Source organism: Eretmochelys imbricata, chromosome 12 (assembly GCF_965152235.1).
Source record: "Eretmochelys imbricata isolate rEreImb1 chromosome 12, rEreImb1.hap1, whole genome shotgun sequence".
Lineage (NCBI taxonomy): Eukaryota > Metazoa > Chordata > Testudines > Cheloniidae > Eretmochelys > Eretmochelys imbricata.
Window position 1 is genome coordinate 42,807,451 of NC_135583.1, and position 144,179 is coordinate 42,951,629.

Here is a 144,179-nt window from a genome sequence, read left to right on the forward strand (position 1 = left end):
CCAGCAAGTTAAAGAAGTATGGGCTGGATGAATGGACTATAAAGTGGATAGAAAGCTGGCTAGATTGTCGGGCTCAAGGGGTAGTGCAGGGCCCCTGTGCAGGGGAGGGGCAGGGTTGGGGGGGCGCCGTGCGGGTCGGGGGCTGTGGGGCGGGGGGGCTCTGCCCGGGGGTGGAAGGGGCGGGGACTGTGGGGGGGCTCTGTGAGGGTCGGGGGCTGTGGGGCGGGGGGGGCTCTGCCCGGGGGGGGAAGGGGCGGGGGCTGTGGGGGGGCTCTGTGAAGGTCGGGGGCTGTGGGGAGGGGGGGCTCTGCCTGGGGGTGGAAGGGGCAGGGGCTGTGGGGGGGCTCTGTGAGGGTCGGGGGCTGTGGGGAGGGGGGGCTCTGCCTGGGGGTGGAAGGGGCAGGGGCTGTGGGGGGGCTCTGTGAGGGTCGGGGGCTGTGGGGAGGGGGGGCTCTGCCCGGGGGTGGAAGGGGCGGGGGCTGTGGGGGGGCTCTGTGAGGGTCGGGGGCTGTGGGGCGGGGGGGCTCTGCCCGGGCGGGGGCTGTGGGGGGGGCTCTGTGAGGGTCGGGGGCTGTGGGGCGGGGGGGCTCTGCCCGGGGGGGGAAGGGGCGGGGGCTGTGGGGGGCTCTGTGAGGGTCGGGGGCTGTGGGGAGGGGGGCTCTGCCCGGGGGTGGAAGGGGCGGAGGCTGTGGGGGGGCTCTGTGAGGGTCGGGGGCTGTGGGGAGGGGGGGCTCTGCCCGGGGGGGAAGAGGCGGGGGCTGTGGGGGGGCTCTGCCCGGGGGGGGGAAGGGGCTGTGCGGGCGCTCTGCCCGGGGGGGGGTGTTGTTCCGGAAGCCGGACTGTTCCCCCTCCCCGCAGCCGCCGAACACGGACGAACCCGGGAACTTGACCCCCCCCCGTCCCCATAGCGACCGCGGCTGGCCGCTCCCCTGTGCTCCGGGAGCTGCCCCCGCCCGTCCCCATGGCGACCGCGCGCTGGGCGTTCTCGCCGCTCAGCTTCCTCCAGTTCTCCGAAGAGTCCCGCCTCCCGCTCCTCCGCCCAATGGCGCTCGCCCGTGGCAAGAGGCTGCACTTCTATTGGGGGACCAATCTGTCCTTCCACGCTCCGCGCCGCCCGGGGGCCGGTCTGGGGCCGCGTCCCCCGCACGTCCGGCCGGACTCCGCGCCCCGCCCCCTGGACCGTTGATTGGACAGGAGTCGCGGGGAGGGCGGGACGCGGTCAGGACGCATTGCGAATGGCAGAGCGCCTTGTCGGTCAAGGGCTGGGCGGGACGCGGGTCTGGCGGCCTCGTTCGAACCGCAGAGCCGGGGCCGGCGGGCAGCATGGCGCGGCTGCGTCGGCGCGCGGGGGTCGCCGCAGGTGAGGGGCCCGTGACACGGGGGGGGAGGGGGTAGCAGGGTAACGTCCGAGGGGGCGGGGCCCGTGAGAGACGGGGGGGGTAGCAGGGTAAGGCCCGGGGGGGGGCGGGGCCCGTGAGACACGGGAGGGGGGGTAGCAGGGTAAGGCCCGGGGGGGGGCGGGGCCCGTGAGACACGGGAGGGGGGGTAGCAGGGTAAGGCCCGGGGGGGGGGCGGGGCCCGTGAGACACGGGAGGGGGGGGTAGCAGGGTAAGGCCCGGGGGGGGGCGGGGCCCGTGAGACACGGGAGGGGGGGTAGCAGGGTAAGGCCCGGGGGGGGGGCGGGGCCCGTGAGACACGGGAGGGGGGGGTAGCAGGGTAAGGCCCGGGGGGGGGCGGGGCCCGTGAGACACGGGAGGGGGGGGTAGCAGGGTAAGGCCCGGGGGGGGGCGGGGCCCGTGAGACACGGGAGGGGGGGGTAGCAGGGTAAGGCCCGGGGGGGGCGGGGCCCGTGAGACACGGGAGGGGGGGGTAGCAGGGTAAGGCCCGGGGGGGGGCGGGGCCCGTGAGACACGGGAGGGGGGGTAGCAGGGTAAGGCCCGGGGGGGGGGGTAGCAGGGTAAGGCCCGGGGAGGGGGTAGCAGGGTAAGGCCCGGGGGGGGGGTAGCAGGGTAAGGCCCGGGGGGGGCAGGGCCCGTGAGACACGGGAGGGGGTAGCAGGGTAAGGCCTGGGGGGGGGGTCGGGGCCCGTGAGACACGGGGTAGGGCCCTGGGGGTCGGGGCCCGTGAGACACGGGGGGGCAGGGTAAGTCCTTGGGGGTTGGGGCCTGTGCCACAGGGGGTGGTGGTCAGAGTAATGCCCTGGGGGGAGGGACTTTTAATGGTGTGTGGGTATCACTCTGTGGAGGGGCCTGTGACACCAGGGAGGGGGCATTAGTGTAATGCCCTGGGTGGCTTTTCCACACTCTTAAGCAAAGTAGTGTAGACCAGGGCTAAGAGCCAGAACTACTTTAATGTGAATTTGCTACCTTTTAGTTCGTGGTATCAGGGCCTACCCAGGGCATTTACAGTGCAAAACGTTAGTGCAGTGATATTCAAACCTCAGTAGGGTTGCCAATTTTATATTTGCAGAAAACCAAACACCCCTGCCTTGCCCCTTCTCTGAGGCCACACCCCTGCTCACTCCATCCCCCCTCCCTCCACCCTTGTTCACTTAGCTGCAGGGGTATGAGAGGGGGTGAGGGCTTTGGGGTGGGGCCAGAGATGAGAGGTTTGGGGTGCAGGAGGGGATTCCAGTTTGGGGCAGGTGGTTGGGGTGTGAGGGCTCTGGCTGGGGGTGTGGCTCTGGGCTGGGGCCAGGGATGAGAGGTTTGGGGTGTAGGAGGGGACTCTGGGCTGGGGGGGCAGAAATGAGGGGTTCAGGGTGCAGGAGGGGGATCCAGGCTGGGGCAGGAGGTTGGGGTGCGGGAGGGTACGGGCTGTGCCTGGGGTGTGGGCTCTGGGGTGTGGCTGGAGGTGAGGTTTTTGGGGTGCAGGAGAGGGCTCCGGTCTGGGGCGGGGGGTTAGGGTGTGGTAGGAGGTGAGTGCTCCGGCTGGGGGTGCAGGCTGTGGGGTGGGGCCAGGGATGATGGGTTTGGGGTGCAGGAGGGGACTCTGGGTTGAGGTAGGTGGTTAGGGTGTGAACTCTGGTTGGGGGTACGGGTTCTGGGGTGGGGCTGGAGACGAGGGGTTTGGGGTGCAGGAGAGGGCTCCGGGCTGGGACAGGGAGTTGGAGTGCAGGGGGTGTGAGGGCTCCAGCTGTGGGTGTGGGCTCTGGGGTGGGTCCATGGTTTGGGGTGCAGGAGGGGGCTCAGGGTTGGGGCAGGAGGTTGGGATGTGGGTGGGGTGCAGTCTCCAGGCAGCACTTACCTCAGGCACCTCCCAGGAAGTAGTGACATCTCTCTCCACCTCCCAGGTGGAGGTGTGACCACCGGGCTCTGCATGCTGCTCGAGCCTGCAGGCCAGGAACCATGGCCAATGGGAGCTGCTGAGTTGGAGCTGGGGGCTGAGGCAGCACTGTGCAGAGTCCTTGTGTTCTTCCCTCCATCTAGGAGCTAGAGGGAGATGCCAGCAGCTTCCCAGGAGTCTAGTGGGGCCAGGTAGGGAGCCTGGCTGTGCTGCCAATCAGACTTTCAATGGCTCAGTCAGCGGTGCTGACCAGCGCCCCCGGGGTCCCTTTTCGACCAGGTGTTCTGGTTGAAAACCAGACACCTGGCAATCCTAGACCTCAGTAATTCAGGAGCCAAATTAGGGATCAGCATTACCCAAAAGAGCCATGGTGGTGTGAATTAATTGGTTCATTTTATTTATATATATAATATATGAAATTCTCACAGCAAAAATGGCTGACGAGGTATTCTACAATTGGTTAATAACATAGCAACAGCATCCTGATTGGTTAACAATTAAATCAGTGGTTTAATATCAGGTACTGCAAAGAGCTACAGGAGACACATTAAAGAGCCACTTGTGGCGTGTGAGCCTCAGTCTGAGCATCACTGCGTTAGTGCATGCTGCTACTCACACCCCCAGAGTCCAAACCGTGAGGCTGGGCATACTAGCCACAAGTGATGTGGTGGATTCTGCATCACTTGTAGTACTTAATTGAGATATGCTGTAATGACCCAATCAAAAGCTATGCGCTGTGTTATACAGGCTGTGGGATTAGATGATCACATTGGTCCTCACTGACCTTAAATATATTAACCTAATCTTATAGCTGTTTTACTTGCCCTTTCCTGCAGAAGTTGGTGATGAAAGGGAAGTAGATGGCCATGATCCCTGTTGCTCTTTTGAGATGAAGCAGCTCTTTGGAGAGTTCCTTATGTTGCATCGGGAGCGCCTGCGCCAGCTGGAAATCATGGATGATGCACGGGAGGAGGCTCTCAGAGTGAGTCTTTCCCAATGGAGCACCTGCTTGTCCTGTCGAGCAACCTTCAGGGCACATGGGGCTCATCCTAACTTTGTCTCTCCCAATTATACAAGGAGATAAGCGAATTGAGGAATCGCTTTGTCATTTTTGGGGGGTGGGGAGGTGTAGAAGCACCACATGCTTTGCTGGTGGAGCTCAGCAGCAAGACACCTTACTGCATTGGCTTGTGTCATGTGTTGCAATTGCCAGAGATTTGTAATGGGATGGGTATAAGAGAACAACAGTTCAAATTGTCATAATTTCTCTAGGACTTGAAACCAAATCCTAATGACTCTTGGATGTAAGCAGAGTACCTTAGTGTTGTCCTCTTGCAGCTACTTGCATTAATGTACTCCGCTTACAGGGAGAATGAGGAGTTGGGGTGAAAGATACAATAAGGTGGTTCTTCTTCAGTCTCTGTTTTCTCCCCAACTACATCTCCTGTTGTTGTCACACTCTCTGCTAACCCCATACATTGTGCTGACACTCTGCCTTCTGCTGTCCTTCGTGGCTGGTGAAAATCAGTGGGGATGTACTGGGTCCATTGTTGATTGTGGTTTCCCTATTTGGGGGGATGAAGGAGTTGTGGTCCTTGTGTTTTTTTTAAGCTATTGTGAGGCCCATTCTCCAGAAAGCCAGATTGTCAATCTCAAGAGTTGGTTAACTCTCACGTGCTGTTCCATTTTACATTATTGGAGAAAATTGTGGGTGAGCACTTCTCACAATTTCTTGGTTCCTCAGGCTGCCTTGACCTTAGTCAATCTGGTTACAGAGATAGATATGGTTGTGTTATTGGCTGATCTCTTTCTACCAAAGGAAGAAAATAAAGTGTCATTGTTCAAGGGATTTTCCTGACATATTTGTGGAGCTGCTCTTGAGTGACTCAAGCCTATCTTTCTGAGAGAATCCAAATGGCAGTTGTAGCAATTGTTGCTCTGCTTCAGGATCCCTTTCCTATATGCTAGGGATTGAACTTGGATCCTAGTCCAAAGCTCCTTTTATTTTAAAAAGGGATATTAGCAGTTGCCATTTATTTTATGCAATAATTAAATGGGATAACTGCTAATCAGGCAAGGCCAGGCTGATCCCTTACAGAGGCATATTTGACAGTTACCATTTATTCTGTGCAATAGTTCAATGGGGTAACTGCCAGTGTACTTGTAAAATAATAGATTGAGTTTTACCATAACCTGATCCTGCAAACCTTTCTCTACACATGGTGCTTGCTGGTGGGCATAGTCCTACTGAAGTGGTTGGGACTGCACTCAATAAGTACTCTGCAGAGTAGAGCGTTTGCATGATTTTATGCTAAGTGAATAAACACCAGTGTACTTTGTTAATTTATTTTGTTGGTTGTAGCTGAGATTTATAACACTGTGTAGTGTGCTTACAAATGTTCTATAGTTCAGTTTGTAAAAGTAATGAATTCTCAGTAATACAAGACTTCTTTGTAGTGCTCTGCTATTAAATCTTTACTGAGATGTAGAAAGCCTTTGCCAGTTCTTGTATAGATTAGCAGGGTTATTTTGTTCTAATTCTAAAGGGCAGCAATATAAGGAAAAAGACAAGCTACTGAACTTTAGTATTAAAGTTTATTCTTTACTTGAACTGCTTTATTTTGCAAAAACTTAAGATTCTTAGACATAACAAAATCTAGTACAATAAGCTCCATTACAGAATGTTAAGGCTTTATGGTTAAGTGCTCCAAGATCAGAAAAGCCAAAATTAAGTTTTCATATTTGCTCTTAAGTCTGCTTGCTGGTACATAAGAATAGTTACAATGCAATTGTATATTTAAAAATTGTATAATATTTCTAGAAATATTTTTAAAGGCTACAATTAGCTAGAATTTCCAATTCTAGATAATGGATGCTCAATTATGCCCCCAGCCTCTGTTCTCCATCCCATATGGGGATCTCTCTCACAAGAAAGTGCTGAGAAACAAGGTGGTTTTTCTCTCTCAGCTGGGAACAACTGAGATGGTTTCTCACTGGCACAGAGGAGGGTTTCTGTTTCTGTTAATTCCTTATTCCCATATTGAATCTTCCAAAGAATATTCAAATTCTGTGAGTGAATTTTGTCCATGTAGTCATATAGATGGGTTGTGTGTACCAGCACTGTTGAACTTCAAGAAACTTCTAGAAAGCACTGCCTCTTGTGGCCACATGAGCATCCTCTCATGGCACTAATTGTGAGTAGCTGAGGCCATGAAAGGGCCATGAAGTCCCAAATATCTCAGTTCATTGCTTTCTGTCACTAGCTGTATGTATGAGGACATTCTCTCACTGCTTTGAGAATTTATTTGGGGATTTTTACCCAAATTTTCTAAATTAGTTTGTTAGAAACTAAACTTCCCACATGTTTGGACACCTCTGGTTTGCAGTATACTTCTCTCCGGAGGCACACAGTAGTTGTAAAGCAGTTTACACAGTTTACTCAGAAACACTTTGCCCAGAGTCTAACCTTGCTCTTTTACTTAAGCATGAACGAGTACAGATCATATACAACAATAAGCCTTGCATGCATTTCCCTGCCTCAGTTTCCTTGCCTCTCCTGGGCATTATATGGGCTGGGTCAGAGTCCTTTGGGTTGTCCAGAGTGCTTCTGCTTCAGTGCATGGTTTGTAGGCTGGAACATGGAGCCTTCGTCCCCCTAGATCAGCTTACTTGCTTTGCACTTGACCAGTCTCTCCCCTTCCTTCTTCCTTGCCCCCCTTTGGTCCTGTGGTGCCTAGCTATTTAACCCACTCTGGATTTCCTTTGTTTTGTCTTTTGGGTGATTTTTCCACTGCTCTCCTCCCCTAGTGTGGTGAAATAGCTGAAATTTAAGAGGGAGAACAGGTGTCTTTCAGTAGAAATTGCTTTTGATTTGGCCTAGTTATGAGCATGTGAAAGTTGTATTCATGTATATACAATAGTCTTGTTTGTTTAATGATAGTGTTTTTGTATTCATGTGTGTACAATAGTCTTAGTTGTTTAAAAGTATATCATTAAACAAACATCTCCCAAAAGGAAATTAAGCTGTGTATGCATCTGAAGCTAAATTAGTGACCTGGAGAAAAAAATAGTGAAACTGCATGTAGAGCCTTGCTTCCTTCATTGTTGGATTGTAGGAATAGTAACTCAGAAGATAGTAAGCATAAGGTGCTCAGAGAAGAGCATGTTGAGGACTCTTAATTAAGACATTTTAATTTAAACAAAGACAAACCATTTTTTTCTGAGATCATTCAGTGTTCATTTTCACTAATGTGTTCATGTAAGACTTGCGGATCAAAATTACTGTCCATTTTTACCTCACATTTTATCTTAATCTAAAATTTAAGTTATTAGAGTTCAACATTACAATCTAAGACTGAATCCTGCCATTCCTGCACCTGAAGCTAGGTGGATTCAACAACACATTTCGGGAAACAGCACTGCAAACAACCTATTTCAGGAAAACACTTATTTTTGTGAGTGATTTAAATAGGGGTGTTGTCTGAAGTCACTCCTGAGTTTGGGATGTTCTAATAAGTCTCAGAGGAAGGGACAGAATTCGTGTCCTGCACAGATTTCTTTGCTTCTCTGCAGAAAAATGACTTTCTGCCAGGGAAGCAAAGGGAAGCAATAAGCGTGGTCACATGCCCCTCCCTAGCAGCGTGAGTATGTTGTTTCAGGCGCCCGGAGCACTTGGCGGAGAAGTAAATCACTGGGGAAGGCAGGACTGGGGATGCCCGGGGCACCCCCAGAAAGTCCCTGGCTCTGCATCCCTCCCCCACTTCCTGCCACCATTGCGCCTCAGCTGCGGGGCAAGGGATCACTGTACGGGGAGCTGCTCTGCCCAACCCCTGTGTATCTGGACCCCCTGCTGAACCCCTGCATCCAGATCCCCACCCCTGTACCCAGACCACCCCCCGCTATCCCCCCTGCACTCGAACCCCCACCCTGATGAGCCCCACCTTTATGCACCTGGGCCACCCCACTGAGCCCCAATCAGATGCACATGGACTCCCTGCTGAGTCACCCCGACCCCCCTTGGCTAAGTCCCATCCTGTCACACCCAGACCACCCCCTGCTGAGCCACAACCACCTTCACCTGGATCCCCCTGAAGAGTCCCATTGCCCCTGCACCAGGAACCCCCCAACAAGCCCCTGTGCATCTGGATCCCCCCACTGAACTACCCGTACCCAGAACCCTCTAAACCCACACCTGCCTCCCCCCACTCTAAGCCCCTCCACACTTGGATCCTGCTGGGCTGAGCCTGCCTGCCTACACTTGATGTGCCTGGCATGGGACTGCTAACCCTGGTGAGTTGCTTCCCGCTACTCCTGAGAGAATTCTGCACCAAAAAATTAAAAATTCTGTGCCAAAGAAATAAAAATTCTATGCACAATATTTTAACATCTGCAGAATTTTGCAGAATTTTATTTGTCAATAAATAAATGTGGAGGCTCCAGCAGCGCAGTGGGGATCACAGGTGACTGGCTGCATGGAGGTGGGATATCCATCCTGCAGCCCTCCCCCTGGGACGTGGACCTCTGGGGCAGGCTGGGCCCTTGTGCTGTGTCAGGGTTGGGTGCAGCCTCCCTGCTGAGTCCTTGTCTCGAGGTGCAGGGGAGCCCTGCAGGGTGATCTTCCACCGCCATGCAGCCAGTCATTTGTGCTCCCCACTGCCATGCTGGAGCCTCCGCATTTATTTATTGACAAAATTTGCAGAATTTTATAATATTGTGCATAGAATTTTAATTTTTTTGACACAAAAATCCTTCAGGGGTAATAATAAAGGTACTGGTTGTGACCAGTGCAATCTGGGGTTTATTAAAAGCCTTATTTTGATCTCCCCACCTCCTCTAATTTTGTGGGTAATATTACTAGGCATGAGTTTGGGGTAGCCACATCTTTATTCCATATCACACTGACATTGTGTGTGTGAGTTTATGTGTACTGAAATTAAAATACATAACAAGGAATAGGTCTTCAGCACTGGAGTGGGTCACTGTGTAGTTATGCTGTTTATTCCTTGAGTTCAAAGCGGAGGCCATCATTCAATTACAAATCCTCATATGCAGGGGGTAAAAAGTTAGCTCCCGACTAAATCTTTGTCAGTTTTGAAGAGTCTGCAAGGCATTTAAATTTTTGAAGTTTGAGCACTCCAGCTTTGTGATTTGATACTTTCTACTTGGATAACTTGAACAGTAGTTATTACATTTTGCTGCATTGTTTACTGCACATGATATAGATCAGTTTTTAAAATGAGCTGCAATTTACTGCACAGCAGCTGGGTTGACACAAAAAGCTGTAATCTAGTAAATCATATGTTTCTGAAATTAGAACATGTATTTGAATATGTATTTATTCTTTTGACTGCAACAACTGTGACAGAGCAACTGTGAACTCTCTGGTAAATAATAACCAGAAAAACAATCCCTATTAAACAGGTAGTTCATATTGCTTACTTGAGAGAGGAGTTATTTTCACCTTACAGTACCTTCTGCAAAATATTTTTTCCTCATTTTACTGTTAGAAATAATCCTGCTTAAAAAATAACAGATGCACCAAACAGCAATTATATTGTTATGGACAGCATCAGCTACTTGAATATGTTTCTTAGCTATAGCTGGTTTGGGTCACTGCTCTTCTAATCTTGACTTGGTTTTGGTCTTCATTATTAGTTGACCTGGGCAGGTCATGCTATTTGGGGATGACTTCATAACTCTGTACTAACTTGCAGGATGGACCCTGCTACAGCCCCATAAAAGTTCCAGAGTGCATTTGTATGTCAAAGTACGATCTGGAACTTCTAGTGTGTGGCAGCAGGTTTCATGTGGTGAGTTAGTGCATGGCGTGCTTAGATTCACATTCTGGCTTTCACTGAACTAATTTGCTGTGTAAACAAGCCCATAGTCATGATTGAATGTGCTCTAGCTTATGATTTTATAACCTTTGATATCGCCCTTCTTTTTGTTTCTAGTCAGAATCTTATTTTACATTTGCATTTTGTTAGCTTTTCCTTCTTTAATATTATTACTTTTTAACAAGGAATTGTTTTTCCTCTTTGTTTTAATAACTCTGACTTAGGCATGGTCTAGCCAATTTGTCCACATAAGAAGTAGCTGAGGGGACAATCCAATATTATCTATGAATATTTCAGAGAAAGAAACGTGTAAAGTTCTTGTACTGCACTCATTCCTCAGCCATCATCTTTTACTAAACCCCATAAATAACCCACTACCTCACCATGAAATCTATCAAAGATGGGATGACAGAATCCTTTGCCTTTCCTATTGGTATTTTTAACTGAAGCAAGGATTTGAAGTGGTGCTGAACACTTTTCAGGAGTTGACGCTTGCCTTTCATTCAAGCAGAGTAAATGCAATCACCAATATTGCTTAGAATCTCTGAAGAGTTGGTGCACTTGAAGAGATTCACATTATCTGTAGAATGGTTGAGACTTGGGATAGAATCAGATTGTTAGAAAGTAGGAGGCAGGTGGTGGTGATCGGGGACTCTCTCCTCAGGGGGACTGAGTTATCTATCTGCTGCCCCGACCGGGGAAACCCGGAAAGTCTGCTGCTTGCCAGAAGCTAGGATTCATGATGTGACGGAGAGACTGCCGAGACTCATCAAGCCCTCGGATCGCTACCCCTTCCTGCTTCTCCATGTGGGCACCAATGATACTGCCAAGAATGACCTTGAGCGGATCACTGCAGACTACGTGGCTCTGGGAAGAAGGATAAAGGAGTTTGAGGTGCAAGTGGTGGTCTCGTCCATCCTCCCTGTGGAAGGAAAAGGCCTGGGTAGAGACCATTGAATCGTGGAAGTCAACGAATGGCTACACAGGTGGTGTCGGAGAAAAGGCTTTGGATTCTTTGACCATGGGATGGTGTTCCAAGAAGGAGGAGTGCTAGGCAGAGACGGGCTCCACCTAACTGAAGAGAGGGAAGAGCATCTTCGCAAGCAGGCTGGCTAACCTAGTGAGGAGGGCTTTAAACTAGGTTCACCGGGGGAAGGAGACCAAAGCCCTGAGGGAAGTGGGATACCGGGAGGAAGCACAAGCAGGAGCACGCAAGGGGAGGGCTCCTGCCTCATACTGAGAAAGAGGGACGATCAGCGAGTTATCTTAAGTGCCTATACACAAATGCAAGAAGCCTGGGAAACAAGCAGGGAGAACTGGAAGTCCTGGCACAGTCAAAGAATTAGGATGTGATTGGAATAACAGACTTGGTGGATAACTCACATGACTGGAGTACTGTCATGGATGGATATAAACTGTTCAGGAAGGACAGGCAGGGCAGAAAAGGTGGGGGAGTTGCCCTGTATGTAAGGGAGCAGTACGACTGCTCAGAGCTCAAGTATGAAACTGCAGAAAAACCTGAGTGTCTCTGGATTAAGTTTAGAAGTGTGAGCAACAAGGGTGATGTCGTGGTGGGAGTCTGCTATAGACCACCGGACCAGGGGGATGAGATGGACGAGGCTTTCTTCCGGCAACTCACGGAAGTTATTAGATCACAGGCCCTGGTTCTCATGGGCGACTTTAATCACCCTGATATCTGCTGGGAGAGCAATACAGCGGTGCACAGACAATCTAGGAAGTTTTTGGGAAGTGTAGGGGACAATTTCCTGGTGCAAGTGCTGGAGGAACCAACTAGGGGCAGAGCTCTTCTTGACCTGCTGCTCAGAAACCGGGAAGAATTAGTAGGGGAAGCAAAAGTGGATGGGAACCTGGGAGGTAGTGACCTTGAGATGGTCGAGTTCAGGATCCTGACACAAGGAAGAAAGGAGAGCAGCAGAATACGGACCCTGGACTTCAGAAAAGCCGACTTTGACTCCCTCAGGGAACTGGATGGGCAGGATCCCTGGGATAATAACTTGAGGGGGAAAGGAGTCCAGGAGACCTGGATGTATTTTAAAGAATCCTTATTGAGGTGACAGGGACAAACCATCCTGATGTGTAGAAAGAATAGTAAATATGGCAGGCGACCAGCTTGGCTTAACGGTGAAATCCTTGCTGATCTTAAATACAGAAAAAAAGCTTCCAAGAAGTGGAAGATTGGACAAATGACCAGGGAAGAGTATAAAAATATTGCTCAGGCCTGCAGGAGTGAAATCAGGAAGGCCATATCACACCTGGAGTTTCAGCTAGCAAGAGATGTCAAGAGTAACAAGAAGGGTTTCTTCAGGTATGTTAGCAACAAGAAGAAAGTCAAGGAAAGTGTGGACCCCTTACTGAATGAGGGAGGCAACCTAGTGACAGAGGATGTGGAAAAAGCTAATGTACTCAATGCTTTTTTTGCTTCTGTCTTCACGAACAAGGTCAGCAACCAGATAGCTGCACTGGGCAGCACAGCATGGGGAGGAGGTGACCAGCCCTCTGTGGAGAAAGAAATGGTTCGGGACTATTTAGAAAAGCTGGATGAGCACAAGTCCATGGGGCTGGATGCGCTGCATCTGAGAGTGCTAAAGGAGTTGGCAGATGTGATTGCAGAGCCATTGGCCATTATCTTTGAAAACTCATGGCGATCGGGGGAGGTCCCGGATGACTGGAAAAAGGCTAATGTAGTGCCCATCTTTAAAAAAGGGAAGAAGGAGGATCCTGGGAACTACAGGCAAGTCAGCCTCACCTCAGTCCCTGGAAAAATCATGGAGCAGGTCCTCAAGGAATCAATTCTGAAGCACTTAGAGGAGAGGAAAGTGATCAGGAACAGTCAGCATGGATTCACCAAGGGCAAGTCATGCCTGACTAATCTAATTGCCTTCTATGACGAGATAACTGACTCTGTGGATGAAGGGAAAGCAATGGACGTGTTGTTCCTTGACTTTAGCAAAGTTTTTGAGACAGTCTCCGGCAGTATTCTTGCCACTAAGTTAAAGAAATATGGGCTGGATGAATGGACTATAAGGTGGATAGAAAGCTGACTAGATTGTCGGGCTCAGCGGGTAGTGATCAATGGCTCCACGTCTAGTTGGCAGCCGGTATCAAGTGGAGTGCCCCAAGGGTCGGTCCTAGGGCCAGTTTTGTTCAATATCTTCATAAATGATCTGGAGGATGGTGTGGATTGCACCCTCAGCAAGTTTGCAATTGACAGTAAACTGGGAGGAGAGGTAGATAGGATGGAGGGTAGGGATAGGATAGAGAGGGCCCTAGACAAATTAGAGGATTGGGCCAAAAGAAATCTGATGAGGTTCAACAAGGACAAGGGCAGAGTCCTGCACTTAGGAAGGAAGAATCCCATGCACCGCTACAGACTAGGGACCGAATGGCTCAGCAGCAGTTCTGCAGAAAAGGACCTAGGGGTTACAGTGGACGAGAAGCTGGATATGAGTCAACAGTGTACCCTTGTTGCCAAGAAGGCCAATGGCATTTTGGGCTGTATAAGTAGGGGCATTACCAGCAGATCGAGGGATGTGATCGTTCCCCTCTATTCGACATTGGTGAGGCCTCATCTGGAGTACTGTGTCCAGTTTTGGGCCCCATACTACAAGAAGGATGTGGAAAAATTGGAGAGAGTCCAGCGAAGGGCAACAAAAATGATTAGGGGACTGGAACACATGACTTATGAGGAGAGGCTGAGGGAACTGGGATTGTTTAGTCTGCGGAAGAGAAGAATGAGGGGGGATTTGATAGTTGCTTTCAACTCCCTGAAAGGGGGTTCCAAAGAGGATGGATCTAGACTGTTCTCAGTGGTAGCTGATGACAGAACAAGGAGTAATGGCCTCAAGTTGTAGTGGGGGTGGTTTAGGTTGGATATTAGGAAAAACTTTTTTCCTAGGAGGGTGGTGAAACACTGGAATGCGTTACCTAGGGAGGTGGTGGAATCTCCTTCCTTAGATGTTTTTAAGGTCAGGCTTGACAAAGCCCTGGCTGGGATGATTTAGTTGGGGATTGGCCCTGCTTTGAGCAGGGGGTTGGACTAGATGACCTCCTGAGGTCCCTTCCAACCCTGATATTCTATGATTCTGTGATTGCTGGAAACTAAAAATAGAGAACAAAACTGTACAATTCATCCAACTTCTATTCCTCAGCCAATGCTGATTAAGAGAGAAGTCTGATTATTTCTGGGGAAAGCAGAGCACAGGTGGTTACATCTTTGATGGCAGAGTCCCATTTGGAAAGCCAGAATATTTTACTGTATTTAGAAAGAAGCATTTCTTGAGAATATTGTGTTTAGGTGTGGGTCCCTGTGAAAATAATTGTGGCTGGTGAAATGATAAGAAGTTTGGTTTAATCCTTGGATAATTTCACTTGTGGGTTTTAGGATGAAATAGAGCTGGGGGGAAAAAATAGAAAGAAAAACTGAACCTTATTAGAAGTACAACAGCTGGTGACTGTATCTTGGCCAGTGTTCCCTTTTTTCCAGTAAGCTGTCTAGAGGTGTATAACCCTAATGGCTTGTTGTATGCCATTAAAAGGTATTGTACACTCATAAAAGAATGACATTTTGATCAATGCTGTTAAAAGAATTAGTGTCTTGACACAGAAAAGCTTTGCTGCTGCAAGTTTAAAAATATGCCTTTAAAAGCTTTTTATTGAATACCTTTGCATCCTTCAGAAATGTGCCATTTTGGTGTGAGGTTGCTCTGAAGTATTCCATGTTGTAACTTAAATGCAAAATCTCCTGTTTACCATCAGAAAGGAACCAGGCTAGGCATGTGTAGTTACTTAACTACCATCCAGGGGACTAAAGAAAAAACACCTTAAACTATTGTATGTGGTCTAAAAATAAGAACTTTTTGTTTTAAAGAATACAGAATCATTTGAAAGCCATTTGTTTTTTGTTTGGCATTGATTTTTCCAGCACTGTTTGAGTGCCCCTTTGTGCTTGGAAGTCATGGATTTTACATCTACAAGTGGGGTACAATGTCTCCAGTGTACTGGAGATTGGCCCACAGACGTGCTGTCCATACTCAGTGGAATTTGGTTGGGAGACTTTAGGTTGCTTCCTGTGCTGGTGAGTTTTTTTTTTTTCTTTTTTTTTTCCTAATTGTATTTCCCTTTTGTATGATTTCAAGATCTTTTAACAAAGCACTGTTTACCCATGATTGCTGAAATGGAGCTGAATATGGCTTGATTCTTGCCTACACCTACCGCTCCACTTGCAACTATTGTTGACAACAGTTGTCGGGGTGGTTCAGTTTTGTAATGTAGGTTAGGCCTGAGGAATCCCATAAACGGATTTGGCAATATTATTAATATAATGACCAGAGATGACACGTTCTGAGGCCAGGTTGTTAAGCTGTGTTAACCTAACTGGTTTTAAGCAAATATGTTTCAGCACATTCACACCAGCATGCTGGTGTGGTTTAAGAATTCTTGTATTTTGCTCCATGTCTACCATAGAGCTATTCTAAACTGTTTTTGGTTGTGTGGCCCTCCTGGTGTCTATTCTACAGTTTTCAGCACAGCTCATAGAAGGAAGAAGAGATGGTCTTGTGGTTAAGACACTAGAGTGGAAATCAAGAGACCTGGGGTTTGATTCCTTAGCAGGGTCAAAGACTTTCTGTGTGACCTTGAGCATTTAATAATGTTTTTTTAATCTTTCTCTGTATCTCAGTTTCTCCCACTATAAAATGGGGAAAACAATGGGTGAAAATAAGTTCATAAACATGTTTGAAGTACTAGCCTTTGTGCAATGGGAAGCTTGCACAAAACAAGGGGAGAGTCTGGTCTTTAGTAAGCTTTTAGTTATTATTTTTTTCTGTACCTGTAACATTCAGCCTCACTTAGTAGCAAATCTGCTCCTCTGCCTGCTCTTTTGTCTTCCTTCTCCATCCCTCATTCAGTTTCTCCCCTTCTTCCCTGTCTGTGTGTGCGCAAATGAGTGGTGTTGGGTCATGTCTGTGCCACAGCTTCTCCCCCATTGGCCCACTGTCTCCCCCCGTGGATAGGTGGAGTAGGTTGTATGGGTTTACGGGGTTTAGCTATCTGGACAAGCCTCACTCGAGTCCTTACCCTTCTGGGGATAACCAAACCATGCAAGGGAGCAAATAAACAAAATAGCCTTCCAGGATTCCTTAGGCTCCTTAGCCCTTTATCCTCTGGTGGTACAGAGCATAGCTGTGCCAGCCTAGCTGCAACCAATGCCAGAAAAGAATCAATAGATGGGGTGGGCAAACTTTTTGGTCTGACGGCCGCACAGTTGTTGCAAAACTACATGGAGGGCTGGGTAGGGAAGGCTGTGCCTCCCCAAACAGCCTGGCCCTCACCCCCTCCCACTTCCTGCCCCCCTCAGAACCCCCGAGCCATCCAACCCCCCCTGCTTCTTGTACCCTAACTGCCCCCTCCTGGGACCCCCGGCCCCTAACTGCCCCCCCGGGACCCCGCCCCCTATCCAACCCCCCCTGCTCCCTGTACCCTGACTACCCTGACCCCTATCCACGCCCAGGCCCCCCCCAAATCCTTGTTTCCTGACAGCCCCCCCCCCCAGGACCCCACCCCCTATCCAACCCCCCCCTCCCTGTCTCCTGACCTTCCCCCCCCACCCCCAGACCTCCGCCCCATCCAATTGCCCCTGTCTGCCACCCTGGACCTCCTGCCCCTTTTCCAACCCCCCATCCCCTTACCAGGCCACTCAGAGTGGCAGGACAGGCTTATTGGAAAGCCTGGGAGGTGGGTGGGTGCAAGCTGCACGGCGGCATAGCTGCAGGGGAGGGGGAACAGCGGGGGAGGGACTGGGGGCTAGCCTACCCTGCTGGGAGCTCAGGGGCCGGGCAGGATGGTCCTGCGGGCCATAGTTTGCCCGCCTCTGCAATAGCTTGTGAACTGGACTTCATCCACTCTGCTCATTCTGTGTGTGCTTTTAAAATGAGATAAACTGAAAAAAGCAATATTTCAGGAATGCAATTTGAAAGAAGAATGAATGAACTTGACAAAACTAAACCCAGACATGCTCAGGACACTGCTTTTTTCACAAAATCGCTACCATCCTAATGAAAGAAAATGAATCCTTGGAATACAGGCTAGGAAACATGGCAGACTAGTTAATAGCCTGCTGTGTGCAGCTAGTATGACTGTTAGTGCTGCTAAGAAGGTTCTATGGGGCAGGTTTCCCAAAGTGCTGGCTAAACAGGGTCTCTGTATTTTTTGGGCTACTGCTCCTCTTTATGCCCTCTTGGATCCATCAGTCTATTCTGGCCTTCTGTAGGCTCAGCAGTTCATCAACCCTGCTGACGCTGGGCCAGAGAAGTGGGTTTTTCTTCAAGTCTTGCTGGAAGTTGCAGCCTGGGCATTTAAGTAATTGCTGCAGGCCTCTCCACCACTCTGCACTACACTGCCTCAGCCTCTTCCTTCTCTCATCCCTCCTCTAGGCCTTTCTATATCCTCTCTTTAGGCCCCTCTCAGGCCTCTTTCAGGCCCCACTCCACCAACCCTCCTGATGGTTTCCCGGCGTTCATAGATTAATTCATGGATTCATAGACCTGAGAAGGCCAGAAGGGACCATTGTGTCTAGACCATCTAGTCTAATCTCCTGTATAACACAGGCCATAGGACTTTCCTGAATTAATCCCTACTTCTAGTCCAATAGATGTCATTGAACTAGAGCAGTGTTTCTCAAAAACCTATCTGTGGACTAGTGCTGATCCCTGAGATTTCACTGACACAGTTTAGGAAGGCAGCAAGCCAGTCCCTGGTATCAAAAAGGTTGAGAAACCGTGAACTAGAGCACATCATTTAGAAACCTGTCCAATTTTAATTTTTTTGTTCATAGATTCTAAGGCCAGCAGGAGCCATTGTGATAATCTTTCTGACCTCCTGTATAACACAGGCCATGGAACTTCCCAAAAATAATTCCTACAGCAAATCTTTTAGAAAAACTTCCAGTCTTTATTTAAAATTTGTCAGTGATGGAGAATCCACCATGTCCCTTTGCAAATTATTCTAATAGTTAATTACTCTCACTGTTAACAATTTATACCTTATTTCCAGTCTGAATTTGTCTAGCTTCAACTTCAAGGCATTGGATCATGTTATATTTTTCTCTGCTAGATTGAAGAGCCCGTTATTAAATATTTGTTCCCCATGTAGGTAATTATATACTGAAATCATGTCACTCCTTGACCTTCTCTTTGTTAAGTTAAATAGATTGAGCTTCTTGAATCCATCACTATAAGGCATGTTTTCTAATCTTTTAATTGTTTTTGTGGCTCTTCTCTGAACCCTCTCCAATTTATCAACCTCCTTCTTGAAGTGCGGACACCAGAACTGAACACAATATTTCAGTAGTGGTTGCACCAGTGCCAAATATGGAGGTAAAATAACCTCTCTACTCCTTCTCGAGATTCTTTTGTTTATGCATCCCAGGATTGCATTAGCTCTTTTGACCACGCATTACACTGGGAGCTAATGTTCAGCTGATTATCCACCATGACCCCCAAATATTTTTCAGAGTCACTGCTTCCCAGAGTAGATTCCCTCATTCTATAACTATAGCCGATATTGTTGCTAGATATATACTTTTATAGTTAGCCATATTAAAGTGCATATTGTTTGCTTGTGTCCAGTTTACCAAATGATTCGGATGGCTCTGAATTCATGACCTGTCCCCTTTATTATTTACCAATCACCCAATTTTTCTGTCATCTGCAAACTTTATCAGTAATGATTTTATGCTTTCTTCCAGCTCATTGATAAAGATGATAAATAATGTATAGCCAACAACCGATTCCTGCAGAACCCCAGTGGAAACACACCTGCTCGATGACCATTCTCCATTTACAGTTCTATTTTGACACCTATCAGCCAGTTTTTAACCCATTTACTGAGTGTCATGTTAATTTCATATTCTAGTTTTTTTAATCTAAATGTGTGGTACTAAGTCAAAGTATATTGTATCAACAATATTATCTTTATCAACCAAACTTGTCATCTCATTAAAAAGAAATCAAGTTGTTTGGCAGGTTCTGTCTTTTCCATAAACCCATATTGATTTGCATTAATTATATTACCCTCCTTTAGTTCTTTATTATTCAAGTCTCAGATTAGTTGCTCCATTATTTTGCCTGAGATTGATGTCAGCCTGACACACCTATAATTACCCAGATCATCCTGCTTACCCTTTTTATAAATTGGGATAAAATTAGCTTTCTTCCAGTCTTCTGGAACTTCCCCAGTTATTGAAGTTATTGAAAATCAACATTAATGGTCCTCCAAGCTCCTCAGCCATCTCTATTAAAACTCTTGGAGGCAAGTTGTCTGGATCTACTGATTCAAAGTGTCTAACTTCAATACCTTTTGTTTAACGTCCTCCAGAGATACTAGTGATCACATACATCCAGTGATCACGTTAGCCCTTTTGGCCACAGTGTTGCACCCAGAGCTCATGTTCAGTTGATTATCCACCATAATCCCCTGAGAAAAGTCACTGCTTCACATGGTAGTCTCTCATCCTGTAAGTGTGACCTCCCTTCTTTGTTCTTAGATGTAGGCCCTTACACTTGGCAGTATTTAAAACACACATTGTTTGCTTGGGTCCAGTTTACCAATTGATCCAGATTACTCTGTGTTAGTGACTTATACTTGTTATTAACTACTCCCCTAATCTTTGTGTCATCTGTAAACTTTATGCATTATTTTGTGTATTTCTAGGTCATTCATAAAAAGTTAAATAGTATAAGGCCAAGAACCAATCCCTGTGGGACTCACTAGAAACAAACCCGCTCAAGGATTATTCCTCATTTAGAGTTACATTTTGAGATGTCATTTAGTCCATTTTTAATCCACTTAATGTGTGCCATGTTGACTTTGTATTATTCTAGTTTCTTAATCAAAGTGTCATGCAGTACCAAGTCAAATGTGTTAAAGAAATCTAAGTATATTACTTCAGTACTATAAACGTTATCAGCCAAACTTGTAGTCTCATCAAATGATATGAAGTTAGTTTGACAGGTTCTGTTTTCCATAAATTCATGTATGATGGGATATGCAACCCTGCACCAGTAAGGAAGGGGTTAAGTAGCTGCTCTTGACCTGGGTAGCCCCACCCTGTCGACCTACAAATCATGCAGGGTTTGGAGGAGGAGCTCAAAAAGGAGAACAGGTCCATTCAGTAGCAGGGCAGACAGTGGAGGTAAACTGACCTACCCTCTGAGCTCCTGGGAAGGAGCAGTGCAGGAGGGAGCACGGCTGCCTGATGCCTTGCTATAGCCACTGTGCCAAACCCACAGAGAAGACACTTGTGACACTCAGAAGGTCTGAGACTATCTTCAATTTCAGTTATTTAATGTTTTACTATAACTGTTGGGGAAAGAGGGGACTGTAGGAAGTGATTCAGGGAGGCAACAGTATAGCACTCATGCGGTATGTCTACACTGCAATAAAAAAAACCATGGCACTGAGTCTCAGAGCCTGGGTCAATTGGCTCTAGCTCGAGCTGCAGGGCTAAAAATCGAAGTGTAGATGTTTGGGCTTCAGCTGGAGCCTGGGCTCTGACCAGGGTGGATTTGATTTAAATCACTAGTCAGGAAGTCTCGATTTAATCATGGATTTCTACATAAAAGTGCGTTCTTGTTGGTTATTATAACCTTAATACATATTCTTCACAACTCCGAGATAGATGTAGGTTTCATTTTTATGCGGTACACACTATACATTTTTTAAGTGATTTATTTTGAAAACTTTTCAGATTAGTTTTACAGCTGTATCAGAAAATGAATGATTGTTTGGTTATTTCGTTTACCAAAGGTAATTGAAGCAGATATTTATGAAGTCATTGGGAGGTGAACTATCTCCAGTTCAACAGGTTAATCATTAATATCTGGAGGATTTTCTTGCCATGCTGTATTAGGAGGAGAACATCACCAGACAGACATTTAAAGTGTTTTATGTAACTAAAACATCCATGTTATGTATTCTGGATTTTTTTCTTCAACAGCAAACACAATATTTTAACAAAACAAACCTATGAATATTTGAATTTAGTTAAACATTCAAGTTTTTTTAAAATCAGGTTTGTTTTTGTTAAAATTGTTTTTAACTAAAATAGCTAAATGAAATATTTTAAAAAAAACCACAAAAATTAAATAGACTGTGTCAGCCAGGTCAACATGAGAAACTTAAAATATTGGCTTCTGCAACTAACTGAGTTGTCTTCACCTCCATTTTCCTGTTTGTTCATAATCTAGAAAAGAAAAACAAGCTTTCCTGCTTTTTTCAGTTCCCAAACGATTTCTCAATTTGGAATGAATTAATCTAAAGGAAGAAAATATTCTTTCTACACTGGCAGAAGAAGAGATTATCACTTCAACAGTCTCTGAATCCAAGTGCTTAAGTGACTTCCACCAGTTCGCTGGTTTATTTAAAACCTCATCAGCAAACATCTATTTCTTGAATGGTTCACCCTTAGCTCTGAAGTTTATTATAGTTGGCATTATGGAGGGATGATTGCTGGATGTCCATGTCATAGCCAACTCTTCTTCTTCAGCAGTTAAGGTTTGACCCTGGTACTGAGTATTGAGAGTATTTGCAAGAAAATAACCTGGAGATAGTGCTTGTCCCATTCGTTTTTTTAATGCTTGTATTTTAACTCTGTCATTACATATTTCTCTTTTTAAGCTCTCACTCGGTTCCTTCCAAATTTTCCACAGCGTCAGCAATAAAACAGCTATTTCCCGGCAGTTTGTTCAAGGCTACAGAAATAGGCTTCAGGGTGCTTAGCATGAGTTCAACCTTTCTCTTCAGCCCAATGTTGAGAACTTTGGCTGTGAGGGTGCCATCTATTTTTTTCACGATTTTGTTCACAAACTCTCATCAGATTAGGCCAGTTCTTGATTTAGTGCTCAAAACAGTCCACCACTGAGTTCCATCGCACATCCTGTGGGAGAGTTAGCTTGGTTCCTCTCACTCTTTTCAGAGCAGCTGCTGCAAAGTGGTTGTTACGGAAGTATTTTGCAATTTCAACAACATTAGCCTTTATTTCTGGAACACTGAAGTCTTTGGCTAGGAGGTACATGAAATGAGCACTGAAACTGTATGTTAGCTTGGGACTCTTTTCACTCTCTTCTAAATTTATTCTCATCTTGGATACACTTGCAGCATTGTCTGTGACCAAGCTGTATACTAGACATTTGAATTTTTTTTCACAGTTTGTTATAGCTTTTACTGCTACTGCTTGTAAGTATTCTGCTGTGTGTATCAATTGTTTGTTTCTGTAAGGAAGACATTCCCTTCTTCTGTTGTCAGACAAGCACATACAACAGGATCATTGTGGACATTGCTCCACCGATCAAGACTCAGGTTAACAATTTTACCCTCTAGACCTTTTGCACACTGCTCAATTTCTCTTTCAGACACTTTACTCTGAAACTGTAGAAAATGATGGTGATCTTGAAGGTGGAGAGTCTTCAGAATCCTGTAAGTTGAGGATGGATTCTCCTAAACAAAATAAGTCAATGCAGTTATTTAATTATTATTACCATATTGGTCATTTCGTATTACTCATTGCATTCACTGACACTCAGTACTACTTTAAAGGTGAAATTGTAAAAGGAAGATCTGCCTATTTCAGCCATTTATTTTTTCTCACAACTGCATCTAAAATGATAGTACCATAGAGTAACAACTATATATTTTTTTTGTTTCAAGCAGTCCTTAAGAAAAGTATGAAATAAAGTTTACCAACCTGAAGATCCTGCATGTTAAGACATGTCCCTTTCATCATCTTCAACATAGCTTCCTCCTGAGAAAGAACGCTTCTCATTATGTTGTTTCATGCGGGCAACCAGGCCTTGCATTTCTTTGTTGCACTGTTTGCATTTTGCACACATGCCTGTCTTACCCACAGTAGAGGAACTTCATTTAAAATGTTCCCAAACTGGGTCTCTCTTACAGCCTGCTGCCATTATGGGTTTTCCCCTCTAGTGAGAGAATGGTATGGTAGATCTCAAATCAATGAAGGCTACGACTTAGGCCTGACCTACACTATGGGAGGGGATCGATCTAAGTTACGCAACTTCAGCTATGTGAATAATGTAGTTGAAGTCGACGTACTTAGACCTGCTCACCGCGGTGTCTTCACTACGGTGAGTCGACTGCTGCCTCTCCCCCATCGACTCCGCCCACGCCTCTTGCAAAGCTGGAGTACATCAGTCGACGGGAGAGCACTCGGGGGTCAATTTATTGGGTCTAGTCTAGTACTCCATTTCCAAGAGCTCATCTGTATTAATAGGCCAAACCCACAATAATCACTGGACTTGTTGCATCCACTCTTAAAGGGATCAGTACGCTCTGTTATAAAGTATCTCCTCCATTCTTCTCTGCATTTCCTTCCTTGCTGCAATTCCAAATGCTCAACACCCATGGACTTCACTTCCACCCCTTCCCTGTTCCGTCTGCTGAAATGATCATCCGTGAAACAGTTCATGCTGTTACGCAAAAAGATTCTTTTCCCCAAGAATTAGGGAAGCACAGACAATACTGAAGGGGGTTTATTCATGGTACCAGGAAGACTGACAAGCAGCTTTAAAGATATGGTGCCTTAGTGGCCAGTGATATACTTTGTATATACACAAATAAATTAATTTAAAAAAAAGACAGACATTGTTACAAGTCAAGAGGGAACTCTAAACAAAGATTAAAAATAAGAACAGTACGTACATATAGAGGTTATTCTATTGCATTAAGCATTTATGGCTACCTTGTGGGGGGAAAGAGGTGAGGTGGAGGGGGTAGGGATGAGTGCTTACAGATATTCGGTGGGTTGTGAAGCGAGGGTTAGCGTTGCTCTAAGAAGTGAGTTACTGGACGGGCATTGACCATATAAGCTTAATTATTTATAATTGTCAGTGCCTTTTGAGTTACTGAAACATTCCTGCTTGGTCTGCAGTTTTTGTTTTAGCTGTTAGCTATATGTTATCTTTTTTTTTTGATAATTCCTTTTTTTTTTTTTTTGACAAATCGAACTTTTAAGTGAGATAAAGTCAATACTTTAAATACTTTAATATGCATGATTTGTTTTAGGGTTGCCCAAGGGAGGGAGAGGGAAATTGGAGGAAGTGGGTAAACGTAAGAAACATAGCTCTGGTCTACACTATGAGTTTAGGTCAAATTTAGCAGCATTAGATCGATTTAACCCTGCACCTGTCTGCACAACGAAGCCATTTTTGTCGACTTAAAGGGCTCTTAAAATCAGTTTCTGTACTCCTCCCTGACAAGGGGATTAGCGCTGAAATCGACATTGCTGAGTCGAATTTGGGGTAGTGTGGACGCAATTTGATGATATTGGCCTCCGAGAGCTATCCCAGAGTGCTCCATTGTGACCGCTCTGGACAGCACTCTCAACTCAGATGCACTAGCCAGGTACACAGGAAAAGCACCGGGAACTTTTGAATTTCATTTCCTGTTTGGCCAGTGTGGTGAGGTCATCAGCACAGGTGACCATGCAGTCCCAGAATTGCAAAAGAGCTCCAGCATGGACCGAACGGGAGGTACTGGATCTGATCGCTGTATCGGGAGATGAATCCGTGCTATCAGAACTCCCTTCCAAAAGACGAAATGCCAAAATATTTGAAAAAATCTCCAAGTGCATGAAGGACAGAGGCTATAACATGGACCAACAGCACTGCCATGTGAAACTTAAGGAGCTCAGGCAAGCCTACCAAAATCCAAAGAGGCAAACGGCCGCTCCGGGTCAGACCCCCAGACATGCCGCTTCTGTGATGAGCTGCATGCAATTCTAGGTGGTGCCCCTACCATCCCCCACCCCTGTACGTGGACTCCAGCAAGGGGGGAGTCTCATGCAACAGGGATGAGGATTTTGGGGACGAGGAAGAGGAGGAGGATGAAACCATTCTCCCCGACAGCCGGGAACTGTTTATCACCCTGGAGCCAATACCCTCCCAAGGTGGGCTTCCAGACCTTGAAGGCGGAGAAAGAGTCTACCACTGTTCTCTAAAATGTGTCTTTTTAAATACTACTCTTCCTTTTTTTTTTCCTCCCGCAGCCGCAAATGTTTCAGCGCTCCCCCTATCATCTCCGTCCCAGAGGCTAGCACGGATAAGAAGGCGAAAAAAACGCACTCGCGGTGAAATATTCTCTGAGCTCATGCAGTCCTCCCTCACTGAAAGAGCCCAGCAGAATGCATGGACGCAGGCAATGTCAGATTCCAGGAAAGCATAAAATGAATGCGAGTACAGGAGGTGGGATCAAGATGATAGGTGGCGGCAGCGTGATGAGAGGAGGCAGGATGCAATGCTGAGGCTACTGGAGGATCAAACTAATATGCTCTGGCATATGGTTGAGCTGCAGGAAAGGCAGCAGGAGCACAGACCGCTTCTGCAGCTCCTGTATAACCAACCGCCCTCCTCCCCAAGTTCCTTAGCCGCCTCACCCAGATGCCCAAGAACATGGCGGGGAGGGGGCCCTCCAGGCACCCAACCACTCCATCCCAGAGGACTGCCCAAGCAACAGAAGGCTGGCATTCAATAAGTTTTGAAGTGCAGTGTGGCCTTGTCCTTCCCTCCTCCCCACCCCACCTGGTGCTTCCCTCCTCCCTCACCCCTCCCGGGCTACCTTGGCAGTTATCCCCCTATTTGTGTGACGAATTAATGAAGAATGCATGAATTTGAAACAACAATGACTTTATTGCCTCTGCAAGCAGTGATTGAAGGCGGGAGGGTGGTTGGCTTACAGGGAAGTAGAGTGAACCAAGGGGGTGGGTTTTCATCAAGGAGAACCAAACAGAACTGTCACACCGTAGCCTGGCCAGTCATGAAACTGGTTTTCAAAGCTTCTCTGATGTGCACCGCGCCCTCCTGTGCTCTTCTAACCACCCTGGTGTCTGGCTGTGCATAACCAGCGGCCAGGCGATTTGCCTCAACCTCCCAACCCACCATAAAAGTCTCCCCTTTACCCTCACAGATATTGTGGAGCGCACAGCAAGCAGTAATAACAGTGCAAATATTGGTTTCGCTGAGGTCTAAGTGAGTCAGTAAACTGCACCAGTGTGCTTTTAAATGTCCAGATGCACATTCTACCACCATTCTGCACTTGCTCAGCCTATAGTTGAACAGCTCCTGACTACTGTCCAGGCTGCCTGTGTACGGCTTCACGAGCCAGAGCATTAAGGGGTAGGCTGGGTCCCCAAGGATAACTATACGCATTTCAACATCCCCAACAGTTATGTTCAGGGTCTGAGAAGTAAATCCCTTCCTGCAGCTGTTTGGACAGACCAGAGTTCCTGAAGAAGTGAGCGTCATGTACCTTTCCCAGCCATCCCACGTTGATGTTGGTGAAACATCCCTTGCAATCCACCAGTGCTTGCAGCACCATTGAAAAGTACCCCTTTCGGTTTATGTACTGGCTGCCAAGGTGGTCCAGTCCCAAGATAAGGATATGGGTTCCGTGTATGGCCCCACCACAGTTAGGGAATCCCATTGCAGCAAAGCCATCTAGTATGACCTGCTCATCTCCCAGAATCACTACCCTTGATAGCAGCAGCTCAGTGATTGCATTGGCTACTTGGATCACAGCAGCCCCCACAGTAGATTTGCCCACTCCAAATTGATTCCCGACAGACCGGTAGCTGTCTGACATTGCAAGCTTCCAGAGGGCTATCGCCACTCGCTTGTGAACTGTGAGGGCTGCTCTCATCTTGGCGCTTCAGGGCAGGGGAAAGCAAGTCACAAAGTTCCATGAAAGTGCCCTTATGCATGCAAAAGTTTCGCAGCCACTGGGAATCATCCCAGACCCGCAACACTATGCGGTCCCACCAGTCTGTGCTTGTTTTCCGGGCCCAGAGTCATTGTTCCATGGCATGAGCCTGCCCCATTGCCACCAGGATGGCCAAATTGCCGGGGCCCGTGCTTTGAGAGAAGTCTGTGTCCATGTCCCCATCACTCTCGTCCGCACGCTGCCATCGCCGCCTCCTTGCAGGTTCTGGTTCCGAACATACTGCAGGATAATGCGCGAGGTGTTTACAATGCTCATAACTGCCGCGGTGATCTGAGTGGGCGCCGTGCTTGCCATGGTATGGTGTCTGCAGGAGAGCAGAGTTGCAGCGGAAGCGGAGGCTGATGACGGATGCCATGAGAATAGATATTTATAGAGAACGAGAAGAGGACCTGCGAGGTGAATTCAGGAGAGCAAAGTTGCAGTGGAAGTGGGAGCCCATGACAGCCAACATGGAGAAATTCGCTATCGAGACAAGAGCAGGAGAGCAGAGTTGCAGCAGAAGCAATGGTTCAATGATGACGGTTAGCAGTCCTACTGCACTTCTGCTGAAAGCAGTATGGTGTCCACATGGAAAAAAGTTTCGAAATGATTGTATGCCGTTGCTTTCACGGAGGGAGGGGTGACTGACGACATGTACCCAAAACTACCTGCGACAATGTTTTTGCCCCACCAGGCATTGGGAGCTTAACCCAGAATTCCAATGGGTGGCGGAGACTGCGGGAACTGTGGGATAGCTACCCACAGTGCAAAGCTCCAAAAGTCAAAGCTAGCCACAGTACTGTGGACACACTCCGCCAACTTAATGTGCTTAGTGGGGACACATACAATTGACTGTATAAAATCGCTTCCTAAAAATTTGACTTCTATAAATTTGACCTAATTTTGGAGTGTAGACATACCCATAGTAAGATTTTTAAGCATGCGTTTAAAATACCCACACATGACGAGAGGTTAGTAACATAAATATAGAAGCAGTGGCAGCTGTTTGGACAATTGTTCACCAGGAAATGGGACTGTAGGATGCATTATGAACAGGATTTTGTAGTCAGGTGATAGTTTGATTGGAGAGCTGGACTTGAATGCGACTTTTGGTGGCGTGGTTATGAATGGTGGTAAACGCAGACGCAGCAGCCAGGACCACCTTAAGAAGTAGCTTTTTGGCCAGTTGAACTGGTGTATTGTCCAGGTATAGATTGTTATACTACTGAGGAGCTGTTATTTCAGTGAACGCACATCCCTTACGGTAAATGAGTTAGTAATTTGCAGGCACATGGAAGCATTTGCCTGGTACTGTAATGGTCCGTACATGTAATAAGATGCAGCAGTGATGAAACACTACTGAGTAGCGGATACTTGTACAGCAACTTTACTATTTGCAAGAGGATGGACATTTACAACAACATAAGAGGACTAGGTGAAAGGTAGAACAGGAGCATATGAAGTAATTGTTTGTTTTTGTGCAACAGTTTGAGGTTGTTATTAGTGTAGCATTGTTAGGGGAAGGTGTTAGGTATTCAGACAGCCTGCCATAACTATAAAGGGAAGGGTAACCACCTTTCTGTATACAGTGCTATAAAATCCCTCCTGGCCAGAGGCAAATTCCTTTTACCTGTAAAGGGTTAAGAAGCTTAAGTAGCCTGGCTGGCACCTGACCCCAACTGACCAATGAGGGGACAAGATACTTTCAAATCTGGAGGGGCGGGGGGGGGGGGGAAAGGCTTTTGTCTGTCTGTGTGATACCTTTGCCAGGAACAGATCAAGGATGCAAGCCCTCCAACTCCTGTAAAGTTAGTAAGTAATCTAGCTAGAAAATGTGTTAGGTTTTCTTTGTTTTGGCTTGTGAAGTTCGCTGTGCTGGAGGAAATGTATATTCCTGTTTTTGTGTCTTTTTGTAACTTAAGGTTTTGCATAGAGGGATTCTCTCTGTTTTGAATCTGACTGCCTGTAAGATTATCTTCCATTCAGATCTTACAGAGTTGTTCTCTTATCCTTTTTTTTGTTCTTATAATAAAGTCTGTTTTTTTAAGAATCTGATTGGGTTTTTTGAGTCTTAAAAATCTAAGGCTGGTTTGTGCTCATCTTGTTTATTCTCAGCCTCCCCAGGAAAGGGGGTGTAAGGGCTTGGGGGGAATATTTGGGGGAATAGGACTCCAAGTGGTACTTTCCCTGTTCTTTGTCTAAATCACTTGGTCGTGGCAGCATACTGTTCAAAGACAAGGCAAAATTTGTGGCTTGGGAAAGTTTTTAACCTAAGCTGGTAAAAATAAGCTTGGGGTTTTTTTTCATGTGGGTCCCCACATCTGTACCCTAGAGTTCAGAGTGGGCAGGGAACCCTGACACAGCCCTACTTTGTATACTATATTTTTAGTTATATATTTAATAGACTTGAAATGGAAAGGAGAAGGAAACACATGAGAAGGAATAACAGAGGGATACACAAGAAGGAAATTGATGGTGCTAGGTTTTTACCACTGCCTGCTCTAATGGTGTATTCTGTTGATACGGCCTTTGCATGAATAGGTGCTCACACAGGTGCTTTACTGTATTGTCTAAGGAAAAAAGAGCCAGTTAGTTCATTACAGTTTCTTTGTATTTTTAGGAACCCATCCTTTGAACAGTGTTGTGAGGTTTTGTTGTTGTTGTTTTTGTTTGGTTTTTTTGTAGCTCTAGTGTTTGGGCCACAGGGAATTCAGATCTTGCAGAAAAAAGAACAGCCTCGAATTCAGTACAGAGACTGATATTTGTCTGTTTTATTAGTGGAAAGCTCAGTCTCCTGTGTTTTCCTCGTTCTGGATAACCTTTTCATGTCATCTAAGAAATTAATTTCTTCGTTGGAATTGTTGCAAGTAAACTTGATAGCAGGAGTGCTGTTATTGAGGCAGCTTACACAGTGATTTGCTAAGTACAGCCACTTCATATAAGGTGAAGCAAAAGTCGATTTATCGATTACTGCTGGGATTTCAGGAACCTGTTGAACTCCCTGTTTGTTTTTCTCTCCTAAAACTCACTACTTGAATGCCTTTTTTTTTTTTTTTTTTTGCCTTCTTTTGGAAAGGATTCTCCTTCATGCACATTCATACGAGTGCGAACAATCAATCTGTTTGCTAGCTGTGCTTCTCTACTGTAGAGTTGGACTTTCTAGTAAAGTATTGATAGGGTCAGTGAGTGCAACTATCTTGCTGTCAGGAAAGGCCATTGCTAAAATACTTTCCCATGTAGAGAGAAAAATTGGGGCATTTGCTACCCAGGCTGCAAATATTCTGGGCTCTCTGTTCACTCTGTCAGGCCTCTTCATCTGAATGTGCTTAAACAGAACAAAATAGTTTGGAAAAGTGAGTTTATTGCAGGTGCAAAGTTGTTTGTGCGATAACGCACCTTTAATACAGACCATCTCTTCTCTACGCTTCCTGGACTCTACATTGTAAGGAGAGAGTCTACACTGTGCAAACTAATCTGTTCACAATTTTTATTAAGAACTTTTTACAACTTTCTAATTCAAGTGTTGTGTTTTTCCTCCTGTTCCAAACTAGGCTGTGACTTGGGGGAATTAAGATGGGCTGGGCTCTAATAGGCTGGTAATCTATAAAAACATGTTTTTAAAAACAAAACCAAATGAATGATAGAGGCTGGGAGTAAAGAGGAAAAATCACCCTACTAGTACAGGTCTCAAGACAGGGCGTGATCTAACCCGTTCTGGAACTGCTCATGCTCCTATACCATTGCTACACTCCTTTTGACCGCAGTTCAACCAGGGTGGTGTCCCACACTTTTCACATTATTTAGGCACAGCAAAATAAACTAGACAGTTGCTCCCTTTGTGGCTTCTGTAGGCCAAGAGCATTGCACACACCAGGGGCTCATTGTGTCCTTCCGTTCCTCCTCCCAAGCTCCTGTGTGCCACCCTCCCATCCCCCTCTATTTCAGGGACTCACTGCTGTCATCAGAGTTTTGGCTGCGTGCGTGTGTTCTTTCTGCATGCTGCACTGGCTCTGGCCAGATAGCCTGTACAGCAGGCTCCGAATGAACTGCCCAATAAGACCACAAGACTTGGTTTAGTGGCGAAGACACCTGGCCACGTTTCTTGTTGACGAAGCACGGTAATAGCACCTGGCAGACTCTATGAGGATACTAAGACATGTATTCTCGTGACAATGGATGCAGCTCAGTCCGTGGCAGGACTTTCCATTGTTCCCTAGGTTGGCCAAAAACCCTCCCTCTGAAATACATCTTTATACACAGATTCAAAGAAGTTACATATTGCCCCTGAGATATCAGGGTGCCACCCATTGCCTTGTACATGTTGGTTTAATTAAAACATTTCTATTCATTATGCTGTTATTCTATTCTAATCTTATCTTTAAGATGGGTCAGTGTGTTCCTGTTATCTCTGGGAAACGTGCTGCTACTGAGGTGTTCTGGTACCACCCTTCTGGAATATGTGTTTTTGCAATATCAGCCCTGTACTTGCCAAATTCTGTGAGCTGGGCCTGCCTTTGCTCGCAACCTGACTTTGCTTCATATTGGCAAAGTTTTGACCACTACCTTAGTTCAGGTCTCATACCAGGCCTCTGATACAAGGCCTTATGTTTCAGGCCCTCTTCTTATTACAACTGCATTCCTTCCCATGGCCTCCCTGATGCTAGGGGCTCTGTCTTACTCTCCCCTCCATTCTAATTTCTTTTCTTTCTATCTGGGAGAGAAGTCTTTCACGGAGTTGTAATAAAAATTACTCCTGCAGGAATTCTGTACCAAAAAATCCAAAATTCTGCAAAATTTTGCATATTTTATTTGTCAAAATAATGCAATATAATCACACCAGTTTCACCTCTTTTGGTAGTTTATTTAAACTACTATACAGAAAAAAATCACAGTAACTGTAAAGCATTTCCTAAACGCATGAAAGTTAAGTTACAAATATTTGGTAACCAAGACCCTGCATTCCAGTTATAATCCTGGATTTCTATTTAAATTACATTACTTTTATTTTGGTATTTGGGGTTCTGTAGAGTGTTGCTTTAAATTGTTCAGACTTGTGGAAGAAAAAACTGCTAAGGCCCTTTGACCTAAATCTCCCTATTGCAGAAAAACTGTATGTGCTAAGGAAGGATGAGAAAAGGTCATATAAGTATACAAGTGGCTGGCCAAGGGACGCTATGACAGCAGGGGGGTTTCTAAAAGCCCCTGACTATCCAGCCAGTTCTGCTTAAAAAGCCCCTGACCGCAAAATTGCAATATACAACCCATGGTCTACAGTCCACCACACTTGGCCTATTATTTAACCTCAAAGCTTGCTTAAACTAGAAAAGTTGCTTATTGATGCAATATGTATGATATTGTCCTTTATAAGGCATAATTGGTAGGGTCTGTTGGAAAAGTACCCATGCAGAAGTGTATTGTTTGAAATGCCATTGAAAACCCTATATAAGTTAGCTGAAGTGTATGGAAAACAGAGCAGCTCCTGGCTAGCTGTCTCTCCCTGCATGCTTGTATTACAATAAAGGAGTCTCAGGCTGTTCTGATCCAAACACAACACGTGGTTAATTTTCCACCTCAGACTTTCACACAAGAAAGTCTTACAGGTTTGCTAATCATTATCCTGCACTTTTTTTTTAATGGATAAGTAAAATAGATCGTGAGCTGTAATCTAGCCCCATTGTGCCTCTCTGGCACAGGGAAAAAGCAAGAAAGCCCATGGACCTTCCTAGCTGAGGATTCCATTACTAGGCTCCTTTACACCATTCCTTTACACCATTCTGGCAAGGTAAAGGAGCCTTAATTGACTAAGAATAGGAACAATTAATGAACATTAGCAGCCTGCCTGTTTAGTTGTTACACTTCTGCTCTGCCTCAGGGACAGAGCCTGCTTCATACAGCCCTACGCCTCCAAGCCCTTGATGCTACAACAGCGAGAGAAAGGGACAGAATGAGTCTCTTGCTTGTTTGCATGCAGGCAGGCGCCCAGCCACGACCTCTTGACATCTCTCCACGGACACATTCACGCACAGCCAGCCTCCCTCCTCCTCCCCACAGTGAACTGCTGTGGAAGGGGCATGTGTTCCCCACAGATTTCTTTGCTCCCCCATTTTTCTGCGGGGGAGCCAAGAAATCTGTGGAAAGTATGAGGGGTGCAGAATTCCCCCAGGAGTAAAAAATGACAATATTGTGTAATATCCTAGACAAACCTTATTGAATTAATTTAAATCTTACTGAATTAAGTTCAAGTGTTTTAGGAGTTCACTGTATTAAATATGTATATACTGCTGTGGGATTATCTGTATTTCCATTAGGGAGGGGGACCATAGCCCTGCAGCAGCTAAGAACAGTGGTGGGTGTGTAGGCGAATTCACTCATGTTGTAACAGCTGTAGAGATGCACCACCGCCTGAAGAGAAGTTCACATATACCAACAGATAAAGGATTTTGGGTTAAATAGCTTGAGTTAAAATTGACTCAGGACCTTCTTGCGCATCCAGCAAATGGACAGGACCCTGGGCAGAGTTTGGAGTTGGTGGGTGATCTCTGGTAAGCTTATTAGTGTGCAGCTAAGTTCTTATGTTGTTTTTAATATATTTTTCTCTGTAATGCTTTTATTTTAAGACTATACGTGCTTGCTTAGGAAGAGCGGTGTGGTAGCTTAACTGTGGTAATTCCACTGTTTCTGTCTCTCTGAGGAGAAAAGTAAAACCAACCTGCTGAGGCAGACTGACTTTGCTGGGGAGTTCATAGGATAGGCAGGGAGCTGCACAGTTTGGAAATACCCTGGTCAGGAGGAAGAGAGAGGTGAGTCTCTGCACAAGAGAGGTGATGGCTGAGAATTGAGCCTAGAGTTGGTGCCCTTGCTAGACCACAGACAGGGAATACAGGTACTATTATCCTATCCTGTGACAGGAGTCAACAGTTTAAACTGTATTGGGAGTATCAGCTGAGCAAATATGGAGGATATTGTTATGCTGGAATGTGTCAATGGCTGCCATCAACTGGGGTTCTTTGTCTATATACAATTACAGATCTGGTTAAAGCTGCTGGCTCTGCTAACCAGGTGCCAGGGACTCCACATGTCCCCCATTTCTCCCTTTCGGTTTTTTCTATTTTTACTGAAATCAGAAGGGTTCTGGCCACTGGTGCCTAGAACAATAGTTTTCAAACTTTTTGTCTGGTGGCCCAGTTGAAGAAAATGATGCCCATGACCCAACGGAGCTAGGGATGAGGGGCATGGGAGCGGCTCAGGGCTGGGGCAGAGGATTGGTGTGAGGGCTGCGGGGTGGGGCTGGGAATGAGAGGTTCAGGGTGTGGGAGGGGGCTCTGGGCTGGGGCAGGGGGTTGGGGTGCGGGAGAGAGTTAGGGCTATGGGCTGGGGATACAGACTCTGGGCTGGGGCCAGGGATGAGGGGCTTGGGGTGCAGAAAGGGGCTATGGGTTTGGGGCGGGCTCAGGGCTGGGGCAGTGGATTGGGGCACGGGGTTGGGGCGCAGACTTATCTCGGGTGGCTCCTGGTCAGTGGTGCAGCAGGGGTGCTAAGGCAGGCTTCCTGCCTGTCTTGGCATTTCGGACCGCGCTGCACCCTGGAAGTGGCCAGCAGCAGGTCTGGCTGCTAGGCAGAGGTGTGCAAGTAGCTCCGTGCGGCTCTTGCTCGCCCCGCCCCCCCAGCTCCCGATGTCCAGGAACCAGCTAATGGGAGTATGGAGCCAGTGCTTAGGGTGGGGGCAGCATGCAGAGCCCCGTGGCCCCCCTGCCTAAGAGCCAGACCTGCTACTGGCTGCTTCTGGGTACACCACGGTGTTGGAACAGGAGACTAGCCTGCCTTAGCTGGGCAGCACCGTTGACGGGACTTTTAACAGCCCAGTTGACGGTGCTGACTAGAGCTGCCATGACCCAGTGCCTTCCATTTCGCAACCCAATCCGCAACCCAAAGTTTGAAAACCACTGGCCTAGAAGATTTCCTGAAATTTTTGGAATTGATCAGTTGCAGCTTTAAAAAATTATCATGTTGCAGACAGACAAACGGAGAAATGCTGTTGAGTGTAAAAACCTCACTTCCCTCAGCCAGTTAAGGAGGGTTTATCAGACTGAACTTCTGTCGAAGTATCTAGAAGTGTTCTGTGTCTGAAAGGATCAGGTGTAGTCCTATGGTCAGATGGAAGTAGCCTTTTTTGCTCTTGTGACTAATTGGATGTTAAAGCAACCCCAAAGCAGAAGAGTAGTCTGATGATCTGAGGGCAGATGCCTATAGTGGTGAAGTGTGTAATGGAGAAGGTGAGTTATATGAGTAAGGAATAAGTGGTAAATTTTCATCATGGTGAAAGGTTAACAGTGGGGTGCCTTAAGGGTTCATGCTAGGACTGGTGCTGCTTAATACATTTATTAATGATCTGGAAAAGAGAGTGAGCAGTGAAGTGGCAAAATTTGCTGATGACACAAAATTATTTAAGTTATTGAAGTCCAGAGGAGAGTGAGGAGCTTTGGGGTACCTATTCAAGCTAGGCGAATGAGCAGCATAATGGCAGATGACATTCAGACTTAATAAATGTAAAGCAATGCACATTGGAGAGAAAAATTTGAAATACTTCTACACCAAATTAACTATCAGCTTGGAAAGGGACATGGATATCATTGTGTCTGCTCAGTGAAGGCCCCTGTTCAGTTTGCAGCTATGGTTTTAAAAAAAACTCCACCCAATACAAAACAAAACAGCTAACTAAATTTTTAGGCTGCATAAGGACTGGAATGAAGAATAGCAAGGAAAATAAAATAATACTACTCTATAAATCAGTGGTTTAGCCTAATCTGGAAAACTGTGTGCGCTAATGTTGTGATGCTTTGGAGAACCTATGTATGACTTATGAATTTTGGTTGATGATATGAAGTTATGATGAAAACTCTATCTTGAATGCCCCTTTGTCTGTGTGTATCCACTGTGGGCTGGCAGGGTTGTGTCACATCTCTGCCAGACCAGGGACAATGGTAGGTCCTTAGAAATTAAAAACAATCTGTTCATGGTTAAGCACCTTGGGACAGCAGGTTTGCTAAGTTGATTGGCTGGAGTTGGGAGAAGGTACTTTGTCTTTGTGTGTGAAGGGAGAGGGGAAGGGTAGAGGGTGGAAATTCTGCAAGCAGCTCAAAGAGACATTGTTGACGAAGCAGGAGGATATTAAAGAACTCTGTGGGACGATGCAGACACACATGTGATGGTATCCCCAGGGTGCAACCTGGGACTGTGGGACCTCTGTGCCCCCTGAACTCTCTTCAGCCTAGGCTGCCTCTCACAATTTCTTGCTAGTGTCCAACAGCAAACCCCTCCAGGCACTATCATCACTCAGGACAACAGCATGTGGAGCCCCACACCCAGCTATCTTGCATGAATGCTCCCAGAGCCACTCATGAATCACACAGAGAAAGGTACCAAAGCCAAATCCCCCCAGCTCCCAGCACTGTACCTCAGGAATATACCATCTTGCACTGCTCAAGAAGAGCAATGCAGATTTATTAATTGGTTCACCACTTCATCAGTGGAAAGTGGACAATACACCAGTCTTTGTCAAACCCGAGCATATTTGCCACACACTTCATACAAACTCTCTGGTAAAGATAAACAGTAAAACAAATTTATTGACTATAAAAGGTAGATTTTAAGTGATATTGAGTGACAGGCAAAAAGTCAGTTACTAAAAGAAATAAAATATAAGCATGCAGTCTAAACTCTCAGCCCTATTAGACTGGGCAACATCTAGATTAAGCAGTTTTTCTCACCCCACTGGATATTGCAGTCCTTCGTGTACAGGTTTGTTCCTTAAACCTGGGCCAATCTTCTCTTTTGGAGTCTTGTCTTGTCTTAGATGCTTGCAGCGTGGGGGCAGGAGAAGGGCCCAGCGTATGGCCTCTGTGTCTGTTTTATACCCTCTGTCCATGTGCCTGGAAAACACAAGTCCAAGCATGTCTGGGTGCATTGCTGAGTCTCCAGGCAAGGTTGAGCAATTTTCCTGGTGTGGACTCATGCAGGTGAGTCATTGCACTGTAGCTCTCTTGTTGATCAATGTTTGTTGATGGGTTGATTGATATCCTGCCTGGGTGTTGGTTACTTTCCTTGCTGTTGTCTCTGGGGAGCTAATATCTGGCTGATTCCCCAATTTACAGCATGTTTTAGTGACAACCATACCACACAAATCTCATAACTTCATATGCGTTAATGATATACATATATGGATAGAGAAAGGACTTTCAGCAGATCATAACCTTTCCCCGATACCTTAACAAGGCATGCTTTATATGTAAGATCACAATTATATAAAAATGAGGAATATGGGGGTTCCAGGACGCTCTCCTAAGGTATAGAATGTCACAATACACACACAGGAAGTTTGGTTAGGAGATAGGAAACAGAAGGACCAATCTGCCAAGATGTTCAGAGAAGGAGGAAAAAAGTGATTTAAAAGCATGAAAAAATTCTGTGAGGAAAGAGTAAAAAAAAAAAAAAAAATTAGGATTGTTACCTAAGGATTTCTGTACACAGGCAGAGTTTCTTCGCCAGCTGTTACATCACTGCTCAGAGAGCGCTGAAGGGAAACCGCTTTTGTGTGTTCATACTGTTAGCTGCCTGCGCAATAGTGTGTTCACACTTGCAGCATTTGCATTGGCATTCGGAGTGGTGCATTCTGGGCAGCTATCACACAGAACATCTCTTCCTCTTCTGCTGCGAAGTGTTGTGGGAAGGTGGAGGGGGTCCTGGGGCATCCTAGGTCCTGTCCCAATGCCCTGTGATGCATTGCTTCGCATCCCAGCAATCCCTGTGCTTCTGTCTGCATTTGGCGCCATCTTTCAATGGTTTGTGTAGTGTGCAGTCTGCCTCTTCGGTCTGCAGGAATGTATCCCACACTTTTGACCAATATGCTGCTTACTCGTAACACGTCACGAGTAGCAGTGGAGTTATTCCTTAAACTAAAAAGGCAAGAGGTGTCCGACATTGATCTCCCCACACGTAGTAGCTACATCAGGAGATTGCTTGTGGCATTCACAGAGGTGCTGACCATAGTGGAACGCCCCTTTTGGGCTCGGGAAACAAGCACCGAGTGGTGGGATCACATCATCATGCACATCTGGGATGATGAGCAGTGGCTATAGAACTTTCAGATGGGGAAAGCCACTTTCATGGGACTGGGTAATGAGCTCGCTTCAGCCTTGCGGCACAAGGACACAAGAATGAGAGCTGCCCTGTTGTTGGAGAAGCACGGGGCGATTGCATTGTGAAAGCTGGCTACTCCAGACAACTACAGATTGGTCGCTAACCAATTCAGAGCAAGAAAGTCTACTCGTATTGACGGAAGTGTGCAGGGCCATTAATTGCATCCTGCTGCGAAAGACCATGACTCCGCACAACATGCGTGACATTGTGGATGGCTTTGCACAAATGAGCTTCCCTAACTGTGGAAGGGCAATAGATGGCATGCATATTCCAATTCTGGCAGCAGACCACCTAGCCACCGAGTACATTAATTGGAAGGGGTATTTCTTGATGGTTCGCCAGGCAGTTGTGGATCACCGTGGGTGTTTCACTGACATTAACACATGCTGGTCCGGAAAGGTGCATGATGCACGCATCTTTTGAAACCCTGGCCTGTTCAGGAAGCTGCAAGCAGGGACTTTCTTCCCGGACCAGAAGATCACTGTAGGGGAAGTCAAAATGCTCTCTGTGATCCTGTGAGACCCTGCCTACCCCTTAATGCTGTGACTTATGAAACCATACACAGAGAACCTTGACAGTGGCAAGGAGCGGTTCAACAATAAGCTGAGCAAGTGAAGAATGACTGTTGAGTGTGCTTTTGGCCTTTTAAAGGCCCGCTGGCGCTGCCTATGTGGGAGACTGGACCTGGCCGATGACAATATTCCTATGGTTATAGCCGCGTGCTGTACGCTCCATAATATTTGTGAAGGAAAGGGTGAAAGCTTCACTCGGGCTGGACTGCTGAGTCTTAACGCCTGGAGACTGAATTTGAACAGCCAGAGACCAGGGCTATTGGAGGGACACAGCGTGGGGCCATAAGGATCAGGGATGCCTTGAGGCAGCAATTTGAAGCTGAAAGCCACTAATATTTGTTGCTATGCTCGAGAATGCAGTGCTTGTAATGCTAGAAGGTGATTGGTGTGGATGATGCAGTGCGAAGGTTTAAGAAAATTGCCTGTTGCTTTGCAGGGCTATCTTTGCTTTCAGTTAATGGAATAAAGATTGCTTTCAAACCAAAACAATTATTTTATTAAAAAACAACAGGAGAGGAGAGACAAACAAAAAAACAGATAAGCACTGTGAGGGATGGTGGAAGGGAGGGCTCCAGGAGGAGGTGGGGTCCCGGGATGGTTAAAGGTTTATGTATATCCAGGTATCATATGCAACCTTGTCCTTTGGAGTACAGTGCAGCGGGTACTGTACTTTAGCAGGGCTAAACTGCAGAGGGATGGGTGTTGAATGCAGTGGGTATTGGGAGTCTGCAGGGCTGAACTGTGACTGGGCGGGTGTGGAATGCAGCGGGTACTGACCTGGAGCAAGTATGTTGACAAGAGTGTGTTGGTGGTGTTTAGGGGGTGCACGGGCAAGAGTTTTGCAACAGCAGCTGCAGGGGAGGGCAGGCGTGGAGCTGCTCAGTTTGCACTGCTAGGAGCACCTGGAGCATGTCGTCTTGGCTCTCCATTACATTTAAGAGCCACTTGGTGGCTTCGTTCTGGCATGTTGCATTCTCCTTTTGTTCCCTCTTCTTGCTGTCCTTTAATTCTTGTTTTTCTGCCATGGAGTGCAGCATGACATCAGGCAGAAGGTCCAAGCTCTGACTGCTGTGACTGGGTAGCCTCCTCCAGGGAAGAGCTCCTGGTTGCACGCATCTCTGGACACCGAGTCATCCTCTGCCTCTGGGTCCCTCTCCTCCTCCACATCCTCGTCCAAGATTTCCTCCGCCTGGCTCGGTCCAATCTCGACTGGCACATAAGCCCCTGAAGTATCCATGGGCCTCTTCGCAGTGGAGGTGGGGGTCACCATCGAGTATCACGTCCAGTTTTTTGTAGAACTGGCAACTTGTGGGTGCAGCACCGGAGTGGCAGTTTGCCTCCCGCGCCTTGTGGTAGGCGTTCTGCAGCTCCTTCACTTTGACCCTGCACTGCAGTGTGTCCCGGAAGTGGCCCTTTCCCATTATGCATTGTGATACCTGTCCGTAGGTATCATAATTTCTACAGCTGGAGCGCAGCTGGGACTAGACAGCCTCCTCTCCCCAAATGCTGATGAGGTCCAGCAGCTCGGCATTGCTCCAAGCGGGGGATCACCTGGTGCGTGGAGCAGGCATGGCCACCTGGAAAGATGCACACAGACCATTGCACGCGTCACCAAGCAAACAGGAAGGGGACTTTCAAAATTCCCAAGAAATTTAAGGGGTGGTGCTGATGGTTGGTCACCTGAGGGCAGGGCAGTAGACTTCAAACCAATGACTAGAGGGGCAAGAACAGGCATTGTGGGACACCTCCTGGAGGCCAATCACAGCACTGTAATCAACCAGGGTGTCTACACTGGCCCCGCGGCGCTGTAGCCCCAGCACAGGAAGCTCGACGCCGCTCGTCAGGGTGGGTTTTTACAGCGCTGCAACTGTGCAATTTCTGTGCACAAAGAGGCTTGCCAGTGTGTGCACCTCGGGAGTTTCACCACAGAAAACAGCTTTGCTGTGCATAAACTTGCCAGTGTAGACAAGCCCTTAGAAAGGAGCCAAACAAGAATGAACATGATAAAGGTATGTTAAAATGACTGGTCCAGAGAAGGTAGTTATAGTAGCCAATATTTAAAAAAAATACAAGTGCTGAAGCCCTCATGCTTTAGCGCTTAAGCCAATCTCTAGCTATTAGGGGTTAGAATGAGACCTTTTTGGGGGGAAAATTATCCAACATCTGCCTTCTGTGGCGTTTCTTGCATCTTCCTCAGAAGCAGCTGATGCTTCTATCAGAGACATGATACTGGACTAGATGGACCCAGGGGTTTGATGCAGTCTGGCATTACCTATATTTCTAAGGTATAACATAGCAGGCATCAATATTTGGAGGCACTCACCTTGGTATGAGATGCAGAATTCAAGTTGTGGTCAGGCATCTAATAATACACCTGGAACTATGGGAACTACACTCCTGTGAATGGAGTGCTGCTACATACATGTTAGAATGAGGGGGAAACCTGGTATTGAAAAGAAAAACTGTTAGAATTAGATTGTGAGGTAGGACGGGATGGCCAAGGAAATAAAGTGGTATGACACAGTTGTAATCTATTTCCAGTCAGTGTCCAATAATAAAAATGCCTGAATGGTCAGGAGCCCATCCAGTTATCCCATATCAGATAAATAACATCTTTATATGATCATTTAATAAGAGAGATTTTAATTCAGACCGGAAATAAGGCATACATTTTTAAGAGTGAGTAACTAACGATTGAAACAATTTACTAATGTTTGTGGTGGATTCTCCATACATTTTAAAATAAAGATTGGATTTTTTTTATAATGCTGTAGGAGTTATTTTGAGGAATTTCTCTGGCCTGTGCTGTGCAAGAGCTCAACTAGATGATCACAGTGGTCCCTTCTGGCCTTGGAGTTTGTGAATCTATGAATTAATGAAAGTGAGAAAAATGAGTGTTTCCCAGATTCTCCGATTGTTGTTGGCTCAGACCAGGAACCTGAGATTATTTCTGAGGGAGATCTTGATATTTATGATTAGCTGCATTGCTTGGACAGTGACTGACATTCTGAGTTGATTTGATTGGCCCCAGAGTTTTTTCTGTTGTGAACTGCTGGGATTAATGAGGCTCAATCAGATGCAGAGAATTTGCTGTTTAGACTGACAGTTCTCACCAGGTCAGACTGTGTGATTATCATACACAATACAAGTGTACTGTTAATGCCAAAACACTTCCCCACCCTTGTAATCTAGATGGAAACTCTGGTCTCTGAATGCAAAAAGCTGGAATATCTCTCTGCCATCCCAGCGTCACTTTAGTTTTCAATATTCATCTTCTGTTTTTGTGTGTGCTGAACAGTTCCAGTCACAGACTCAGGGTTTTCCACTAATGCATTGCTGGAAAGAGAGCTGTCCTCTTGGAGAGACTGAAATGAGTAATAGTCTTTCGACACTATTGGCAAGTGGCTTTCACGGTCCATGGCAGATCTAATGAACTACAGCTGCTGGGTTGGAAAATTCTGCTTTCAATTGTCTAAAAGGACCTCTTGAGTCCAGACTTGGTTTCAATGAGTTTAAATTGGGATTTTTTTCCTTCGGAGTGGAGGGAAGAATTCTCTTGATAAGGTCCTTCCTGACCCAGGATTCACAGATCTGAAATTTAGAACAGTATTTATAAACTGGAAAAATTATAAAATTGGCACACACCATGTTTTCAAAAGAGTCTTCAAGACACTGCATAACCTCTATACAGAGAGGAAAGTACATGTGCATACAGTACCGCACACTCATGGCTAAGATGCAGAGTGTAAGAATACTCAACACTCCATATGCAGACACTTAGCCCTGGTCTACACTTGGGGGAGGGGGCGGGAATTGATCTAAGTTCTGCAACTTCAGCTACGTGAATAATGTAGCTGAAGTCGATGTACTTAGATCGACTTACTGTGGTGTCTTCACCACGGTGAGTTGACTGCTGTCGCTCCCCTGTCGACTCCGCCTGTGCCTCTCGTGGCACTGGAGTACAGGAGTCGATGGGAGAGCGCTCGGGGATCGATTTATCTCGTCTAGACTAGATGCGATAATCGATCCCCACTGGATCAATCGCTGCCCACCGATCCGGCGGGTAGTGAAGACATACCCTTAGTATCTCACATGTGGGCACAGTACAGTAGCCTACGCAAAAGGTACAGCAGATGCACACAGAGAGATCAGTATGTGCACATATACAAGGTAATTAATACACATGAATTACTGGCAGAGGCAGGAATGCAATACACATAGGGCTATATTCAAGGGCTCAGCACACATAATTGGACCAGATTTTCAAAGGGACTCTGCAGTCAACATGCTGAATTCTTCTAAAAGCTTGGCTACTTTTTTGGGTGCCTAAATAGGAGCTGAGCTTTTTTGAAAATCTGGCTCATAATTTGAATGAATATTTCATTTATTTGGAAAATAGAAAATGGCATTTTATATTATCTAGCATGGGAAAGAGGCAGAAAACAGCTGATTTTAAATATGTATTGTGACAAAGTTCCTCCTCTACCTTGGTGGGTCTTGCGCTTATTGGCAGATTTGCTCACCTCGGAGATTCACGGCAGCCCTCAGTTTGGCCGTTTTCGTGAATCCACAGTCCAGGTCAACTCCCCCTGTGTCTGATCAGGAGGTGGGAGTTTTGGGGGGAACCCGGGCCCACCCTCTACTCCGGGTTCCAGCCCAGGGCCCTGTGGAATGCAGCTGTCTAGAGTGCCTCCTGGAACAACTGTGCGACGGCTACGTCCCCATGGCCTCCTCCCAACACCTTCTTTATCCTCACCATAGGACCTTCCTCCTGGTGTCTGATAATGCTTGTACTCCTCAGTTCTCCAGCAGTACGCCTTCTCACTCTCAGCTCCTAGTGCCTCTTGCTCCCAGCTCCACACACGCGCACCACAAACTGAAGTGAGCTCCTTTTTAAACCCAGGTGCCCTGATTAGCCTGCCTTAATTGATTCTAGCAGCTTCTTGATTGGCTGCAGGTGTTCTAATCAGCCTGTCTGTCTTAATTGTTTCCAGAAGGGTTTCCTGATTGTTCTGGAACCATCCCTGTTACCTTACCCAGGGAAAAGGGACCTACTTAACCTGGGGCTAATGTATCTGCCTTCTATCACTCTCCTGTAGTGCCGCTTCCGAGGGCTCCGATATGACCGGCAGCTCCTTTATCTCCATTCTAGAGGTCTTCCATGAGACCTCTCCAGGCTGCCGGTCTTCTACCAGGACCTCCTCCGGAAACTGCTTTCAACGACCAGGTCCGTGGCGGCCACCAAAGGGGCAGATCTCCTCGCGGAGCTCCTGCTACACAACCCCCAGCTTCGCGTGCAGGTGGTGGAGTCCCCCTCGGTGCGCCAGAGGTTGGTTCTGGCAGAAGTCACAAGAGTCGGAGACCTCCTGGACTACGACCGGGGAGACTGGCTGGATCCCCTGACTCTCACTCAGCGCATGGGGCTCTCCAGACCTCGTACTCCCCGGCGCGTACTTCAGGAGGGCCACTTTGCCGCCCGCTGCTCGGGTTTACCTCGACCGGGTCCTGCACGAGGGCGCTCCCCGGCTGCCAGACCTTTTAATTGGGCCCCTGCCATGTGGACCCAACCGACCCCACTCCCACCCCTTCACCAGGAACCGGCTGCATGAGCTGCAGCTGGTCTGTTTCTAGACCGCACCAAGGAAACATCTATACGCACTCATGCTCCACACCCTTCATACCCTCACCCTCGTGTGCTGCCCTGATACAAAATGGCGGGACCTCCTGCCACCTTTGGAGGGTGAGGAGCCCCGGTGGGCCAGCCTATATTCCACCTTGGTCCTGAGGCCCGCCAGGGATATCAGTTGGCAGCTCCTTCACGGAGCTGTGAGCACAGGCGTGTACTTGGCGCGGTTCACCCCTATCCCAGACACCCGCCCCTTTTGCGGCGTGAGGGAAACCCTGACACACACACACATTTGGAGTGTGCCAGGCTGCAGCCCCTATTCCGGCTCCTCACCAATATTTTGTTACATTTTTGGTTGCACTTTTCCCCTCACCTTCTTATTTATGCACTCCCTATCTGCGGCCCCACAAAGTCATGGGATCTCCTGGTCAACCTCCTCCTGGCCCTAGCTAAAATGGCCATCTATAAAACCAGAGTGAGGAGGTTGGCCGATGGAGTCTCCTGTGACTGTGGGGCCTATTTCCGGTCCTCCGTCCATTCACGTATCTGGGCAGAGTTCCTCTGGGCGGCGTCCACTGACTCCCGTGACGCCTTTGAGGAGCAGTGGGTGCTGTCCGGGGTTCTCTGCTCGGTGTCCCTGTCTGGTTCCCTTCGTTTGACCCTTTGACCACACTCCTGTCCCTGTTATTTCATTAGTTGTCCCCTGTATTTATTTTGTGTCCAGGTCCTGTGGATCCCCCTCTTAGGCTGAGGGGGGGGATCCTTTAGCAGCCCGCCCACTTCCCGGATCTCAGTAGGATCACTCTCCTGTAGCCATCTGGCCCGACCCTGTCACAGTATCCAGAGTTTTTAGGTAAATTTACTGCTGTGTTTCTTTGCATTTCTATCTGTGTCTCTGGATATTCAGTTTGCCAGTTGAGAAGCTTATCTTGCAGAGAGACAAGCTTTAGTAGAGGGTAGATTAGAGTTGTCAGTGGCTCATGATACAATATATGAGTGATGCATATTCCTCTTTACCTACTTCATGGATATTTACACTAAAAGTAAACTAATTTTCATTTTATAGGAGAAACCCATGATTCAGCCTTGGCGACTGGAACATTCCAGATACTAAGTGTTCAGAAGCTAGCAGATGTACTTCACTGATGCTGTTTTATTTGTTATATTTGAAGCACTGTATATGTGATGCAGCAGGTAGAAGTGTTTTAACTCAGGTCTGGATTAATTTTTATACTGGAAAAGTTAAGTTCATTACTTGAAAATGTGAGTCACTAGGGCCGACTGAGAGTAAGGTCTGTGATAAGTGATTTTAAATCCCTGTGCTTGTGAAGAATTCTGATCCTATAATAAGTGTTTGTTTATTGAGAATCATCAGCGCATCAGTGCTAGACATATATGAACATGTGAGTCTGTTAAGAGTGTAGTTACCAGTTTTATGCAGCATTGTGTGCCATTTCTCACTGGTGGGAGGGCGGGGGAATGATTTCTCTTTCAGCATTTAGTTCTTTCCTCTCCCCCACTCCTCCTTCAGTGGAAGCAGGTATGGGAAAAGGCGGAAGCAGTGGAGCTGGGGAAGCTCGGGTGACTGGAAGTCCGAGGCCAACATGATGTTGGAATGAGCCATGGGTAGATCTGTGGGAAGAAGCTGTTAGAAGCAGAGTAAGATTAGGGGTTGTGGATTGGAGTGATAGAGGGGAGAGAGCTCAGAGCCTGGGTTTGGTGGGTGGGTGGAGGGATGGGACCCCTGTCTCCCTTCTATTCTCTTCAGCCTCTCACCGCCACCTGTCAATGAGCCCCTGGGATACCTGGTGGCTACTGGCTCTGCAGGGAAGCAAGGAGAGCAGAGCAAGGAGCACTCACTGTGCTTAGTCCTATCACTACAGTGACCCCCATTGCCAAAGAGGGTGAATTGCAAGAGAATCTCTGCTGGACACATGAAATCCCAGTTAGGCTGAGCAGTGCTTGAGTGTTACATGAGTAAGAATAGTGCTATCTTGAAAAACTGCACCCCATCAAAGTATGTATGTTGCTTGTGATGCTCTTTGTCACCAAGAAGTGTGTGGCACAATAACTAAAATATGTAACCTTTCACCTGGAGACTTCAGCGTAAATTTGTTATGATCACTGGTGAAATGAGTTTACCATCACAATGCCATTTGTTCACGTCTATATACAGTGCCTCTAATGCATTCATCGGTTGGTCTCAGTCATGGCTTTTTCCTCAGAAGAGCCCCAACAGCAGTGATGATGTGGGTGTGGCTGGCCAGCACTGTACTATTCTGCTAGTGCCTCACTTTCATGAGCCCTGTAAATTTACTGGAAAAGAAATGTGTGAAACTGAAATATTTGGTCTCCTTTTGTCTCACCTTTCCAAATTCTGATTTGAAAATGGACAACATGTTCTCTCTCCTCCCTCCCTGCTCAAACAGTCATCTAGGGAGGAAATTTAGCCTGACGATGGTAAGAGTGAGCAAGAGACTGTGCAATGAGTCCTTGTGGCTCAGATACCACAATGCAACTTTTCCACTCTGTCTTTAATTAAACTTGGGTTTTTCTGTTGTTGTAGCTGGAAGCAGTGTGCTGACACAACTCGCTCTTGTACAGAGCAGATTAAAATGTCAGAGTTTTAGTGTTCTCATCTGTGGGAAAAGAAAATAGTTGGGGTATTTTATTTATAACTTAAACAAGAGACCCTAGTATGGAAAAGGATTATTTGAGTGAGATGGAACATCATTCCAACAATTAAACAAACAGACTCCCATTTAATATTAGAGCCTGCCACGGGTGGAAAGGATAAAGTCTTAAAGAAATGTCTCTTTAGAAAATAGGCTGGAATTTGGGGCTTTAATTTGCAATTTAAAACAAAATATAATTAACTTCACTGTATTTTTTAAACTAAGGTGTGCTCTGCTTTCGACCAAGTGCTCAGTGCGTGCGCATGTGCCTACCGCACGCTAGTTGACCGTCGATAGATAGATGTGTGTTAGGGGTGAAGGGGCCTGGAAATAGTGACCAAAAATCATTACCTCCTTATGCTGTTTGGCCCATTGTTGGAGCAAGGATCTCAGTCCATTTCCTAGAGAAGAAACGTTCATGACACAACCCCCCCCCCCCCAGCATATTTAGTACTAATTGGTCCCCTTCTTGCAGTCTCCATCGAAAGGCCAAAGATTAAATGGACGTGGAGATCTAGACAACTGTTCACTGCAGGTCAGGTCTGAAGAATTGACGCACTATGAGGATATTTGCACTGTCATTGCCCATGCTAAATCTGTTCTGTGGATTAATGAGGACTTCAGTCGTCAGAGCTGTTAGTCTAGCATGTTTCGCTAACATGGAAATCAAGCGGGGGGAGGGAGAACTGGAAGCACACACAGAAAGGAAAATCCTTCCATGTGCTGGTCCCATGTAACCAACAAGTAAGGTTAAGTGGTCTGTGTTTGTCATTTTTACTTCCGTATAAATGATGAAATAATCAGGTGAGTGTAGAACATTGCTTATCGGACTGGAGTGTAGTTGGCAGCTGAAAGGCCTACTCCCAATTTTGGAAAAAATACTGCCTTTCATCAGTGTGCCTTTCAGACCTTATTTAGAGATCTGCTTAATTTGGGCTGTCCTCTGGGTTAACAGCTGTGGAATCTGTATTTCTCTGGCAGTGGTATCTCCCTCATATGTAAATTGCAGATGTTCACCAATGTCCTTTGGAGCTGCTTCTTGCTAAAAAAGAGGAAGAAAAACATCTATATATTTTTAAACTAAGGAAATAAAAAGAGCTCCATCTGAACATTTTATTTAAGAAGAGGCGCACAATACTTTCACAGAGTCTTTCTCCTTAGTTTTAAACAGTGAAGGAAACAATCTCCTGCAGTGGGCAAGGGCTTCAAAAACATTAGCAGAATCTTGTTGTACTCAAATATTGAGGCCAACAATAACAGCTCCGATGTGGGAACTGATGCTGGGTATTCAAGTCAAACTGCTCTTGGTGGTCTGGATTTTACTACAGTGAAAAAAATGAGTGGGGTTTCTTTTCCCATGGTTCTCATTGTTTACCAAAGCCTGGTGTCTAGAGGGATGAGGTAAATACACTTCGGAGGCATTCTTTGGTTTTCTTTCCTTCCCACCCTTGCTGATTATTTTTTTGTGCTGCTGCTTGGGCTCCCTACCCCCCTTATAAATTCCTGGCATAGGAACTTCTTCCTACAGCAAAACCTGGCTATGGGGTTATTTCCTAGGAGAAGTAAGCTTGAAAAGCAAATATAAAATGTCTCTAGAACTTGGGGCATATGGAGCTTGCTGACTGTGGAATCATGCCCATGCCAATAATACCAAGTAGAAGCTGGAATCCAATTTCCCCACCTCTGCACAACAGACAGTGCTTTTCCAGGGGACTGTTGGTGGTCGAAGTTAGCTGGCCTTCAGTCTTATGCTTTGTAACACCAGTGAAATTGTGTAGTAATCACTAGAAATTCTTTACTGTTTGTGCTTTTTAAGTGAAAGCCCAGAATGCAGCGATACAGTGGATCTGCATGGTTTGAAACTTCCTTTAATTTTTCGTGTTCCCATCAGGACTGCATCCTGAAAAATGACCTCCTTCCAGGGTCTTTGGGATGTGTTGCAGCCCTTAGTCAGGCACTTTGGCATGGAGTGAAAAGTATAAACCTAAAACTAATAAATTCGGCATCCCTAGACACCATTCCTGTAGTCAAAAGGTCCAATGTAGCTGTTTGGACTGGATTATAGAACTCAGGTCTCTTCTCCTGAATAGCAGCCTCTCCACCCCCAACATTGTTGAAGTTGCAGTTCTGTCTCTAAAACTGCCAGGAATACATTTACTTTGCATGGATAATTAACTGGATTGGATAACAGAGAAAAACATATCTTATTTCCACTCTGTGGTATTAATAAATCTGTTACTACTTTTGGGCTCAATGATATTACCATAGTTGGATATGTCTCAATGACGGAATGGCTTCCTCTTACTAAGTTCAAACACCAGCAAGGAGTCTGCCTCTCCAACATGGGTGGGTGGGTATGAGAGAGGCAGAGGGTTCTTTTTTTAACTAAGCAGTTTTTCTAGCACATAAATGATTATCTGTATCTTTTTTTTTTTTTTTTTTCCAGGCTATAAATTTCCAATCCCTTAGTGACAAGGCAAAGTTTTGGATTTATGGTCAGGTTGGGATTGAAATGTTTCTTGGTGGTGGAAATCCTCAAAATGAAATTTCTCAATCATTCTATAGAGATTGAAACAAAACAAAATAAAACTGAAAAGAAACGTTATTTGGCTGTTCGAGAATTCCCAGACTGACTCCTTTGTGGGGATAAATGAGATATGTGAAATAAGTGAATGATGAATGGACCAGCCAGAGGTTACCACAGGAATTATGTCCAATGAGAGAGGGAAAGACCCGAGAATCAGTTTGGAAGATACTGCACTCATAACTTTCTTCTCCTGTCACATTTTATCAGATATTCTTTTGGCCTCTTTCAGGATCTGCCCCCTCCTTTTTTCCATTTATTTTCATCCTCCACCTCTGACCTCACCTTATATTTGCCCCTTTCTCCTTTTGGCTGAAGGAGTGTGTGGTGGGTTGCCCCCCATCCAGGGTGCCACCTGATGTACTGGGGTACCAATGAGTCTGCCTGTTCCACCAGCCTAGGCTCCCTTACTGTCCTGCTGAGCCAGGCCCTCAAGCCTCCTCCAGAACACACACAGGTAGGGACACGTCCAAGTGCATAAAGACCCAGACACTGAAATCAGTTCTGCATGGGAAGGCTTCAGCTAAGGAATTGTCCAACACTCAAGTGCACACCCCCTCTGGAGTGTAAACCTCAAATTGTAATGTCTTGTGCTGCACATAAGCTCATAAAATTTGCTCCCTCCCTCAAGTGGAGGAAGATATGCACAGCTTTTTGCCCCCCAGTTATGAATTCCACAAACTGGTTTTAGAGAAAACAAAAACAAGTTTATTAACTACAGAAGATAGATTTTAAGTGATTATAAGGGATAGCAAACAGATCAAAGCAGATTACTGAGCAAATAAAACAAACGCACAAACTGAGCTTAATACACTAAAGAAACTGGTTACAAGTAGTAATTTCTCACCCCAAATGTTGTTTTAGGCAGATTGTCATAGTTCTTGAAGAGCAGCTGCTCTTGCTTGCAGCTTAAAACTCCATGTATTTCTTTCATAGGCCAGACACCACCCCAGCCTGGGCTCAGTCCTTCTTCCCGACTTTCTTTGTTTCTTAGATGTTTCCAGCAGTCATCCGTGGCGGGGTTTCAGTGAAGAACGAACGCTGATTATCTCACTTCCCTGCCTTAAATAGGATTTACATATGGTGGAAATCACACTTAAAGACAAAGGATTCCCACCCCCTCAATGGAAAAATACTGGTATTTCATGATGGAGTCCAGTATGAGGTGACATGATCACATGACCCTGCAGTGTCAAAGAAGCCAGAAGTCAAAGGCTGTTTGTAGCATCCCAGGAAGCATCTCAGGAAGATGGGAGATTAGCACTTCAAAGACCTATTGTTCTTCCTAATGGTCACTGACTTGTTCCCAGCTAGCCAGCCAGACCAACTGCATTCTGTCTGGTGAGCGTTCCCCAGGTGCAAACACTTTTGTAGGACCTAACTTTAGATACAAAAATGATAAATGCATACAAATAGGATTAATCATATTCAATAAGTCATAACCTTTCCAGTGATATTTCACAAGGCCCATCTTGCATAAAATACATTTTAGATATGCTGTAATCATATAACAATATTTCTATGAAGAATATGGGGTGTAGTGTCACAAAGTGTAACTGGGACACTTTCCTCTGTAACCAGTTCACACTGTACAGGGCTCTGGTGAGAGGGTTTGCTTAAGGACAATGTGAGGCACTCTCTCCCTCCATAGTCTACCTCCAAACATGGGCTTGGGGAATGAAATACTAAACTCAGATTTCTGTGTGGCTGTTCATCTTGATCACTAGACTGATCTAGTTTATCAATTGATACTCCTCTTGCCTTATTCTGTGTGCAGAAAATAGTCTTTTGGTTAAGGCACAAGATTATTATTTAGGAGATTTGGGTTAGATTTCTGGCTTTTTTCACACTTTCTTGTGAGACCTTGGGCAGGTCCTTAATCTTTCTCTGTTTTCCATTTATAAAAGGCCAGTATCATTATCCCCATATCTCACACAGGGTTATGAGGGTAAACACTTTTGTGATGTGCTCAGGTACCCAGTTGATTGTTTTCAGTACATTTGCTACTTTTATTTTTGTAATTATACAAACCAATATCAACTGCCCCTCATGCTGTACATTAAACATGGGTTGATTCCATGTAGTCATAGTAGTATTGGGCTTTGAGAATGTGTGTGAAGGACGGGAAGGTTGTAGTTTTATGGATCAGTTCAAGGAGGGCATGTGTAAGGGGGAGCACAGAAGGAAGCAAAGACATTTGTGGGAGAAATGGACAAGTTAAAATTTAAGCTGGCATCATTGGTAGGTGTGTATGTCTGTATGGTGGGGAGAGTTTCTTCTCTTGTTATTTGCCAACAGTCTACCTTGCCCACCAGTCAACATTACCTGCACCTATCCTCTTAACCCTTACCTCACTGCTTTCCTTTTCCTCATATGTATAACATTTGGCCCTCTATCCCTCATCACATAAGAACGGCCAGACTGGGTCAGACCAATGGTCCAGTATCCTAAATCTGACAGTGACCAGTGCCAGATGCTTCAAAAAGAATGAACAGAATAGGGCAATTTTGAGTGGTCCATCCCAGCTTCTTGCCATTGAAGATTTAGGGACACACGGAGCAGGGGGTTGCATCCCTGATCATCCTAATAGCTATTGATGGACCTATCCACTGTGAATTTATCTAATTCTTTTCTGAACCCAGTTATAGTTTTGGCCTTCACAACATCCCCTGGCAATGAGTTCCACAAGTTGACTGTGCATTGTGTGAAGAAGTACATCCTTTTGTTTGTTTTAAACCTGTTGCCTAATAATTTCTTTGAGTGACCCCTAGTTCTTGTGTTACGTTGAATGGGTATCGTTCATGATTTATAGACCTCTATCATATCCCCCCTTAGTCGTCTTTTGTCTAAGCTGAATAGTCCCAGTCTTTTTGTCAGTCCTGGTATGGAAACTGTTCTATACCCCTAATCATTTTTGTTGCCCTTCTCTGTACCTTTTCCAATTCTAATATATCTTTTTTTGAGATGGGATGACCAGAATTGAATGCAGTATTCAAAGTGTGGGCATACTATGGATTTTTATAGTGGTGTTATGAAATTTTCTCTTTTTATTATCTCTTTCCTAATGGTTCCTAACAATGTTAGCTTTTTTGACTACTGCTTTGCACTGAGCAGCTGATTTTCAGAGGACTATCTATCATGACACCAAGATCTTTTTCTTGAGTGGTAACACAAAATGATGGGGTCTAAATTAGCTATGTATGGTTGGGATTATTTTTTCCAATGTGCATTACTTTGTGTTTATCAACATTGAATTTCATCTGCCACTGCCGCATCTGCCATTTTGTTGCCAGTCATCCAGTGAGATCCTGTTGTAACTCTTCGCACTCAGCTTTGGACTTAGCTATCTTGAGAAATTTTGTATCATCTGCAAATTTTGTCACCTCATGATTGGCTCCTTTTTCCAGATCATTTATGAATGTTGATCAGCACAGGTCCCAGTACAGATCCTTAGGGGACCTCACTATTTACATCCCTCCATTGTGAAAACTGACAATTTTTTCCTACCCTTTGTTTCCTATCTTTTAACCAGTTACTGATTCATGAGAAGACCTTCCCTCTTATCCCATGATGGCGTAATTGTTTGGTGACGGACCATGTCAACGACTTTTTAATATCAGTTGTGATAAATGAAGGGGTGGGAGAGCTCCTTTTACGGACAGTCAGTAGCTATAAAATCCCTATCAGTAGCTGTTCTCTAATCGCTCTACCTGTAAAGGGTTAAGAAGTCTCACTGCTTATACATAGGTAAAAGGAAGTGAGTGGACACCTGGCCAAAAGAGCCAATGGGAAGGCTAGAACTTTTTAAAATAGAAAAATGATTCCCCTTTTGTCTGTCTGGGATTGTCCTCCTGGCGAGAAGGGACAGAGCAGCTATGCTGTAAGAAGCTTGAGCCAGGTATGAAAAATCCTCAGTATCATACCTAGCAACTAATCATTTGAAACCCAGATATGTAAGTAGATCAGGAAATGTCTAGGAAGATGCAATTAGATTTCTCTTTTTATTTATTTATGGCTTGTGGACTCCTCTGTGCTAAACCCAGGTGATTTTGTTTCACTTGTAACCTTTAAGTGGGACCTCAAGAAAACTGTTCTTGGTACTTAATCCTTGTAGTTACTCTTTTAAAATCTAGCAATAGCCTGAGTTTTCCAGATGTATTTTCTTTCTTTTTTTTAAAATATAAAATTTACCTTTTTTAAGACCAGGATTGGATTTTTGTGACCTAAGAGTTTGTGCACATGTTGTTTAATTAGCTGGTGACAACAGCTGATTTCCTTTGTTTTTCTCTCTCAGCTCTTCCCTGGAGGGGGGTGAAAGGGCTTGAGATACCCCACAGGAAGAAATTCCCAAGTGCGCCTTCCTGGGCTCTCAAAGGGTTTTTGCACTTAGGTAGTGGCAGCATCTACCCATCCAAGGTCAGAGAGAAGCTGTAACCATGGGAGTTTAATACAAGCCTGGAGTGACCAGTATTAATTTTTAGAATCATTACGGGCCCCCACCTTCTGCACTCAAAGTGCCAGAATGAGGAATTAGCCTTGACATCAGTTTTTTTAATTTCCAGAGGTACAAAAAAATCATCTGAAGCAGACTAATAGCTTACATTTTAGTAGTAAGGATGAAAAAGCCACCAACTGGAGGGTTTTTTGTGAGGCAAAAATACTGAGATTTGGCAGATGAAAACTATCTGGGGTTACTTCTGGATCCTTCACTACGTGCATTTTGGTTCAGAAAGCAAAAAAAGAGTAGGGAGGAGGTTGGAGTACCCACTTTTCTGTTGGTAGGAAGCAGAGGGTGAGAAGTAGTAACATTTTAAAAAAAACAAAAATTCCAACCAATAATCCTGCAGATGGACACACAGCTGGTAAATAATTCACTTTTTTTTAAATCTTGCTAAATTCTTGGCCTCAGTGAATTCCTGTACCAGTGAGTTCCACAGTCTAATTACTCATTGTGTGACAAAATATTTCCTGTGATTCATTTTGAATCCTACATCTTTTAATCTTATTGAATGTCCCCTTGTTCTTGCGTTATGAAACAAGGAGAACAAAAGCTCCCACTCTGCCTAGGGAGGGGGTGGAATCTCCATCCTTAGAGTTTTTTAAGGCCTGGCTTGACAAAGCCCTGGCTGGGATGATTTAGTTGGTGTTGGTCCTGCTTTGAACAGGGGGTTGGACTATATGACCTGCTGAGGTCTCTTCCAACTCTGATCTTCTATGATTCTATGATACCTTCTCCAGACTATAAGACCCTGTTTTTAGTTGCTTATAACTTTGCCAAGCTTTAACTATTAGTGCTGAAATTTTCTGTGGCAGGTGTCTTTCTCAGGCTGAATTGTTTTGGAAATTTTCACCCAGAACAGTTCAGCTGTTTCCATGAACAAGGCTAGAAGAAAAATGTAGTCAGGGTTTTAAAAATACCAAAGTCTGGCGACCTTTTCTTGGAAGTGCACTAGCACCCCCATGCTTTGTAGCAAGGATTTGAAATTTGACAGAATAGTGGTCTTTGTGTCAGGTATGTGCTTTTTGCTGTCCCCATGAAACTCTGCCCAAATTTGGCCAAATTATATGTTGTTTAAAAATTGCAGTTCACCCATGTTCAGTAGAGACTTGCTAGATTAACAGTTGAAATCTCTGAAGATTCTGTCTGCCCTGGACATGTTTCAGCCCAGGGCTGAGCAGGACTTCCCTGCAATTGCATGTCTGGGCTGCTGCAGGCTATGTCACATGTGGGCCCAGCTACTGGTACTGAGGGAATGGAGACTGCCTTTCCTTTGTTCCCTGTGATGGCTTGTGTTCGTGGGGAATGTGACCTAGTGGTTAGGTCTTAGGCCTTTTGACAGGCAGAGGGGCGTTTTGGTAGGGGAGCACAGGTTCTACGATCTACCAGGTTCCACGGTTCCTGGCCAATGGGAGCTGCGGAGCCAGCGCCTGGGGCGGGCGCAGTGCACAGAGCCACCTAGCTGCGCCTCCACATAGGAACAGCAGGGACAGGTCGCAACTTGCAGGGAACTGCCCGAGGTGAGCGCCCCCCGAATCTGGTACCCCCAAACCCCTCCTGTGTCCAAATCCCCTGCCCCGAACCCGCCCCCAAACTCCCTCCCAGACCCCGCTCCCGTGCCCCAACCCCTAGCGCCCCCCCCCCCCAAACTGCCTCTCCCTTAGTTAACCGGAATTTTTCACTTATCGGCACCCTGCCCCTCCCAACTTGCCGAATAAAAGAAGCTTTTACTGTATCTTGTTTGCTTTTTTTCATTGCAGCTACACATTGAGCAGAGGTCTGGGTCCCTTTCCTGAGTTGATACAGTTAATTTAGAACCCTGTAAGGTGTATGGGTATTTACATTTTTCATGTTGCTCATTCACCTAGCTTGTTTAGATCTCTCTGAAGTTCTCGACCATTCTCTCTGCTCCTGACTAACCTAAATAACACTGGGTCATCTGCAAATTTTGCTATCTCTCTACTCACCTCCTTTTCCAGACCATTAATAAATATATTAAACCCATACTGGACCAAATACAGAACCTTGAGGTACCCTGCTGTTAACCTTTTGCTGTGATGAAAACTGACTGTTTAGTCCAGGGGTCTCAAACACATGATTTCAGGGAAGGGGTTGGAATGGGGTTGGGAAGAGGCAGGGCAGGGACAGGGCCTCATGAAACGGATGGAGTGGGGGCGAGGCTGAGTGTGGCCGGGTGGGGGGAGGTGTCAGTAATGTAGCCCTCAGGCCAATATACTAGTCCTCTGGTCATTTGAGTTTGAGACCCCTGGTTTAGTCCTGCTTGTTTGTTCTCTCTCTACTAGCCAGCTTTTGATCCATTAAAATATTATGCCTCTCATCCCATGAAGATTTAGCTTCTTTACTAACCTGTTGTGAGTGACCTTGAGAGAGACCGTTAGAAAGTCTAAATAATTATGTCAGCTGGTTCTCCTTTATCCATTACGTTATTGACATGTTCAAAAAAATTGTAAGAAATTAACGAGAGACTATTTTCCTTTGCAGAAACTGTGCTGGTTAGACCATATCATAACCTTCCAGATGTTTTATTATTCCATTTTTAATTGTTTCGACCAATTTATCGGGTACAGATGTAAGGTTTACTAGTCTGTAATTCCCTTGAACATCCCTGGAGCCTTTTATAAATATGGATGCAACATTTGCTACACTCCAAACCTTTGGAACAGTAGCTGTTTTAAGTAAGTGATTGCATATTGGGGTTGCCACACCAGTGCTTAAAGAAGTGGAAGGGTGAGTCCTGGAAGTGTCTGTGTGGTTCAGAGCAAAGTGTTTTGGAGAAATCTCTTTTGGGAGTTATGCATATTGCTTAGTTTAGTTTACTGGAATCAAGTGTTAAAGTCTCCGTGTCCAAAGCAAGAGTTTTCGGAGCTCAGGGATCATATACATTGCAAGGTTCAAATAAAAAGCTCCTTAATTCTACATTACACAACTGCAGTGACAACTCTTAATCCCAGATAGAAACAAATGTCTCCATTTTGTTGTGTGTGAATTTTTTTTTTGCCCCAGATTTTCTTTTGAAGCACTTTTATCTATATTATTATTTAATATTTTTATTGCAGTACCACCTAGCAGTCACTGTTGGGATTGGGGCCCCATTGTGCTAGACACTGTACATTTCATTTGCCATCATAGGAGTACTCTTAAATATATTCACTGTTTTTCTGCACCACTTTAGCTCATATGGTTTAGTACATGCAGAACACACAGTTACCTCTTGAACTTTCTGGGACCCTGAAATATGGGTCTCTGCTAATAGTACAGATTTTTCATCACTTTTCTGCTCCATTTCATAGTATCAGCTTGTGAAAACTATATTTAACTGTTTTCTTTGTATTAATTTCCTATTTTGGATAACAGGTTGCATGACATCAACTAGTTTTGATCCATAAGTAATACAGAAATTGTCTTCTAGACCAGTAAATAGGTGACTCAAATTCAGATCACCTTCCTTTCTGTACATTCCACTCACTGTTTCACGGGCCCTGGCTTTTTTCATTCAGTGAGCTATATGTAACTGTTCATTATAGAGAAAAGTAAAATCTGGAAACCTCTCCTACCTCCAAATAATTAAAAAAGAAAAAGCCCGGTATGTTTGGTTTTTTGCGGTTAGTGAGCTTAATGCAGAAGGGGATAGTATTTGTATTAATATGAAGATGGTCTGCTTCAGGGGAATCCTCTATATCATGTGATACCTTTTGTCAATTTCCTTCCCCACTCTGAACTCTAGGGTACAGATGTGGGGACCTGCATGAAAAACCCGCTAAGCTTATTTTTACCAGCTTAGGTTAAAACTTCCCCAAGGTACAAACTATTTTATCTTTTGCCCTTGGACTTTATTGCTGCCACTACCAAGCATCTAACAAATATATAACAGGGAAAGAGCCCGCTTTGAAACATCTTTCCCCCCCAAAATCCTCCCAAACCCTACACCCCCTTTCCTGGGGAAGGCTTGATAAAAATCCTCACCAATTTGCATCGGTGAACACAGACCCAAACCCTTGGATCTTAAGAACAATGAAAAAGCAATCAGGTTCTTAAAAGAAGAATTTTAATTAAAGAAAAAGTAAAAGAATCACCTCTGTAAAATCAGGATGGTAAATACCTTACAGGATAATCAGATTCAAAACATAGAGAATCCCTCTAGGCAAAACCTTAAGTTACAAAAAGACACAAAAAACAGGAATATACACTCCATTCAACACAGCTTATTTTATGAGCCATTTAAACAAAACAGAATCTAACGCATATCTAGCTAGATTACTTACTAAATTCTAAGACTCCATTCCTTTTCTGTTCCCAGCAAAAGCATCACACAGACAGAGAGAGCCTTTGTTTCTCCCCCCCTCCAGCTTTGAAAGTATCTTGTCTCCTCATTGGTCATTTTGGTCAGGTGCCAGCGAGGTTGTCTTAGCTTCTTAACCCTTTACAGGTGAAAGGGTTTTGCCTCTGGCCAGGAGGGATTTAAAGATGTTTACCCTTCCCTTTATATTTGACACCTTGTTTTTGTGAAAACGATACAGCAATTAAAATACCAGCATTTACCAATAGATGCCATGGCTATTTTCCTATTCTAAGTATGAGAGGAAAAACTAGGATTATCAGTAAAACGTTGGCAAATGCTGACTTTTTTTTATACCAACTCCTGTATATTACTTGGAGCTAGTGGGTGGACTCTATGCCGTTCCATACATTTCTGTTTTAAACACTTAAAAATAAATGGATAATCTCAATTTTGAGATTGTATTGTTCCTTTGGACGTGTGCATAAAGCTCCCAGTGAATTCAAAAGGAATTTTGTGCTTGCAGCTAAGGCACTGTTTGGCATGGCACAACTGTTTCTGGCATGGAGTCACCTTGGGGCTTGTTGGAGTTTTTGTCATTTGTGTATATTTGCCATGTCTGCTATTTCTCACCATGCTTACTAAAAGTGGTTATGACATGGCTCCACAGGCAGCTTGGTCATTTGGGCCTGAAGATTTTGTTCCTCAGTCCTGTGACCGTATGCATGTGTGTGCAGCACAAGGATATTTGAATGTTCTTTACTTTCCTCTGTGCAACAGGATTTGTCCTAAGGAAGGAGTAAAAAAAATACTTGGGGCCAAATTATGCCCTCAGTTAACTCTGTGCTGCCTCGTTGACTTTAGTGGTATCTCATGGATCTAACTGAGAGCAGAATATCTTGGCCTGAGGCCTATAAATGCACGCAGACCACTGTGTTCTTTCATATGCTGTGAAAAGTGCCCTGTAATTTAGTCACTGGTTTGGGTCTGCACAGTTTGGCTTTTTAAAAATACAATATAAAAAGCAAAGAATCCTGGTCCCCTTCCCCCCGCCGCCAGGTACTAGTATGACATACAAATATTTGAAAGATAGCTGAAGACACGTTATTCCTGTCTATCTCTTCTGGGCAAAACTCATTTACTGTTTTTCCTTTTAAACTTTTAGCTCAAGTGACCTTATATGCGAATCCCAGCTGTGCATTAGCATTGCTTCGGGATGTGTTTGTATCTTTTGTCTAAAAATACCCAGCCGGTAAGATTCATGATCCATGAAAGCTAATTGAAACAATTTCTCTTCAAGTTTTGGCAAGCGAAGCATGCATTATAAGCATTAATATCTATAAATTGAATTGTTAATGAATCTAGACACTAATAATGAATGCAATTTTGCAGGCTTAACTAGAAACACTAAAATTATCAGGATCTGGAACAGAATTTTCAATCATTTTTGCTTATTAAATAGCAAAGCTATGCTTTTAATAAGCTAATCATTTTTATTTGACCCCATAGGAGTAGCTCAGCTGATTAGAAACAGGTTTCTAAGTGCAAAACAATGTTGTTTTTCTCTCACTGTTTTAACCACCACAGTGCTGAAATTTCAGATGGGATACTTGATCTCACAGTTTGTGAGAATGTCTGTGTGAAGCATATGTTTACTCTGCAGCTCTTCCAAAGGACTTTAGTGTAGCCTAGGTCAGTGGTTTTCAAACTTTTTTTTCTGGTGACCCAGTTGAAGAAAACTGTTGATGCATGTGACCTAGCAGAGCTGGGGATGAGGGGCTTGGGGTGTGGGAGGGGCTCAGGGCTGGAGCAGAGGGTTGGCGTGAGGGCTGTGGGGTGAGGCTGGGAATGAGGGGTTCAGGGTGTGGGAGGGGGCTGGAGTGCAGGAGGGGGTCAGGGCTCTAGGCTGGAGGTGCAGGCTCTGTGGTGGGGCCGGGGATGAGGGGTTTGGGGTACAGGAGGGGGCTCTGGGTTTGGGGGGCTCAGGGCTGGGGCAGGGGGTTGGGGTGCAGAGGGGGTCAGGGCTCTGGGTGCAGGCTCTGGGGTGGGGCCAGGGATGAGGGGTTTGGGGAGCAGAAAGGGGCTCTTGGTTTTGCAGGGGACTCAGGGCTGGGGCAGGGGATTGGGGTACAGGGCTGTGGCATAGGCTTACCTCAGGCGGCTCCCGGTCAGCGGCACAGCGGGGTTGCTAAGGCAGGCTTCCTGCCTGTCCTGGCACCGCAAACTGCACTGCACCCTGAAGCGGCCAGCAATGAGTCCGGCTCCTAGGCGGAGGTGCATAAATGGTTCCGAGCAGCTCTCGCCTGCAGGTACTGCCCCCCACAAACCTCCCATTGTCCGGGAACCAGCCAATGGGAGTGCGGAGCAAGTGCCAGGGGCAGCATGCAGAGCCCTGTGGCCCCCAGCCTAAGAGCCAGAACTGCTGCTGGCTGCTTCCGGGGTGCAATGCGGTGTCAGAACAGGTAGAAACTAGCCTGCCTTAGCCAGGCAGCACCGCTCACGGGACTTTTAACAGCCCCGTCGGCACTGGAGGTGCCGCTACCCAGTGCCTTACATTCTGCGACCCAGTACTGGGTCGCAACCCACAGTTTGAAAACCACTGGCCTATGTAGTATGGGCAGTGGCGAGTCACAGCATGGGCTATCTGCACCCAGTATGTACTCATGGGGTCCAAGTGGATTTGTACTTAGGGTAGTTAGCTCATGCCGTCACTTGCTGCTGCCTTTGCTACTGTTCTTAGCATGCTAGCTCAAGAGCTAGTACAGGTGTGTCTACATGAGCTGGGAATCATTCCTCTAGCTCCAAGCGTAGACATAGCCTTAGTGAGAGCTAGATTTGTGTCTGTGTAACTAGATTTTCACAGAGCAGCCCATCTAAACAAATGGAGCCTTCTATAAAGGCTTGTTAATGCACAAAATAATAAATGGTACAGATAAGGTAGATTGGGAACTTTTATTTACTCTTTCTTATAATACAAGAACTAGGGGACATTCAAAGAAATTCCAGGTTGGCAAAATCAAAATTAATAAAAGGAAATACTTTTTCCACACAACATGTAATTAATCTGTGGAAGTTACTGCTACCTGATATCATCGAGACCAAGAGCTTAGCAGGATTCAAAAAAAAGATTAGATGTTTATATGGGTAGCAAGAAGTTCCAGAGTTGTTATAGTTACTATTTTAACAAATATGAGAGATGTGGAAGGGGTACAGACCTTCTTGGTTTGGTACATAAACCAAATTTCAGCTATTATGGGTTAAGAGGAAACTTTCCCTGGGGGTGGGTTATTCCGTAAGTGCCTGCTGCAAGTTTCTTCTTTGAGTGACTGTCCATACCAGTTCCACTCTCTAGCTGTGCATGCATGCACAATTTGATTCTTTTTGAATAACAATATCCATTTTGGCTGTACCTACTGCCCTCATACCCTCTCAGCTACCATAGCCCAGGGCGTAAGGGGTAAGGCAGCCTCAACCTTCACTCAGTTCCTTCTTACTGCCCATGGTTCAAGATGGAATACTGGCAGTCTCCATGTCCCTATGCAACATAGCTACCTCTTCTAGTTTACGTAGTTTTGAACCTTCAATCCTAGTTAATATTTAGTTCTTAATTTTAGTTTAGTGTTTGTTTGCTTATAGGCTTAAAAACAACAAGGGAGGGAAAAGTAACAGGTCTAACCAGATTTACACCTCATCCCCTACAGAGGGGAACTCCTTCAACATGGCAGCCTTCAGTCACCTAGCTTCAAGAACTGTCCATCAAACAATGTCCCCATGCCCAGTAATAATGGGCACTCTCAACGTCTAATCTGCCTGGCCAAGGGGCACATAAGAACGCTGTTCTGTATGTCACTTGTTCTCCAAGAGAACTTTAAGAATATAGAGGTGAGGCTGAAGTAATTTCTACTGAAAAGATCGCAGTAGCCCCCAGTTTCCATTCACAAGAAGCTTGGGAAAGGATCAGCCTCCTTCTGCCTTGCCAGAGCCAGCTGCTGTTCTATGTCTACTTCATGAGTGGCCTCCTCCCATAGACTGCACTCCTCAACAACTTTAGAGAGAGGGAGAAAGGATCATCGCTCTAGTCAAGAATCCGGGTGCTGTGGCCCCCTCACTGACCCTGAATAAGACACTCAGCACTTCTCCTTGGGCTCCCTCAGCTAAGACCTGTAGTTCAGAGTCTCCTTCCAGTGCTGAGGTACCAGTGGTTTCTTTGTCCCACAAGGACTACATTACTTCCAGTACCAGACTGGTGCCATGTGCTCTGGCACCAATCTCGGCTCTGAGACCCTTTGTTTCACCTTTACTTTGGTACTGTGCTCCACCTCTTCACCCTTCGCAGTACTGGCTGGCCTGTTCATAGATCTGGTACTGGAGCATCCTCTTCTGGCAGTTTAGAAGGATGTCATTTCCAAGCAGTCACTTGCTGCAGCTCTACCTGACCTGGTACCATGCAAACACAGTACTCCAGACAAGACTGCTCCTCCAACGGAAGAGATCTATTTTTTTCTCTTTGTCCTCACCAGAGCTTGCTAGTCCCCTTCTTCAACATTGGTGAGGCCTCATCTGGAGTACTGTGTCCAGTTTTGGGCCCCACACTACAAGAAGGATGTGGAAAAATTGGAAAGAGTCCAGCGGAGGGCAACAAAAATGATTAGGGGACTGGGGCACATGACTTATGAGGAGAATCTGAGGGAACTGGGATTGTTTAGTTTACAGAAGAGAAGAATGAGGGGGGATTTGATAGCTGCTTTCAACTACCTGAAAGGGGGTTCCAAAGAGGATGGATCTAGACTATTCTCAGTGGTAGCAGATGACAGGACAAGGAGTAATGGTCTCAAGTTGCAGTGGGGGAGGTTTAGGTTGGATATTAGGAAAAACTTTTTCACTAGGAGGGTGGTGAAACACTGGAATGCGTTACCTAGGGAGGTGGTGGAATCTCCTTCCTTAGAAGTTTTTAAGGTCAGGCTTGACAAAGTCCTGGCTGGGATGATTTAATTGGGGATCGGTCCTGCTTTGAGCAGGGGGTTGGACTCGATGACCTCCTGAGGTCCCTTCCAACCCTGATACTCTGATTCTTCAAGTGATTGTATGTGTGCATCACACTCTTGGTGTTTGCTTGTCCCACACACAGGCACCAGAACTTTTCCTGCTGCTGCATGCTGTTATAAAGCACCCAGCTGACCACCAGCCCCATCAGTTCCATCTTACCACCCATGACAGTTGCTGGAATTACTCTTATTGCTTCTACAAGTACTCTCAGTGGACCACCTCCTCCTTGTACCTCTGCTTCAATGCCTGCCCAACCTAGACATCCAAGGGGTTCTAAGCAGGTGTTTTGATGGGACGCTTGAGGGCGCTGTACCAGTTCCCAGGATTTCAGACTCCATTTTTCCTTTGTGTGCAAGCCATCTTTCCCATTTCCTTAGTGCTTGGTCCCTTGTCACCATGGACCATTGGGTGCTGAGCACTGTAGAAGTGGGATAAACCCTTAAGTTTATTTCTTCTCCTTCCCACCCTCCCTTCTTGACCCTCTTCAGGGACCTATCTCATGAAGAACTTTTGGTTCAGGAGGCTCAGTCTCCTCTTCAGGTGGGAGCCATACAGGAGGTTCAGCAGAATTTAAGAGGGAAGGGTTTCTACTCCTTTTATTTCATAATCACAAAAGCCAAGGGAGGTCTCCAAACCTATGTTAGACCTGCTCAACACCTGTCTCAAAAAGATAGTTTTGCATGATCATCCTGGCATCCCTTATTTTCTCTCTGGATCTTGGAGACCAAGATCCTGCCCTCAATTTAAGAGATGTGTAATTTCATGTGTCGATATACCAAGGGCACAGAAAGTTCCTCAGATTTGTTGTGAAGTACTTGCATTACCAGTTCATGGTGCTTCCATTCGGCCTGTCTGCAGCTCCTTGGGTGGTCACAAAATGTATGGCCATGATAGCAGCCCTTGACTAGTCAGTCATCCACTACCTAGAATGGATGACTGAGTACTCAAGGGCTTGTCCAAAGCTCAGGTTATAGCCAGTGTTCCCCTCATTCAGTCAGCCTTCAAGACCGTAGGCCTTGTGATCAAAGCAGACAAGTCTATCCTTTGCCCAGTACAGAGAACAGAGTTCATAGGGGCTGTGTTGGACTCTACCCAGGCCACAGCGTTCCTCCCAGAGTTGAGATTCCAGTCTATTTGATCTTTCATGGCAGACCTCAAGATTCATCCATCACAACAGCCTGAAGCTATATGAGGCTTCCAGGCCACGTGGCCTTGTGCACATAGGTAGTACAACACGTGAGGCTGCACTTCAGACATGGCTGGCCTCCGTGTACTCGCCAAGGCATCTGCATTTGGACACTGCTCGTGGTACCTTCTCAGCTTCTAATTTCGCTGAATTGGTTGTTGGCTCTGCCCATTGTTTGTGCTCCCGTTCTCTGCCCTCAACCATCAATGGTACATCGATGACTCTGGTCTCAGAGGCATTGGCTTTAGGGTGCGGGGCTCACTAGGGGTCTCTCCAAACTCAGGCACTTTTTGGTCCTCGTCGGAGCTCGCTCTTCATATCAATGTCAGAGAGCTCAGAGCAATTTGTCTTGCCTGTCAGGCTTTTCTACCTCTCATCAGGGGAGAAACCTGTTTGTTCTTACAGACAGCACCTCAGCAGTGTTTTACTCAACAAGCATGGAGGAGCTCACTCCTCCCTGCTTTGTCTGGAACAGTTCACCTGTGGGAATTCCACATAGCCTATTCAATCAATCTCGAGGGTGCAGAATGATCTAGTCACCATGAATGGTCTCATCATCCGGATTAGCTAGGTACATTTTCCAGGAGTGGGGGACTCCCCAAATACACCTATTTGCGAACAAGTACAACAGAAAATGTCACCAGTTTTGCTCCCTGCCAGGCCGCAGTCTGGGCTCAGTCACTGACACCTTCCTGCTATCCTGGACAGAAAAGCTTTGCTATGCTTTTCCCCCAGTTCCACTCCTACACAGAGTGCTGCTAAAGATCAAGCAGAAATATGTCTGGGTTAATTCCATTATCTCGGCCAGAAGAGTCAGTTTTTCACTGACCAAAAGTAATTAGCTCTGAACTCCAGGAAGTTTCCTCAGTTTTTGTTCCTTGAGATTCCACTGACCTTATGTATACTATCATGTTGTATATATTAGGCTTATGCGTATTATCCTATTTTAATGAACATTCTTCTGAAACACAGGCAGATGTAGAATGGCAGTGAAATCCACTTGGTGGTGTAGTGTGTTTTTATGTTGGATAGAGTGAAATGGAGGGTTGATGCTTCTTTCCCACCCCCACTATTTGTCTAAAAGAAAGAGTCAAAGGGTATACTTAAAATCTCTAAGTTCAAGGCACAGAAAATAGAAATATTTCAGAGAACAAGAATTCTGAAAATAATTTTCTTTGCTAGGACTTGGTACTTCCCTAGCACCTTCCATCTAAGAAGTTCAAAGTAGTAGACTCCTTTAATCTCGAGAGACCATGGGTATGCATCCCTGAAAGGTAAAGAATTTATTCAGTTGGTCTACAGCAGCCGCGAACGTGGCCGAAGAGACCCACTCAAGAGAAAAAAGTAAAGGAGTACTTGTGGCACCTTAGAGACTAACCAATTTATTTGAGCATGAGCTTTCGTGAGCCACAGCTCACTTCATCAGATGCATACCGTGGAAACTGCAGCAGACTTTATATATACACAGAGAATATGAAACAATACCTCCTCCCACCCCACTGTCCTGCTGGTAATAGCTTATCTAAAGTAATCGTCAGGTTAGGCCATTTCCAGCACAAATTGTTTCATATTCTCTGTGTATATATAAAGTCTGCTGCAGTTTCCACGGTATGCATCTGATGAAGTGAGCTGTGGCTCACGAAAGCTCATGCTCAAATAAATTGGTTAGTCTCTAAGGTGCCACAAGTACTCCTTTACTTTTTGCGAATACAGACTAACACGGCTGTTACTCTGAAACCACTCAAGAGACACAGTCTCTGCCACATCTGTCACATTTAAAGGTGATGTTTTGACTAGGGCTGTTGATTAACTGCAGTTAACTCACAGGATTAACTCCAAAAATTAATCGTGATTAATTTTAATCACACTGTTAAACAATAGAATAACAGTTGAAATTTATAAAATATTTTTGGATGTTTCTCTACATTTTTCAAATATATTAATTTTAATTACAGCACAGAATACAAAGTGTACAGTGCTCACTATATTATTTTTATTACAAATATTTGCACTGTAAAAATGATAAACAAAAGAAATAGTATTTTTCAGTTCACCTCATACAAGTACTGTAGTGCAATCTCTTTATCATGAAAGTGAAGCTTACAAATGTAGGTTTTTTTTTTTTGGTTCCATAACTGCACTCAAAAAAAAATGTAAAACTTTAGAGTCTACAAGTCCACTCAGTCCTGCTTCTTGTTCAGCCAGTCACTTAGACAAACAATATTGTTTACATTTGCGGGAGATAATGCTGCCGGCTTCTTATTTACAATGTCACCTGAAAGTGAGAACAGGCGTTCACATGGCACTTTTGTAGCTGGCATTGCAAGGTATTTACATGCCAGATACACTGAAAATGCGAGATGTACTAAACGTTCGTATGCCCCTTCATCCTTTGGCCACTATTCCAGAGGATAGGCTTCCATGATAACACTCATTGAAAAAAAAAGTGTTAATTAAATTTTGACTGAGCTCCTTGGGGGGAGAATTGTATGTCTTCTGCTCTGTTTTACCCGCATTCTGCCATATATTTCATGTTATCGCAGTCTTGGATGATGACCCAGCACATGTTGTTCGTTTTCAGAACACTTTCACTGCAGATGTGACAAAACGCAAAGAAGGTGCCAATGTGGGATTTCTAAAGATAGCTACAACACTCAACCCAAGGTTTAACAATCTGAAGTGCCTTGCGAAATCTGAGAGGGACGAGATATGGAGCATCCTTTCAGAAGCCTTAAAAGACCACCAGTCCAGTGCGGAAATTATGGAACCACCGAACCACCAAGAAAAGAAAATCAACCTTCTGGTGGTGGCATCTGACTTAGATGGTGAAAGTGAACATGCGTCAGTATGCACTGCTTTGGATCGTTATCGAGCAGAACCCGTCATCAGCATGGACGCATGTCCCGTGGAATGAGGGTTGAAACATGAAGGGACATATGAATCTTTAGCGCAACTGACACACATCTTGTGATGCCAGCTACAACATTGCCATGCGAATGCCTGTTCTCGCTTTCAGGTGACATTGTAAACTAGAAGCTGGCAGCATTATCTCCAGCAAATGTAAACAAATTTGTTTGTCTGAGTGACTGACTGAACAAGAAGTAGGACTGAGTGGATTTGTGGGCTCTAAAGTTTTACATTTGTTTTATTTTTGAATGCAGTTATTTTTTGTACATAATTCTACATTTGTAAGTTCATCTTTCATGATAAAGAGATTGCATTACAGTACTTGTATGAGGTGAATTGAAAAATACTTTTTATTTTTTTACAGCACAAATACTTGTAATCAAAAATAAATATAAAATGAGCACTATACTTTGTGTTCTGTGTTGTAATTGAAAACAATACATTTGAATATGTAGAAAACATCCAAAAATATTTAAATAATGGTATTCTATTATTGTTTAAGAGTGTGGTTAATGGCAATTAATTTTTGTAATCGCTTGACAGCCCTAGTTTTAACCCTTTGGGCTCTACATTCTGTGAGCTATTTTTATCCTTTGCTAGGCTGGATTGCGTCCTCTCGTAACTCAGGAGACCTTTGTTAAGCTCTTGTTTCCAAAGGTTGCAGTCTTGTGTGATCTTTCCATTTGTCCACGTGCAGGTCCATTTCTTTGAGATCTTGCACACATCCTTGAAAGTCAATTTTGGGCATCCTTTGAGTCTTTTTCCAGATGCCAATTCGCCGTAGAGGGTGTCCTTTGGGATGCACTCATCATTCATTCGGCATACATGCCCAAGCCAGCAAAGGCATCTCTGTTTGAGGAGTGTTTGCATGCTGGGTATTGCTGGCCCGTTTGAGCACCTCAGTGTTTGTGACTCTGTCCCTCCAGGAGATTCCAAAGATTTGAAAAAGGCAACGCATATGAAAGCTGTTGAGCCCCTTTCCTCATGAGAGGTACCTGTCTCGCTCCCATATGTAAGTGTGCTGATAACACACTCACAATACACCCAGATCTTTGTGTGTTCTGTCAGGTTGTTTTGTCATATCCTCTTGTTCAGTCTAGACGTTGTTGTGGCAGCTTTTTCAATTTGGATGTTGAGTTCTGTTTCAGGTGAAAGGTTGACTGAAATAGTGGACCCCAGGTATGTGAACTTGTTCACCGCTTCAAGTTCATAATGGCTGAACTTGATGGAGGGTGCTTCCTCAACTCCTTGACACATGGTTAGTCTTTTTTAGGCTTATAGTAAGCCCAAAGTCTTGGCAGGCTTTGGAAAAACTGTCTGTTAGGCTTCGAAGATGAGCTTCTGTGTGGGTTGTCCCTGCTGCATCATCAGCAAAGAGGAGGTATTGGATAAGGGCCTCCTGAGTCTTGGTTTTAGATCAGAGTTTTGCAAGATTGAACAGCTTTCCATCAGATCTTGTGTGCAAGTAGATTCCCTCAGTTGAGGAACCAAAGCTTGTTTCAGCAGCAGGGAGGAGAAGATCCCAAACGGAGTTGGGGCAAGTACACAACCTTACTTGACTCCACTACGAATCTGGAAGCCTCAGACACTGAGCTGTCATATTGGACTGTGCCATACATGTTTTCATGGAAGGATCGAATCATGGTTAAGAGCTTGGGGGAACATCCAATCTTTTCTAGAAGCACAAATAGTCTACTTCCACTAACAAAGTCAAAAAGCCTTTGTGAGATGGATGAATGCTATGTAGAGGGGCTTTTTTTTGTTCTCTGCATTTCTCTTGTAGTTGTCTCAGCGAGAAGATCATGTCGATAGTAGACCTTTCCACTCTGAAAGCCACATTGTGACTTAGGAGGTCCTTTCCAACTCTGATATTCTATGAAAGGACAGCACCCTGTCATGGTGTAAGCAGGACTTGATGAGTAGTATGTGCTTAGCTAAGTTTAAAGAAAATGGTTTAGAAATCGGTAATGTACATTCTGTTGTGCTGTAATTCTATACTTTAAATGTATGTGGCGGGGTTCAGTGAGTAACTGCAAACTTACTTGATTACAGGATTTTACAAACTCACCTACTGAAGCAGGAAGAGACTGTTGAATCAAGAGGTTTAATAGTTTTGCAGCAAAGAATGGTTGGTGGAACTTGTATCTGGTATGTGAAGCTCGGAACAAAATGCTTCAGAGGCTTTTTGCTACAGATACAAGCTCCACCAACCATTCTTTGCTCCCAAACTGTTAAACTTCTTGATTCAACAGTCTCTCCCTGCTTTAAAGAGACTTTAAAAGAATCATTTTTGTTGCCATTGAAAAACTCAGACATCTATATCAGTTCCTAATTATGTTTTTTGCTTTTTGGGGTGGGATTGGCCAAAAGTATGTTGTATAGATTGTGATGAAACTTGTAATAGGGTATTATCCCCTTAAATAGTTTGTGAGCCCTCTAGTGGTGGTCTATGAGTGAGGCCACCAGAGACCAGTAAGAGAAGGTCTCTCATATAGTCAGATCTTGCATGTTTGCATATAGTAAATAAACATTTGGAGACAAGAATGGTATCCTAATTCAGGAAGAGAGAGTGATTTCAGAGGCTGGGTGACAGTGAAACTAAAGAAACTGCACCCTTGACCCTTGGGACTGCAAAGACGCCTTCAGAAGGAGAAGAAACGGTTAAAAATGTCTGTTTTAGGGGAAATGTCCTTGTTTGGTAGAGGATTGGCCCACATATCTTGAGAGACTGGTACAGTATATAATAGCTGATGTTATATGTGAGTGGAGGGGGGAAGGTGGTGGTATTACTGAGTGAAATAGGAGCTAAAATTTATATCCTGCACCAAAGCCAGATACCTCCTATTAAATCGGCAGACAAAACATTTGCAGAGAGTGGTGATTTTGTAGCATTTCCATGATCCTCAGGACCTCTGGGGATTGCACAGCATTTCTGCTTTTATAAATTGAATGAACAAGAAAATGAAACAATTCCTGAATATGTAGCTGAATTGTCGCACTCCCCGTCAGTACCTGGTCCAGACTGGGGAAGTAATGATCCAACCAGCAGATCAAATTCAATGATGAAGCCTGATCACGTGCCACCTGAGGCACATTGCGCATACACTAAAAAGAAGCTGACTTAAGAAATTTAACAGTTCGGAGAGATGATGCATTAAGGGACTGGTTAGTGCGCAGCACGCAAAATGGAGCAACCCAAAAAGTTATGATGGCGGCTGATTTTTACTGTAAAACATGCCCTATACATTTGCTGTATCAATGGAGATAGCTACTAAAGATCTCAGTGAGCTGCAACACTGCCATAGAATCTGTGCAGCTGATAAACTGTGGTTCAAGGAGAAAGAACAACATGGAAAACTCTAATATCTCTACACTGCACAATTAATCTGGGCTCTTAGCCGGGGTTTAGCCTTCACCCACCCACCCACCCCACACACACACTGTTTTGAGGTGCTTTAAAGTCAGGCAAGTTTTCCCAGTTGGGAGTGCAGATTAGATTAGAACCCAGGCTCTGCTTTAAATCCATCTGGAACCTGCTCACTTTGCAGTGAGGATGCACATCCAACTGCTGATAGTTCTCTAATGCCCCGGACCATCTTGCAATGGACAACATTAATAGAAAGGGCTACTTCTCTATGGTATTGCAGGCACTTGTGGATCACCGCACGTGTTTCACTGACATCTACGCGGGGTGGTCTGGGAAGGTGCATGACACATGCATCTTCAGTAACACTGGCTTGTACAGAAAGCTTCAATCAGGGACTTTCCTTTCAGACCAGTAGATTCCAGTGAGTGATGTTGAAATGCTCAAAGTGATCCTGGGAGACCCAGCGTACATCTTAGTCCCTTGGCTCATGAAGCCTTGCATGGGAAACCTGGATAGCTGTAAGGAGTGATTCAATAATAGGCTGAGCAGGTTGTGACAGGGTCAGGCCAGATGGCTACAGGAGAGTAATAGAAGGCAGATTATATTAGCCCAGGTTAAGTAGGTCCTTTTTCCCTGGGTAAGGTAACAGGGATGGTTCCAGAACAATCAGGAACCTTCTGGAAACAATTGACAGGCTGATTAGAACACCTGCTGCTAATCAAGAAGCTGCTAGAATCAATTAAGGCAGGCTAATCAGGGCACCTGGGTTTAAAAAGGAGCTCACTTCAGTTTGTGGTGTGCGTGTAAGGAGCTGGGAGCAAGAGGTGCTAGGAGCTGAGAGTGAGAATGCATACTGTTGGAGGAATGAGGAGTACAAGCATTATCAGACACCAGGAGGAAGGTCCTATAGTGAGGATAAAGAAGGTGTTGGGAGGAGGCCATGGGGAAGTAGCCCAGGGAGTTGTAGCTGTTGCACAGCTGTTCCAGGAGGCACTCTAGACAGCTGCATTCCACAGGGCCATGGGCTGGAACCCGGACTAGAGGATGGGCCCGGGTTCCCCCCAAACCTCCCAACTCCTCGTCAGACACAGGAGGAGTTGACCTGGACTGTGGGTTCATGAAAATGGCCAAACTGAGGGCTGCTGTGAAGCTCCAAGGCGAACAAATCCGCCAGTAAGCGCAAGATCCGCCAAGGTAGAGGAGGAACTTTGTCACAAGGTGCAGAATGATAGTAGAATGTGCCTTTGGCAGATTAAAAGCACGCTGGTGCTGCCTTTATGCCAGTTTAGAACTAAATGAGGAAAATTCTCATGGTCATAGCAGCCTGCTGTGCACTTCATAACATTTGTGAGGCTAAGAGTGACAAGATTCCCCAGGATGGAGCATGAAGGTGGATCGCCTGGTGGCTGATTTTGAGCAGCCAGATACCAGGGCTATTAGAGTGGCACAACAGTGGGGTATTTGAATAAGGAAGGCTTTGAGACATTTTGACCATGAGCACCAGTAATGTGTCTTTCTGTACAATGCTCTGCCATGCTTTGTTAATTTACCGTCTTGCATGAAAATTCTGATGGTTCCTGACCGGGATTTATAGTTAGCAAATGATCAAATTGCCAGTATGTATAAAAAGTTGCTCAGAAGTACTTTGCATAATGACAGGTTTCAGAGTAACAGCCGTGTTAGTTTGTATTCGCAAAAAGAAAAGGAGTACTTGTGGCACCTTAGAGACTAACCAATTTATTTGAGCATAAGCTTTCGTGAGCTACAGCTCACTTCATCGGTTGCATACTGTGGAAAGTGTAGAAGATCTTTTTATATAAACACAAAGCATGAAAAAATATCTCCTCCCACCCCACTCTCCTGCTGGTAATAGCTTATCTAAGGTGACCACTCTCCTTACAATGTGTATGATAATCAAGGTGGGCCTTTTCCAGCACAAATCCAGGGTTTAAGAAGAACGGCTGGGTGGGGGGGTAGAAAAAAACGAGGGGAAATAGGTTACCTTGCATAATGACTTAGCCACTCCCAGTCTCTATTCAAGCCTAAGTTAATTGTATCAAATTTGCAAATGAATTCCAATTCAACAGTTTCTCGCTGGAGTCTGGATTTGAAGTTTTTTTGTTGTAATATAGCAACTTTCATGTCTGTAATCGCGTGACCGGAGAGATTGAAGTGTTCTCCGACTGGTTTATGAATGTTATAATTCTTGACATCTGATTTGTATCCATTTATTCTTTTACATAGAGACTGTCCAGTTTGACCAATGTACATGGCAGAGGGGCATTGCTGGCACATGATGGCATATATGACATTGGTGGATGTGCAGGTGAACGAGCCTCTGATAGTGTGGCTGATGTTATTAGGCCCTGTGATGGTGTCCCCTGAATAGATATGTGGGCACAGTTGGCAATGGGCTTTGTTGCAAGGATAGGTTCCTGGGTTAGTGGTTCTGTTGTGTGGTATGTGGTTGCTGGTGAGTATTTACCAGCTGGTGAGCTATTACCAGCAGGAGAGTGGGGTGGGAGGAGGTATTTTTTCATGCTTTGTGTGTATATAAAAAGATCTTCTACACTTTCCACAGTATGCAACCGATGAAGTGAGCTGTAGCTCACAAAAGCTTATGCTCAAATAAATTGGTTAGTCTCTAAGGTGCCACAAGTACTCCTTTTCTTTTTTCAGAAGTACTGTAATTCAAATTCAGGAGAGTAATGTTAAGCTAACTGCTTGGGTTTGAGGCTCTCAGCCTAAAGGTAGCTTTCATCTTCCATAAAAAGAAAAGGAGTACTTGTGGCACCTTAGAGACTAACCAATTTATTTGAGCATAAACTTTCGTGAGCTACAGCTCACTTCATCGGATGCATGTAGCTCACGAAACTTTATGCTCAAATAAATTGGTTAGTCTCTAAGGTGCCACAAGTACTCCTTTTCTTTTTGCGGATACAAACTAACACAGCTGCTATTCTGAAATCTTTCATCTTCCATGAAGCTGAGTATTTTCTAGATAAATTTAAATTCATATATACATTTTCTGGATTATTTGTGACACACAGAGATAATCCTGGGAGGGGAGATCCCACGTGCTGAGTGATAACCAGGATAAGCCACAAATGTTTATGTCTTGGAGCTAATATTTGTGGAGTAGCTCAAGTTATTGGACAATAAATTAACTAGAGTTAAACTCTAGTGTACACAAGCCAAGATTAGGTTGAAATGTGCTGCTGTAGCTCCAAATTGTAGACCGGGGTGGCCATCCGGTGTCTCCGGAGCCACATGCAGCTCTTCAAAAGATAATATGCCGCACCTGCCAGGAGCCAACTCTGTGGAAAAAATGGTGGGTGCTCAGCACCCACCGGCAGCACTATTAGTCGCCCACCCCTCCCCCAGCACCTGCTGGTAAACCCCCCCCCCCATCAGCACCTACCCCTCCCTCCCACCCATCATGATCAGCTGTTTCGCGGTGTTGCAGCTGCTCTGGGAGGGAGTGAGAGGAGTGAGGACATGGCATCCAGCCCCCCTCCCTATCCCTCTCTTAGCGCCTCCTGCCATGATCAGATGCTTTGCGGCATTGTGGCAGCTCTGGGGGGAAGGGGAGGAGTGAGGACACGGCGCCCAGCCCCCATCCTTCCCCCAGCGTCTCCTGCCACAATCAGCTGTTTCGCAGCATTGAGGAGGCTCTGTGGGGGAGGGAGGAGAGCTGGGTGCCATGTCCTCGCTCCCCACCAGAGCTGCCGCAACACCGTGAACAGCTGATAGTGGCAGGTGGGAGGAGATGGGGGAGGGAGGAGCGAGGACCTGGTGTGCAGCTTCTCTCCTCCAATGCCTTCTCCTCCGTCCCCTTGCCTGCTGTCCCCCGTGATCAGCTTTTTCGTGCCGGCAGGAGGCTCTGGGACGGGGAGGAGCAAGGACTTGGCTGACTGTGGGAGGGGCGGAATGGGGTGGGAAGAGGTGGGTTGGAGGTGGGTCAGGAAGAGGCAAGGTGGGGTTGGGGACTTGGTGAAAGGGGTGGAGTGGGAGGTGGGGTCTGGAGCAGAGCCAGGCGTTCAGCGACCTCTGGCTGGAGCCTGTGTCTCCTTGAATAAAGTACACAGTGACTACTAGCTGGTGTGGAAATTTTTAATCAAAATTTTTCTTACACCATCTAACAACTGAAGGCAAGTGCAAACGGAAAAGAAAATACATAGATGAAAATCGAGGCTTCCAACAGGATTGGGAGAATAAGTGGGTAAGGCCATGTGTCTTTTTTGTCAATGTGTATCTCTCAGTTCAAATCTTCAAACTTGCAGCATCATTTCATTTCTAGCCATTCACATATGGATCAAAAATTCCCACTGAAAACTTTGAAAAAACAAACAGATGTAGAAGCCCAGTTCTTCACCAGATTTGCCAATGGATCGCAGAACTGTAACATTAACATCCTATTATGTGGCCTGGCACAAAAAAACCCTACTCTGAAGGCGAGTTTATAAAAATGTGCCTCACTGATGTGATTTCAATCCCGTCACCAGAGAACGAGAATCTACAGAAGAAAATTTCTGGCCTACAGCTTTCATGACACATAATAGAACGCAGCATCTCCAACCTGAACAGTGACATCGAATCGCAACTGAATTTGCAACTTCAGCAGTGTGAGTGTTTACATAAGAATGGCCATACTGGGTCAGACCAAATGTTCATCCAGCCCAGTATCCTGTCTACTGACAGTGGCCAATGCCAGGTGCCCCTGCGGGCGTGAACCTAACAGGTAATGATCAGTGATCTCTCTCCTGCCATCCATCTCCATCCTCTGATAAACAGAGGCTAGGGACACCATCCTTACCTATCCTGGCTAATAGCCATTAATGGACTTGCCTCCATGAATTTATCCAGTTCTCTTTTAAACCCTGTTATAGTCCTAGCCTTCACAACCTCCTCAGGCAAGGAGTTCCACAGGTTGACTGTGCGCTGTGTGAATGCATCCGATGAAGTGAGCTGTAGCTCACGAAAGCTTATGCTCAAATAAATTGATTAGTCTCTAAGGTGCCACTAGTACACCTTTTCTTTTTCCTTTTATTTGTTTGAGCATCGCTTTGGATGAGTTGTCCCATGTACAGGATAAACCTCAGTTATCCGTATTTGTCTGGTCTGTGTCTGACGGCTGTGTTGTAAGGGAAGAACTCCTGTATATTGTGCCACTAAAGGACAGAACTCATGGACAAGATATAAAGGAGGCATTGATGTTGTTAGTTTCAAAACACCCCTTTCCTTTACAGAAGCTCACTGCCATTGCAACAGACAGGGCTCCATCCATGTGCGAATCTGTGAATGAATTTGCAAGGCTTTGTAAGTCTGATGAGAGCTTTCCCGAATTTTGGACATTTCACTGTATTATTCATTGGGAGCAACTGGTATCTAAAAATCTCAAAATTGATCACATCACAAAATCTGTCTTGCACATTGAATGCATTTGAGCGAATGAAATTCACAATCACAGATAATTTCAAAATCTAATTGAAGAACTGGATGAAGACGACTTTCCTGCCAATTTCCCATTTCACTGCGCAGTTCAATGGCTCTCAAGAGGTAAAGTTATTTCCCATTTTTTTGAGCTCCTGGAACCAGTAAAATTGTTTATGGAGGAGAAGCACAAAATACACCCTGAGCTTACAGATCCTGATGGGTCCTAGACCGGACATTTCTTGCAGACATGCTGCTGTATTTGGATAAACTAAACGTGGACTTAAAAGGAAAATTCCGGTTGCTGTCCAGTCTAGTGCAAAGTGTATTTGCGTTCATGAACAAACTGTGGTTCTTTCACAGACAAATGCTTGAGGGAGAGCTGACACGCTTTCCCTCAATGTCACAACTTCCAGCCAGATCAAAAGAAGATGCATCAGAACCCTTAAAATGGAGCACAACTAGATATGTGAGTATGATTAAAGATCTGAAGGACAGTTTTGAGGGAAGATTCCAAGATTTGCAGCAGAAAAGACCTCAATCAGATTTCTGATTGACCTTTTTAGTGCTGAAGCCGATTGTCTGAAGCCCCCTTTAGTCCTTGATAAAGCAATATCCCATATGGAAATAATAGAACTTCTGAAATCTGTTCAGAAGACAGAGGGGACCCTTACTTTCTGGAAATCTGTACCAAAGGATAAATACCCTAACATCAGAGGTGCGGCCCTAAAATTAATCTCGATGTTTGCCTCGACCTATCTTTGTGAATCTGTTTTCTCAACGCTCAAACGTGAAATCCAAGCACCGATCCATTTTGACAGACAGATACTTAAGAGAACTGTGTAAGCACAACTGAACACAAACCAAACTTCAAAGGAATTGTTGAAAGCAAAGATTGCCAGAAGTCCCGCTAAGTAAAACATTAAGACAAGTTGTTATTATCGTTAACTATACGTTATAAATGCATAATAAATATACATTATCAAATTATATAATAATTGTGTGTGCGCATATATATATATATAATCATTACACAATACTGTGCCTCTTTGGCAATGTACATTGGAAATTTCTGGCTTCTTCTCAGGCTCGGGTTGGCCACTCCAGTGTAGGTGCTTCCTCAATTGATAGAAGGTTTTTTTTCCGTAGATGTAGTTAATCCATCTCTGAGAGAGACAGTACCTTCTTCTGTCAACCTATCTATATCCACATCAGGGGTTAGGTTGACTTAATTACATCACATAGGTGTGAAATTTTTCATAACCCTGAGCGACTTAACTAGGTTGATCTAATTTTGAAGTGTAGACTAGGCCTTAGTATCTGAAAGCATCAGAACACATATCACCTATTCTATACCACATTCTGCACCACCTGTTCCCACTTAATGTACTTGAGCCATGAAATCTTCAAAAAGTGAGGGCAAATAAACTTTAAAGACAACTAAACCCTGCAATGATTATGATGTGTTCTAGCCTTATTGGCCTGAGCAACAGCATGATCTGAATTCCATATGCAGTGTTATTGTAGCCATGCTGACTGAAAAAGAGCTCTGTGACGTTTGAAAACTTGTCTCTCTCACCGACAGAAGTTGGTCCAATAAAAGATATCACCTCACCCACCTCCTCTGACTTTTGTCACTTGTGTTCCTTCTCCTCGCCCTCTTTGTGTGTTTATGATCCTCATTTGTTGTCATGTTGAATTTAGTTTGTAATCTCTCCATTGCTGGGACCATGGTATACCCATTAGCGAGCACCACATCTTTGGTAACTTGTTCGTAGAAGAAATTTCTTGCTATCAATTGGAAGTTGGCTTATGCTCTGAAGCATGAAGCTTTAGTTTCCTATCAAAGTATTGTGTAGTTTTCTTTTAAATCCCTATTAACTTTGAATGTTCTCACTATCAGTATAAATGTCCAATCCACTTTTGAATCCTGCTAATGATATATTGCAGCCAAGAGCTGAAAAGGCTAATTATGTGTTGCATAACTGCACCTGTAAGACATATCAGGAAATACCTCCCATCCCCTGTGCTTCTACCACATCTCTTTTTACTAAACACACCAAAAACATAGAGCAGGCAAACCAAAAATGGACATAAAATTATCTTCTAATTTGTAATTTTGGAGCTATATATTATTATTCATCCTGCTGAGCACTTAGCAATACAAGTATGCTTAGAGACTTTCACAAAAAAAAGAAGAGATTCCTTCCCCAAAAATCTTAGGATGAATACAGTGTGATTAAATTCAGTGCACATTAGAGGGAATAATTTGACTCCTCCTATACTTTATTGGGTTCTAAATTAACTGTATCAATTCAGAAAAAGACTTGGGCATCACTGTGGACAGTTCAATGCAGATCTTTGCTCAATGTGCCGTTGTTTTCAAAATATCACACAAAATATGAGGATGGATCAGGAATAGGATAGAGAATAATACTGAAAATATTTTGCCATTCTATAAATTAACAGTATGCCCTCTCCTAGAATGTTGAATTCAGTTATAGTCACACCCATCTCAAAAGATTTTTATGTGGCATTAGAGGAGGTTCAGAGATGGTGATAAAAATGATTACGGACATGGAAAAAGTCATATCAAGAGAGAATGAAAGGACTGGAACTCTTTGGCATAGAAAGGAGACAAATAAGAGGGAAGATGATAAAATACAAAATAATAAATGTATAGGTAAGGTAGATAGGATGAATAAAAGTTCCCATTCTCATAATACAAGAACAAGTGGGCATTCTATTAAATTCAAAAGTAGCAAACTCAGAACTAATAAAAGGAAACGTGTGTTCACACAATGCACAATTAGCTGGCAGAATTCACAGCTACAAGGTGCAGGGCTGTCCTTACCCATACGCAAAGTACGCAGCTGTGTAGGGCACCAGGAAACTTGGGGCAAATTTTCCTGGTGCCCTGTGCAGCTGCGTACTGCTCCAGCCCCTGCTCCAGCTCCTCCCGCCCCTCCCTATTCCCAGCCCCGCCTTTTCCCCGCCCCTCTCTGCCCCAGCCTTGCCCCCACTCCCCTGAAGAGTGCAGCAGGGCTGGGCCTGCTCTCACCGGTTGCGGGAAGTGCAGTGACCCGGCGCCAGCCGCACCACCGTTGAGTGCTGGGGGGTGGTTCCTCCCTTCCCCCCAAGCCAGCCCCACCCCCTCCACGGAGGCCGGGGGCCAGATCCACCCCCTGCAGAGGCCTGGGGCTCCACACACACACCCTGTGGGGGGGCTGCTTAGGGCCCCAGAATTGCTAGCCACGGCCCTCACGAGGTGTCATTTAGGACAAGAGATTAGTGGGATTCAAAAAAAGATTGGACATTTATATGGGTAATAGAAAGATCCAGAATTGTTAGAGTACACTTATAAAAATACAATAATTTTGGAATAATTATGCTCCTGATTTAGGGCATAAACTCTCTTATAAAGTATTTTGGGATCGGAAGAAACTTACCTGAGGGCAGGATATTACATAGATACCTGCTGCAAAGTTTCTTTTATCAACCACTGGTGTTACTAGCCATTGATGGAAACAGGACACTGGACTAGATTGACCACTAATGTGATTGTCTAACAATTCCTATGTACTAGAAGATTCAGTGATCTTACACAAACCTGTGAAACAGAAAGACAAACTCAGCTATCTCAGAAGATGAAATTGCTGAAGAACCTGCAGTAGGACCCCCGACATTTTGCTTCTAATGTAATTGTGTATATTTTGGAGTGATTGTGGCTGTAATGGGCCGCAGGGACCCAGATAATAAAATTATATTTTAAAGTAGTGACTTATCATTTATTCCATACACAATTCCTTATGTGGAGATATTTTCTGTGTCTTTTATCATCCGACTAGGCTTACTTGGTTGAAACATCCTGTGCAAGGAATTAAACTATTGCCCTTTCTCCTCAAAAAGAAGAAGTAGGAGATACAGATATATACTTTAAAAGCCAGCATAGTAAATTTATTCACAAGAGGAATACACATACATGCATTTTTGAGAATTGCAGGACCTGTTAGTATATATTGTTTCACAGCGTGTCGATAGCTAGAGCTGTGGAATAAGTAGGCAGGTTTCTGGGCAAGTTCCTGACACCAGATGTGCCTTAGTCATACAGAAGAGGGTCATCCCTAAAGATGTAAGAGGAGGAGGATTTTGCTGGGCTTTCTTTTCTTGACAGTGTCATGGCACCATGAGTTTTGTTTCTGTAAACGGTATTGTTTGGTAAGGTGAATAGGTGATTGAGACCTGGTTTTTATAAGAATGCATTTTGCCAGCAGGGTTTTGAAAGTGTAGGACATACCAGCATTGGCTCTGTTTTTATAGCTTGTTCTATCTTCCTGATTCAGAACCTACAGTCTGCTCTCCTGCAATGTGGTAATGAGATCTAGGATAATAATGTCAAGCTATATCTGAACAATTGGGTTAAAGGAAGCCCTGGGTATAGGACAAAGATTCGTGTAACATACATTGCACCATGTGACCAAATGTTAGCCAATTCCCCAGGGACAGCCCTTGTACTCCTAGCAAGGTTTAACAGATTGCTTTTGGCTTTTCTCACAATCAGCACTTTGTAGTTAATATTTTAAAATGTTTGGAAAACACAACATAACGAAAGTTAAAGGTGTTACCTTTAAGTGGACTAAATTTAAAAAATTAATATTGGGAAGTTTTCTCCTAGTTTCCTTTCTCTGTCATTGACCTGATGATGAGAATACTTTGCACTGTTCTGGAGCTTGCCTTGTTTTTAGAATAGGAGATTTCAACTAGGAAGCAAAACTGGGAAAGAAGACTTGTTGATAAAGCAGCTACTATATGAGGGGTGGGCAAACTTTTGGGCCTGAGGGCCACTGGGTATGGAAATTGTATGGTGGGCCATGAATGCTCACATAATTGGGGGTTGGGGTGTGGGAGGGAGTGAGGGCTCCAGCTGGGGGTATGGGCTCTGGGGTGGGACCAGAAATTAGGAGTTCAGGGTGTGGGAGGGGGCTCCGGCCTGGGGCAGGGGATTGGGATGTGGGAGGGGGTCAGGGGTGCAGGCTCTGGGCGGCACTTACCTCAAGCAGCTTCCGGATGCAGTGGCATGTCCCCTCTCCACCTCCGACTCGGAGGCACAGCCAGGTGGCTCTGTGCATTGCCTAGTCTGCAGACACCGCCCCTGCAGCTCCCATTGGCCCCATTTGCTGGCCAATGGGAGCTGCGGGGGCAGCACTTGTGGCGGGAGCAGCGTGTGGAGCACCCTGGCTGTCCCTACACGTAGGAGACAGAGAGGGGACATGCCACTGCTTCCGGGAGCTGTGCTTCGCAAGCCCCCGACCCTGCTTCCTGGTAGGAGCTCAAGGGATGGATTAAAACGTCTAAAGGGCTGGATGCAGCCCCTGGGCCATAGTTTGCCCACCCCTGTACTATATGCCCACTGTTTCCTTCTTTCTTTTGGTAAGAGTAACTATTGACAAAATCTGAGTAGGAATAAGACCTTCTCCTTCTCTGTCTGTCATCTGTCTGTTGCTATGAGGCATAGCTCCAGTTGTCCTGAGTGGTGTGCAAATGTAGAAAATTTCTTTAATTTGCAGTTGTTGGTAATAGCATTATTATTAACCCTTTTCATTATGAAACATGTACCCAGTTTTGAAATCTTGGATCTTCCACTACTAGTGCAGAAATTATATTGATGCCAAGGATGTAAGATTTTTTCCTTTTGGAGACTATTCTAGGTCTTTATTAAAACCTCACCAGGAAGAAGTTGGTGTATGGATTTATGTTTAATTAGAACATGCTATACAGTTTTCTTTTAAATGGGCTTTTTCAACAGGATATTCCAGTTAATACTATAATTTGTGTGTGTGTGTTTTTTCTTGGTATAAAGCCATCACATAGTTCTAAATTGTTGTGGTGGAATTTGTATGTCATTTAAAATCTAACCTGAGACACAATGGAGTCACATCTGCTTGCTTTACTGCCCTGGATTACTTTGTGGATGTTGCTTTTTTTCCTCTCCTGTTGGTTCTGCAGAGCTGATACAGTTATGGGAGAGTGAGCTGGATTATTTTGTGGCTCAGTCGTCATCATCCGAGTTGTTAACTAAATTATGATTGCAGAATGTGTGTCACTTGTGGTGTCACAGAACACAAAAGACTTTTAGATTCCAGGTTGAAACTGCAGAGCTAGCAGGTGGAAAAATCATCTTTTGGCTTATAAATTGAGCAAATTTGCTCTGGAAGTCATTAAGACACAGTAAACTGGGACCTCAAGATACTTTTATTACTATATCACTTATCAGTATATAATCACATTTTAAGAAATAATATTATCTACTTCTTTTGCAAGTCTGATTTTTCTCCTTCTTTTCACTTTGTCTTCTCATCTCCCTCTTGCACCTTTCTTTTGTCTCTTGGGCTAGAGTTGCACCAAAACCTTAGATATTCACTTCTGTGAATTATGCCTGAGCTTTTGCTTCTCGGGCATGCTGATCTTACTTTTCCTGTTCTTAAATTCTTTATTTTTGCATCTAGAATCTCTCCAAAACATACAAACCATGTTTGTTTGTTTGTTTGTTTGTTAGCAGAGAATTCTGCTTGATAGTCATTTTAACAATTTTTCCTTTTTTCTTTCTTAACAGACCTTAGAGTAGAATGAATAATGAATATTATAGGCCTATCTGGGGCTGTGAGATGATAGATGAATTAGAGATTTATACATTAATTAATAGAAATGACATCCCAGAGTCAAAATCAGCAGAGACCACAACAAACATTAGTAGAATGTTTCCCTTGAAAATTCCTTCTCAAACACAGTGTTCTACCATTTCTGACAAAGTCAGGTTGAAGACATCTAAGTCCATCTGACATTACATTATCCTTCCTGCAGTCTTTTGTACTCTTTGCTTTATATTCTGCTGCATTGGGATCCCTGTAGGCTCTTGTGTTCCATATCAAGTGAGTGTGTAGTTTGTGTTACTTGTTTGAAAGTGTTCAGCAGTGGAAGAGTGTTTCTAATAACCAAATGTTTCTTCTTGAGTGTATGCATATGTAGTGTATATTAGAAAAACTCCCTCAGCTCTTTGCAGAGAATTTTTTCCAAAGAAGTCAGTTTAAACATGTTCTTTCAGGCTTTCTGCACCAAGAAATGAGCGAGTACTCAAAAGTGTGTTGATCAAACATGATAACACATTCTTGAAGAATCCCTGAAAACACATTGCACAAGTTTCCTTGCATGGAAGGAAACAAATCGACTTTAAAATTAAATGATCTGATCAGAACAGATCTCTCACAGACTTGATTTCATTACAGCTTGGTGGAAACATAAATATTTGGTGATTAATTTGAGGTGAGAGATAGTAAAAGGAATGATTTTTACTGCAGACAGAGAGGGGATTGGCACTCCTCTTGTCCATAATAAAGTGAATTTTCTGGTTTCCTTCTTTCCCAAACCCATATCTGGTAGGAGGAACTTTCCATTAACTGTTCAGAAGACTTGAATGGAAGTAGAGTACCAGCAATAATCTACTGCTGTTGGAACCCTTGGGAGGGGTGGGTGAAAAACTTGTACCTCCTCACCGCCCTTAAACTGCTTCGTTTTAAAATCTACAGGTGGGCAAACAGGACAGAGTCCAACCAGAGGAAAAACCATCTTGACTCTGCTTCCTAACATGAAGATGAATGCCTGACTCAACCACACTAAGGGGGTGGGGAGTCTTGAAGAATGGAGTAGTACCAAGGTATTAGAATTTTAAGAGGGCAAACTTCGAGAAATTAAGAAACCTGATGCAATGGAAAGAAATATTAAAAAGCATGAATGTGGTAAGACAGGAAGAACCTAAATATACCATAATAATTAAATTGCAACAGTTTATAATTTCTTTGATAAAGAAAAATACAGGGAACAAGAAGTGACTGATGGAGTACAAAGAGGCCTTTATCTGGAATGAAGATGGGGAAGAGAAACAAACAAAAATATTCAGAATCAGTTATGATTTATATGGAAAAGAGGGGAAGCAATAAAGCAGGCTGAGTAAACTCTGCCAAAGAGCTGAAGAGGAATAAAAGAGATATTACTTGCATTGTATATCAGTGTGTGAGGGTTGTGGTATGGGGGCAAGAAAAGAACTCCATTAATAAAAGGAGAGTCAGCGAGAAGTCTAAAATGGCTGAGCTACTGAACTGACTGTATAAATGGTTCTTTAACAAGAAAAGAAAGAAAAGTGGTACAGGCAATTAAAAAGTAATGAAGACTTTTCAAATAAAGATGTGGGATAAATCAGTTAAGAGAATATAGGAAAATTGACAATATACAGACTGCTGGTTCCAGGTGACCTATATCTCATGATGTGAAGAAAATTAGTTAATGGAATTTAGCAAAAACACTGGCAATTATATTTGAAAAGTAACAGAGAACTGGAGAAGTATCAAAGGATTGGAAAAAAGCAAATGTGGTATTGATCTTCAGAAATGGATGAAAGAATGATCCTAGCAATTACCATCTGGTTAGTATTACTTCAGCATCTAGTAAAATTTTGGGGCTGGGGGATAGTGATAGAAACAAATCTGTAACTATCTAGGGGATGAGGGAACCATATGCAATAAACAATATGGGTTTATAAGTAACAAATTCTGTCAGACAGACTTCATTAGTGATCTTGAAGAGGGTAAACAGCATGGGTGAGATTTTTCAGCCCTGCTATGGCCCCTGTACACCAGGTAAAGGGGTTGGAGCAGTGTAAAGGGGTTCTAAAGCATACCTGGCTACAGAAGACCCTCATGAGACCCAACATAAGGAATGTGGCTGAGTGTGGGACGGCATTTTGGAGAGCAGGGAATGGGGGGGACTTTGGGCAATACTGCTGGGGGTTTCTCCAGCCCCACCTAGCAGCCAAAAATTGAAAGGGTGGGGGCAAAGGTGGTATAAAGCTACCATAAGGCCTCGTGGCTGGGAGTTCAGTGCTAAGCCTCTTTGCACTGAATAATTATGGGCGCCTAAAAATAAGAAACAAGACAAATTTGGAGGCATTTTAGTCATTTTTGTGAGTCTGCACTAAAGTACAGTTCTACTCTAAAAGGGATTGTGTGAAAATGGCACTTCCTTATTCAGGAGATCTGCTGTCCTGTGTATTTAAAGTCAGCTCTGCGACTTTACTGATTAATAAAGCACTGTAACTTACTTTATTTGCTTAGACTTGCAGAGGAAAGACTGAATGAGCTGGATTCTATTCTATTTTTGTGTATCCTCAACAGAATCATTTGTTAAATTGTAGTTAAGTCACAGCTGTGCAAACCCATGAAGGTAGTAGGTTGCACAGGTGTAAGTGAAGCAGAATTTGGCTTGCAGAATATTTTTATATTTTAGCACCTAAAAATGTGGTAGGTGCCACATCAAAAAAAAAAAGTAGACAGAGCTCCTATCAGGGACTGTTAGTGTCAGATATGGTGCAGTAAGTGAGGAGAGGGGAGAGGTGATGAGGGAGGCAATAAGATAAGTTACTTACACATGTGAGGCATGTGCCTGTCTTGATGATTCTATTGTTTAGTTTTCTTCCCCTTCTTTCTCACTGGCAAGGTGGCAGAAAGGACTTTTTAGGAGGGACTTGAAGTGACAGAGATGTCTAAGAGAACAGGTTTGAGATGGGCATTCAGAACACAAGGTTTTGAATGTTTATTATTGATAATGATACTCAAGAATAAAAGATTGTGGGGTGAGTTTGAGGCACTGGCAGCTAGAAAAACATCTGAAAAAATGTGATCTGGTAGTCATTGAGAGATAATAAACATAGATCTCCACAATGCTATTTTTAAAGTCACTTTTCTGAGTAGAAGTGCATTTAAGGCTGGAAAAAATGATCTATATAGAAAGATGGAAAGAATTAAGTATATTTAACTTGCCAAAATTAATGAACTGAAAGGTGGTTGTTCCGATCTGCAAGCATTTCAAGAGTGTAAACACCAAGGTAGGGAGAGCATTTATTTAGAATGGGGACAAAGAGGTGCAACTGGGAGCTATGGATTTAAAATATGATAACAAAATTTTAGACTGAATATCAGGAAATATGTCCTATCAGAGTGATTTATTAGACTGTAGAAAAGTTTGCGAGGGAAATGTGGAAAGGCCCATTGACCGTGTCAATTAAAATTGCACCGGAGAACGTACCTCAGGGAATTCTGCACTAAAAAGGAAATGGACAAGATTAGCTAATAAACCTTTTCCCCGTCTAGAGTGAAATCCTGGCCCCACTGAAGTGATTTTTGTTTTGTTTTGTTTTTTAAAGTTTTGCTATTGACTTTAGTGGGGCTGGGTTTGCACCATTAGCTCTATGGTATCAGGCTGTCATTCTATCTCATGGCGTTGTCTCATAAAGTAACTGCATAGTATATTCAAATAATAAGTTCATATTTTCCTGTTCATGCAGTTTAAGTTACTGAACTGTTGTAAAAAGAAAAGGAGTACTTGTGGCACCTTAGAGACTAACAAATTTATCTGAGCATAAGCTTTCGTGAGCTACAGCTCTCACGAAAGCTTATGCTCAAATAAATTTGTTAGTCTCTGAGGTGCCACGAGTACTCCTTTTCTTTTTGCAAATACAGACTAACACGGCAGCTGCTACTCTGAACTGTTGTAGTTTTCTTTGAGTTAATGAAATACCTGAGAAACCTCTGTTTAGCCTCCTTCCCCACTTCGTTGGTTGTGGACTTGTGTGTTCGAAACTCTATGGATCCACTCAGATGGAGTAGCCAGATTTACACAAGTGCATTGAAAATGCATTTTTCACTGCAGTTTTACAACCATAACAATGAAATATACAAAATTCCATTCACTTCCTGATTTTGGCCAGTCCATTGCCCTAGATATTCTGAAGGTATTTTGTTTGTTATTATTTTAATACGGTGCTAAGCCTTGTTTTGAATGTTATAGAGAAAATCTTGCTCCTCACTGTGTTAACACAATATCTCCCCAATATTGTATTCAAATTGACTCATGCACACATCTGTAGCTGTACCCCCTCACCCAGTCTGTATGCAGAGTGATTTCAATGGACAGTGGGCCTCTGGAAAGAAGACAACAGAATTTAAAATTGTGTGCTTAATCTAATGATACCAAAGATAATGTGATCTAGATGGGTTGCTGATGCAATTCAATTTGAAATATGTCCTTTCCTTCTAGCTAGAAACAGAAGCTCATATATTGTGTAATCTCTTAAAGATCTATATTCACACTCATAATGAAACCTAGAGAATTCAGTGTCACTTGTTAAAGGGAAGTTAGATTTGGGGTATTTCCTCTGGGATATGGAGGAGACCACGGGCAACAACTTTCTTCGCACTGCAAGAAAACAGTGGGTTGTGCGTGAGATTTGTGGCAGCACATGTAGAGATGTTGTAGGAATATGGTACAGTGTGTGGGGCAGATTTGTTGCAGTTAATCATACTTATTTGTCCCATGTCAATAGTGTCTGAATATTCTAATTTATGATCAAAGTTACTGGCCCTGTAGTTACTACTAAAATCAGAGGACCTGAATGTGTATTGTGACAAATCCTCCAAGATCACTAGAAGGCAGTGTGATGAATCTGCTAAGGGTGAATCTCCTGCTGCTCTTGACTGGAGGAGGATAGCTCAGGCAGGAGGAAAAGGTTCCATGGCAGCTGGAATCCTGAGACGGCAGTAGAGGTTCCTAGTGGCTGCTCTGGGTGATTTAGCTGCGGTTTCTGAAGGTGCTTGTGTCCTGTTGGTTTAAGAATAACAGGATTCCAAGAATTTGGGGTCACCAAATGAAATTAATAGGCAGCAGGTTTAAAACAAACAAAAGGAAGTATTTTTTCACATAGCGCACAGTCAACCTGTGGAACTCCTTGCCAGAGGATGGTGTGAAGGCCAAGACTATAACAGGGTTCAAAAAAGAACTAGATAAGTTCATGGAGGATAGGTCCATCAATGGCTATTGGCAGGGATGGTAACCCTGCCCTCTGTTTTCCAGAAGCTGGGAATGGGTGACAGGGGATGGATCACTTGATTACCCATTCTGTTTATTCCCTCTGGGGCACCTGGCACTGTCCATTATTGGAAGACAGGAAACTGGGCTAGATGGACCTTTGGTCTGACCCAGTCTGGCCGTTCTTATGTTCGTGTAGATAGACTAGTTCTTTTCTGAGTGGCTGCAGATATGAATTCCACACAGGTGTGCTTGTGCCAATGGCGCCAGACTTGGAGACTTCCCCCCACGGCAGTACCCGTGTGCGTGTGGCGGCAGAGGGCGGCACATGTACCTTCACTTCCTTGTGGCCACTCCTAAGGTAACGTAAGGGTGGTGGTGCCCCAGCCTCCCCTCAGATCCTTCTTACTGCCAGTGACCTTAGAGCTCCATATGTGGGAGTCTCCTCCTCATGCGTATTTTCTCTGTGTCACACTTGTGTCTCTGGGACTTCTTCTGTAAACAGTTTAATAGTTAGTACCCATGGTCTAGTATAATTTCGAGCTAGTTAGTTTTTATAGTAATTTGTAGTACTGAGCCCCATATGGGATGCAGCATTCTCTGGGCTTCAAACATTGCCCATCGTGTGGGGTCTCTATCCCCAACAGTGACCCCCATACTAGCTGCTTGCTGTGTCTAGGTGAAGGTCACAGTAAGGAGAGATGTAACCTCTGTTGATCCTTCAAAAAGGGAATGCAGATTGCAAGAGACCGTAATCTGTTGGGACAGCCTATGAGGCTTGTATTGGCACTGGGACCCACTTCTGCCAGTAGGACTAGCTGCCCTTAACCCTCTTCCACATTGTTTGTGGTAGCGAACAGAACCCTGGACTCTGATTCTTCCCTGAAAAGGGAAAGCTGTTGATCTGCATTCCCTTAGGTACCTTGGAAGAGGATCTCGAAATCGGATTGGGGATGTTCAGGAGAGATTCATCATCCTCTTCATCAAAGATAGGCTCATAAGATTCAGGTCAAAGGCATGGGATAGAGCTGAGCTGTGTCACCAGTTTTGTTTTTGTGCAGGTCACGGTCCAGGTTCAATGACTGATGGAGACTGGGTCTCATGTAAATGTTCCCTCCAATCCCTCTATTTCCACAAGTCATTCACAAACTGAAACAGGAAAATGTCAAGTTTATCCTCATTTCACAGGCCCAGCCAAGGCAGTGCTGGTTTTTGGATTTCCTCAATCTTTCAGTTCATCCTCCTCACTCTCTGTCTCTTCTCCCAGACTTCCTCTTGCAACTGAACAGTCGAACACTGCATCTGGACTCAGGCACCCTCCACCTCAAAGCTTGGCATCTGGGTGGCTAGACCAAGAAGAAGAGCATACTGTGTAGTGGTTAAGGAGATCCTCCTCAATAATGGAAAGCAATCAGTGATATCTGCTTATCTGACCAAGTGGAAAGGGTTTTCCATCTGGTCCACTAGTTGTGGGATACAACCTTCGACAGCAAAGATTCAAGACATCCCAGAGTATCTTCGACACCTGAAGTAACCAGGCCTGTCTTTCAGTTCCATGAGAATGCGCTTGCAGAGATCTTAGCTATCCACCCTCCAGTCCAGGGACGATTGGTATTTTCCAATCCTGTGATTCTTAGATTTCTTAAAGATGTGACTTGTCGCTTCCCACCATCAAGGACTTGATGTCCCCTTGGGACCTCAGTATCATACTAGAAGCTCTAACGGGCCCACCATTTGAGTCTACGGCAACTTGTTCTTGGCCTCCGCTAAGTCAAAAGATTGCTTTCCTTATAGCCATAACATTGGCTAGGAGAACATTTGAGCTGCAAGCATTTTTTTGTTTTGTTCAATATCTTCATAAATGATCTGGAGGATGGTGTGGATTGCACCCTCAGCAAGTCTGCAGATGACACTAAACTGGGAGGAGAGATAAATAAGCTGGAGGGTAGGGATAGGATACAGAGGGACCTAGACAAATTGGAGGATTGGGCCAAAAGAAATCTGATGAGGTTCAACAAGGACAGGTGCAGAGTCCTGCACTTAGGACAGAAGAACCCAATGCACCACTACAGACTAGGGACTGAATGGCTAGGCAGCAGTTCTGTAGAAAAGGACCTAGGGGTTACAGTGGACGAGAAACTGGATATGAGTCAACAGTGTGCCCTTGTTGCCAAGAAGGCCAATGGCATTTTGGGATGTATAAGTAGGGGCATTGCCAGCAGATCGAGGGACGTGATCGTTCCCCTCTATTCGACATTGGTGAGGCCTCATCTGGAGTACTATGTCCAGTTTTGGGCCCCACACTACAAGAAGGATGTGGAAAAATTGGAGAGAGTCCAGCGGAGGGCAACAAAAGTGATTAGGGGACTGGAACACATGACTTATGAGGAGAGGCTGAGGGAACTGGGGATGTTTAGTCTACGGAAGAGAAGAATGAGGGGGGATTTGATAGCTGCTTTCAACTACCTGAAAGGGGGTTCCAAAGAGGATGGCTCTAGACTGTTCTCAGTGGTAACAGATGACAGAACAAGAAGTAATGGTCTCAAGTTGCAGTGGGGGAGATTTAGGTTGGATATTAGGAAAAACGTTTTCACTAGGAGGGTGGTGAAACACTGGAATGCGTTACCTAGGGAGGTGGTGGAATCTCCTTCCTTAGAAGTTTTTAAGGTCAGGCTTGACAAAGCCCTGGGATGATTTAATTGGGGATCGGTCCTGCTTTGAGCAGGGGGTTGGACTAGATGACCTCCTGAGGTCCCTTCCAACCCTGATATTTTATGATTCATTGATGGTGGGTCCTCCTTATACAATGTTCTTCAAAGTAGTTTTACGACCATACCTGAAGTTTTTACCTTGGACCAGCTTTTCATTTAAACCAGGCAGTATATCTTCTGGTCTTCTTCCCAAACCTGCATGCTAGCAGAGACTAGGAATGTCTGTGACTTAGGCCTGGTCTACACTACAAGTTTATGTCGAATTTAGCAGTGTTAAATTGAATTAACTTTGTACCCATCCACACAACGAAGCCATTTTTGTTGACAAAAAGGGCTCTTAAAATCTATTTCTGCACTCCTCCCCGACGAGGGGATTAGCACTGAAATCGACATCGCCATTTCAAATTAGGGTTAGTGTGGACGCAATTAGACGGTATTGACCTCCGGTAGCTATCCCACAGTGCACCTTTATGACCGCTCTGGACAGCACTCTGAACTCGGATGCACTGGCCAGGTGTACAGGAAAAGCCTCGGGAACTTTTGAATCTCATTTCCTGTTTGGCCAGGGGAGCTCATCAGCACAGGTGACCATGCAATCCCAGAATCGAAAAAGAGCTCCAGCATGCACCAAATGGGAGGTACTGTATCTGATCGCTGAATGGGGAGACGAATCCGTGCTATCAGAACTATGTTCCAAAAGACGAAATACCAAAACATTTCAAAAAATCTCCAAGGCCATGAAGGACAGAGGCTACCTCAGGGACACAACACAGTGCCGTGTGAAACTTAAGGAGCTCAGACAAGCATATCAGAAAACCAAAGACTCGAATGGATGCTCCGGGACAGAGCCCCAGACATGCCGTTTCTACACTGAGCTGCATGCCATTCTAGGGGGGGCCTCCACCCCTACCCCACCCCGTCCATGGACTCTGATGATGGGGTACTCTCTGCCATGCCTGAGGATTTTGCGGACGGGGAAGTTGAGGAGGAGGAGCATGAGGAGAGCACACAGCACACCATTCTACCCGACAGCCAGGATCTTTTTGTCCCCCTGGCTGAAATACCCTCCCAACCCAACCAAGCCAGAGCAGGGACCTCTGGTGAGTGTACCGTTTTAAATATAATACATGTTTTAAAAGCAAGTGTTTTTTAATGATTAATTTGCCTTGAGGACTTGGGATGGATTCGTGGCCAGTACAGCTACTGGAAAAGTCTGTTAGTGTGTCTGGGGATGGAGCGGAAATCCTCCAGGGACATCTCGATGAAGCTCTCCTGGAGGTACTCTAAAAGCCTTTGCAGAAGGTTTCTGGGGAGAGCAGCCTTATTCCGTCCTCCATGGTAGGACACTTTACTTGCTACTAGCATGGTGTGGTAATCTGGTATCACTGTATGACAAAGCCTGGCAGCGTATGGTCCTGGTGTTTGCTGGTATTCAAGCAACATCCGTTCTTTATCTCTCTGTGTTATCCTCAGGAGAGTGATATCGTTCATGGTAACTTGGTTGAAATAAGGGAATTTAATTAAGGGGACATTCAGAGGTGGCCGTTCCTACTGGGCTGTTTGCCTGTGGCTGAAAAGAAATCCGCCCTGCAGTTAGCCAAGCAGGCGGGAGGGGGCGGGGGAGAGACATTGGAGCTGAGCTGTTCGTGTTTGGCTGGCAGTGATCTTCCCTGATACCAACCATGCGGTGAGGGGAGGGGTAAAACGATCATTCCAGAGAATTGGATCGGGGGATGGTTAGTTTGGTTTCTGCTGCTGCACGTTAACATGAAAACCGCAGCACTAAATGGCCAACTCAACGGGCTTTGCTTGGTATGGGAAAGGAGGGCGCTGCTGTTATGAAGGTTGCAGAAGCCAAAAGACTATGGCTTACCATGGCCGCCTGTAAGCCGAATTCTGTTGCCCGGCCCTGCGTGTGTGATTTCTAACTGCAGGCACTCAATATAAGATGCAAAATGCAACCTTATACCGAAATCACATGTGCTATGTAATGTGAATAGTATTGTTTACCGTGAAAGAGTATAGCCATTGTTCTGTAAAATGTATCTTTTTAAATACTTCTTTAAATACTTTAAATATTTTTTTTCCTCCCGCAACTGCAAATGTTTCAAGCCTCCCTCCTTCGTCCCAAAGGCTATCTCAGATAAGGCGGTTAAAAAAAATGCACACGCGATTAAATGTTCTCTGAGCTCATGCAGTTGTCCAGCACTGACAGAGCTCAGCAGAATGTGTGGAGGGATGCAGTAGCACAGTACAGGAAAGTGGCCAAGGAACGTGAGGACAGGAGGGACGATCGAGATGAGAGGTGGCGGCAAGAAGATCAGAGGAGGCAGGATACAACGCTGGGGCTACTGCGGGATCAAACGCCATGCTCTGGCGTCTGGTGGAGGTTCAGGAACAGCAGCAGGATCACAGACTGCCGCTGCAGCCCCTGCTTAACCGCCCTCCCTCCTCCCCAAGTTCCATAGCCTCCTCACATAGATGCCCAAGAAGCTCCGGGCAACCAACCACTCCACCCCAGTGGACAACCCAAGCAACAGAAGGCTGTCATTCAACAGGTTTTGAAGTGGCCTTTTCCTACCCTCCTCCCACACCCCACCTGGGCTACCTTGCGAGTTATCTCCCTATTTTTGTAATCAATTAATAAAGAATACATGGTTTTTAAACGATAGTGACTTTATTTCCTTTGCAAGCAAGCTGTGATCGAAGGGAGGAGGGCAGGTGGCTTACAGGGAATTAGAGTCAACGAAGGGGGCGGGTTTTCATCAGGAAGAAACAAACAGAAGTGTCACACGGTACCCTGGCCAGTCATGAAACTGGTTTTCAAAGCTTCTCTGATGTGCAGCGCTTCCTGCTGTGCTCTTCTAATCACCCTGGTGTCTGGCTGTGTGTATTCAGCAGCCAGGCGATTTGCCTCAACCTCCCACCCCGCCATAAACGTCTCCCCCGTACTCTCACAGATATTATGGAGCACACAGCAAGCAGCAATAACAATGGGAATATTGGTTTCTCTGAGGTCTGAGCAAGTCAGTAAACTGCGCCAGCGACCCTTTAAACGTCCAAATGCACACTTTACCACCATTCTGCACTTTCTCAGCCTATAGCTGAACAGCTCCTTACTACTGTCCAGGGTGCCTGTGTACGGCTTCATGAGCCAGGGCTTTAAGGGGTAGGCTGGGTCCCCAAGGATAACTATAGGCATTTCAACATCCCCAACAGTTATTTGCTGGTCTGGGAAGTAAATCCCCTCCTGCAGCTGTTTAAACAGACCAGAGTTCCTGAAGATGCGAGCGTCATGAACCTTTCCCGGCCGTCCCACGTTGATGTTGCTGAAACGTCCCTTGTGATCCACCAGTGCTTGCAGCACCATTGAAAAGTACCCCTTGCGGTTTATGTACTCGCCGGCTTGGTGCTCAGGTGCCAAGGTAGGGATATGGGTTCCATCTATGGCCCCACCACAGTTAGGGAATCCCATTGCAGCAAAGCCATCCACTATGACCTGCACATTTTCCAGACTCTCTACCCTTGATAGCAGCAGCTCAATGATTGCGTTGGCTACTTGCATCACAGCAGCCCTCACAGTAGATTTGCCCACTTCAAATTGATTACTGACTGACCTGTAGCTGTCTGTCATTGCAAGCTTCCACAGGGCTATTGCCTCTTGCTTCTCAACTGTGAGGGCTGCTCTCATCTTGGTATTCTTGTGCCTCAGGGCAGGGGAAAGCAAGTCACAAAGTTCCATGGAAGTGCCCTTATGCATGTAAAAGTTTCGGAGCCACTGGGAATCATCCGAAACCTGCAACACTAACCAGTCTGTGCTTGTTTCCCGAGCCCAGAATCGGTGTTCCACAGCATGAGCCTGCCCCATTAACACCATGATCTCCAACTTGCCGGGGACCGCGGTTTTAGAGAAATCTGTGTCCATGTCCTCATCACTCTCGTCACTGCGCTGCTGTCGCCTCCTTGCCTGGTTTTTCAGGTTCTGGTTCTGCATAAACTGCACGATAATGCGTGAGGTGTTTACAATGTTCGTAACTGCTGTGGTGAACTGAACGATCTCCATGCTTGCCGCGCTATGGCATCTGCTCAGGCAATCCAGGGAAAAGGGCGCGAAATGATTGTCTGCCGTTGCTTTCACAGAGGGAGGGTTGACTGACAACACTTACCCATAACCACCCGCGACAAATTTTTGGCCCCATCAGGCATTGGGAGCTCAGCCCACAATTCCTATGGGCAGCTGGGACTACAGGAACTGTGGGATAGCTACCCACAGTGCACTGCTCGGAATATCGACGCTTGCCACAGTACTGTGGACGCACACCGCCGAATTAATGTGCTTAGTGTGGATGCATGCACTTGACTTTATACAATCTGTTCCCAAAATAGACTTCTGTAAAATCGGAGTAATTTTGTAGTGTAGACAAGGTTAGAGATTAGGAGAGTGCTGGTTTTTTATCTGGACAGGTCCAAGTCCTTCAGTCTCCTTGCCTTTTTGTGTCCTATACAGATCACATGAAAGGCTTGACAGTGTCAGAACAAAATCTCTCTCGCTGGACCGACCTCTTGCATTACAGTGCCATATGATGTAGCCAATATTCCTCTTCTTCAAAGACTCTTACCCCATTCTACAAGGGCCCAGGCTCCATCAATTGCTTTCCTCAAGGATGCTCCCATTCTGGACATCTGTAGGGCTGCTATTTGGTCCTCAGTACATACATTTGCTCAGCATAATGCAGTCACAATGGCCTCTGGGTCAGATGTGAACTTTGGCAAAGTTGTATTTTAATCATTGTTCAAGTAGACTCTGAACCCACCTCCAAATAGTACTGCTTGGGACTCATCTGAGTGGAGTACACATCTGCAATCACTTGAAGAAGTTGAAATGGTTAAGTACTTGTTCTGTAACTTGTTCTTTGAGATGTGAGTGCAGACATGTATTCCACAATCAATCCTCCATCCTCTTTCCAAGGGAGTCTTTAGCCACTCACTCCGGTGCAAAGGAACTGAGGGGTATTGGGGTGGTGCTGCCCTTATATTGTCTTGGAAGGGGCCATAGGAGGCATAGGGCATGGGATCCATGAGGAGGTGTAGGGCACATGCATCACACTGATGGGTACTGCTGTGGGGGAAAAGGTTTCCAACTAGTGCATTCATCACAGATGCACCTGAGTGCAATACGTCTGAACCCACATCCCAAAGAACAACAGTTACAGAACTGCTAAGTAACCATTTTTATACCATACCTGATTCTGTGACACCAGTTTCTCTCCAGCAGTGGAAATGGACCTAGTTCAAGACCCCATTATTGAGTATTGTTTTGCTGAGGTGCAACAGAACCCTTACAAAGAGCTAGGCTTGTGGAATATTCAGGTTCTGAGGTAAACCTAGAAAAGTTAAGAAATTCTTAAGAAAAAGTTAAGTATACTTCTTAAATATGACATGTGGGGGGAGGAGCAGGGGGGAGCTCAGTTATACAGCCTTTCTTTATAGGTTATGTCTATGGAATAGAGTTACCAAGGTTAATATAATTGACCTCTGTATTTCCAGTAAACATAAGGAGAATATAAGGTCTTTCATGATATATGGCATCACATACTTTTTTAAAGGCATTTATTACGTAAAACAACTGCAACTGGCTTCTACACAGCTTCAGTACCAGCCTTTGTCTTTGTTGTTTACCAGGAACCACGTGTGGCCTGGATCTCTCTAAAGTTATAATGTCTTCTGCAGTTTCCACAGTATGCATCCGATGAAGTGAGCTGTAGCTCATGAAAGCTTATGCTCAAATAAATTGGTTAGTCTCTAAGGTGCCACAAGTACTCCTTTTCTAAAGCATACAGAGACATCCAGCGACTGAATAATATATGGCAAATAAACATATAATTAAATATGTAGGTAACAACACAACTGCCATTCATCTGTCCTTTTTAAAGCTTCAGGTGGAAACCAGTTCTAGGTCATATCCCTTTCAGCAGCATTAAGATATCTAGACACTGGATTTGGTCATTGCTCCACACAAACAAAGTTTAAAAAACAGTTATCTGTCATTATACAACAGGCTGAAGAAATGCAGGTTTTATCTCTGAAGAAAACAGTAAAGCAGTCAACACAGAAAAGTAGCTAAATACATAATCCACGTGTCTGAATTAATCACTGTGGTGGAGATGAGGAATTGTTTTCTGAATGTCAACTTTTATATGATGAGCCCTTATAAAAGTTTAGGCTTCCCCACCACTGTAATCCTTCCTACACTTGTTGAGAGGGATATGGCACTTAAAAGGCCAGGAGTCCAGACAGTAGTTTTTCCCAAATAACAGCAGTTTCTTGTGAAGTTAAGTGGTGTACTGCACATTTGGATAAAAAGAGAAATGGAAAGAAATACACAACTTGCTTCAAACAGGAGATGTTACCTACGGATCAAGACTGAACCCTTCGTGGTGTCGTCAAGGCAGTCCAGATTTCATACGGGTATTTTATAAGTGGGAACTATGGAAGACTGCATTAGAAGAAAATGGCTTACGAATCAGCTGACAAATGGTGGAATACATGCAATGCTTCATTGAGAGGGACAACAAGAAGTCAATAAAACTAGATGGCACAGGGTTAAAGACCGTGCAACAGTTTAAATACTTCAGTGTTGAGCTATGATGGGAATGTGGATGCGGGTGTTAGGAGCTGCATGAAGAGCTCTTTGCGTAACTGGAGGGAGTTGACAGGAATTCTCTGCAATAAAAATATGCCAAGTAAACTAAAGAGCAAAGTATGTAAGATCATGCTTAGGCCAGCCATGACATACAGGTTGGAATGCTGGCTAATGAGAAAAAGAGAAGAACAACTACTTCACACTGCCAAAATGAGAATGCTCAGGTGGATGCTGGGTAAGAGGAGAGCTCATAGGCTACACAATGAAATAGTATGAATCATAGTGCCCCCAGAATAGCTGAAGGAGTATCAACTGAGATGGCTGGGTCATGTGAAACAATGAGATGTGGGATATATTGGTCAGAGAGTACAAAAGCTAGTAGTCACAGGACAAAGGCCTAGAAAAAATGTGATTTGAGACACTGAAGTAAGACATCAAGGTTGATGGCTGCTTGGAAGATGCACTTGACAAGAATGCTGGGAGGCGAAGAGCAAGAGCTGTCAAAACTTGACTGAAGGGTGTGATGCTACATGATTGAAATATGACCATGTATATCATTGATATTGCTACTGTTAGACAATCGCAACAAATCTTGTACCAAGTATATCATGTAAGGTGTCAATGGAAAAGTTATTCGCTAAAGATGATTATCCTGTTTAATCGTTTTGTATCTGAAGTGATGAATATTGGCTATATATCTGTATCACCATTGTGTTTGTTCCTGGGGTAACACCCACAAAGTAGTTTACATCCAGTCTAGCCAGCATATTGTGAGTGGACTATTCAAGTTGCTGGCCCATCAAAGACACTTAACTCTCACAGTGGGCCATGGAAGAAACTCATTCCGCCCAGATGGCTCTTCCTGCCGATGCCTTAGCCTCCAAGTGGCCAGTGGCTGCCCCTGTGAGTCAGTAAGCCATGTAAAAGCATGTGACCCTGAACTCCATATTGTGCCAGTAATTTTCCACAAACTGTGTTGTGGGCTTTTGTTTGGGACAGTAAAATTCCAGGCACGTGGCAGAGGGTATAAAAGACCCTGTAAACATATTCATGGTGCCTCTTCTCTGCTCTGATTCTCTGGACTGTGGACTTACATCTAAAATGAGCATTGTGATCTATGGACTGAGGAGCTTCCAATCTTTTGGAAGTCACCAGAGACTGTACAAGCCAGCCATCTGAAACATCACTGCTACACACCTGATATAAGAACTTTGCAATGATTATATGTGTGGCTGGTCTCTTGGGATCAGACGAACCCTTCATTTGATGAAACTGGTTTTCAATAACCACTCATCATAGAGTCTAGTGTCTGGGTGGTGAAATAAGGGCTGTAATGCCTAAGGAGATTGCATTTTTGACTTCTTGTTAACCAATGTGGTGAGACAGAAGTTTACTTTTGTTACTGGCTTTGTATAATCTAATGATAGATTAACCACCAGTGTGGGGTGAGTTTGCCCTATTTCTCAGCAGTTTGTCCTGAATCTGACATTCTCAGCTGTTGAACCACTGCTAAGCCAGCACTCTGATCACTTAAACACCAATTAATTTGCCTGGGTGGACCTGACTCTCCCTAATTGGCAGATTAGAATGGGCTGGGGAGGACTGAAGAGGTAATTAGCCCATTAGTGCAGAGGGTAGAGGGCTGCACAGGAAGGAAATACTGGGAGAGAGGCAGGCTAGAGACCTGAGGAGGAACTGATATTGTAAATTCTGTGGTGGATGGATCAGTAAAGGTGGTGGGAATTCAATTTAAGTAAACTAAATGGTGGTATTTAATACTTGAACGTCTCCAAACACTCTGTGTAAACAGAGGACAGGACAGGAGCAGGACCTTGCCCTGTCACACTCTAAGAGAGGAGAAATTGAAGAAGACTAAAAGAGAAAAACAAATGTGTAACTTTAGTAATAAGTCAGTGCATCCCAGACTCTCTCTGTTTCTGCCTTATTTGCAAAACCTGAACCATCCTCTGCAATGGACTGTGAAGCAGAACCTCTTCACCCACTCCAGCTTTTCCACAGCTTCATCTTCTGCTCTTAAGGGATATCCTCCTTAGCAATCCAAATGACCAAGGGTCATGTGTGCTGAGCTAATGCCAATGTTAAACATTTTCCTTTCTGCCAGATCTCAAAGCTCTCAGCAAAAGCCTGTCAGTGCCAGAGCCTTCCAACACCAACCTCCTTCCCAAAAGCCAGCTGCAACAAAAGAACAAATGTTTGTTTTTAAGGCTCTTTGTTTACCCAGTCAGGGTTAAACTGGCTTCTATCTCTGAGGTTCTGCTGATGTGTCGTAATATCTTAAGGCACCTGCTTTGAAAGTCCTGGTTCAGAGATCCACTGTAACAGGGTTTCCTAAACTGTGGTACACATACCCCGGTACTGAACTATGGAGTTCGTAAGTAATCTAATTGCTATGGTAGTTGCTGCTGGGGCACCAAGAGGTGCACAGGCAAAGCTGGATTAGCACCAAAAAACCCCTGCATTTTTACTGGACTCTCTTGTTCTAGTGTTTTGGATTTTTTCCCCTTGAATGATGTAGCCAGAGGGCCAAGTCACTGCAATAACCAAACCAGGCTGGAAGGTCAAGCGAGCCAACATGAATGAGGGGAAGCTGAGGCAGAAGCTAGCCCAAAGCCAGACCAGGTTGACAGCACTGCTACGGTGCCTTAGAAAAACTATAGTGAGCACAGTGTTTCACCATAGTACATCCTGTTAGGTTTCTATCAAGCTTTTCTTGACCAGTGCAGACACAGCCTAACCATACCATAAACTGGTTTACAAAGCTGTTAATTAGGCTGGTTTCTGCACTGTTTATTCTTAAATGTTAAATTACAGACTGTGGGACTGGCCCATTTAGATACCTAGTGATTTCCCGTTTGGAAGAGGAGTCCTTTTCTTCACAGCTACTAGAACAATACTAGTTCTTTATGTTTCCGCCAGGTGTCCCAATACTCGCTGTCCAAAGTTGGATATCTAGTACTTCAGTCCAAATTTCATTACATGATTGTGCAAACCTCTTTTTAGAGTATCAGGAGAGATCACTGCTTCTTATTACCACCTCTTTTTAAAAGACTCAGTCTCTAGTTGGTGCACGTAGCAAGTCTGCATAAGCATGTGTTCCTGTCACAGTTATCTTCGTTCTTCTGTCCCTAGTCCCTTCGTTTGTCTCTCACGCTTGTTGTTGTGCCTTGTCTTTAGGTTGTAAGCTATTTGTGGCTGGGACTGTCTCATACTATGTGTGTATATAGCACCTAATACAAGAGGGCCCTGGTCTGGTTGGGGCATTTGCATGCAACTGTCAAATAGATATTCATGATAATTTACAGATGAGCTACTTTTTGCCTTTACAGATGAAGGTGGGGCTTCTCCAGTCCTATATAATGGACCTGAGTGACCAGAATAGTGTCTTAGTTCAGACGATGGAAGAGCTGGAGAGAGAGTCTGAGTGGAAGGTGGCTACGCTAGAGGCAGAGCTTCAGGTACTGTTTGCTATACATGGATGTACCAAAGAAAGTGTGTGTTGTGCTCCTCTGTTTGCAGAGCATTCTGTAAACCTGCCTAACAATGCCTATGGGACTACTTGTCTCTTTCTCTTTTAATGCTACAGTATATGTGTGTGTTATGAGAAACTTCCTTTCTAGGCTTGGTCTTTGATGAGTTAACTACAGTGCCTTGACTGGACCTACTTTTCCTTTTAATCTTCACCCCATCCTGCTCCAGTTATTTTGCATACTGTATGTGTAACAAAATATGAGAATGGGGTCTGGTTTGGGTGATGGTTTATGCTTTTAACTATTTTCAACATTTCATATATTTTGGGGTGTATATGGTTGTCCCAGATTTTTCATGCTAAAATATAAAATGCAGACGACACCAAGCTAGGAGAGATTGCAAGCACTTTGGAGGACAGGATTAGAATTCAAAAAGACTTGACAAATTGGAGAATTGGTCTGAAATCAACAAGATGAAATTCAATAAAGATAAATGCTAAGTACTTAACTTAGGAAGGAAAAATAAAATGCACCATTACAACATGGGGAATAACTAACTAGTTGGTAGCAGTGCTTAAAAGGATCTGGGGTTATAGTGGGGCACAAATTGAATATGAGTCAGCAATGTGGTGGAGTGGTGAAAAAGGCTAATATCATTCTGGGGTGTAATAAGAGGAGTGTTGTATGTAAGACTCAGGAGGTAATTGTCCTGTTCTACTTGGCATTCATGAGACCTCAGCGGGAGTACTGTGTCCAATTCTGGACACTGCACTTTAGGAAGGATATGGACAAACTGGAGAGAATCTAGAGGAGAGCAACAAAAATGAGAAATGGTTTAGAAAATCTGATCTATGAGGAAAAGTTAAAAAAAAAAAAAAAAAAACCTGAGGATGTTTGTGTGGGGAAAAGAAGACTCAGGGGGGACCTGATAACAGTTTTCAAATGCATTAAAGGCTGTTGTAAAGAGGACAGGGATCAGTTGGTCTCCTTGTCCAGTGAAGATGGGACAAGAAGTAATGGGCTTACTCCGCAGCAAGTGAGACTTCTTAGATATTAGCAAAAACTTTCTAACTGTAAGGGTAGTTATTTTCTGGAATAGTCTTCTAGGGGTGATCGTGGAATATCCGTCATTAGAGGTGATTAAGAACAGATTGGACAAACATCTGTCAGGGATGATTTAGGTTTACTTGGCCCTGCCTCAGTGCAGGGGTTGGAATTTGATGACCTCTCGAGGTCCTTTCCGGGCCTATATTTTTATTATTCTGTGTCTATAAACTCTGTGGTTACTGACATAGAACAGAGCCTAACCCAGAAGTTGATGACAATATCTCATAGCTATTGGATCAGTGGTAACTTGTCTAACTCAAACCTCTAAGTCAGACTAACTCAGACTGAGGCTCACGAGAGACAGCGGCTCTTTAATGTGTCTCCTACAGCTCTTTGTAGCACCTGATATTAAAACACTGTGTCATTTAATTGTTAACCAGTCAGAATGCTTTTACTATGTTATTAACCAATTGTAGTGGATAAAATAATAATACTTGGTCAGTCCTTTTGCTGAGAGAATTTTATTTATATATATATAATATTAAATGAAACCATGAATTTACACTTTTGTGGCTCTTTTGGGTAATACTGATCACAAATTTGGCTCCTGAACCACTGAGGTCTAAGCGTCACTGCTCTACGTGATGCTTTTGGGGTCCCTGCAGACTGAGCCTTGATGATAGGAAGGTGTGAAGAGAGACGAGGTTGGTGGACAGTGCCATGTCCTCATCAAGATGGAGTGGCCATCTGTGATTAACTTCTGGTCAAACCTTTTAGCAAGACAGCAGTTGATAGGTGTAGACGGAGAGAAGCAGAATGTAGGCCTTCACAATATGATAGGAAGACTTCATACTTATATAGAGCTTGCACTCAAAGATCTAAAAGTGCTTTCCAAAGTTGGGTCAGCAGAGTTACTGCATTTTACAGATGGGGAAATGGAGGCAAAAAGATTAAATAAAATTTCCAGTGTCACACTTTGAGACAATGGCAGAGGCAGGAATAGAACATGGATTGGTTTTAATCACAAGACAACGTTGTCTCTCTGTAATGGCCTGAACACATTTGGGATTGATAGCTGGACAAAAGCAATACTAAACAAGTCTTTTTTTAAACAATGGGCTGTGAATAGCTAAGATGGGTGCCTTGATAACTTAACAGGCAGATGCCATAAGACTGTATGGAAGTGATTAATCTATTTTGGACTGCTTGCAAGCAAATGAGTGCTGTAGTGAGTAAAGTATTAGGGATACAGTTTCATTAGACTCTAGGAATTAAGACTAGCACAATATTTCTTCATACATTAGAAAAAATAAATACTAGTCAAGAGGTCCTGTTATCATGTGTATGGCCCTGTAAAGTGATGAACCACGCTTTGCACTCCCACATTGCCAGGTGTGGTACTGCAGATACGCCTTGCCGTACTTCATCCCAACTGGTTGTCAGCAAGTGTTGCTGTTCAGATGTGGGCAATGAGAGATCAAATACATTAATTAACATAAGTATGTCTCCATTTAATGAAGCCCCATGAAAGGAGCATATGGAAAACAGATTAAAGGCCCTTACCTCAGAACTCCCCAAAGCAGCAGGGAGCCTCCTTGATTATATGCAAGTAGTTCTTATTGTGGCTCCTAATGGGGGAGTACATTCCTTGCCAGGCCCCATCACAGTCATCAATGTATTTATCTGCACAATACCTCTCTGAGGTAGAACAATGCTTTTATAACTGGGAACTGAGACACAAAGGCTAAGGACTTGCCAGAGATCACCTAGGGAGTCTGTGGTAGAAGAGGGAATGGAACCCAGCTCTCCCAACTCAAAGGCTGCTTATTTCTCTGATCACTGGCCCACTCTTCCCTATAAATTAGTCCAAAAGAACATTCACAGGACTTTACTCTGAGACTTTTACTGCTCCCTTTGGAAATATTCTGTCATCCCTTTCATAATCTGAGATGGCCGCATCCAGTGAGCATTTCAGTTGCTCATTAATAGTGGCACACAAAGGCTACTAGTTGCACAGGCTCATAGTTATTATCCATTAAGAAAAACAGGAACACTTCTGAGTTTGGTATCATTAAAAGAAGGAATTTCCTTTCCTTTCTGAGTCCATGGAAATTTTTAAATGCTACCTGAAGGAGCAGAATCCTTTGTGCTTGGTAAATGAGATGCATCTACCTTGGCCTGATTTTTAATTCTCAGTCTCCAGCCTTCTGGTGAGGGAACAAAGGTGTATAATCAAGTACCTAGTATACTCTTTTGCATTCTCCCCTACTCTCAGAATGTGGAGATGTTAAACTTTGATAGAATAGTGCAATTTTATATTTCAGTCAGCTACTTAAAAGGTTCATTGTTTTTTTAATTAAACTGCATGGGGAAAAAGAGGAGATATTAAAAGGTGCAGTACCATAAAGGGGATAGGTTTTCACTGTTCCTACGTGAGCAGAGACACCCCAATAAAGCAAGATGGAGTGCAGCAACAAGTCCTGTGCCTCCCCCCCTCCATTGTGGTGACTGTGACTGTAACTGGAGTTAATTTGTGTGGCTTCTCAAATGAAAGACTTCATGTTTTATAGTCCTTATTCTTCCAATCTCCCCTTTCCTATGGTTGAGTGCAGCCTGCACAAGTTGATGTGATGATGAGATGAACCTGTTTAGAGGAGTAAGGCTGGCCCACCTTGTGATTCCCACTCATCATGCTGCCTGTAAAATGACTCCCTGTGGTCAGAGCACCTTTCTGTCTTCTTTCTCTTCCTTTTTCTGTGAAAACTCGGCTCTTATCTCTTGGGATGGTGACTTTCTTGGCATGTAATCAGTGTTTGTTCTCTTCTTGTGTAGATGTTTCACAGCCTTTTTCTTCACCAATGTAAAGTCCATTGTCCATTTAGTTGTTCTGTGTCCAGTTTTCTCCATGCACCCCCAACTACCAAATTCCTCAGGTCAGTGGGGCTGTAGTGACACCTGCTGCACAGTGCTGGGAGTGACTAACACCTGCACGTTTTCCGCAGTGCTGTCTGTCTGTACCCAGGGCTCCAGTTTATCTGCCGCATTCTGCGAGTGATTGAAGCTTGGAGTAAAAATAGTGTGAGAATGTTTCTTTGGAATAACTTATAAGTTCTTTTTTTTTTAAATCAGAAATATTGCAAAGTTGGACTAACAAAGACTCTTATTTGAAAAAAGGGCCTGGAGATGAGTTTGGTCCCGAATCTGACTCTGTTCATAAATTTAGTACATGTCAACTTTCTGTGCTCTGTTATCAGGCACCTCTCCATTACTTCTTGGTCCACATTTGTAGGGTATTACAGTGCACACCTTAACAGAAGTAACACCACCCACCATGAACATTCCTATCAGCTGTTCTCACCCACTCTGGCAGATGAAATCCTCTTTAGGGGAAGGTGGAGCTCCTTTCACTGTCTGTGTCAGCCACTTTTGGCTTCACTGTGGACTGAGTCCAGTCTGATGGTGTTCAGAGCAATGTAAGACACTGGAGGAAGGTTTTAATGGAAGCCATGACAGTTATCAGTGAGAGGCTGTGACAGAACAAAGAGGTAAAAGGAGAAAAAAGTATGGGACCTTTTGTTTGTCTTATTTGGTTTGTAAGTTCTTTGGGGAAGGGAAGGTCTCCTATTCTTGTTCTGTGTGTATGGTCCCTAGCACAATGAGACTCCAAGCGTTACCAGAATACAAACGTATAAGAATAATGGGCAGCTGGAAAGAAGAAAGCACCTTTGGACAACACAAAAAATCCAATCTATTTGTGGTGTAGAAATAGCATAAATTGCCATAGTAACAAAACAGTGTTTACATTACCTCAGTGGTAGGTGCCTTAAAAGGACCTAAGAGAGATTCTTTCCGACTGATTCACAAGCCATAGGGTGATGTCTGTCAGCTCAATGTTATGTGCTATCTAAGTCAGCCTTACAAAGGCCAGCAGCATGTTTTTAACTCTAAGGGACTGCAGGATGTCTTTCTCTGGGACAATAAATAGTTTTGGAGTTGAGCATTGTCACCTGCAATTAAATGCCCAGGAGGGAAGGCATTAGCCGAAAATCGTCATAGACTGGCTTCCAAACTGTCCACTCTTGAGATGAACTTTAAAATAGAGCAGAGGCAACATGGAGTTCAAAGGGAAATAGGCTCGAGGAGGAAGGGAATGGATGGGAGAGGCTGCTGTGTAAGTCTGCAACACTCAATAATGGCCTCTCCAAACTTCTTAGCCTCTCAGGCTCCTCCAGCCACAGGCTGAATGTTGGATCTTTCCTATAACTACTACTGTGTGGCAGGAGCAGGTCACTGACTGGCTTCCTAGCTGTGTATATAAGAACAATGGGCTCAAGTTACCAAAAATCAAAAAGCCACCTACCACCAAAAAAAAAAAAATCTCACAAACTGGAGAAAGCACCTGCTTTTATGGAATTAAAATAAAACCTGGAATGGGAAAGGAAAAGCATGAAAGAATTAGTGACAAGATATCATGTACAGCTGTGGTGATGATGATTTTATTGGTATTGTGGGAGAGAGGGGGAAGCTTGGACGCGGCAAAAACACAATTTGTCCTAGAATTGAATTTCTCTGATAAGGAATTTCAGAACCGCTGCCTCATTCATTCAGTGGCCAAATAATCATATGCGCTTTAATAATCTTTATTTTACAGGAGTAGGTTGCCAGGGTAACAGAGCATAAGCAGGAGAACAGCACCTTGCAGATCACAAAGGCAAATCTACAGAAAGAAATCTCACTGAGTTTCTCTCTCTCTGTCTCCCCTCTTTGCGGTGTAATGACAACTCTTATTTTTCATGCATTGGTTTAATAATCTTATTGAAAGATTCTTTCCCTGTTTTTATTATTCTTGTCTGCCTGAGCACAGACAATGGCAGAAACTTGGAATTCTCAAGCCCACTGGGCTAAGCAAACTAACAGTTGTAATATGGTTAGCATTTTTATGTAATTACTTTTTATTGCTGTTTTACTCCCGTTTCTGTTCCTCCCCAGCTAGTTGCAGCTTCCTTTTCTCTCTGACCCAATCAGGGAATAGTAAGGGTTGAGGGAGAGGTTAGTAATTGATTGCATTAATCGGAAATTATTAGCTGAGCATGTTTTCAGGGGTGGGGAGTGGGTCACAGAAGCAGATCTTTTAAGAAGGGGCAAATTGAATTATGGCCAATGAAATAATGAAGCCTCCAGGCCGTAAGTTGTAGAAAGGACAATCTCTTTCACGTATACTCTAGCATTATTCATAATGGGTTCTGCTCTCTGGCTGAAAAGCAATGTGTGGCCTTACTGACATCCAGCAGACTTAGACAGCTCGATTAGTTGGTCTGGGAAATTGGTTGATGAGAAATTTATTAAAAATGAAAATTCCTGAAGCTCTTTAGTGATATCTGTAACTCTGGCAGTGGTGCATTACTACCAATCCTTTGCCTGGATGGAGTTTATGACAGGTCTATGGCTTATAAATATTTTCCCTGTCATTCTCTTTGCCAAAGGCCATAGCCTCAGAAAGAGAGTGTGGGAAAAGCAGTAATCTTAGACTGCAGAACTGGCAAAAAAGGAAACCCTTGTGAAATTAAATACAAAAATCGCATTCAAATGATGGTAAAGGTCTGACTGAAACCCACAAGTGCCAAGAAATAAGAACTAAGACTGTCACTTACATTCAGCTGTCGGTTATGTGCTGTTCAGACAGTCCTTAGTCAGGCACTGAGGAACAGTGGACAAACTGAATTTGTCTTTGGTATACTGACATGCCAAGCCTCAGGAAGAAAAATTTTAAGGACAAAGTTGCAACCTTACTATGAATAGTGTGGCTTTTGTGGGTGGAAATCAGGCTGTTAATGTAGTTTTAATAAAGATTTTTGTATATTTCCCTTTTTTTCAAGGCTGGTACATATTTTCAATGCAAGGAAGATCCCAGGTTCACAGTGGGTCCATGGATACTGGCACAAAGTACAGTAATATTTAGCACTAAATACCCCATGGTAAGTATATAAAAATATATATATAATATTGTTACTGTTTCTCACTAGGTAACAATATTAGCCAGCCTTTATATACTTACCATGGGGTATTTCCTACTAACTATTACTGTGCTTTTGTGCCAGTATCCAAGGCATTGCTATAGTGTTAAGAGCATGCTGCTTTTCTGCAGGGGTGTATTAGTAAAATGCTTGGGAGCAGAAGCTGTTGGGGTACAGGGACAGTCACACACCACAGGTGGCAAAAATAATTCCTTGTAACACTACAGGCAGGATGATGTTGAACTTAGATAACTGACACCCATATTCTGTTCATTCAGTGTATTTTCTGTGCCTCATTGTTAGCAGAATAGGAGTTAGAAGTCTGAACAGTGCTGTGAAAGGCGAAGGGTGCTCTTGTGAAAAAGGTTTAAATACACTGTTGATAAGCCAGAAAAGGCTTAATCATTTAGTAAACAATTTTTATTCATTAGAAAAAGAACATTTGCACAGATATCTTAACTAAGTCTTAGGCCAGTGCCATTTGAAATAGGCAAAAAAAGGCACTTAAAAACGCTTGACAGATTATTATGCCCTTCAGAGACTGAATATGATACTGCCTTTGTTGGAAAAAATGATATGAAAACAAAATTCTATGCGAGATAAGTAGGTGACAGATTTTAACTTCAGGGCCATTATAAAACTTGTTTTCTTCAAAATATTAAGAGGAATTAGATGAATTAAAGGAGTACTCTTTTTACAAAATTATATATTTCCCAACTGAGAATGTCCGTAGTCTAGAGATTCGTTTTTTGTGGTTTTTTTTAAATCTTTAGCAATCCATAGAAATTGCTGGCTGTAACCATGTCTGTCTGCAGCAAAGGACTGAACCCACCTCTGTAATTGTATGTCAGAAAATGATGTGCAAGTTGTCAGTTCGGCTGCAAAATCTCAGCTCATTCTTTCTTCCCACCAAACCAGGATTTACTGTATACTGGAGATGAAGTCAGTGCCTTTATACTGCAGTGCTTATGTATGCTGTTATAATATGACTAAGTAACCACTTGAGATAAGGACTTGTCTAGTTTTCCACTGATTTTAAGAATCATAAAAACCTATTTGGATTATAACCTCTCCATGGTTGGGACTGTCTTTTTGTGTGTTTTGTACAGCATGTAGCATAATGGGATCTTGATCCTGATCAAGGCGAGTGACAGGGTATCTAGACCTTGTCCCTGGGCTGGCAGGGAACAGCTGACTGTCATTACTGTAGAGACACTCACAGGGACAGAGGCAGTTGTCGAGAAGGGAAGGCCCTCCTCTTCCTCCCACTCTATATAAGAGCCCTCAGTGCTGGAAGGGGAAGGAGGGGAATTCTCTGTGTGTGGAAATGACTGAGGAAAGAGCCACACCTGCTAGTGTCCTCAGCTCCGAGATAGACTGAGACTGGGTGACATTTCCTTTGCTGGACTAATAGAAGCCACCCAACCTTTGGAATCCTCACATGGGTGGGAGAACAGAATCTCTGGTGATTCTGGGGGCTTGCTGCAGGTGTGCTGCCATGCTTTATTTTGAGTAAAGATTGGGAAACGTTTATGTCATGGAAGACAGGTGTGATACCAGAGACTGGAAAAAGGCAAATATAGTGCCCATCTATAAAAAGGGAAATAAGGACCACTCAGGAATTACAGACCAGTCAGCTTAACTTCTGTACCCAGAAAAATAATGAAGCAATCAATTTGTAAACACCTAGAAGATAATAAGGTGATAAGTAACAGTCAGCATGGATTTGTCAAGAACAAATCATGTCAAACCAATCTACTTTGACAGGGTAAAAAGTCTTGTGTATGGAGGGGAAGTGGTAGATGTGGTATATCTTGACTTTAGTAAGGCTTTTGATATTGTTATGCATGACCTTCTCATAAACAAACTAGGGAGATACAACCTAGACGGAGCTACTATAAGGTGGGTGCATAACTGGTTGGAAAATTGTTCCCAGAGAGTAATCATCAGTGGTTCACAGTAAAGCTTGAAGGACATATCGAGTGTGGTCCCACGGGGACCATTTCTGGGTCCGGTTCTGTTCAATATCTTCATCAACGATTTAGATAATGGTATAGAGAGTAAACTTATAAAGTTTGTGGACGATACCAAGCTGGGAGGGTTTGCTTGTGCTTTGGAGGATAGGATTAAAATTCAAAATGATCTGGGCAAACTGGAGAAGTGGCCTGAAGTAAATAGGATGAAATTCAGTAAGAACAAATAAAAAGTACTTCATTTAGGAGGGAACAATCTGTTGCACACATACAAAATGGGAAATGACTGCCTAAGAAGGAGTACTGCGGAAAGGGATCTGGGGGTCAGAGTGGATCACAAGCTAAATCTGAGTCAACAGTGTAATGCTGTTGCAAAAAAAAAAAAAGCTGTTTTCAAGTACATAAAAGGTTATTACAAAGAGGAGGAAGAAAAATTGTTCTCGTTAATCTCCTAGGTTAGGACAAGAAGCAATGGGCTTAAATTTCAGCAAGGGCAGTTTAGGTTGAACATTAGGAAAAACTTCCTAACTGTCAGGGTGGTTAAGCCCTGGAATAGATTGCCCAGGGAGATTGTGGAATCTCCGTCATTGGAGATTTTTAAGAGCAAGTTAGACAAACACCTGTCAGGGATTGTCTAGATAATACTTATGGGTTAGAGGTGTGGACTAGAGGACTTCTTGATGTCCCTTCCAGCCCTGTGATTCTATATTTTGGCCACTGGAGGGCCCTGTTAGGGCAGCAAGACCCCCCTTATTCCTGAGCTGACTCCTTCTACTGGTGAGTCAACTAGTGTTTGCCATCCCTGTGCAGAGCTGCTTGCCTCACTGCCTTTGAGCACTACCACTATAACAGTTAGTACTAATAATCCACAGAAGGAAGACTGTCTTCTTCTGTGTTGCCTAGGAGAAACTAGCTGATTATGTCAAGACTGTGGAGTATAGAGTGAATTCAGGGACTCAGGTAATGAATTACTGGCTGCTAAATGCAGAGAAACATTCCTGCTTTGTGGCAGGCCTGGAAAAAATGCACTGAAGCTGAATTCTTAAGCAAATGCCCAGCAGGAAACCCTACTGGATGGAGATCCCATTTGCACGTTATTTTTACCTACACTTTTCTGTTTCTATAATAGAAAGTTCTAAAATGCTGAAAGCCCAAGAGCAGGCCCTTTTCCTTTTGTTTGCAGGAACAGTCTGAGGGTCTGGGTGACACAGAACAGTCTGTGCTCACTAGTACGCTGTTGGATTTCTTGTATACTCTCCCACCTAGGACTTTTTGTGAGTCATGAGAACATGGGAGGGCTTCACTCAGGGCTAATTTTCTTTATTTTATCTTCTTTAGAAGGGGTAGGATTTGGTAAAGTTCTTCTTTGAGAGCTTGTCCATTTATATTTTCCACTGTTGGAGTGCATACTATTCATGCACTCAAGGTTGGATACTTTTGGCCAGCAGTCCACTGGAGCTATGCATATGCCCTGAATGTTCTTGTGCTCCTGACCTGACAGCATGAAGAGCACTGTGAGCCCAGCTGCCACTCATTTCCTTCTCACTGTCTGAGGGTGTGAGAGGTAGCTCCTGGTTGTTGCATCGTTACTCATCATTTTCTCAATCTCTAAATTTTAATAGTGTTAGTTAGGTTAGTGTGGGTTTAATTGTCCATTGGCACATTTTGCATAAGGTATTTTTAAAATCTCTCTACTTGAGTCTCCTGGTTTTAAACATGGCTTCTCTTGCAAGATAGCAGGTACTATAAATGATGGGCATACCGGATGCCTTCTTTGTTCAGGGAATTCCGTATCTCCAATACCTGCTACGTATGCATGTTCCACTGCAGTCCCGAAGTGCCTGAGAGTTATGGGTCCACTAGCTCCTGGGCTCCATCTTCGGAAGCTCTGGCTTCAGACTCTGGAAGGACGGTTGCTATTTTAAGTGCTTAGAAGGAAAAGAGCATCGCTCCTCTCCTACAGTTAGGAGCATATCGTCTATGGGAACTTCTGTCAAAAAGGCATGTCACCTCATTGTTCCTATTTTGAAGAGACTTCATAGCCTAAATCAGGTACAGTGGGAGCTTGAAGGGAGTTTGGTGCTGAGACCTGAAATTAGCTGTTTCTGGTACCAAGGCTAGAGCATCAGGAATTACTGTGGTTACTGAGTGCTTTGGCACTGGTGCAAAGGAAGGCACTGCACCCAATCTCTTCTGGTGCTCTTTGGTGTTGCGTATATGAGTATTAGGTACACTGACAACTTTGATGCACTCTGTTCCCTCACCAAGATTCATGCCATCATCCAACTTGGTACTGGGAAAGTATATGATACAGAGCAAACAAGGGTAGAGCCAAATACACTACTTTTCAGGCTCTCCACAATTTTACTGACAGGACCGGCAATACTGCTGATCTGGCTCTTCTATTTCTTCCTCCCTGGGCCCCTGGAGGAGCTAAAGTTCTCTGGAAGGAAAAGGCTGATGTGTGTCTCGATGGGACTGTACCGATTCAAGATATTGCATGCATGGGTCCCATGGTCCCCAGTAAGGCAGTGAGAGGGGTCCAGTATAAGTTTAGGAGGTCCCCATGGCATAGGATACACCACTTTGTGACATCATGGGGTGGGTGGGGGGAGTTAGGAGATTATGGATAATCTATAAAGGCTAGTGTTTCTCAGTGGTAAGTTATTGGTCTCCCTCTGATAAGAACATAGGAATGTCCATAGTGGGTCAGACCAGTTGTCCATTTAGCTGCTGATGCACGATGATTAAGGAGACAAGGTGCGTGAAGTACACAGAGCTTTTCCTCGTGTCTGGGAAAGGTTCTCAGAGTGTCACAGCTAAATACAAGGTCAAACAGATAGTTTAGCATAAGTAGTACTCTGAATACCTTTGCCAGACTGGATAGCTCAAAAGCTTGTCTTTGTCACCAACAGAAATTGGTCCAATAAAAGATATTACCTCACCCACCTTGTGTCTCTAATCATCATGCATCAGCAGTCCTGGCTTCATTTTCAGGGTTAGAAATTCAATCCACAGTGGAGGATTTGTCCTTTGATGGGGACGGTTTATATAGTTAAAGATGGATAAGTCATTACACTAATTAAAAGATTCAAGGGCAACCCTCCTCTTCCTGGAGAAATACACTCCATCACCAAGTAGGAAGTATCATAGACAACCATGCAAGCGCAGAGCAGCATTACAACCCTTCTACCCACAAAGAGGATATGAACCACCATGAAAGTGACAGAGGATGCAGCGGAACAAATGCAATACTGTTCCTTCCAACCACAACCTCCCATCAAGAAATACTTTTGGCAGGATCACAGAGAGCTGTGAACCAACTCAGATGTCATGTACTCCTACCTCAGAAATCCAAATTGGTAGCTGCCTACCGAATTTTTCCCCTGCATGGTGGATAACGGACAAATGGGTTCTTTACATCATTCGTTTCAGATATGCCATAGAGTTCCTTTCCCCTCCCCCTCCAAAACCTTCTTCCCCAGTCCTTTTCAAGGACCACTATCAAGAGATACTAGTTCAGAGAGTAGACTCCCTACTTCAGTGGGGAGCCATAGAGCCCCATCCGGAATGGGATTTTGTTCCAAATATTTTCACATCCCCAAAAAAAGAGACCAATTTTAGACCTCCCAGTAACTAAGTGTCTCTATCCAGGTTGAGATTCAGGATGGGAACCCTGGCATCGATCTTTCTGCCCCTAAGCAGCGATGACTGGTTCACAGCTCTTGATATGAAGGATGCCTGTTTTCATATAGACATCCACCCCTCTCACAAGATATTCCTGATGTTCACTGTAGATCAAATCCATTATCGATACAGGGCGCTCTCCTTTGGCCTAGCGACGGTGTCTAGAGTATTTACAAAGGTGCTATCAGTAGTGGCTCTACGTTTCTAATTACACCGCTTGACAGTCTTTCCTTATCTAGACAATTAGCTATTGACAGGGAAATCTCATCAGGAGCTACTGACATCAGCCTCATCTCTGCCCAGTCATCTAGCATCACTGGGAATGTGCGTGAACACAGAAAAGTGCATTTTAGTTCCAATTTATCAGAGCAGCTCTAGACTCTGTCAGGGCCAGAGCTTACCTACCTCTGGACAGATTCCAACGGATGACCAGTTTGATCAATCAGCTCAGAAAGAGCCCATGTGTCAGATGCTGCCTCCTGATAGTCAGGCCTAGTAGTCACACTGGTGGTTGAAGCTGGATGTAGGGTCAGGACTAGGCAGAGGGACAGGCTGGGGGCAGGCCCAAGATCAGAGTCTGTAGACAAGCCAAAACAGCACCTTAGTTGGAGCCCAGGTGCAGCCTAGAGGTCAAAGGCCATGAACAAACCAAATCAGTACCATAGCTGGAGTTCAGACACAGGCCAAAAGTTGAAGCTGGGTGGTCAGGGTCCGAGGGGGTCAGGAGGCAGAGGCAAGGCTGGAGCAGGTCAGTATCGGAGCAAGGTCAGAGTAGCGCAAGGACAAGACTGGAACAGGGCTTAGGCAAGGCTGGGGCAGGAACAGGAACTGGATCAGGAGCAGGCTGGGAGGTGAGAGAGTCTGACACACTGTGAGACAGCAAGAGGGTTCCTGGCCAGTCAGTGCTGTTGCACAGACTGATCGGCAGCTCTGGCAGAGTTGCGGAAATACCTGATCCTGGGGGTCATCTGACCCAGGCTGCACACTGCTTGCCTGAAGGCAGGAAGGGTCAGGTCGTGCAGCTGGATTGTTGCATGCCTGAGTGGTGACTTACCACAGCTCTGCGGGAGGGCAGCTGAGCGAGCAGCCCTGGTTTGCGGCAGGTTTGCTTCACACCATGAATGTCAGTTTGCTCATGCCTTATCCTCAGTAATGAGCTGCCAAAATCTTAACAACCGGTTCCCTCCTCACCCCACGAGGGGGTTGTGGACCGCCCCGGGTCTCCTGCCCCATCCAACCCCCCGCGTTCCTTGAGGCCCCCCTGGAACTCCTGACTGCCCCCAGAACTGGGCAGGAGGGTCTTGTGGGCCACCGTAGTGGGTGCCCACTGTGCCCTGCCCCTAAGAGCCTGAGGCACCTGCCGGGGGGGCGAGGTGGGGAGTGCCGGCAGTGCTTACCTGGGGCAGCTCCCAGGAAGCATCCGGCAGGTCCCTCTGGCTCCTAGGAGCAGGTGAGCGTCGCTAGGGGGGGAGCAGGGGGAGCGGCCGCTCCCCCACTGATCACATCAAAAGTGGTGCCTTAGGCACCGACTCCCTGGGTGCTCTGGGGCTGGAGCCCCCACGGGGAGAATTTGGTGAGTGCAGAGTCCCCAACGGCAGCTCCCCACCCAGCCCCAGCTCACCTCCGCTCCCTCCCCTGAACGCGCCGCCCCGCTCAGCTTCTCCCCCTCAGCTGTTTGCGCGGGAAGCCTGGGAGGGCTGAGAAGCAAGCGGCGGCTTCCTGCTCAGGCCGAGGGTGGCAGAGGTGAGCTGGGGCTGGGAGCTGCCACTCATCCCGCGGCCAGTCTAGGATCCTGGCCCCGCCCACATAGAGCGGGTACCTACCTTCTCCCTGGTTCTGGCCCTTCTCTTCCTCTCTCTCTCTGCACTGAGCTGAGGGTGGGAGTGCACTGAGCACAGGGCTGGGGGTGAAAGAGCAGGCTGGGGCTGGGGGTTGGGGTGCAGAGTCTGGCCAGGAGCTAGAATGAAAGGGGGGCTCAGGGTTGGGGTAGGAGGTTTGGGTGTGGAGTGCTTACCTGGGCAGCTCCCATTTGGTGTGAGGGGTGCAGGTAGGAATGTGGGGGAGGGGTGCAGGAGCTCCCAGTTGGTACTCAGGGTGGGGGTGAGAATGTGGGGGGTGCAAGAGTCGTGGGGTGTGTGGGGGCTGGGTATGTGTGGGGGGTGCTGGAGTAAAGGCTGGGGTTGTGGGGGGGTGCAGGGGTCAGGGCAGGAGGCTGGGGGTGTGGGCTAGGGTGATGGGGGTGCTCCGAGTCCCCTGCCCAAAGCGGCTCACGGCAGGGGGCTGGAGAGGATAACCCTGAGTCCATCCCCACCTCCCCAAGGCCCCATCCTCACCTCGGCCCCATCCTCACCTCGGCCCCATCCTCACCTCTTCTCCGCCTCCTCCCCGGAGCAGCGAGCGCGCTGCGGCTCTGCTTCTCCCCCTCCCCCGCAAGGGCCATCAGCTGATCGGCAGCAGGGAGGGAGAGGAGGAGGGGCAGGAACCCAGCACACTGGGGGAAGAGGCGGGGAAGGGGAGACCTGGCCTGCCCTACAGCAGCAGCCAGTAGGACCAAGCTTCTTCACCCTGCCCCTGCGGGGTGGGCAGGATTTTTAATGGCATGCTGCTGCCTGCCGAGGTCCCGGCCTGGGTTTGGCAGCAGGCTGAACGGGGCCGGCAGGCAGGAGCGTGCCATTAAAAATCGGCTTGCATGCCGCCTTTGGCACGCGTGCCATAGATTGCCGACCCCTGCCCTAGTGCAAGCCTCTGGAATTGATGCATCCTTTGTCTCAGTAGTCCCTTACTCATCAACACCACACAAGTCTTTGCACCCTTCTCCCCAGTAGAAAGAGGAATACAGGTAGGGGCCAGCACTTGAAGAATAAAGGTTACTTAGCTGTATAGTAACTGGAGTTCTTTGAGATGTATGGTCACTATCTGTATTCCACTGTCCACCCTCCTTCCCCTCTCCTTCGCATCTTTACTCAAGATTCATCGTAGCAAAGGAGCTGGAGATGATGGTAGGTTCATGCTGTCCCTTATACCCTGGGTTTGGAGCTTGAGAAGAGGAAGGGCACAGGCACTGATCAGCAGACACTGCTAGCAAAAATCTTCCTGTCTCAGGTGCATGGAGCACATGCACGCACACCCATAGCGGAATACAGGTAGGGACCACACACCTCCGAGAACTCCAGTTACTATACAAGTAAGTAACCTCTCTATCTGGGGATCTGAGGACTCCAGGTTATTGCCAGAGGTGCTTGTGTTAGCTTCTTTTCAAGCTGGGGTGTGGGGTGGGGAGAGGACCTTTACATGCACATATCCAAATGATCAGGGGACAGGACCGTTACACACCTCCATACACACCCCAAAGTGAAGCAGGACTGGCGTACTGTTTTCTGCTTCCAGTCTGTTATTTTCTGCTTGTTAGCGCTTGAGGTGTCTGGCTGCATTGGGAATCGCACTGTTTATCTTTCTGTAATGTCACAGCTGGTAAAACACCCTACCAGAGTAAGGAGCCAGCCTGCTAAGATTCTGGCTTTGTACAGGTTGTACTCTTCCCTGACTATGTTAAAAGAAGTAATAATCAGATTTGGAAAACTCCCTCTCTACAGTATTTCCAACCTCAAGTTCTCAAAAATCACGAGATATTAAAAATACCTTGTAGATCTTTTTGTTTTCTGCCTGGGGTTTGAGCCTTAAGGTTAATGTTTTAAAGCTTTCCTTTGCAACCAGGAAGCCTAGAAAATTATGTTTTCAAACGGAAGCTGATATTCTCACATTACTGCATGTCTCCAGGGCCTGAGGTTTTAACAAAACCACCAAATATTCAAGGGTTGTGATAAAATCATGAGATCATGGCAACGCTGCCCCTGTGAAATAGGCTGCATCTAGGCTCTTTTAGGGCAGACCCCAGGTGTGTCCAGGCTGAGAGAGCCATATGTATAAGTGTAGGGAGTGTGGTAGGCTGTAATTTATGTCCTACATTACCTGGACACAGGGAGTGGGAAAGTATGTGATGCTCCCAAAGGTATGGTGTAGGTGGGGCAGGGTTTGGTGGTGGTTTGGAGGGTTGAATGTGCTTACTATGAGCATGAGATCCTTGACATTTAGTTGGCATTGGTCCTGCTTTGAGCAGGTGGTGGGACTAGATGACCTCCTGAGGTCCCTTCCAGCCCTGAGATTCTATGATTCTATGACATAGGAGTGGGAGGTTGTAATGGAAACATGACATTTTTAATAGACGGAGGCAGCTGGTAATGTCTGTGTGATTGGTGTGTATGTAGGGAGGAAGCAGTAATCTCTGTTTGAGATTGTGACCATACTAGGGAGAGGAGGAAGGAGGGGCCAGGTGAGGATGTGATACTAGTCTCCTTATTTTAATGTCAGTCCTCTGAACCGAGGGGCCCGAAAGGACATGTGATTCAGGCTATGTTTAGGGCGGGATGAGGGAAGCATTTCTGTAAGAAAAGGAAACTGTTAAAGTAACCAAAGCCTGTCCTCAGGGGAACCATAGTATGTATGTGTAATGGTGAATGAGCTGGGATGTGTACCTGGCTAACTAGCAATCCACTTCCAGGACTGGAGTAGCCTTTCTTGGTCTCCTCATGAAAGAGTATTCTAATCCTTTGATCCACTGACTAGGACATAGGGATGAGACTTTGTTTTTATTGATCACTTCTCAGAGTTAAAGGGAAAATTGTTAACCCAAAATGCAGTTTCCTAACCATCCAAACTCTTCAAGAATCCCCTCGTTTTCATTTGTTCTGATTCCTGGGCCTGCTCTAGAATACTCTTGGTGGGGGTTCACAGTATTCTCAAGCGATATGTTTAGGGGTATTTGCAAATCCATATTTGTGGAGTAACCTGTGGAGATTACAGCATGAGCTTTGTTCTTGCAGCAGCGGCTCAGTAGTGATAATTCCCTTTTCTTCTTGCATTAGACTGTGGATTCCCTGGAGGAAGAACCTGATTACCTGCTTTGCTGTGTTCAGCTTAGGGAGGATGGAAGCATCTGTTGTGTGAAGCTATGATTCTTGGCCTGTTCAGCAGCTGTAGGATCGAACTGGTAATTTAAGGCCAGTTACAGTTGAAAGGGAAGCTGTTCCTGGTGGATGTGAGGGCACTTTCACTGTGCGGTACTTAAACCCAGCCAACTGGAGACCGAGGTGTCACTCACTTCCAGTTTTGATGCACTAGTTGGGAAGAATGCATCAATGCATAAACATCAGTGCCAGAGTGTGGTTATGTGGATCAATAAACCACAGGATGTTTCAGATTTTGGAATACTAAGAAACAGTGAGGCCACTCCATGGAATATCGTGTAAGTGTACCTACCCAAAACTATATCTGAGAGGCACAGGTACCAAGGAGTCCACCACATTGTATGTACCAAAATACCAAAGAGAGGGAGGAGGTGGGGTCTGAATACTTGAAGCTGTGTTTGGACGGGGATGGACAGAGACGGGGCTCTAGCGCATACCTGAAGTCATTTACCAAAAGAGGAGGGATGAGATGCTTATCCTTGCTCTAGATCAGCCTTGTGCCTTCACAGGATATTGGAATTTAAAACATGCCTAGGCTCCAACTCTAGAGGTGCTCTGAGGCTGGAGCACCCATGGAAAAAAATAGAGGATGCTCAGCACCCACTGGCAGCCCCGCAGGTCAGCACTTCCGCCTCTTGCCCGCCGACAGCCCCACTGATCGGCTCCTCTCCCTCCCTTCCTCCCTCCCTCCTTCCCAGCGCCTCCCGCTCACCATGATCAGCTATTCCACCATGTGGAGGAGGAGCGGGGGCAGGAAGAGGCAGGGGGAGGGACGGGAAGAGGTGGGGGTCGGGGGGATGGGAAGAGGTGGAGCTGGGGTGGGGGTTGGAGAAAGGGGTGGAGTGGGGACGGGGCCTGGGTTGGGGTGGGGGTGGGAAGGGGCAGGGTGGGAGTGAGGGCTTGTAGGAAGGGGTGGAGCGGGGGTGGTGTCTGGGGCGGAGCAGGGGTCAAGCACCTCCCGGGATCTGAGTAAGTCGGCACCTATGAAAACACGGGTTGCTTTTCTAAGTATTTCTTACCTCCCTTTCCTCCTCCCTATCCATAGGGTCACTTACACTGACATGCTGATTTCTGGTGAAAGGGTTACTGCCTGCTTGGCCTGGGCATGCACCATGCTCTGGTTGTATAGTAATGCTCCAATAAAAATGAATCTGTGTTCCCGTGAGGACCTCAGGGGCCTGAAATGTGACTAACCTTAAATCTGTAGTGTTGAACATTGTCTGGGTTTTACTTGGATTCTTGTTTCCCCACCCCAACAAGTGCTGATAACTTTGAGGGGGAAAAGATCCTGTTGTGGGGCAAACTCTACCAGTTGCTTTGCACAATTGGTTAGTCAGCACTGTGCCCGGAGGCTTACACGCTCCTGCCAGTCTCACGGGGGTGCTGGTGCTCCGAGAAGTAAACACACAATACACAGCCGTAGGTTGAGGGCAGCGACTCTGGAATAAACTTGGGCCATGACTACACCAGGAGCTTAGGGGGGAGCTGCCGCTAGTTCAGGTGAGGTTAAATTGACAGAGTGATGAAAACACCGGAAGTTGCAGGGGTCTGGACTGTGGTAGGGTTCCCCAGAGAGGTGTGACCTCTAGAGCAGCTGAACTGCTGATTACACCTGTAGGAATTTTATTTCTAAAATTTCTTTGTGAAGACAAGGCTTGAGAGAAGAAATTTCTCGCTGCTTTTTGGCATAACCTGGGTTAGTTAAGCGCTTAGGAGTTGTACATTGAAGTGATGTAGTGATAGTGCTATTTGGATATGGGGGGAGGGGCTGATTAAGTTCCTGAGAGTTAATTCATATCTCACAGATGCATCTCATAAGCAGCAAAAGCTGACACAGATACATCAACCGTGTTTAACACACCACCCTTGTGCTTCAGAAACTACTGGCTCCCTATTCTCACTAAAACTAAATTCACAGTCTGGGTCCCAATTTACGATGGCCTGAATGGTCTGGGACTAGCTACAAGCCCCCACCCCCACCCTCTATGAGCCTCAGGAACAATACAGATGAAAAAATCCAGGATTAGATTCTCATGTTGTGAGCAGAGCTGTGGCAGCAGCTTCATCAGAGAGAGCAATGGCTATCTCCAGAAGAGACGTGCCACACAGCTGTGTTACTGGTGCCTGGACTTCACTAATCACAGGTTTCAGAGTAGCAGCCGTGTTATTCTGTATTCGCAAAAAGAAAAGGAGGACTTTTCTGAGGACTTTTCCTCCACCCTAACAAAGAAAATAACAGAACACCACTAGCCGTCACCTTCAGCCCCCAACTAAAACCCCTCCAACGCATTATTAAGGATCTACAACCTATCCTAAAGGATGACCCAACACTCTCACAAATCTTGGGAGACAGGCCAGTCCTTGCCTACAGACAGCCCCGCAACCTGAAGCAAATACTCACCAACAACCACATACCACACAACAGAAACACTAACCCAGGAACTTATCCTTGCAACAAAGCCCGTTGCCAACTGTGCCCACATATCAGGGGACACCATCACAGGGCCTAATAACATCAGCCACACTATCAGAGGCTCGTTCACCTGCACATCCACCAATGTCATATATGCCATCATGTGCCAGCAATGCCCCTCTGCCATGTACATTGGTCAAATTGGACAGTCTCTACGTAAAAGAATAAATGGACACAAATCAGATGTCAAGAATTATAGCATTCATAAACCAGTCGGAGAACACTTCAATCTCTCTGGTCACGCAATCACAGACATGAAGGTCGCTATCTTAAAACAAAAAAACTTCAAATCCAGACTTCAGTGAGAAACTGCTGAATTGGAATTCATTTGCAAATTGGATACTATTAATTTAGGCTTAAATAGAGACTGGGAGTGGCTAAGTCATTATGCAAGGTAGCCTATTTCCCCTTGTTTTTTCCTACCCCTCCCCCCCCCAGATGTTCTGGTTAAACTTGGATTTAAACTTGGAGAGTGGTCAGTTTGGATGAGCTATTGCCAGCAGGAGAGTGAGTTTGTGTGTGTGTGTGTCCCCAGGAAAAAAAAAAAAGGAGGGGGGGTGAGAGAGCCTGGATTTGTGCTGGACATGGCCCACCTTGATTATCATGCACATTGTAGGGAGAGTGGTCACTTTGGATGAGCTATTACCAGCAGGACAGTGAGTTTGTGTGTGTGTTTTTTGGAGGGGGGTGAGAGAACCTGGATTTGTGCAGGAAATGGCCCAACTTGATTATCATGCACATTGTGAAGAGAGTTGTCACTTTGGATGGGCTATTACCAGCAGGAGAGTGAGTTTGTGTGTGGGGGGGTGGAGGGTGAGAAAACCTGGATTTGTGCTGGAAATGGCCCAACTTGATGATCACTTTAGATAAGCTATTACCAGCAGGACAGTGGGGTGGGAGGAGGTATTGTTTCATGTTCTCTGTGTGTATATACAGTCTGCTGCAGTTTCCACGGTATGCATCCGATGAAGTGAGCTGTAGCTCACGAAAGCTCATGCTCAAATAAATTGGTTAGTCTCTAAGGTGCCACAAGTACTCCTTTTCTTTTTGCGACTTCACTAATGTCATCACTGAGTGCTAAAAGCTGCACGGATTCATCTTTGGTAGGAAAGTTCATCCCTAAACCAAGAAAGACTTTTTTTTCTATCAGGAAGGGGGAAATAGTCTGATTTTTCTCTGTCTTCTCCCTCATTTCTCCATACTGCTAACTGCGTCCCTCTGGGTACAGGTTGGGCCAAGAGGTCAGGAACCAGAATGGAACTGTCTTACCTAATAAGGTCCTTTCTGGCACTGATCTCTTCACAATCCACAAAGGTCAGAGTGTCTTGTTCAGATAAACTGAGAAGTTCTTTGCATATCTGTCCACGTGTATCCCACTCTAGGTGCACATGCGTCCCATGCGTGTGAGATTGGACTCTTAACCATCAATGGCTGGTCTGTAGGGACCGTGCATATGCCCTGCCTGCCCTTGCACTCCCTGCAGCCCCATGTGGCATAAAGAGCAGAGCAGCCCCAACCACCACTCTTTTACAGCCTGTGGCAGCGAGTCAGAACAACCTCTGTGTCCCTCTAGCTTCCCTGTGGTAGAGTGTTCGTTGTTAGTAAATTAGCTGTAGTTGTTAATATGGTATTTTTTTCCACTTGTGTTTTAGCTCACTGTCCACTATACCCCCCTGTGTCATTATCGAGGGTATAATCTGGACTGTTGAACAGCTGTGTCCCCTCAATTCTTCACCCTGGGTGCCTTCTACACTGTTTTGCTGTGTGAGCAACCACTCCTAGTCTGCTTACACACAGCCTCCAGCATGTAAGCTACTCCCTGTTATGAGTGCTATGGCCAGCAACTTTAATAAGTCTTAAAGTCTTGATATGCTGCTGTGTCTACAGCAGCTAAGTTGGCACCTAATTATGCTAAGCGTGCTAATTATGCCCTAGTACCAGGTCTGCACTGATCATATGTTGCCAGTTTTCACCCTGTGGTCCATGAAACTTGATACTGTCTATCTCATTTAGCTCAGGACTGGCTAGAGAGAGGAAAATTTCTTTTGCACCAGCTTCAACATTAGTAACAACTCAGTACCAATTATCTCAGTGCAGACATCCTTCTTTCCAGTTTCATTTAAAACATCCTGGAATTTGAGGGACTGTTCTGAATCTGAATCTCCTTTGCTGGAAGTTTCACCTCTATCTGCAGTCTATAAAACCGTTATGGTATGACCCTAAGGTACTGATCATGAAGATTTTATTACATTCCTCTTCATCAATACTGACTTCTCACTGGGTGCTCTTGAGTCCTCTGCAACTTTCTGTGAACCCGTGTGGGACAGTACATCCCATAGAGGAGTAGTCTTCTACAATTTCATCATCATCTGCTTCTAATAGAAGTCCCTTTTGGTTCCATTTCATTTGAACTGTCTTGGGAAGAAAAAATAACGACATCCCAATCTGACTCTCATCATAGGAGATGTGCGTTGGACAGATCTCAAACCTCATGGAAACAGCCTCCTTGGCACCAGATATGCCCTATCTGTATGGAATACAATCATAGCCGTGCCGGCCATCTTGGACCCCTTACTCTCATGACTCAATTCCATATAATGTGGATCATGCCATGCCTGGGGGTGAATCTCCAGTGGAACCTCATAAAGGAGTTCAGCGACTTCAACCTGAGGTTGCTTGCACAAAGAGCAGGAAATATGAAGTGAAGAAGAAGGTAATTTTTAAGAGGAAGACTCATTGACAAACATGGCATTGTCTTCTTCCTCAGCAATGAAGCTGCCATTCCAACAGCTCCAACTTCAATGGATGCCTGTGATAGGGTTCGACTCACCACCACAGCGCCTTCTTCTGGCCATCCTGGGCATTAGCTCTGGTTTACCGGTGCGCCCTCATCTAGTGGTGTCTCGCCGCCACTGCTTCTGTCGTCAAGTCCCATGTCGCTCTCGTGACCGCAGTGTCCTCTTCTGGACACAGCCCTCCAGCTATCCCCCACTTGGTTCTTTCCCCGCTTCCGGGGGATCGACAGTCCTCAGACCTACCACTTGCCTCAGTGGAAGACTGCAGTCCATGTACTGGCCATTCCCCTCAGTGGCCAGTGCGGGAAAGGAGGGAGTCCAGGCCTGCCCACTACTCCAGGCCCCGACCTAGGGCCCCTATAGCCAGCAGCCACATACTGCCCCTCCTCCAACTCCACCGTCTCCTTTCCTGGGCCACTTCCCTGCAGCCCCAGCACCTCCTCTGACCTTGTATCAGGGCCTCAGTTAGGCAGCTGTCAGGCTGGAGCTTTCTCATACTCTGCTGACTCTGCCCAGCACTGCTCTGTCCATGGTGCTCCAACCCTTTAAGCAGCCAGTCCTTCTCCCTCAAACTCCAGAAAGTGACTGCCCCTGCTCTGCTCAGCAGCCCCTTCTTATATGGGCCAACCTGTCCCTGACTGGCTCCTCCAATAAACCTTTCCCTAATTGGCTGGCACTACAAGCCTTTTCCTTATTGGCTGCCTCCCGCACAGCTTCCCCAAGGTTACTTTAACCCCTTACATACCAGTGAAGGGCAGTCGCCCCATCACAATGCCTGTAAAGTTTTCCAAGACCATCTTAAGAAGATAGCAGGTGCCCTGGAGATACTGCTAGAGGTGATACAAGAAAAATCATATACATTTTTTGATATATTATATCTGGTTTCCCAGGGTCAGTTACTAAAGAGCATTACTGAAGGCATTCTAAATCCTATCAAGGATCTTTGGCAGACCCCAGCTTTGATCATTGCCACATCTTAGTGAGCAGACCACAGATACCAAGTCCTCCCAGGGGGCTTTGAATATTTTTATAATCACTGTATCTCAGGTTCTTTAGTTGTGTGAGTGGCAAACAATCTGGTCCACCCAAATCAACTCCAAAGGTAAAGAAACGGAAAAGTTTGAGTCTTTGGCTAATTTGAGACAGAATCGCCAACTGTTGGGCTTTGCTAGCCAAGTATGATCATCTCCAATGTGATAGTTTAGTGCAGTTGATTGCCATCTCTACAATCAACTCTTGATACTGCAGATACAGCCACAAGATCAATGGCTTCTGGTGGCACAATGAGAGAGAGCATGTGGGTTGATTCAAGCTTACATCCCAAAAGAAGTCCAGTCCACAACAGAAGACTTATCTTTTGTAAGACATTACTTATTTTGCTCAAAGACTGATGAAGTGCTACACTCATTGAAAGATTCAAAGTCATCTCATTGGTCTCTAGGCCTATATACCCCAGCAAACAGGACAAAGCAATTCAAACCTCAGGTTTCCTTGAGACAGAGACCATCCTCTTCCTACTTCTATCATCAGAGAGCAACTGAACCTTTTAAGAAGAGATCCTGATTATAAAAAGAGGGATCATCTCTAACGTCCCACGCTGGATCTAACCAAAGGTAACACTGTGGTCAAGAGTTCTATGATCAGCCAATACAACCAGGTGTTTCTCCTCCCATGTCATTTCCAACTGATAAGTCTCCAGCTTACAGCAAAAATTCTTGTTGACAGAGACACTGCTTCCCAATTTCTGGGACAGAGAATTCTATTATCCAGCTTTCCTAATTCCAAAGAAGAATCAAGGTTGGCATCCTATTCGGGACCTCAGGAGGCTCAGCAAATTTATCTACCACATCAAGTTTCTCATGGTTTACTCTTGCTTCCTTAGTCCCATCTCTAGATCCCATGGATTGGTTCTTAACTCTTGATTTACAGGATGCTTATGTTCCTATGTCCATCCATTCAGCCCACAGGAATTCTCAGTAGCAGAGATACACTACCAATTCAGACTACTCCCTTTCGGGGTCTCTGTGCATCAAGAGTCGTCCTCTTCTTCTCTGACACTTTCCTATTTGAGGTTGGCAGCTTTTATAGCCTTCTTCCAAAACTCTTGATTGTATGCCAGGCTGCCATATAGATTGGTCTCTTTGAGGTTCACTGATATCTGGTCCATGTACTGAGTCTTTGATCTCCCACTTGGTTGTCTTCCAGCCACAATCACTTCAAGAGCCATTCTACCAATATAACTCTCAGGTCTCCGCTGGATATGCCCATACCAACATAGTCTAGCTGCCCTCAACTTGTCTTTAATTGGAGCAACCTGCATTAGGCCCCTTACAACCTCATTTTGTTTCCTGTCATGAACTGGCCAACCATTTGATTATCTCAACATCTTAATTTCCATGGTGAAGAGCATACTGAGTTTCTTTTCTGTCGCTAGCCAAGTCTCTGTTCTGTATGTTAAGATGGGTAGAATGACAATTTTATATACTTTACCTTTTAACTTTATTGGCAACATTTTTGTCACTTAGAAATGGGGTCAGCTCTCACCATTTGCACCAAGCAGCTTTAGTACAATGCCAGCATCATTCAGGAGGGCACCATCATTAGAGCCCTGCAAATCTGTGGATATTGACTTTATATTCCTGGACCATGTTTGCGGTTGGATGTGAATGCAAATTTCATATCTGCACAGGGCTGAAACCATCATGACCCTTGTTGTCCCTTCGAATCCTATGTTTCTAGGATTCTATGATCATCAGCAACCCCTAATCCTAGGTATTTAAATTCTTCCACTTTTCTAAGCTCTCTGCCTTTGAAATCCTTTGTGGTGAGTCCTCCTCTCTGTTATGATAGCCTTGGTGTTCACTTTAAGTCCAGCCCGCTCACAACTCTGTTGGCACTATTCAGAATTGGTTTGCAGGATCTCTTGATCTTCCACACATATCACTAAGTCATCTGGTCTCCCATGTTTAAGAAGGATGAATTCAAACTGGAACAGGTACAGAGAAGGGCTACTAGGATGATCCGAGGAATGGAAAACCTGTTTTATGAAGAGAGACTCAAGGAGCTTGGCTTGTTTAACCAAAAAAAGGCTTGTTTAACCAAAAGAAGGCTGAGGGGAGATATGATTGCTCTCTATAAATATATCAGAGGGATAAATACCGGAGAGGGAGAGGAATTATTTAAGCTCAGTACCAATGTGATCACAAGAACTAATGGATATAAACTGGTCATCGGAAAGTTTAGACTTAAAATTAGACGAAGGTTTCTAACCATCAGAGGAGTGAAGTTTTGGAATAGCCTTCCAAGGGAAGCAGTGGGGGCAAAAGACCTATCTGGCTTTAAGATTAAACCCAATAATTTTATGGAGGAGATGGTATGATGGGATAATATGATTTTGACAATTAATTGATCTTTAAATATTCATGGTAAATAGGCCCAATGGCCTGTGATGGGATGTTAGATGGGGTGGGATCTGAGTTACTACAGAGAATTCTTTCCTGGGTATCTGGCTGGTGAATCTTGCCCATATGCTCAGGGTTCAGCTGATAGCCATATTTGGAGTCGGGAAGGAATTTTCCTCCAGGGCAGATTGGAAAAGGCCCTGGAGGTTTTTCACCTTCCTCTTTAGCATGGGGCACGGGTCACTTGCTGGAGGATTCTCCGCAAAACCATGAATAGAAGACTTCCATAGCTCAGACATAGGTGAGAGGTTTATCGCAGGAGTGGGTGGGTGAGATTCTGTGGCCTGCATTGTGCAGGAGGTCAGACTAGATGATCATAATGGTCCCTTCTGACCTTAATATCTATGAATCTATTAGAGAACAGCATGTTCCAAGGTGGCTTCCTTCATCTAGTCTCACATATCGCATCCAGGACAACTACAAACCACTGCACCAAGTGTGTTTGCAAAATATCTCTCTGTGATGGCTGCTCATTCAGAGACTCAAGGTCTTTATATTTACCCTTATATTTATGATCAGTTAAATTGGGGAAATGTTCTCTCTATGTCACTGAGGCAGTGTACGTAATTCTTTGGGTCTTTGTTTTTCCTTGTTGAGTCTCAAGGTCGGTTCCTATTTCTGCCCAGTCAATGGAGTTAATCAGAGGAATCCTCAGCTCAAGAGAAGCATAAGCTTTTCTTCCTCCCAATAGGTTTTGCATGATTCAGCACATCATATCAAAGCTTCAGGTACATCCAATAATTTTGGAAAGAATCTGCCTCAGACTAGTAGGACGCGTGGCCTCATGCATTTTCATAGCACCGGATGCCAGACTTCACCTCAGACCCTTCCAAAGGCGGCTGAAGTCAGTCTATCAACCAGGTAGGCACAGCATGAACTTGAAGGTGATGGTTCCAGTATGCATCCTCTTGGAATGATGTGCAAAACATTTGTCAATGTTGCCATCGGTTTCCCTATCTCTCAGTGAGACCTTGTTTACAGAAGCTTCCAGGACTGATTGGGGAGCACATCAGGATCAACTTCAGACTCTAAGACTATGGTCCCTGGTGGACTCCCAATTACGTATAAACATGTTGGAACTCAGAGTGATAAGACTAACATGCAGGATGCTTCTACCTCTCCTAAAGGGAACAATCACTCCGGTCCTGACCGACAATACTACAGCAAAATATTACATCAAGTGACAGGGAGGGGCGAGATCAGAATCATATCAACTTTGTAGCTCTATGTCTAATGGACGTACAAAATGATCTAGCAGGTCACCTCAGCAGAAAGGACTCCTCCATGCACAAATGGGCTCTGAAGGATGTGGTGAGCGGTTGGGTACTTCAGGAGTGCAAGGTTCCCCTCATAGATCTCTTAGCAACCAAGGACAGCACAAATTGTCACGTTTTACTCTTGGAAAGCATAAGCCCGACCTCCATATTGGTTGTTTTCCTGGATCATCTGCTGTATGTCTTCCTGCCATCTGCACTAATTCCGAGAATCCCCCAGAAGATGAGAAAAGACAAGGCCTGATTGACAATCCTAGCACTAGCTTGGCCTCTCCATTTCTGGGTCTCTGAGATGACGAATCAGTCTCTTTAACCACCACCATGCTACCAGCCCTTACAGACATAGTTTCACAGATTGGACCAGGACAGAACCTTGGTCTAGTCCTTTACTCGGATCTTCTGACTCTGCATCTCATGACTTGGTTGCTGGTTGTTTGACCTCTGTGGATAGAAGAGGTTCGGGACATTCTAATTCAGAGTAGGAAAGACTCCACCCTCAGTCAGCCTGCTCTAATAAAGAGAAGTTGCATGTATTTTTATAAAATACAGTAAAACAACATATATTTTAATCCTAAACAAGCACAGATGTGTTTTGAACCAATCCTGACTCTCATTCCCTTCCAGCCTTATTTTGGATATTCAGCTCTCTCTACTCTTCCCCTAACTTACAGCAGTTGCCTTTCTGCTGAACTCAACGTGCAGCCACCTTGTTAGATTGCTTTTCTGTTGGCCCTCTCCCTGACTTTTTATTCTGTTGCAGTTCAGCAAGGGGGAGAGCAGAAACTAGAGAGATAGGAGAGCCAGAGAAGGCATGTTCCTGGATATTTTCCTGCCTGCTCTATTGAAGCCAGAGTAGAAGCTTAGTTATACAAAATCTGCTCAGTCCATTCTATTTTCAAACCAGAACAATACAAGAAAATTGAGCCATCTGGTTTCCCTACAGTGGTGGCTTCAGGGGGTATTGACTCAAAGATCTGAGGTTAAAAGGAGCCCATACTGGAAATGGAAAGGGAGAGAGAGGATCCAAATAATATACAATTTGGCTGTAGGGAGAGATGGTAAGGAAAAAGCAGACTGAGTTAATGGTGCCAACATGTTGAGAGGAGGGCACATTACAAACATGCAGTGATTTGGGGGGAAGCACAAAGAAATGGCATGGAAAAACAGACCCATTCATAAATGAGGAAGGAGGCAAAATCAAAAATGATTCTAAAAGGGCTGAGCTACCTGCCACAGCTACTACTGAGCCCTCCTGGGTGAGAGTATTGGCCTGCAGAGGTCCAGGTAAACAGCTCCCCCTCCCCCACCCCTTCAGTTGTAGGGTATGACTTTGCATTTTCTTATTTTCTATCCCAAAGTGTATAGAACAATTAATGCTAAAATTTTTTTACCCTTTTCTGAACACTGTGATACACAGCACTTAAAATTGGTCCCTTCCGTACCTGAGCTCCTGTGGTTTGAGTTTATTGCTTCTTAGGAGTTTGACATCTGGGAAGGATACATTTGAGGGTGCTTCTCATCAGGGTTTTAGTAGATCAAATAAGAATCTGCATAAAAAAGTAAGTTTGTTGTAAAATTACTCACCTGTGAGCAGAGTAAAGCCCCATATTTCTTCTGGGTGCCTGTAAAATACGTCTTTTTAGATCTGTAAAAGAGAATAAGGCATTTATTTAACAAAAATAAATCAATACATAAATCTGTGTAATGCTTCTTTCGGCCTTGCTACTTAGGTCATTCAGCCAGAATCTAGGGTAATTCTCCACATCACCTTTAATGCTACCATACTTTTTTGAATATTTTGTTTGATTTATTTTTCTCGTTTAAAATCTGTTTCCTTATTGTTTCTTCTTCAATCTCTTCTCCTTTCACAGCCCTGTATGTAGGTAAGCAGAGTCCCCAAGCTAGTCCAGCCTAACTTGTAGCATTCTTTTAAATATAAAAGTTCAATGCTGATGATGATGATACCTGGGGTTATTTATGGGGTTTCATAAAAAAGAAAGAAAAAAAATACAGACTTGCCTGGCTTCTCTCTTCCTTTCTCCCCTCCTCCCCTTTCCTTCTCCACAGAGGAGTTTAATTTTAAATGATAAATGTGGAAATTAGAGACTGTCGAGAAAATCCAATTTGGTGAGGAGTTTTAAAAATCCCATAATAAACGCAGAGTGAAATGTATGATTTAATGCGGGGCGCCAATGGCTGCTATTATGTGCTATTAGCAAATCGGGGATGAGAGTGAATCTTTATCACTTGGTGAGTGCGGGCTGGTCCTGCCTTTCCTTCTGCTATTGATTTGTAGCCGCTTGTCATAATGACATCGGGAAGCAATGAATGGAAGATGTGCTTTTGATAGGATTGAGCGGGTGCGAAGGGGGAGAGAAAATTCAGCAAGTTTTCTATCTCTTCTTCTTGATTAGATTTTTTTCTTCTTTTAAGAGCTTTCACATTCCAATAAAAATGCTAAATCAGCTCTGAAGCAGAATTGTTAGGGAGTAAATAGCTAGTCACATTTAAAGGAGGAAAAGATCTGACTTCACAGCTTTGACTTTATAGCATTGGATGAATTTTAAGAATAGTTCTTTTGGCTTCATAGTGGGTGGTCTGGGTGTGAGTAAGAGGTTGGTTAGAACATTTATGCTGATGGATATGTAGACAGATGCCATGGGTGGGTTTCTGTATGCTGATGTCTGCAGAAAATTCTACCGATTTGCAATGCAGAACTACTAAATGTCTGAGAGGTCTTTACTTCCATGTCCTTGCTTTTTAAAATATTTATTATATTTCTTGAGTTCTGAGTCAGATACCCAAAAGTGAGAAACCCAGACCTTGTAGTACCAAATAAAAAGGTCTCCTGTGGATCTGGGTTACCTACCCAGGGGTACAGGGGAGAGCCTTTGTCACCCAGAAGCATTTCCTCTCAGAAATCAAAAAACTAGTTTTGCCTAGGGAAGTATGATTAGTGTGGTGTTTGGAAATGGCTGTGATCCTGTCTTAAAGGGTTTCCTTGTATGTTATTATGGTGCAGGAATTGCTTTGCTTCCAGGGTTCTCTTGCCCTGATGTGTGGTGGCATAAGCCAGGAGCCTTATATATGCAGAACATATATCAAAATGAGGATCTGTAACACCCTGTGTGGCTTGTCATTTGCTATAGGATTCTGTGCAGTTTTCACCGCACACTCTCCTTCTCACCATTACACTACCCTCGTTTGTTGCCAGCTGAGCTCAGTTGTTCCTCCCGGTTAGTTGGGGGAGCGGGCCGTTAGTTATGGCCAGGCCCATGCCATACCCATGTCAGTACCTCATAACACAAGAATGAGGTGTCACCAAATGAAATTAATAGGCAGCTGGTTTAAAACAAACAAAAGGAAGTATTTTTTCATACAACGCACAGTCAATCTGTGGAACTCCTTGCCAGAGGCTGTTGTGAAGGCCAAGACTATAACAGGGTTCAAAAAAGAACTAGATAAGTTCCTGGAAGATAGGTCCATGAATGGCTATTAGTCAGAATGGGCAGGAGTGGTGTCCCCAACCTCTGTTTGCCAGAAGCTGGGAATGGGTGACAGGAGATGGATCACTTAGAATCACAGAATATTAGGGTTGGAAGAGACCTCAGGAGGTCATCTAGTCCAATTTCCTGCTCAAAGCAGGACCAACACCAACTAAATTATCCCAGCCAGGGCTTTGTCCAGCCAGGCCTTAAAAACCTCTAAGGATGGAGATTCCACCACCTCCCTAGGTAACCCATTCCAATGTTTCACCACCCTCCTAGTGAAATAGTGTTTCCTAATATCCAACCTAGACCTCCCCCTCTGCAACTTGAGACCATTGTTCCTTGTTCTGTCATCTGCCACCACTGAGAACAGCCTAGCTCCATCCTCTTTGGAACCCCCCTTCAGGTAGTTGAAGGCTGCTATCAACTCCCCCCTCATGCTTCTCTTCTGCAGACTAAATTACCCCAGTTCCCTCAGCCTCTCCTCGTAAGTCATGTGCCCCAGCCCCCTAATCATTTTCATTGCCCTCCCCTGGACTCTCTTCAATTTGTCCACATACCTTCTGTAGTGGGGGACCAAAACTGGATGCAATATTCCCAGTGTGGCCTCACCAGTGCTGAATAGAGGGGAATAATCATTTCCCTCGATCTGCTGGCAATGCTCCTACTAATACAGCCCAAAATGCCATTGGCCTTCTTGGCAACGAGGGCACGCTGCTGACTCATCTCCAGCTTCTCGTCCACTGTAATCCCAAGGTCCTTTTCTGCAGAACTGCTGCTTAGCCAGTCAGTCCCCAGCCTGTAGCGGTGCATGGGATTCTTCCTTCCTAAGTCCAGGACTCTGCACTTGTCCTTGTTGAACCTCATCAGATTTCTTTTGGCCCAATCTTCCAATTTGTCTAAGTCACTCTGTACCCTGTCCCTATCCTCCAGCCTATCTACCTCTCTCCCCAACTTAGTGTCATCTGCAAACTTGCTGAGGGTGCAATTAATCCCATTGTCCAGATCATCGATAAAGATGTTGAACAAAACCGGCCCCAGGACCAACCCCTGGGGCATTCTGCTTGATATTGGCTGCCAAATAAACATTGAGCCACTGATCACTACCCGTTGAGCCCCACAATCTAGCTAGCTTTCTATCCACTTTATAGTCCATTCATCCAATCTATAGTACTTTAACTTGCTGGCAAGAATACTGTGGGAGACCGTATGAAAAGCTTTGCTAAAGTCAAGATATATTACATCCACCGCTTTTCCCATATCCACAGAGCCAGTTACCTCATCATAGAAGGAAATCAGGTTGTTCAGGGATGACTTGCCCTTGGTGCATCCATGTTGACTGTTCCTGATCACCTTCCTCTTCTCAAAGTGCTTCAAAATGGATTCCTTGAGGACCTGCTCCATGATTTTGCCGGGGACTGAAGTGAGGCTGACTGGTCTGTAGTTCCCCGGGTTCTCTTTCTTCCCATTTTAAAATATGGGCACTGAATTTGCCTTTTTCCAGTCGTCCGGGACCTCCCCTGATCGCCACGAATTTTCCAAGATAATGTCTGGTGGCTCTGCAATCACACCAGCCAACTCCCTCAGCACCCTCGGATGCATTAGATCTGGACCCATGGACTTGTGCACCTCCAGCTTTTCTAAATAGTCCATAACCCATTCTTTCACTTGATGATGACCTGTTCTGTTCATTCCCTATGGAGCACCTGGCAGTGGCCACTGTCGGAAGACAGGATACAGGGCTAGATGGACCTTTGGTCTGACCCAGTATGGCTGTTCTTATGTTCTTATCTGCAATAGGTACATTGCCCTCATTTTTGAGAGAATGTCCACATGTTCCTGTATGAGCACAGAGTTCCCTTTTGCTCTCTCTTTATGGAAGTTCCCTTGTCCCTCTTTCCTTTTGATTTTTCTTCAGCTCCTGATGGCTTCACTGAAACAGCTGCCGGCTGTGGAAAAGCTGTGGAAAGGCTGTGACTCTGCCATTCTCTTTTTCCATGTGGGGCCTAGCCAGCCTCAGCCACTCTTATTTACTGAGACCTTCACTGAAACAGTTGACTGAGCCTGGTTTATGGGGCTCCCTGTCAGGGAACGAAATGGCAGATTAGAAATCAATGCAGAGAGTCCAAGTGCCTACTTCATCACTCAGGGGGAAGAAATACAGCATTTCTACTCTAGGCCTTGCACTCATTAAAATCAAATAATTTAAAAGCCCTTTAAATTAAAAAGGAAGGTGGGGGAGGAAGATGAACTTCACGAGGAAAAGTCTTACAAACAGGTAAAGGCAAAAGGCAGCCTGTAGATTGAATACTGTACTGTGCCCACTGGCAGCTGCCAGCTATGCCCTCCACTTTATTTACACTGCTCTCGAGGTGTGCACGGTGCTTTACAGGCCCTTTCCCCGAGGAGCTCACAATCTAAAGTAGACATAAGATAGCAAAGGATGATGTCAAATAAGATTTGGGGAAGGGGATGGAAGCATGAGGGTGACGGTGGAAGGTCATGGGATGTGCTTATTGCCAACTATATTACATTTGAGGGCAGCATCTGGAATGAAGGCTGGGATCTTCAGTGACTGTTGTTGAACAGAAAGAAAGAAAGATCAAAACCCGATTCCAAGATTTAGGGATGAGGGCGACATGGTAGGAATGGCAGGCAAGGAAGGTGATTTTACTGGCAGGATGTTGGGTGGACCTGAGAAATGCTGTGTGAGAACAGGGGCAGCAAGAAATACAGAGGTTTCAGCACAACAAAAGAGATGATCGGAGCATGGAGCAACGTTTCAGCAGAAAGGATGGAGAGGAAGGAATGGCTTTTGGAAATATTGTAGGGGGAAAATTTAGCAATGACCTGGATACAAGGAGATGGGTAAGAAGGGAGAGAACTGAGCTTAATGACGCCCAGGTTGAGAGTGTGGGTGGCAGGAAGGATGATGGGAGGGGATGGGAGGGAGTGAAGAGAGAAGGTTAGGAAGAAAAGAGAAGTTCCATTTTTGCCTCAGTGAGTGTGAGCTGGTGGCTGGATATCCAAGAAGAGATGTCAGAGTTGCAGCTGGGGACTGTACATACTATATCATGGCACGCAGACAGTGTATTGGTCTCATCAGAGTGGGGGAGAGAGCATAGATATTACAACTCTGTAGGTATTAAGAAATTTTCAGTGTCTGACTTTTTTGGGGGAGGAGGGGAGGGAAGGGAAGGGATAACTTGTTAAAAAATTGGCTGGCTTGTTACCCTTCTAACTTTCTATATAGCTGAAACTTATTAGCAAGTATGTTTGAATATGCATTGCAAGAAATTTGCTTGTAACTTAGCAAAATTATTAATAATTGTTCCCATCTTTCCCATTATAGCCACAATTTGTCCTTATTCAAAATAGCCACCATTTTCTGTCTTATAAAGGCACTTAAGCAACACAGTTGTTTTGAAGCTGCTCATGTCTCCAGTAAAGATGGTCACCTTTTTACCTGGGGATGGATGTGGGGGGGCACGGCAACTAATGAAGATGGCCACCATTTCCCAGTTTTCAGTGGGACTGAGGCCACAGGAAAGAAGGCCACCCTTTCTTGAAAGCCTGCCGTCATACCGCTCAACCTTCAAACCTGCCTCAGTGCAACACAAACCATTGAAATGTGCAACAAACAAGTGAAATGTGGAACACCTGTGTCTTTGTTGGTCTTTGGGCCAAATTTGACAGTTGATCCTGGCTCTTCACTATAAAACCTGTTTAAAAGGATATTTTTTCACTCTGTGGATTAAATCAACTTTAAAAAAAAAAAAAAGAAAACTTGAATTCTCTCATACAATCATAAGGACTCTTACTCGTGGATCATCAACAGGGTTGGAATCCTTGACCTTCAGATCACCCACCCGGATCATTACCACTCTTACTACTTGAGTAATCATTATCTTCCCCCTGGTTGGACAATGGGAGCATGGCACATATTTAACACACACTTTGCAAGTGAATTACAAAGCTGTGACGGGTTGGACCCCTTAAGATACCACCTGATGTGCTGAGATGCCACTGAGCCCACCTGTTATGCCAGCCTGGGCACCTTTTTTACCTGTCTTGCTGGTCCAGGCTATTAAGCCTTCTCCAGTACAGACATAGGCAGGGCCACACCCAACTTCAGAATGAAACAGACACTGAGATCAGCTCTGGGAAGGCTCAGCTTAAGGGACTTGCCCCAGCACTCGGATATCCAACTCCCTTGGAGTGCGGACCCAACGGTATATTATGAAATCCGCCTCCTCCCTCAGTGTGGAGGAAGGTATGCACAGCTTCTGATTCTTCTCCCCTCCGCCTGCCCCCCCCCCGCCAGTAATTATGAATTGCACAAACTGGGTTATATTATAAACAAGAAATACATTTATTAACTACAAAAGGTGGATTTTAAGTGACTATAAGAGATAACAGGACAAAACAGATTACTAAGCAAATAAAACAAAACATGCAAGCTAAGATTGTTTAACTAAAAACATTGGTTACAAATAGTAATTTCTCACCTTAGATATTGTTGCAGGCAGATTACAGAAAGTCTTGAAAGGCAGCTACACTGGTTTCCAGCTTGAGACCTCAGGTATTATTACTCACAAGCTAGACGCCTTTCCAGCTTCGGCTCAGCCCTTCTCCCCCCAGTTCAGTTCTTGCTTCCAGGTGTTTTTCAATGTCTCTTTGTGTGAGGAGGCAAAGGAGAACCAAGATGATGTCACTCCTTTGCCTTATATAGCTCTTGTGTATGGCAGGAACCCTTTGTCTCCCCGTGGAAGAACACTGGCATTCCAAGGGGTGGGTCCAGTACCAGGTGACTCACACCCATGTCTCTGCAGGGCTGTGGTAGCCATTTTACTTGTAGACTGTCTGGACCATCCACAGGAAGACTAAGCTCTTTCACAGTCTATTGTTTCTGCTAATGGCCCATTAGCCCTGTCTGGCTTTTCCATTGTTGTACCTGAAGGCAGGGCTGGTGCAAGCATGTTTTGCGCCCTAGGCGAAACTTCCACCTTGCGCCTGCCCCCCAGCCCTGTGGCAGCTCCCTGCCCCCCCTCGCCCTGAGGCACCCCCCCTGTGGCAGCTCCGCGCGTCCCCCCCCCCCTCTGAGGTGCCCCCCATGTGGTAGCTCCCCGCCGACCCATCTCTCCCTCCCTCCCCTCAGCTCGGGGAGCCGTGCGGCAGCTCCCCGCCGCCCCCTCCCTCGGCTCGCGGAGCCGCATGCGGCAACTCCCCACCCCAGCTCACCTCTGCTCCGCCTCCTCTCCGAGCACGCCGCCGCTTCTTCCGCCTCCTAGGCTTGTGGCGCCAATCAGCCGTTCGGCGCACAAGCCTGGGAGGGAGAGAAGCAGAGCGGGGCGGCGTGCTCGGGGGGGAGGCAGAGCAGCGGTGAGCTGGGGCGGGGAGCGGTTCTCCTGTGCGCCGCCCCTCCCCCCCCCCGTTTTTGCTGCAGGCAGCCCTCCCCACGCCCCCCTGCCCCAGCTCACCTCCGCTCCACTGCCTCCCCAGAGTGCGCTTTTGGCCGCCCCCAACCACTTGGCACCCTAGGCGACCGCATAGTTCGCCTAGTGGTTGCATCAGCCCTGCCTGAAGGGCTGGTTGCAGGTGACACCCAAAGTAACACATTTGAAATACAGATACATAGTCAATATTCCTAACTTCAGATACAGAAATGGTACAAGCATACAAATTGGATAATCACATTCAGTAAATCATTAACCTTTCCAATGACATCTCACATGAGCCATCTTGCATAAAGTATATTTCAGTTATGTCATATTCATATCATAAGCATATTTTCATAAAGAATAGGGAGTGAAATGTCACAAAAACTATTTGCTAAACAACTGTACAGTGTTGTAAATCAGGATTCCTGGGTACTATTCCTGGTTCTGGGAAGAAATGTGAGCTAGTGGTTATAGAGAGCATGGTCAAGCAGCTAGGTTTGGCAGATTCTTTCTGAGAGGCTGAGTGAATGAGACTGGGGTCTGCCATACTATAGGAAAGACTTCTGTGCCCAACTCTGCTAGAAAGGACCTTGCTGAACCTTTCATTTGACTCATTTGTAAAAGCGTGTGGCTAGCATTAGTGTGTAAAGCTAGAATTATAGAAATGTAGGACTGGAAGAAGAGACCTCAAGAGGTCATCTAAACAGTCCCCTGCCCCGAGGCAGGACTAAGTATTATCTAGACCATTCCTGACCGGTGTTTTGTCTAACCTGTTCTTAACTGTTTTGTCTAACGGAGATTCTATAACCTTTCTTGGTAATGTGTTCTGGTGCTTAACTACGCTTGCAGTTAGAAAGTTTTTCCTAATGTCTAAGCTAAATCTCCCTTGTTGCAATTTAAGCCCATTACTACTTACTTACTTGAAGATTGTTATCATCCCTCTCTCAATCTTCTCTCCAGACCAAACAAACCTATTTTATTCAATCTTTCCTTCGAGGTCATGTGTTTTAGACCTTTAATAATTTTTGTTGCTCTCCTCTGAGCTTTCTACAGTTTGTCCACATCTTTCCTGAAGTGTGGTGCCCAGAACTGGACACAATTCTCCAGTTGAGGCCTTATCAATGCTGAGTACAGTGGAAGAATTACTTCTCATGTCTTGCTTACAACACTCCTGCTATTACATCCCAGAATGATGATCACGTTTTTTGCAAAAGTATTGCAGTGTTGACTCATATTTAGTTTGTGATCCTCTATAACCCCCAGATCCTTTCCTTCAGTCCTCCTTCCTAAGCAGTCATTTTCCATTTTGTATTTATGCAATTGATTATTCCTTCCTAAGTGTAGTGCTTTGCATTTGTCTTTATTGAATTTCATTCTATTAATTCAGATGATTATTCCAGTTTGTCACAATCATTTTGAATTCTAATCCTGTCCTCCAAAGCACTTGCAAGCCCTCCCAGCTTGGAATAGTCTGCAAACTTTATAAGTGTATTCTTTGTGCCATTATCCAAATAATTTCTGAAGATATTGAATACAACTGGACCCAGGACAGAGCTCTGCTGGAACCCACCCAATATGACCTTCCAGCTTAATTGTGAACCATTGCTAACTGCTCTCTGAGTACACTTTTCCAACCAGTTTTGCACCCACCATATATGTAGTATGTTCTGTTAGACTGTATTTCTCTAGTTTGTTTATGGGAATGCCATATGAGACGTATCAAAAGCCTTGCTAAAGTCGAAATAGGGATGGGTGAGGCCTTGCTTAATAATCATGGCTATGCAATGCACACAAATATAAACAGCAGCTAGTGGAAGAGATGAGATTTGAAGTCATTGCCTTCGGGCTGCCATCTAAGCTTATCTTCTTCCCTTTAGCTTAAATGGTGTTTGGACAGGGAATTACTCTGCTTCCCCAAAAGTGGAAGTGTGATTCAGCGCAAATAGAATACACTTGAAAGCTCTGCTTGCCACGTGAAAGTCAGACTGCCCCTAGGGAAGCTGGTTGTTTCTTTGCTTTTTTGTTTTCAATGGGACTTCGCCATCGGTGCCTTCAGGGAAGAAGCCACCTCCAGTGCCCTGTGGTTAAGAAACTGGGGAGCGAGTCTACAAGCTTCACTGCTGGGTGCTCTCCAGCCTTATCTGAAGTCCTGCAATTTCAACAAGATTATCTGCACTCTGAAGAGGAGTTGTTGGCTTGGCAGAACAGATGCAGTGCTTAAACTCTGTACCAGATGTCTGGAGGATACCTAATATAACACTGATTTTTAAAAAAGCCTCCAGAGGCAGTACTGGCAATTACAGACTGATAGACTTAACTTCAGTACCAAGCAAATTGGCTGAAACAGAAGTAAAGAACAGAGTAAAGAACAGAATGATCAGACACGTAGATGAACATGATAAGTTGGGGAAGAATCAACATGGCTTTTGTAAAGGGAAATCATGCCTTACCAATCTGTTGGAATTCATGGAGGGTCAACAAGCATGTGAACAAGGATGATCTAGTGAATATAGTGTATGTGGACTTTCAGAAAAGCCTTTGACAAGTGCTACCCCCAAACCTCACAAGCAAAGTGTGCAGTCATGGGACAAGAGGGAAGGTTTTCTAATAGATCAATGAGTTATAGTACTACTTCTTCTAGTCTTGGACTCATCTACCTGGGGTCAGCTCTTTGAATTCTTCTTCTCCATTCCAGTATGTCTTGCAGCAGTTCCTCAGATACTCCGCAGCTAATCAAATCCATTTGTGTGACATCCATCCAACTAGTTTTGGGTCTTCCAAGCCTTTTCTTATCTTCTACTTCTAAGTTTAACAACCTGTTTTCTGTATATTCTTCTGATCTTTTCACATGCCCAAAATATCTAAGCCTGGATTCCTTCATCTTTTTTATAATTAGTACTACCTTTACACACTCCTCATTAATTCATTCCCAAGATGATCTATCCTTGTAACTCCAAGCATCAATATTAATGTTTTAATTTCTACTGTATTCAAGATCTGCTCCTGTCTCTTCTTCACTGCCCAGCATCTGGAGTCATCTAAAACTACAGGCCTGTTGTGTAGATCTTACTTTTCAGTTTGATAGGCATTCACCTATTGTAGATCATTCTGCTCACTTCTCTCCATTTAGTCCAGGTCTTTCCTGTGCCGCTTATAAGTTTGCCATTATCCTGTCCTATCAAACCTAGGTACTTGATCTTCTGTACCTTTTGTTAGAGGCTGGCATCCCAGACTTACCATTTTGTTGTCTTAGAATCATAGAATATCAGGGTTGGAAGGGACCTCAGGAGGTCATCTAGTCCAACCCCCTGCTCAAAGCAGGACCAATCCCCAACTAAATCATCCCAGCCAGGGCTTTGTCTTCCTACAGGGTATCATTGAATCTACAGGCCACATACTCTGTTTTATTTCTGGTGATTTTATGCCATTTCTTTCAAGTATGCACCTCCATCTCTCTAACTCTTCTTCCACTTCCTCTTTGCTGTCCCTTACTACTAGTACTACATGATCTGCAAAAAGCATTAATCAAGATTTCACTCTCCGAGAGTTTCCTGTGAGTGCATCAAGCACCAACGTGAACAAAAATAAGAAATAATTTAAATTAAATTTAATAATTATAACATTATAAATAATTTTAATAATAAAAGTAAGAAATAATAGAATAAGAAACCTCTTAGCCCTCTTGACATACCAGCAGAAGAAGGAAGTACCTGGGGCAATTGGATGTGAACATATTGACAAAAAACTGTTTAATTTCATCATGAGGACTGAGAAGATGCCTTAGGCGTGGAGAAAAAGCATATTAGTACCAATATTTAAGACAAAAGGAGACATACAAGTCTGTGGTACCTACTGCAGCATTAAACTCATGAGCCACATGATGAAGATCTGGGAGAAAGTTGATGATAAGAGGCTATGAAGAGAAGTAAAGTTACGTAACAATCATTTTGGATTTGTGCCAGGCAAGTCAACAATGGATGCTATCTTCGCATTAAGATTGCTTGTGGAAAAATATGAGAAAAGAGGAAAATCCTGCACATAGTATTAATCAGTCTTGAAAAGGCTTATAACCACTTTCGGAGAGAAGTCATCTGATTGTGAATGAGAATGAAGCAGATACTTGAATACTAACTATAACAGACTCATCCAGGACACACAAGTGGGTGCTGGTGGCACAGTCAGAAGCCCATGTGGAGAAAGTGAACAGCTTCTAGTAAGAGTCATACTACATCAAGGCTTGACACTAAGCAGTTTTGCTCAGTAAATTGCATTTTTCCAAGTTTTCATTTTGGTTTACAGTCAGCACCCTTTTAGCGACACACTGCAACTTTTTCTCCTTTTTTGTTAACAGCACTCAGTGTTGAAGTGGGTGGGAATAAGAATTTGAAAGTTATCAGGGACTTTCATTCAGTGTTCTGGTAAAATGCATTGTGCTTTAGCCAAGTTAAAAGGATATGAAAACTGCAGTTTGAACATGCAAGGTAAGTTTATTTTTGTATTTTTAAATAGCTGTTGTCTGATGTTCTAAACGAAGGTGGACTGCACTGCATATACATGAATGGCTAAGTTGGATGTAGTGAATTTGTGCACTGAATGAGGCAAGGGCTCCGTGGGAAGATGGAAAACAGTAAACAATATAGTCGGGTGCAGTCTCATCATTACGATGCACAATTAATGAGACAGAGTTACAGGGGTGCTCACTGTGCAGTGAATTAGTCAGGAATGCTCAATGCGCATTCTCCTTTACTGTACTCTTAAATGTGCATTTGCTTTTTGTGTTTTATGGTGTCTAGCTACATTTCCTGGACAAACAGTGACAGTCCTGTTTCTTTTCTTTAAAAAAATTGCTGGACAATTCTGTAAAACGAATTGTGTTTTTCTCAAACCCTGGGACCTGCCAGCGTTAAGGTTGCATGCACACTCTTAACTCCCCACCGCATACATTACAATCGAGTCTTCAGAGAGGCGGTCACCTGATATTATTTCCATAGGGCCATGCCTCATTCATTGCTCAGAAAGGATGGTGTGCAATGAATGAGACAGTGGCCTTGAGGATCCCTGGTTCATTTTAGGACTAATTCTAGTCACAAATTACAACACTCTAAATGGCAGTTGTACCCTGTTGAAATGAGGACTGCAGGCCCAATCCTGCAGCACTGAAGTCAATGAGAATTTTGCCAGTGACTTTCATGGCAGCAAGAATGAGACCTGAATGAGGATAGTAATAGTAAGTGGTCATGTAATTAGAGACTGGTTGGAAATAAATAACCAAAATGGGGCATCGTGAAAGCAGGCATTTCCTTCATGTTAGAGTGATTAACCATGCAACCACATTCTCTTAGCACATTTTTGTATGGAAAAATTACACCTACACACACATAAAGGTGAGATACATGAAATGAATCACATATCCATACACTACATTAATTTATTATGAACTTCTGACCACCTCAACTGCCATGTGGTCACTAGTTCACTTCTACAGAACTCATCCTAATATGGAGGAGCTTCAGCACTGTCAAAACTTTAACTAACAAACAATCCGACCTGTCAGACAGAGGTTTCCTTCTCCTCCCTACAAGTGTAGAACTCCTAACACCACCCCCTACCAAAATTAACTCTGCCCAAAAGTCAGTCCTGGGTCAGCAATTGTTTTCTATTCATAAAAGTGCCATGAAGTACCATAAAAGTGCTTCTTCCCATGTCATTCTGATAGCTTTCAGTTCTGCTTCTATTGTGGGTTTCCATGTTATCCTTGATCTATCTTGTCGCCTCTTGCCCTAGGGATTCCAGTCGGATGCCTATCTTGTTACATTATTATGGTCTTTTCTCCCAGCCATTTCCATGTTCATTCCATAATTTCCTGTCCTATCTGTTTCTGTTTTGTCCTCCTCCAGAGTTCTTCATCTGTGCTTTTTTTCTGGCCATCTAACATTGAGAATTTGTTTAAGGCAGCTTTTTATGAAAACTTGAAATCTTATTGAGTCTCCAAGTTTCAGCACCATATAGTAAGATTGACTTTATAATGGTGTGAAATATTCAAAGTTTAGTTTGGAGGGTAAGGCTTCTATTTCTCCAGATGGGCTTTAGAGTTACAAAGCCATATCTGCCTTTTGTTGTTCTGGCTTTAATATCTTCATCTAGTCCGTCTGTTATACTTACAGTGATATCAAGGTATGTAAAATATCAGACTTTTACTGTGTCAGTCCCAGAAAGTGTTATTGATGTCTCTTGTGTGTTGATTCTCGCAGTTTTAGTTTTCTCTGTGTTGATTTTCAATCTTACTAATTGTTCATGGGCCTGTAGATCAATTGTTTTGGCTTGAATTTCTCTATGGGAATCAGATAGCAAGTTGATGTCATCTGCAAGGTCATGGTGTTCTAACTTCTGTATGACAGTGTAACCTAGGGAGCCTCTCAGTGCCAAGTGGCAGAGGGCATATCCTAAGATA

The 144,179-nt window shown here is 44.8% G+C and overlaps 1 protein-coding gene across 1 annotated transcript; it reads left to right on the forward strand.

Moving 5' to 3' along the window:
* Positions 1–1,236: 1,236 nt before the first annotated feature.
* On the forward strand, positions 1,237–118,784 carry LOC144273009 (uncharacterized). Its single transcript, XM_077831443.1, has 4 exons — positions 1,237–1,360; positions 4,122–4,267; positions 100,911–101,039; positions 118,695–118,784. Exons 1-4 carry the CDS (start codon positions 1,324–1,326, stop codon positions 118,782–118,784), a joined length of 402 nt encoding a protein of 133 aa, XP_077687569.1. The 5' UTR covers positions 1,237–1,323.
* The last annotated feature ends 25,395 nt before the right edge of the window (positions 118,785–144,179 follow it).

Coding starts and splice junctions, on each gene's coding strand:
- LOC144273009 (XM_077831443.1), top strand. CDS start 1,324: ATGGCGCGGCTGCGTCGGCGCGCGGGGGTCGCCGCAG. Junction 4,268..100,910: donor CACGGGAGGAGGCTCTCAGA/GTGAGTCTTTCC, acceptor TTGCCTTTACAG/ATGAAGGTGGGGCTTCTCCA. Junction 101,040..118,694: donor CGCTAGAGGCAGAGCTTCAG/GTACTGTTTGCT, acceptor TTCTTGCATTAG/ACTGTGGATTCCCTGGAGGA.